This window comes from Schistocerca piceifrons, chromosome 1, assembly GCF_021461385.2.
Source record: "Schistocerca piceifrons isolate TAMUIC-IGC-003096 chromosome 1, iqSchPice1.1, whole genome shotgun sequence".
NCBI classification, from domain to species: domain Eukaryota; kingdom Metazoa; phylum Arthropoda; class Insecta; order Orthoptera; family Acrididae; genus Schistocerca; species Schistocerca piceifrons.
Window position 1 is genome coordinate 876,832,676 of NC_060138.1, and position 144,179 is coordinate 876,976,854.

Genomic DNA, 144,179 nt, shown 5'->3' on the forward strand with positions numbered 1-144,179 from the left:
TCAAACAAGGTTTGAAGAAGAATAAAATGCCACTACCAGACGATAGCTAATATAGAAAATACTTTTCCGACGTATTTTCGGCACGGTGCGCTCTACCCATACACAATACAAAAGTTTCGAAATGCATCTACTGTCTGTTAAACCTGAAATGAACAAAATGTCGCAGAAGTTAGCCCTTTTTCCACATACGACTATTTTGGGTTAGGAAGTGAAGGGAATTATGTTACAAGTTCCATTAGATTGATAACATTAGCAGAATTGCGTTTTAAAATATATAGCAGTGAATGTACTCGAACTCGCGAGATCTTATCTCCCGTGCGCGATACTTTAAACATTACGCTACTAGCCGACACATAGCTATAACAGCTCCAGAAGTCAAAAACAGTTCCTCCAGAACTTCTGCAATCCACAGCGCTGTGGGATAATGCATATGGCCAGGTCAATACTTATGAAAGACAAACAGTTATACCTTTTCTTTTGCACTGCACGACGTTTTCAACAGATAGCGCAATAGAGGAGCTCAAGTGGAAAGGAACACTTCCTATTTAAATTTCTGCGGCCTACACTGTTGGCAGTTCTGTTTTGGTGGCAGTTATTCCCCCCCCCCCCCCCCCCCCCCATGAACCATAGACCTTGCCGTTGGTGGGGAGGCTTGCGTGCCTCAACGATACAGATAGCCGTACCGTAGGTGCAACCACAACGGAGGGGTATATGTTGAGAGGCCAGACAAACGTGTGGTTCCTGAAGAGGGGCAGCAGCCTTTTCAGTAGTTGCAAGGGCAACAGTCTGGATGATTGACTGATCTGGCCTTGTAACAATAACCAAAACGGCCTTGCTGTGCTGGTACTGCGAACGGCTGAAAGCAAGGGGAAACTACAGCCGTAATTTTTCCCGAGGGCATGCGGCTTTACTGTATGATTACATGATGATGGCGTCCTCTTGGGTAAAATATTCCGGAGGTAAAATAGTCCCCCATTCGGATCTCCGGGCGGGGACTACTCAAGAGGATGTCGTTATCAGGAGAAAGAAAACTGCCGTTCTACGGATCGCAGCGTGGAATGTCAGATCCCTTAATCGGGCAGGTAGGTTAGAAAATTTGAAAAGGGTAATGGATAGGTTGAAGTTAGATATAGTGGGAATTAGTGAAGTTCGGTGGCAGGAGGAACAAGACTTCTGGTCAGGTGACTACAGGGTTATAAACACAAAATCAAATAGGGGTAATGCAGGAGTAGGTTTAATAATGAATAGGAAAATAGGAATGCGGGTAAGCTACTACAAACAGCATAGTGAACGCATTATTGTGGCCAAGATAGATACAAAGCCCACACCTACTACAGTAGTACAAGTTTATATGCCAACTAGCTCTGCAGATGACGAAGAAATTGAAGAAATGTATGATGAAATAAAAGAAATTATTCAGATTGTGAAGGGAGACGAAAATTTAATAGTCATGGGTGACTGGAATTCGAGTGTAGGAAAAGGGAGAGAAGGAAACATAGTAGGTGAATATGGATTGGGGGACAGAAACGAAAGAGGAAGCCGCCTGGTAGAATTTTGCACAGAGCACAACATAATCATAACTAACACTTGGTTTAAGAATCATGAAAGAAGGTTGTATACATGGAAGAACCCTGGAGATACTAAAAGGTATCAGACAGATTATATAATGGTAAGACAGAGATTTAGGAACCAGGTTTTAAATTGTAAGACATTTCCAGGGGCAGATGTGGACTCTGACCACATTCTGTAGATTAAAACTGAAGAAACTGCAAAAAGGTGGGAATTTAAGGAGATGGGACCTGGATAAACTAAAAGAACCAGAGGTTGTACAGAGATTCAGGGAGAGCATAAGGGAGCAATTGACAGGAATGGGGGAAATAAATACAGTAGAAGAAGAATGGGTAGCTTTGAGGGATGAAGTAGTGAAGGCAGCAGAGGATCAAGTAGGTAAAAAGACAAGGGCTAGTATAAATCCTTGGGTAACAGAAGAAATACTGAATTTAATTGATGAAAGGAGAAAATATAAAAATGCAGTAAGTGAAACAGGCAAAAAGGAATACAAACGTCTCAAAAATGAGATCGACGGTAAGTGCAAAATGGCTAAGCAGGGATGGCTAGAGGACAAATGTAAGGATGTAGAGGCCTATCTCACTAGGGGTAAGATAGATACCGCCTACAGGAAAATTAAAGAGACCTTTGGAGATAAGAGAACGACTTGTATGAATATCAAGAGCTCAGATAGAAACCCAGTTCTAAGCAAAGAAGGGAAAGCAGAAAGGTGGAAGGAGTATATAGAGGGTCTATACAAGGGCGATGTACTTGAGGACAACCTAACCTAACCTAACCTAACCTAAAAGGGCGATGTACTTGAGGACAATATTATGGAAATGGAAGAGGATGTAGATGAAGATGAAATGGGAGATATGATACTGCGTGAAGAGTTTGACAGAGCACTGAAAGACCTGAGTCGAAACAAGGCCCCCGGAGTAGACAACATTCCATTGGAACTACTGACGGCCGTGGGAGAGCCAGTCCTGACAAAACTCTACCATCTGGTGAGCAAGATGTATGAAACAGGCGAAATACCCTCAGACTTCAAGAAGAATATAATAATTCCAATCCCAAAGAAAGCAGGTGTTGACAGATGTGAAAATTACCGAACTATCAGCTTAATAAGTCACAGCTGCAAAATACTAACACGAATTCTTTACAGACGAATGGAAAAACTAGTAGAAGCCAACCTTGGGGAAGATCAGTTTGGATTCCGTAGAAACACTGGAACACGTGAGGCAATACTGACCTTACAACTTATCTTAGAAGAAAGATTAAGGAAAGGCAAACCTACGTTTCTAGCATTTGTAGACTTAGAGAAAGCTTTTGACAATGTTGACTGGAATACTCTCTTTCAAATTCTAAAGGTGGCAGGGGTAAAATACAGGGAGCGAAAGGCTATTTACAATTTGTACAGAAACCAGATGGCAGTTATAAGAGTCGAGGGACATGAAAGGGAAGCAGTGGTTGGGAAGGGAGTAAGACAGGGTTGTAGCCTCTCCCCGATGTTGTTCAATCTGTATATTGAGCAAGCAGTAAAGGAAACAAAAAAAAAAATTAGGAGTAGGTATTAAAATTCATGGAGAAGAAATAAAAACTTTGAGGTTCGCCGATGACATTGTAATTCTGTCAGAGACAGCAAAGGACTTGGAAGAGCAGTTGAATGGAATGGACAGTGTCTTGAAAGGAGGATATAAGATGAACATCAACAAAAGCAAAACAAGGATAATGGAACGTAGTCTAATTAAGTCGGGTGATGCTGAGGGAATTAGATTAGGAAATGAGGCACTTAAAGTAGTAAAGGAGTTTTGCTATTTGGGGAGCAAAATAACTGATGATGGTCGAAGTAGAGAGGATATAAAATGTAGGCTGGCAATGGCAAGGACAGCGTTTCTGAAGAAGAGAAATTTGTTAACATCGAGTATAGATTTAAGTTTCAGGAAGTCATTTCTGAAAGTATTCGTATGGAGTGTAGCCATGTATGGAAGTGAAACATGGACGATAAATAGTTTGGACAAGAAGAGAATAGAAGCTTTCGAAATGTGGTGCTACAGAAGAATGCTGAAGATTAGATGGGTAGATCACATAACTAATGGGGAAGTATTGAATAGGATTGGGGAGAAGAGAAATTTGTGGCACAACTTGACCAGAAGAAGGGATCGGTTGGTAGGACATGTTCTGAGGCATCAAGGGATCACCAATTTAGTATTGGAGGGCAGCGTGGAGGGTAAAAATCGTAGAGGGAGACCAAGAGATGAATACACTAAGCAGATTCAGAAGGATGTAGGTTGCAGTAGGTACTGGGAGATGAAAAAGCTTGCACAGGATAGAGTAGCATGGAGAGCTGCATCAAACCAGTCTCAGGACTGAAGACCACAACAACAACAACGTGATTTTATTTTGGTGATTACAAAATAAAGTTGAATGTTATCACTGGGTAGCCGAGGCAGCTAGTTCATGGTGATTTAGTCAACAAAGTAAAAGAATTTACTGAACAAGCTGCAAATTGATACAGGGAGCCTATGTGTCAGAATTCTCAGCCAGTGTGGCACAACGGCGTTATGATAGAAAAATGAGCTACTCAGAAGAGGGTTTGGTGGTCTGTTGGGCTGATGAGAGGTTCATATATCTATGGTCTGCGTTCGATTCCAACTTGGGTCAGTGATTTTAGATAGGGAGAGACAGATTCCATTCTCTTCTGGCTACACTAAGTGAAGAAAATATAATGGCTTTGTGGTCTGAAATTCACATTAAAAATGATATGCCTTCTCTACCAAGTAGACGTTAGTTTGAGCCACAATAAAGTCTGGAGTGGCGACATGTAGAAACTCTATCACCAGTAACCTTTCTTATACTAGTTATTTATTTCTAGTGACGAAACAAACGCTATGTAGGCTCACAGAACACTTGTTGTTGTTGTGGTCTTCAGTCCTGAGACTGGTTTGATGCAGCTCTCCATGCTACTCTATCCTGTGCAAGCTTTTTCATCTCCCAGTACCTACTGCAACCTACATCCTTCTGAATCTGCTTAGTGTATTCATCTCTTGGTCTCCCTCTACGATTTTTACCCTCCACGCTGCCCTCCAATACTAAATTGGTGATCCCTTGATGCCTCAGAACATGTCCTACCAACCGATCCCTTCTTCTGGTCAAGTTGTGCCACAAACTTCTCTTCTCCCCAATCCTATTCAATACTTCCCCATTAGTTATGTGATCTACCCATCTAATCTTCAGCATTCTTCTGTAGCACCACATTTCGAAAGCTTCTATTCTCTTCTTGTCCAAACTATTTATCGTCCATGTTTCACTTCCATACATGGCTACACTCCATACGAATACTTTCAGAAATGACTTCCTGAAACTTAAATCTATACTCGATGTTAACAAATTTCTCTTCTTCAGAAAAGCTTTCCTTGCCATTGCCAGCCTACATTTTATATCCTCTCTACTTTGACCATCATCAGTTATTTTGCTCCCCAAATAGCAAAACTCCTTTACTACTTTAAGTGCCTCATTTCCTAATCTAATTCCCTCAGCATCACCCGACTTGATTAGACTACATTCCATTATCCTTGTTTTGCTTTTGTTGATGTTCATCTTATATCCTCCTTTCAAGACACTGTCCATTCCATTCAACTGCTCTTCCAAGTCCTTTGCTGTCTCTGACAGAATTACAATGTCATCGGCGAACCTCAAAGTTTTTATTTCTTCTCCATGAATTTTAATACCTACTCCGAATTTTTCTTTTGTTTCCTTTACTGCTTGCTCAATATACAGATTGAACAACATCGGGGAGAGGCTACAACCCTGTCTTACTCCCTTCCCAACCACTGCTTCCCTTTCATGTCCCTCGACTCTTATAACTGCCATCTGGTTTCTGTACAAATTGTAAATAGCCTTTCGCTCCCTGTATTTTACCCCTGCCACCTTTAGAATTTGAAAGAGAGTATTCCAGTCAACATTGTCAAAAGCTTTCTCTAAGTCTACAAATGCTAGAAACGTAGGTTTGCCTTTCCTTAATCTTTCTTCTAAGATAAGTCGTAAGGTCAGTATTGCCTCACGTGTTCCAGTGTTTCTACGGAATCCAAACTGATCTTCCCCGAGGTTGGCTTCTACTAGTTTTTCCATTCGTCTGTAAAGAATTCGTGTTAGTATTTTGCAGCTGTGACTTATTAAGCTGATAGTTCGGTAATTTTCACATCTGTCAACACCTGCTTTCTTTGGGATTGGAATTATTATATTCTTCTTGAAGTCTGAGGGTATTTCGCCTGTTTCATACATCTTGCTCACCAGATGGTAGAGTTTTGTCAGGACTGGCTCTCCCACGGCCGTCAGTAGTTCCAATGGAATATTGTCTACTCCGGGGGCCTTGTTTCGACTCAGGTCTTTCAGTGCTCTGTCAAACTCTTCACGCAGTATCATATCTCCCATTTCATCTTCATCTACATCCTCTTCCATTTCCATAATATTGTCCTCAAGTACATCGCCCTTGTATAGACCCTCTATATACTCCTTCCACCTTTCTGCTTTCCCTTCTTTGCTTAGAACTGGGCTTCCATCTGAGCTCTTGATATTCATGCAAGTCGTTCTCGTATCTCCAAAAGTCTCTTTAATTTTCCTGTAGGCGGTATCTATCTTACCCCTAGTGAGATAGGCCTCTACATCCTTACATTTGTCCTCTAGCCATCCCTGCTTAGCCATTTTGCACTTCCTGTCGATCTCATTTTTGAGACGTTTGTATTCCTTTTTGCCTGTTTCACTTACTGCAATTTTATATTTTCTCCTTTCATCAATTAAATTCAATATTTCTTCTGTTACCCAAGGATTTCTACTAGCCCTAGTCTTTTTACCTACTTGACCCTCTGCTGCCTTCACTACTTCATCCCTCAAAGCTACCCATTCTTCTTCTACTGTATTTATTTCCCCCATTCCTGTCAATTGCTCCCTTATGCTCTCCCTGAATCTCTGTACAACCTCTGGTTCTTTTAGTTTATCCAGGTCCCATCTCCTTAAATTCCCACCTTTTTGCAGTTTCTTCAGTTTTAATCTACAGAATGTGGTCAGAGTCCACATCTGCCCCTGGAAATGTCTTACAATTTAAAACCTGGTTCCTAAATCTCTGTCTTACCATTATATAATCTGTCTGATACCTTTTAGTATCTCCAGGGTTCTTCCATGTATACAACCTTCTTTCATGATTCTTAAACCAAGTGTTAGTTATGATTATGTTGTGCTCTGTGCAAAATTCTACCAGGCGGCTTCCTCTTTCATTTCTGTCCCCCAATCCATATTCACCTACTATGTTTCCTTCTCTCCCTTTTCCTACACTCGAATTCCAGTCACCCATGACTATTAAATTTTCGTCTCCCTTCACAATCTGAATAATTTCTTTTATTTCATCATACATTTCTTCAATTTCTTCGTCATCTGCAGAGCTAGTTGGCATATAAACTTGTACTACTGTAGTAGGTGTGGGCTTCGTATCTATCTTGGCCACAATAATGCGTTCACTATGCTGTTTGTAGTAGCTTACCCGCATTCCTATTTTCCTATTCATTATTAAACCTACTCCTGCATTACCCCTATTTGATTTTGTGTTTATAACCCTGTAGTCACCTGACCAGAAGTCTTGTTCCTCCTGCCACCGAACTTCACTAATTCCCACTATATCTAACTTCGACCTATCCATTTCCCTTTTTAAATTTTCTAACCTACCTGCCCGATTAAGGGATCTGACATTCCACGCTGCGATCCGTAGAACGGCAGTTTTCTTTCTCCTGATAACGACATCCTCTTGAGTAGTCCCCGCCCGGAGATCCGAATGGGGGACTATTTTACCTCCGGAATATTTTACCCAAGAGGACGCCATCATCATGTAATCATACAGTAAAGCTGCATGCCCTCGGGAAAAATTACGGCTGTAGTTTCCCCTTGCTTTCAGCCGTTCGCAGTACCAGCACAGCAAAGCCGTTTTGGTTATTGTTACAAGGCCAGATCAGTCAATCATCCAGACTGTTGCCCTTGCAACTACTGAAAAGGCTGCTGCCCCTCTTCAGGAACCACACGTTTGTCTGGCCTCTCAACAGATACCCCTCCGTTGTGGTTGCACCTACGGTACGGCTATCTGTATCGCTGAGGCACGCAAGCCTCCCCACCAACGGCAAGGTCCATGGTTCATGGGGGGGACAGAACACTTATTCCATCTTTAATTTGAGCTTCTGTATGTCGATAAAATTGTTTCTGAACTGGGAATGCAACTCAGACCGCCATTAACGCGGAATTTGTTATCTTCGTGACAAAGCTCGGCTTCAATTTGTTGTTTGTTCAAAACTGCAGATTCCTCAACATCTCCACATATTGCGCGTGAATGGCTTCGAATCCTGGCCCGGCACTAAAGATTTCATTATGTATTATCAAGATGTAGCATGAGAACACCTATCAGCTTGTGGATAATAATTTCGATTTTTAATGTATTTTCATTCGTTGTCAACACTAACGATATTTGACGTTTTTGACTCTCAGCGAGATGCAGAACTATTTGCGAGATCACTAAGTTCAACAAGATGTTATTCCGAGCTGCTGGTGGAGAAAAATTCGGTACCTGACATCTCTTTGCGTGTAGTCAACAACGATATGTGTGGGGTTCTATTCCCAGTCAGCACTGAACTCTTCGTCATATTATTTCTAGTTCAAACATGCTCACAGGTCACTGCTGGTGCAACAAACCCATATTTAACGTTCGTTTTCTCTAGAATATAACAGCGATAGGTGCCGGGTTGGAGTCCTGGGAAGGAAAAAATTAATGTTTCGTCTCGTCATTTCAGTTAAAACATCTAGCTACTGCCGAGAATATGCGATATGTCACAGTTGATTGTGCTTCGATATATATCCGATTAGGTTCTTGGTTCGAATCCCTGTCCAACACAAAGCCTTACCTCACGGCATTTCAAATAAGTTACTTGTTAAGAAGCAATATTTAATATCTCTCGTTCGATTCCCAGCTGGGTCGGAGATTTTCTCCTCTCAGGGACTGGGTGTTGTGTTGTCCTAATCATCTTTTCATCCCCATTGACGCGCAGGTCACCGAAGTGGCGTCAAATCAAAAGACCTGCACCAGGCGAACGGTCTACCCGACGGGAGGCCCTAGCCACACGACATTTCCATTTCCATATCAAATCATCATTGTTGTGGATTACTTGCCTTCTCAATTTTTTTCCATTTGATAAGCTTACAATCTTCAGAGGTCTTGTTACCTGTGTTAAATTCTGAAACAAAAACTTTGTGGCAGAATAATGATCTTGTATGTTGACAGCAAAAGTGCTGCTTATGTGGAACAGCATTTACAAAACAATTACTCTTAACTTACAGTTCTGCATGGATGATGGTTGGCCAATTGATTCAAAACAAGTCATCCGTGTGCACACTTTTTTCCAACTAAAAGCTTGGAACCATATTTTTTGACACTTCAATTCATAGTGCAGCTTCACATTAAGTAAGGAATGAAGTACACTGCACCTGACATTTCTGTACCATAATACTTGGGATGAGCACTGTTAGCACTGCAAAGAGTAAGTGCCATTCAAGAGGAAAATGGTGTGCCTAAACTCAATGTAGGTTCTTGTGAATGGGTTGGTAACACAACATGGTCACAAGAAGAATCAATGCAACTGAGAACATGTGCATGCCAGAAAGCAAAATTCGATGGCTTGCAGAAGCAGCTAATACGAGATGCAGGGCACCACACTGCAATTAATTTCAGTGGCAAACACCTGTACAAGGATACAGTGAAGATTCTTGTTAAAGGGCTGAATTTTGCACACTCTCCAAAAATTCTACCAACAGCAGATTACATCAGGCCTGTGAAGCATATTATAGCTTCACTCCCCCTGGAAGCATCAAACAAGGTTCCCCGTGAAACCTCTAGAGCTCTTATGTAGGCACCAATACTAAGATCCACCTCCAAGGGAGAATAGTTCTGCCAGCCAAAAATGGCAACACTGCCATTCTCATGTGACATGTTGCAGACACACAGATATCAATGCTAAAAATGTATTCTCAATGAGAGTCTTAACATTAACAGCAGTGTCACCACAACTGTATGGCCTTGCTAAGCTACACAAGCGAGGAATTCCTGTAAGACCCATAGCTAGTAATATTAGTGCACCTACATACCAGCTAGCAAAACACTTACAATACCTTCTCCTTGAGAATGCTAGGAAGTGCAAATATCACATTCACAATTCTACTGACTTTGTACACCACCTCAGTCAATTGCAGCTCAGGATATGGATATTAGTGTCAGTGTCAATGTAGACTTACAAGAATTCCACTTTCCGATTCCTTAGAAGTAATCACAGAAAAGTTTACAGGTTGTTTCACTATTTAGGTGTGTTCTAACATCAACTCGTTTCCTTTTCAGTGGAAAATATTATTAACAATCCAATGGCGTAGCAATGGGTTGTCCTCATAGCGAACTTATGTGTAGAACTCTTTGAAGCAAAGACACTAGAATTCAGCAAATTAGACCCAACATTTTTCTATTTGTGCTTGGATGGCATGTTTGTGGTGTGTCCACATGGAGCAGTAAATCTTCAAGACTTTCTTGAACTTTTAAACTCTATCAGTTGTAAAATAAAATTCATGATGGAATTTGAAAAGAGGGTCAACTACTTATCCTTAATGTGTTAGTCATAATGTTAACTGAAAATCTACTCACTCACCTCAATCTCCACTCCTTGAGCCAGCCATCACCATCTGTTGCAGAGAAATTCAGTGCTAAAGACTGGTCCATATAGCTCGAAAAGTTTCAGCCGAGGACAGCCTCACTGAAGACTAGTATTCTGAAGGAATGGCTACTCATATCACCAAACTGAGCTGGCAATGCACAATGTAATCAAAATCAAGAATGCCTGAGAAGCCAAAAAAATGTTTATCTTATGCTGGCCCAATATCCGGGAAGACTTGTAGACTCATACCGAAACATGGACTCCAGTGTATTTTACTCCCTGCAAGTAAGATAAAATGTATTTTTTTGTAACGTTAAAGAGGATCAAGATCTCTGAAAAAAATGGGCGTGTATCATATCCCATGAGGATGTGACATGCCTTACATGGGGCATTCTATCACAACAATTTAGGAGAGATGCAAGGAACATTAGCATCACACCTAACTAAAACAACCAAGCACATCAGCTGTAGCCGACCACCACCTCAAGTGAAATACTAGAGCAGTAGCATGGTGCAAACACCAAGTCTCTGGGACAGCATAATTGAGTCTATCCAAATAAAAGGCATCAGAAAATGTAATAAACAGGGTTGGAGCTTTCAATTACAGTAACAGCTGGGTTTCAGCACTCAGTTTATTAAAATCTCACCGACATATCACATTCATGTGAGCAGCAAAATGCTGAGAGAATTCGCTGTTCATGGAATATCAGTGTGAGCTCTGAATAGCAAAGGAGCATCAAAGGGCATAGTGTGCATCGGGAATCGAAGTCCGCTATAAATAGCAGTATGAGACCAACACTGATTCAGTCTAGACTCCAGGCAACAAACTCGCAAAACCTGAAGGGAAGGGGAAGGTTGGTTGTTAAAATGTTGTGCATAAAATAGATACAACAACTCCGCAGAACAACTGGAAGTACATTATTAATCACACCGAGAAAACATGATTGATCATGTCAAAGTGTTTTTTTTCTGTCCAGTAAGCAGGAGCCATGGTTTCAAGCCATGGCCATTGCACAAATTTTAATTCATTGCTTCAGCTTTTACTTTTATTGAATATAAAGTTGAGACTCATTTCTCTGGAAAAATATTATTCCATCAGATTAATAGATAACCTATGCCTGGGCTACAAGCAGGATTTCCCCATTACGTACAAAGCTGGCATGTTATTCCAATGTTGGAGAGCCACAACAATTGTGACAATGGGAGGAGAAAATAGGCTGAAATTTGAATTGATGTTAGGGAGGGCATTGGACTGAGGTAGTCTGTGCAGCTGTGGTAGCCACAATCCTACAGCAGTGTAATGGCTGACTCATCTCACTCGTAAGCAGGAGATCCAGTATCACGTCTCTGCTATCGCAGAAAGTTATTTCATTGTTTCTATCATTACCAAAGATAAAGTTGAGAATCATATGTCTCAGGCAAAATGTTATTCCATCAAATGCCAAAGCTGTACAGAAAGGAACATCTGACATGGGAAGGATGGCAACTGCCAAAACGTCAAGTACTGTTTGTTTGAAGGTTTAATGCAAAAAGTGTATACTGACTCTTGATGAGGATGTGGTCAAGGAAAGTAGCATGGGATTTGGAATAGGATCATGTGAAATTTAATTGGGAGAATGCGCATTTATTGATTCAAAAAATTTTAACCAATTGGCTTCACCGTAAGTCCATATGGCAAAGATGTCATCAATATATCCAAACTAAACCTGGGGCTGAAGGCTTTTGGCTTCCAGGACAGCCCCCTCCAACAGTTGGCACAGAAAGAAACCATCCGGGTTCCCTTGACCCCAATCTGTTTGTATGTCTCCCACTTACAGATGAGGTACTAGTTTGTAAGTGTAAAGTCAATGATGAGAAGCAAGGTGTGTTCTGGAAGTGGGACAGGACAGGCACAGATTTTAGACAGTCTAGGAATGGCTGGTGTCTTTAATATATGAGCAGATTCTTTGTACTATCTGTTCATCAACCAAGGGTGCATAAACATTCAGCAGGTGCTTTGAAGGCAGAACTATGTGAAGGGCAGGGTGCTTGGGTTTGTGTATCTTAAGAAGAAGGTAAAAGGTGGGAGTGCATGGTTTGGATGGAGGTAAGAAGTTCTATGGACTGAGGTATTAGTGCTGACGGGCCTGAAGCTTTAAGTAGGAAAAGTACGTCAGTTTGTACAAGAGAGATGGGATCTTGATGGCATTTGTTGTACGGATAATGATGGAGTTATCAGTTTTTACACTACAAAGAGCCAGGAGTTCTTTGGAGGACAGGTTACGGTCATGTTGTAGAGACCTGACAAAGGGTTGCGAAGCAACATTGGATTTTTCAAAAGCTTGTACAGTGGTTTTGAGGTAGCAGTGGTGATATCAAATTGGGATCGTGATCGGAATTGTTCAAGATACAGTTGAATATCAGGTTTGCATTGGAGAGGTTTGAGACTGGGTTGCAAAGTAATACTTCCAGTGGATATTTCGTGTGAAGGAATGTCAACTGGAAGTATCACTTTGCAGCCCAATCTTGAAACATTCCAACAGCAAACCTAACATTGAACGCTGCCTTAATCTGTTCCAACCATGATCCCAACTTGATGCACCACTGCTACTTCACAATCACACCTTACAATCCTTCCAAGAACTCCTGACATCCAGTGTTGTTTTGCAACCCTTTCTCACAAGGACTAACATAAAACTTCTAACTCCACCTTTCACCTTCTTCATAAGATCCATTAAACACTATCACCCTGCCCATCCCACAGTTATTAGATTCAAAGCATCCAGTGAACATATATCTGCCTTGGTTCATCAATACCTGCAACCTATAGTACAAAGACTTCCCTTTTACATTAAAGAGACAAACTTTTCCCGACAATGGTTCAACCATCTGATTCCAAACCTATGTCATCCTTCCTGCTCACCTTAATCAACTTATGAACAAATACTTTTCCTGCGAGGGGCAGACATACAAACAGATCATGGGTATGACCACAGGAACAAGGTTGGCTCCTTCCTAAGCAAGTCTTTTCATGGGTCTCTTGAAATGGCTTCCCAGAGATCCATAAGCTTTCGGCCCCTGGTTAGGTTTAGATATATTGATGACATTTTTGCCATATGGACTCATGATGGGGCTGACCTGTTAAAATTTTCTGAATCAATAAATACACTACTGGCCATTAAAATTGCTACACCACGAAGATGACATGCTACAGATGCAAAATTTAACCGACAGGAAGAAGATACTGTGATATGCAAATGATTAGCTTTTCAGAGCAATCACACAAGGCTGGCACTGGAGGCAACACCTACAACATGCTGACAAGAGGAAAGTTTCCAACCGATTTCTCATACACAAACAGCATTTGACCGGCGTTGCCTGGTGAAACATTGTGATGCCTCGCGTAAGGAGAAGAAATGCGTACCATCACGTTTACGACACTGATAAAGGTAGGATTGTAGCCTATGGCGAATGCAGTTTATCGTATCACGACATTGCTGCTCGCGTAGGTCGAGATCCAATAACTGTTAGCAGAATATGGAATCGGTGGGTTCAGGAGGGTAATACATAAAGCCGTGCTGAATCCCAATGGCCTCGTATCACTAGCAGTCGAGATGACAGGTATCTTATCCGCATGGCTGTAACGGATTATGCAGTCACGTCTCGACCCCTAAGTCAACCGATGGGGACGTTTGCAAGACAACAACCATCTGCACGAAAATTCGATGACGTTTGCAGCAGCATGGACTATCAGCTCGGAGACCATGGCTGCGGTTACCCTTGACGCTGCATCACAGACTGGAGCAACTGCGATGGTGTACTAAACGACGAACCTGGGTGCACGAATGGCAAAATGTCATTTTCGGATGAATCCAGGTTCTGTTTACAGCATCATGATGGTTGCATCCATGTTTGGCAACATCGCGGTGAACGTACATTTGAAGCGTGTATTCGTCATTGCCATACTGGCGTATCACCCAGCGTGATGGTATGAGGTGCCTTTGGTTACACGTCTCGGTCACCTCTTGTTCACATTGATGGCACTTTGAACAGTGGACGTTACATTTCAGATGTGTTACGACCCGTGGCTCTACCCTTCATTCGATCCCTGCGAAACCCTACATTTCAGCAGGATAATGCATGACCGCATGTTGCAGGTCCTGTACAGGCCTTTCTGGAGACAGAAAATGTTCGACTGCTGCCCTGGCCAGCACATTCTTCACATCTCTCACCAATTGAAAATGTCTGGTCAATGGTGGCCAAGCAACTGACTCATCACAATACGCCAGTGACTACTCTTGATGAGCTGTGGTATCATGTTGAAGCTGCATGGGCAGCTGTACCTGTACACGCCGTCCAAGCTCTGACTCAATGCCCAGGCGTATCAAGGCCGTTATTACAGCCAGAGGTGGTTGTTCTGGGTAATGATTTCTCACGATCTGTGCACCCAAATTGCGTGAAAATGTACTCACATGTCAGTTCTAGTATAATATATTTGTCCAATGAATACCCGTTTATCATCTGCATTTCTTCTTGGTGTAGCAATTTTAATGGTCAGTAGCGTACATTCTCCCAATTAAAATTCACATGGTCCTACTCCAAATTCCATGCCACTTTCCTTGATGTTGACCCCCATCCTCACCCATGGTCACTACACATTTCTTTTTATATTAAACCTACAAATAACACTACTTACATTTTGACCATTGCCATCCTTTCCACATCAGATGTGCCCTCGACTTATTGCAACTGTATTTGTTCAGATACATAATTTACAGCAACACATGGTCCTGAATGTACATATCAGCTACTTCAACAAGGCTGTGACTTCCTAAAATCATGCCCTGAAATAACGTTCTTGCTGTCCAACATTTTGCCCACATTACCTAGAATACCATTTTGTCGCCCTCACAATCCCCGCAACATCTTCGTCAGTCTGCACCCATTTCCCTACCCTATGGTTCCTACCCTGTGACTGTCCCTGCTGTAAGACTTGCTCTCTGCATCCTCCTACCACCACCTATACCAGCCCTGTAACAGCAAAGCATATACTATCAAAGGGAGAGTCCCTTTAAAATGAGACACCTTGAACCAGCTGCTATGTAACCACTGTTTGGCCTCTACATTGGTATAATTATCGCCAAGTTGTCAGTTAGGACAAATAGTCATAAACAGAGGGTGTATACTGGCAGCACACAATATCCTGCTGCAGAGCATGCTCTACAACTTGACAGTCATGACCTCTGTGCCTGTTCCGCCATACATGCCATCTGAATTCCTGACGCCCAGCACCAATTCCTCAGAACTCCGCATGTGGTAACTGGCTTTACAACATGTCCTTGGTTCTCACCAACCACCTGGACTAAATTTAAGTTAATTCTTTGGTCTAAGCATCACTTTTCAGCAACTTATGTTTTCTATATCTCTGGCTGCAAAGGCCAGACTGTAGCAATGTGTGTATGTTGTTATTCTGGCTGAAAGCTTTGTTTGAGTCTTTTCGTTGTGCCTATCTACGTCTCAGCATCTCCTCTATATGGTAAGTGGCAATATGCTTTTAATAATGTTGTCATTATTCCATCTTGGATTTTCAACTGTTTAAGTTTTCCATACCTCTTATTTTTTGACCTGTCTATCCCCTGCTCCTGTACACCCTGTGCCCCCCCCCCCCCCCCCCACACCCACTTAACATGTGTAATGTACTTAGCTGTCCACTTGGTCAGTAATCTCTGTCTTGCTTTTTACACTATCTTCCACCTTTTTACACTATCTATAAGTCCTTGGACTTTCAAAACTCATCTGGTGTTGCAGTCACCAATAACGAGTCTTTCCATCTCATCCCGTCTGGTAAGTCTCCTCTCACCCGGGGTTCTGGCTGACTTTTCTGGAACCCTCCCCATTTCATAAACGTTGCCAGTCCTTTTCCTGCATCCCTCTTCCTCTCTTTTCCACCATTCTTCCAGAAGTAGCCACTGGCTCAAAATGCCACACTTTTCCATAACTTTTATATGCATTTCTCCTGTGGCCACTTGCTGAGCAGATTTATTACCCATCCAATTACATGATATTGTTATTTAAATTTGTTTACAGCATAAACTATGTTCTGTTCACTTTTTTAACCCCTTGTGTCAAAATCATACGGTACGAAGTTGCAGCAGTTATGCAGAGACAGAGATGTTCAGGATAGACTTGGCACTGACAGTGGCATCATATTCAGTCTTTGGACTGAAGACCAGAACATGCCAAATCAGCTGTATATGTGGCAATTGAAAACAATTTTTTTCCTCCTCTCCATCCCTAAAGTAAATGCTAGTACTTTATAAAGATTAACATAGCAAAAACATGAAACCAGACTGTTTTGCTCAGAACAGTTACTAGTTGTAACAGCTAAAAGCAATTTGGAATTTGCTCATGTGCTCAAAATCAACCACTTGTCTCAAGTAAGAGAAATTCCCATCGCTTTCAATATCCTACCACAAGCTTTGTATGAGGACTGTGACGTACAAGTTGGCAACCACCAATATTCCAGATGGCAGACATTCAGCTCAGGCTAACCAGTTTCTTTTAAAAGCACCTCTTACCTTTTTTTTGCCATACTGAAACGGCACGCAGCACTTCTTGATGTTAGGGCAGTACCTTGGTTTTAGAAATTTTCCTGATGCAGCGGTTATTATTTGGATTAGCATTCAAAAATTGTACATGATTTCATATGGCATTTAAAATTTTCTCCACATGTTGAGCAACAATGCAAACTACCCCCTGCATCCACTTCTTGTATACAACCCTCTTCTAGTCATTACTTGCACACAAGTGAGGAATGTATTTCATAGTGATCAGTCTGTCCCATTGAAACTCATGCACATATTGTTTTCTTCGACACTGATGTAATATTATGGCACAAGTCTACAATACATAACCATGTGCAAAATTTGACTAAGTTTTTGAGACTTTTTATAGAGGGTCCAGCATACTGACATTAATATAGAGGTGTATTTTTAATATGACAAGTGGTAAGTTCATGCAATGAATGAAAATATTTAAAAAATATCAAAATTTATAATTTTCCCTTCAGCACACATTTTCACAATTTCTCACCCAGTCAACATGTGACTGATTATGGTACCCTGTACAAACCACACAGTAACTTGGAGAAGATTCACAGTAGTTGGAATTTCAAATCTAAGCAATTTTTGTACTGCTTCTGCCCATTTTTTCCTCATGTTTGAAAGTATCATTCTTATCTTTAGTGTAACATTTGGTTTAGAAGTTATATCTTGCAGTGGCATGGTTCTGCCCTCGTTAACTCTACTGTAACTTCACAGCAGGGTAATGGTAGATTTTTCCCTTGGAACTTGGAATTTCTGAACAGTTTAGTGACATGGCCACAATTTTTTTTTGACTTAGTGGCTCCTCTATTTGTCCGGTTTTTCCCTACCAAAGCTAAGAGAGCAAAAACCTGAAGCTCTCAAAATCCACTTACACTACAGACTATTGCAATAAATGACACTAAACTGCACCAATCCTTTGTGTCAAACACATAATAATGAGTTGGTTGTTGTGTGTTCTAGTTAATTACTGTAAGATGAGCCCTGGATTTGCATCTGATGGGTATTAAGGTTCGAAATTGGCATTAAAACAAGTTCACAATTTTAAGATAATCTGCACTAACAATCTCTCAGGATGCATCCATATTTGGTAACTTTTGCTAATAGTCTGAAGAGAACATTAGCTCTTTTCCTTTTTTATAATAGCTATGATGGTGAACAATGTTAAACATTCCCAGGATGCTGGCCCATTTAAACAGTCAATGCTGCCACCTGAAATTAAGAAGAAATCGACAAATGTAAATTCATCTCAGTGTAAGTAAATTCAAAAGGAATTACAAAATCGTATACTTCCAGTGGACAATTTCCGGACTAAATACACTAAAGACAATGACAAGCATACAAAATCCAGATTGTATGAAAGACAACAGTATCTCTTTGAAAACAGCAGCACACAAACTGCAGTAACTTGGTAATGATAAAGTGCACTAATGAATATATCTATTGTTAATCAGTTGTCAAAATACCAAGTTCTTAAAAAAGTATTTGTCCTGAAAACATTATACCAGTGAGTTGTGTTCCTCCAAAATACTGTGTAACACATTAGTAAATGAAACTAAGCCTAGGCATACGGACTTAGAGGAACACAGCGACCATCCTGTGAAAACCATGTTTTCTTTATTACACATTTCATGAAAAAAGTATTATTCATTTTTAAATTATGTATAGCTGCAAATTGAGCACTATTTACTTCTGCATTTCATTGATGAGTAGAATCTTTTTATACATTATGGAGTTCTTTGAGAAGTTTGGTATTTTATTTAGTGAGTCTTCTCGAAATTTAATCCATTCCATCTAACAGTTTTCAAATCTTTCATTAGTTGTTTCAATAAAAGCACTGGTACAACATTTTATCCTTGTCCAGTATCAACGGCAAAATTTCAACACTGTGTGCAGAAGATCATTTATGTACTCTACTGGTCATCAAAGTTCTAACAGGAAGGATAGAAAACGAGGAAAATCTTTCTTACTGTGCAGTAACAGTACATTAGGAAGATACCACAATTAAAACTTTTCAGATGGTTTGGGAGTGTACAGGGTGAGAAATTTAGTACTTAGAGCTTCCACCTATGGCAGCAACAGTAGCTCTAACCAAGCTGGGTATTCAGTCAAGTTAGCTTGTATGACAGATACTGGTATGTCATCTACATTTACGTCCATACTCCGCAAGCCAGCTGACGGTGTGTGGCGGAGGGTACCTGGAGTACCTCTATCGGTTCTCCCTTCTATTCCAGTCTCATATCGTTCGTGGAAAGAAAGATTGTCGGTATGCCTCTGTGTGGGCTCTAATCCCTCTCATTTTATCCTCATGGTCTCTTCGTGAGATATATGTAGGAGGGAGCACTCCTTGGTGAAGGTATGTTCTCGAAATTTCAACAAAAGCCCGTACCGAGCTACTGAGCGTCTCTCTTGCAGAGTCTACCACTGGAGTTTATCTATCATCTCCGTAACGCTTTCACAATGACTAAAGGATCATGTAACGAAGTGCGCTGCTCTCCGTTGGATCTTCTCTAACTCTTCTATCAACCCTATCTGGTATGGCACCGGTGCGCAGTATTGAAACAGTGGGCGAACAAGTGTACTGTAACCTACTTCCTTTGTTTTCGGACTGCATTTCCTTAGGATTCTTCCAATGAATCTCAGTCTGGCATCTGCTTTACCGACGATTAATTTTATATGGTCATTCCATTTTAAATGCCTACTCCCAGATAATTAATGGAATTTACTGCTTCCAGTTGATGACCTGCTATATTGTAGCTAAATGATAAAGGATCTATATTTCTTTGTATTTGCAGCACATTACACTTGTCTACACTGAGATTCAATTGCCATTCCCTGCACCACACGTCAATTTGTTGCAGATCCTCCTGCATTTCAGTACATTTTCCATTGTTACAACCTCCCGATATACTACAGCATAATGCACAAAAAGCCTCAGTGAACTTCCGATGTTATCCACAAGGTCATTTTTATATATACTGTAAATAGCAGCGGTCCTATGACACTCCCCTGTGGCACACCAGCAATCACTCTTACTTTGGAAGACTTCTCTACATTGAGAATGACATGCTGTGTTCTGTTATCTAGAAACTCTCCAATCCAATCACACAATTGGTCTGATAGTCCATATGCTCTTACTCTGTTCATTAAACGACTGTGGGGTACTGTATGAAATGCCTTGTGGAAGTCAAGAAACACGGCATCTACCTGGGAACCCGTGTCTATGGCCCTCCGAGTCTCGTGGATGAATACCGCGAACTGGGTTTCACAGGATCGTCTTTTCGAAACCCATGCTGATTCCTACAGAGTAGATTTCTAGTCTCCAGAAAAGTCATTATACTCAAACATAATATGTGTTCCAAAATTCTACAACTGATCGATGTTAAACATCTAGGTCTATAGTTCTGCACATCTGTTTGACATCCCTTCTTGAAAATGGGGTTGACCTGTGCCCTTTTCCAATCTTTTGGAACGCTACGCTCTTCTAGAGACCTACGATACACCGCTGCAAGAAGGGGGGCAAGTTCCTTAGCGAACTCTGTGTAAAATCGAACTGGTATCCCATCAGGTCCAGCAGCCTTTCCTGTTTTGAGCGATTTTAATTGTTTTTCTATCCCTCTGTCATCTATTTTGGTATCTACCATTTTGTCATCTGTGCAACAATCTAGAGAAGGAACTACAGTGCAGTCTTCCTCTGTGAAACAGCTTTGGAAAAAGACGTTTACTATTTTGGCCTTTAGTCTGTCATCCTCTGTTTCAGTAAAATTTTTGTCACAGAGTGTCTGCACATTTTGTTTTGATCCACCTACTGCTTTGACATAAGACCAAAATTTCTTAGGATTTTCTGCCAAGTCAGTACATAGAATTTTACTTTTGAATTCATTGAGCACCTCTTGCATAGCCCTCCTCACACTGCATTTCGCTTTGTGTAATTTTTGTTTGTCTGCAATGCTTTGGCTATGTTTATGTTTGCTGTGAAGTTCCCTTTGCTTCCAGAGCAGTTTTCTAACTCGGTTGTTGTACCATGGTGGCTCTTTTCCATCTCTTACAATCTTGCTTGGCACATACTCTTCTAATGTATATTGTACGATGGTTTTGAAATTTGTCCACTGATCCATAACACTATCTGTACTTGAGATAAAACTTTTGTGTTGAGCCATCAAGTACTCTGAAATCTGCTTTTTGTCACTTTTGCTAAACAGAAAAATCTTCCTACCTTTCTTAATATTTCTATTTACGGCTGAAATCAATGATGCAGTAATCGCTTTATGATCACTGATTCCCTGTTCTGCCTTAACTGTTTTAAATAGTTCGAGTCTGTTAGTCACCAGAAAGTCTAATATGTTATCACCATGAGTTTAACTGCTCAAGGTAGTTCTCAGATAATTCACTTAAAAAAATTTCACTCGATTCTTTGTCCCTGCCACCCGTTACAAACGTTTGAGTCTTCCAGTCTATATCTGGTAAATTAAAATCTCCACCCAGAACTATAACATGGTCGAGAAATCTACTCAAAATATTTTCCAAATCTTCCTTCAGGTGCTCTGCCACAACAGCTGCTGAGCCAGGGGGCCTATAGAGACATCCAATTACCACATTTGAGCCTGCTTTAACTGTGACCTCCACCCAAATTATTTCACATTTCAGATCTCCGTCAATTTTCTTCGATACTATTGCACTCTTTATCGCTATAAGCATGCCTCCCCCTTCACTGTCCAGCCTGTCTCTGTGGTACACATTCCAATCTGAGTTTAGAATTTCATTACTGTTTGCATCTGGTTTCAGCCAACTTTCTGTCCCTAGTACTACGTGGGCATTGTGACTATTTATTAATGAGAGCAGTTCTGGGACCTTTCTATAGTCACTCCTGCAGTTTACTATTACCACATTAATTCCCTGTTGCATTTTGCCTACTGCTGCCTTGTCGCGTCTCGGGAGGCATCTTGTCAGGCCTAAGGAGGGAATTCTCTAACCTAAAAAACCCACATGTGCACTCCATACATACTCTGCTACCCTTGTAGCCGCTTCCTGCATGTAGTGCATGCCTTGACCTATTCAGAGAGACCCTACATTTCTCATTCAATTGTTTGCCGGAGTTCATCAATCGTATCAGGTTGTGCCTCTTGGTGTGTCAGTCTTTTGGCAACACATGACCATATGTTTTCAGTACGGTAAGAGATCTAGAGAAAATGCTGGCGAAGGCATGAGTCCATACTGAGATAGCTCAGGTCAGTTTCAGCAATGTCCCACCTTATCTCATTGGAAGGTGATATCATGGACCGAGAGAGAGAGAGAGAGAGAGAGAGAGAGAGAGAGAGAGAGAGAGAGAGAGAGAGAGAGAGAGCAGGGGGAGGGGGGAATACAGTCACTGGCATTAAAACTTCAGACATGTAATGCTTGTTGTCCAGATTACTGGATATGCAAACTAAAGGTGATCCTGTTGTGGTTCCAATGGCACCCCTTACCATCACGCTTGGTGTATGACGATAACAAATTCAGTCTGGCAACTTTCATTGCCCGCAGTGTATCCAGTCATCCATTGCAATGGCGTACACAGAACTGGGACCCTCGAGAAACGACACTGTCATAATACTTGTGTCCGGCATTGTCAGTGCGCTTCTCTAACCGACACGATGAAGTGCAGTCTTGACAGGCCATTATCCTGCTACAGCTGAATCCTGACATGAGATTTCTGAATCACAGGTGACCTGTATAACTTTTCTTTATACACAGAATATATCATATGCTAAAGAAATGCACAAAATGTAGATGGTGTCTGTGGTGTCACCGCCAGACACCACACTTGCTAGGTGGTAGCCTTTAAATCGGCCGCGGTCCGTTAGTATACGTCGGACCCGCGTGTTACCACTATCAGTGATTGCAGACCGAGCACCACCACACGGCAGGTCTAGAGAGACTTCCTAGCACTCGCACAGTTGTACAGCCGACTTTGCTAGCGATGGTTCACTGACAAATTACGCTCTCATTTGCCGAGACAATAGTTAGCATAGCCTTCAGCTACATCATTTGCTACAACCTAGCAAGGCGCCATTACCAGTTCTATTGATGCTGTAAAACATGTACCTTCAAGAGCGATGTTCACCAATTATGGATTAAAGTTAAGCATTCCAGCAGCTACGTACATTTTTTGTTAGTCTCATTTCCTTGACCTGTTCCAGACCTCACGCCAGCCTGCATGAGGTAAAACGCGTGCCTTTCGGCTTCCTCTCATAGTGGGTTGGCTGTCTTGCCAATCCACAACATTTGGCGACGAGACCAATTCGCGTTTGTATCAATATTGCCCTGATTTACTTGTGTAATGGCTTCGCCACCATCTCCAGATGTACTGTCTGAATTTTATCGCTTACAGAATCAGCAGACGCAGGCCTTACTGGATGCCCTTGGACAGCTCGTCCAGGGTCAACATGCAATGCAAAACGATGCGGCAGCCGCCGCTCCACCGCTCACGCAGCCACCACACGCAGTTGCACCAACTTTTCATCCTTTTGATGCTGCACTGGAAAGCTGGACGGAATGGTCACGCCAATTTGGATTCCATCTCGCCGCCTACAGAATTCAAGGTAACGAGCGGCAGCCTTTCTTATCTTCCATCGGAGTGACCACGTACCGTGTGATAGTGAAATTATTTCCCCGACGCGACGTAGCAACTCTGTCCTACGAAGAAATTTTGTCTGCATTAGATGCATATTTCAAAGAATCAGTCAATGTAGTTGCAAAAAGGTATACCTTCTTTCGTACAAAACGTACGGCGGGTCAGACTAATCGGGAGTGGGTTGCAAATTTGCAAGGCCTTCCTAGGGATTGTGCTTTTAAGTGTCAATGTGGACTCCCTTATTCAGATACTATGGTACGTGATGCAATTGCACAGAACGTTTCTGATTTTCATATAAGGGAACAGATTTTGAAACTCGTTAATCCCTCCCTTCAATAAGTGATGGACATACTGGATCGACAGGACACACTTGACTTTGCTCAGGAATCGTTTGAAACTTCACCAGCCGTGCGTCACATTAACCGGCCCGCCGGGCGCGCTGCACGGAACAGTAAACAGCCCTCGCGCCCGTCCGCGCAACTGCCACTAGGCTCTCAGCCACGTGTGCCGCGCAGGCACGCAAATGCAGTGCTAAAATCATGCCCGCGGTGTGCTACTAGACATTCGCGTGAGAATTGCCCATCACGCCAGGCTATTTGCTTTTTCTGTAATAAAAAAGGACATGTTCAGAGTGTTTGCCAGAAAAAGCTCAGATCAGACACTCACAACCATTCCAGGCCCTATGCTTCGCGCCGGAATCGGAATCGAACCAAGGATACTCCGGCTCGTGAAACTTCGCCCATGGAAATTCATGTAGTTCATTCCACTCCGCCCAGTGCCACTCTCTCTAACAGTGACTGTGTTCGTCCCACAAATAGTGTGCGTCGACGTCGCCGGAAATCACGTCAAGTCGCAAGTGATTATGTACCAGTGTCAGCTCATGTTGCACGAGACAGTCGCTCTTGTCGTCAGCAGGACAATAAACTTTTTGTAGACTTGGACATTAACGGCAAAGTGATACCATTCCAACTCGATACCGGAGCTGCAGTTTCACTGATCAATCACGACACGTACAAACAGCTGGGCACACCTCCGATGCGTGCCGCAAATGTTAAGTAGTTATTCAGGACAAGCAATCCCTGTGTTAGGACAGTGCAGCCTTTTTGCAACATACAAGGGACAAACAAAACTTGTGTCATTGTACGTCCTTCGTTCTTCTTCTGCAGTGAACTTGTTTGGTTTCGATTTGTTCAGTTGTTCTAACTTGTCTATAGTGAATCAGGTCCTATCAGTGAACCAGACAGTGTTTCTCGTCTCTGTGAGGAATTTGCAGACATTTTTGCACCGGGCCTCGGTTGCGCTAAGAACTATAAAGCACATTTTGAACTGAAAGTAAACGCGCAACCAAAATTTTTCAGAGCGCGCAATGTTCCCCACGCATTGCGTGATGGGGTCACAAAAACATTACACGATTTGGAATCACAAGGTGTAATTGAACGTGTGCAGGCTTCTCTCTGGGCATCACCCTTAGTAATTTTGCAAAAACCTTCCGGAAAATTGAGACTTTGTGTGGACTTCAAGGCAACAGTGAATCCACAACTAGTGGCTGCAACTTTTCCTTTACCCCGCCCAGATCTTTTTGACAAACTGTGCTCGGGTAAATATTTTTCGAAGTTGGACATAGCAGATGCGTACTTGCAAATACCGGTGGACGAAGAATCCCAGCGCGTTTTGGTGGTTAACACGCATCTTGGTTTGTATCGCTTCAAACGACTGCCATTCGGGTGTGCATCCGGTTTCAGCAATATCTGCAAACTGTTTGTGTGCGTCGGTCCCTACTGCAGCAAACTATCTGGACGATATTGTGATCTCCGGAAAGACGGAAGAGAACATTTAGCCAATCTCAGAACATTATTTCAGGTCTTGCGACAAAATGGTCTTCGCTTGCGGAAGGACAAATGTGTTTTTTGCTCGTGACTTACCCTATCTGGGAAATATACTCAATGCCCAAAGCATACATCCCAGTCCAGAGCACCTCCATGCCAGACAAGACTTGCCTTCACCGCAGAATTTGAAGCAGCTACAGAGTGTGCTGGGAAAAATTAATTATTATCATCGCTATGTGCACCACGCCTCTTCCATTTCAGCTCCACTTCATCGCTTACGCCGTAAAGGTGTTCCGTTCGTCTGGACGACAGAATGCGAACGCGCCTTTCGCCAGTTGAAATCAGCATTGCTTTCCAATACTTGCCTTACGCCATTCGATCCCCAGAAACCCCTTTTGTTGATGGTGGATGCATCGGATTTCGGGATCGGTGCTGTGCTTGCGCACAAAGATGGATCGCATGATCGCCCTATTGCCTTTGCGTCCAAATTGCTCTCGTCTGCGCAAAGAAATTATTCACAGATCGAGAAAGAAGCATTGGCTCTCGTCTTTGGTGTTACAAAGTTTCATGATTTCTTGTATGGTCGTCACTTTACCATCATCACAGACCACAAACCTTTGACATCGCTTTTTCATCCGACCAAGCCTGTACCTCCACGTACAGCGCAGAAATTCATTCGCTGGTCTATTTTCCTCTCGCAGTACCGCTACGATATCTTGTATCGGTCCACTGCTCAGCACGGAAACGCCGATGCGTTGTCCCGTTTGCCTGTTGCTGAGGATAGAGAATTCGATTCTTCCGAACTTGCTTGCATGTTCATTGATGCGGAAACCGACGGCGTGGTCGAATCGTTTCCGATAGATTTTCGTTGTGTAGCTACAGCCACAGCTGCCGACCCTGTCCTTGCTACCGTTCTGCATTTTGTTGCCACGCAATGGCCCTTGTCAAAGTCACGGATCGAGGATCCGTTGGTTCGCCGATTTTTTGCTCACAAGGAGAGACTTTTTGTACGACGTGGTGTTTTGCTGTTGCGTTCTGATAATGATCAGTCCAGGGTCGTGGTCCCAAGTTTGTTACAGTCCTCTGTCTTACGGCTTCTCCACCAAGGACATTGGGGTATAGTGAGAACGAAACCACTTGCTTGTCAGCACTGTACTTGGTTCGGAATCGATGCTGCGATTACGCATATGTGCTCTTCTTGCATGGCGTGTGCCGAACAACAATCCGCACCACCGCGGAAATTCTTTGCATGGCCAAAATACACTTCCCCTTGGCAACGCTTACACATCGATTTTGCTGGTCCATTCTGGAATGCTCGATGGTTGGTTGTGGTAGATTCATTCAGTAATTTTCCTTTTGTTGTCCAGATGTCTTCCACGACGTCATCTGCCACCATCCAAGCGTTATCTGCTATCTTTTGCATTGAAGGTCTTCTGCAGACTATTGTTTCCAACAATGGCCCACAATTCATGTCCGCAGAATTTCAGTCATTCTGCAAGGCCAATGGTATTCAACATCTGACATCCGCGCCGTTTTCGCCTCAGTCAAACGGTGCCGCTGAAAGATTGGTCCGGACTTTCAAGTCACAGATGTTGAAGTTAAAAGAGTCGCATTCTCAGGAGGACGTGTTATTGTGTTTTTTTGTCCTGGTATCGCTCTCAGCCCCGAGATGGTCGCTCGTCGGCTGAGTTGCTCCACGGTCGCCCTCATCGAACCTTGATGTCTTTGCTACATCCACCGCATCAGGTTCCTGTGCAGTGGCAGACACCTGCTTTTGCTCCAGGTGATGTTATCTACTATCGCAACTATCGAGGTTCACGGCGTTGGCTCGCAGGGCGCATTCTTCACTGCCTCGGCCGCACTATGTATCTGGTTTTGGGGGCCTCTGGTGAGGTGTGTCAGCATCTCAATCAGCTGCGCCTCTGTCGTCGCACGGGATCTGCCGCTCCCCGTCTGCTTTCAGCGACGGTGCCGTCTGCTTTCAGCGACGGTGCCGTCCGGTCAGCGCCCTGTGGACCCATCTACTGGCTCGCCCCAGCCCCAGGTGTTACCGACGCTGAATTCCATTTTGCCCCATGGCGACGCGCCGCCGCCTGTTCTCCCGCCGGCGACGCCCGCAGTGGACGCGTCGCTGCAACCGTCGGGCGCCTCCCTGGGTCACGTGCCGCCGATCGCTTCCCGTGACCAGTTGTCCTCCGACATGGACCGCTTGCCCGCTCCGGACCATATGGCGTCTTCGCCCGTCGGGTGCCCCGGCCCGATGTAGGTCGACCCTTCGGCCCCTCCTGTCTCTCTGCGGGCGCATACAACGCATGTTGACGTGCACCCTGGAGCAGGTTTTCAGGCGTTTCCTAGCTCCCCTCGGTCCGAATGGCAGGGTGCAGGTGGCACAGCCTCGCCTGTTGTTAGGCTCCCCACCTCGTCGCATACGTCAACATGGGGTCCTTCCCCCAGTGGGCAGAAGCCTTATGCCACAACCTTCCGCCGATTTGCGGGGAAGGAATGTGGTGTCACCGCCAGACACCACACTTGCTAGGTGGTAGCCTTTAAATCGGCCGCGGTCCGTTAGTATACATCGGACCCGTGTGTCGCCACTATCAGTGATTGCAGACCGAGCGCCGCCACACGGCAGGTCTAGAGAGACTTCCTAGCACTCTCCCAGTTGTACAGCCGACTTTGCTAGCGATGGTTCACTGACAAATTACGCTCTCATTTGCTGAGACAATAGTTAGCATAGCCTTCAGCTACGTCATTTGCTACAACCTAGCAAGGCGCCATTACCAGTTACTATTGATGCTGTAAAACATGTACCATCAAGAGCGATGTTCACCAATTATGGATTAAAGTTAAGTATTCCAGCAGCTACGTACGTTTTTTGTTAGTCTCATTTCCTTGACCTGTTCCAGACCTCCCGCCAGCCTGTGTGAGCTAAAACGCGTGCCTTTCGGCTTCCTCTCATAGTGGGTTGGCTGTCTTGTCAATCCACAACAGTGTCACTCCCACCTACTTTGTGTGATTGTGCTGAAATGCTAGTCCCTTGCATAACCAAGCATGTAGTACACTTCATGCCAATTTGATATTTGTTGCATGCCACTTTCATGGTGTTGCAATTTTGATGGCCAGTGGTGTGTATCAGTAACAACACAGTACCCAAGTCTACTTGTTCTTCACATTCTGAGTGCATACTGTTTGGGGTGGACATGATGCGATACCCACTGTTTGTTTAATGAAGGTAAGGTAAAAACCATGAAGCTGCTGTGTCTGCACAATGAAAATCCTTAAAAAAGTAACTGAATGAAACTTCCTGGCAGATTAAAACTGTGTGCCGGACCAAGACTCGAACTCAGGACCTTTGCCTTTCACGGGCAAGTGCTCTACCAACTGAGCTACCCAAGCACGACTCTCGCCCTGTCCTCACAGCTTTACTTCTGCCAGTACTTCGTCTCCTACTTTCCAAACTTTACAGGAGCTCTCCTGCGAACTTGCTCGCGAAAGGCAAAGGTCCCAAGTTCGAGTCTCGGTCCGGCACATAGTTTTAATCTGCCAGGAAGTTTCATATCAGTGCACACTCCGCTGCAGAGTGAAAATCTCATTCAAGTATCTGAATGTTCCCAATAGTGGCAATTTAGTGACTATAATGAATTTTCTGTTGAGATACATTATTGAGTTAACAGTTCTCGTTTGAAATACAAACTGTTTGCAAGTATTCTTTTCAGTACTAAGTGATTACAAAGTATCAAATAATGTTCATGTTGGAAAACAGCCACATCAAACCTAGTTGTAATCATTGCACAGCTTTTTATACGTGTACTCACCAGGGTAAATGGCCACCACAAAACTGGCCTAAAGCTAAGTGGTCCATCCTGTAACACAACATGCAACTGAACAAAACATGCTTGATTTTAACGGCTGCTTCACAACCCGGAAATGGGCTTCAACCCACAGTAATCTACTGTCACCACACACCCCACACAACAGTTTCTGCGCCCTCTGTCCTAACACCACCTCCCAATTCTTGTCCCCTCATCCTCATTGTGCACTGCTCTTTGCCAATGCTTCCACCTGTCTTTTTCCCTTTCTCTATTCCTCACTTTTTCCTCTTCCCATCCCCCTGACACTAAGCCTGGCAGCCTCCCCCCTCCCCCCTCCCCCACACACACACATCCTGCTATCCCTAACCCTCCCCGACCCTATCCAGATTGTTACTTTTGGCCGAAAGCTCCTGTCTGCAATTCAAACATGGCATTTTCACAGTGAATAGCAATTTAATACTGATGTTTATAAAGTATGATGATTTCACTTTTTTTATAATGCCGGCAATAATTCCCTACTACTGTTTTCTCTCCTTTTTGTGAAGTGGCTTTACAATCTTGTATGCAAGTTTGTTTATGATACTATAACTATGAAAAAAATTGTTACTTAAGCTCTTATCATTTAGTATTTTACAAAATGCAGTCAAACAACATTAATATTTTACTAGTGGTTCTACCATAACCTCTTAACAGGACGGGCTCTCTGACCCTAGGTTCAGAGTGACCTGCCACTCCTTTCTAACATACTCTCAACCTATTCTTTTCCTCCCTGAGGAAGGAACTAATAGTTCCGAAAGCTAGGGTTAGTGTCTTCTCTTTTAGATGTGTGTGGCAGTAGACAAATTTAGCCTCCCCTACAGTAGGAAGCTGAGAAGAATGCCTACTGAAGGTGACACGGAGAGCAGTGAGAAAGTCTCTTCCTGCACTCCCTTCCACCCTGCGGCTGACTTCAGTATGCAATATTGGCTGTGCAAAAAATATAGCTTTACCATATAGACTTCGCTTTCAGCCTTTTTGCACTCCATTGTTCACCTTTTATGGTCTCACTATTTCCTTTGTTTTTTCTTTAAAGCACGATTGCCAAAGGGAGAAATTCTAGAAAAATATGCATGCAGACATCACATCCACCTTAAAAGGAATGAACAGGTGAAAAATGAATTGACCATATTTTAACTGAATAACAACATACATTTATTGGGACAAAAATCACATTTCTGTAATGGCATGCACAGTGGCAGTATTGTTACTATGTGCATACAAATGCAGAACTCGACAGATAACTCAAAAGTATCAGTGCACTGAAGAGAGGCTAGACAATTAATGTCATTTATAATGTCGACGTAACTGTATTAATGAAAATGTTTTAGAACAGTGCATACTATTCTGTCTAGGCCACATCTTCCCACTCGCAGCCACATTCCTACTGTACACATTATTCTCAGCTGTGGACAAAAGGTAAGTATCAACTTGGTATCGACATCTGGACAAGGAAGTTTTACCAAATGTTAATTGTAATTCTGTTCCAGCCATGGTTTCAATTCTTGACACTAACAATAACTGGTTATTTTTTTCTCCCCAGATACTTTTAAGTTCTGGAATCAAAGATTTATAGACGGAAAAACGGTCTGACCTACTGACAACTGGGACTAAAATGCTAAAATTTTAAAGAATAAAAACAGTCCACACAATCATTTAAATGCACACTTACAGTTTCAGAATTTTATCCTTGCCTCCACTGACTACTCTTAAACCATCTGGAGACCAATCAACAGCAAACACCTCATCCGCGTGCCCTGGTAAATCAATCTGGAGTTTGCCCGACTTTAAGTTCCAGACTGTAAAGTAAAAGCAGTGCAAGTAAAAATTACAAGATCAGGGAAACATGCAAATTAAAATCAACACACAATATTGAGAAAAAGAGTTGACTGGAATTTTTAATGTAAATATGTCCTGCACGTGTTGCACCCTTTAATGCTTATTTTTTAATTAGACTACAGGAGAAGGAACTACAACCTTGGCACCATTCTTCACTACATTTACAAGCCTAAGGTTTACCCTGAGCTAACTTTTACAGTTTATATAAGCCAATTTTGATGTTTGTATGCTTCAGTTCCTCTCACAATAGCTTATCTCTTTTTGTACATGAAAGCAAATTCTCCGGGATGAAGGTCACCAGAGAGCAAGTTAAACATCAGAAAGTATCTATGTAGAGTTTCAAATGACAAGAGTGCGTCTCTGATGACAACCTGTGAAGAATGTAATAAAATGAAACTGCAAGCAGTCACAGCATCTAATTCTTCTATTTCATTGCAAGCTGTCTTGATCAAGAACAAATGTCACAATAAGAAATTATGAGCTGCTAGATCAGAGTGAAAATAAAGGTATAAAACACACACAGTACCAAAGTGGAACAGAGGACAAAAACACCAAAAGAGTAACTCACATTCAAGTCACATTATAACTGTGAAAACCAAAACACAGAGAAAATCCATCATTTCAACACAAAAATAATTCGTGATAAATTTAATTCAAGTTTTAAATTTTCTTAATTCGATATTGCCAGTTTTTCCCCCCAATGATGCTTTCTCCATATTTTGTCCCTGACACATTATTTCGGAACACAGATTGCTTTAAAACATTGTATTGGACAGAGACAGAACAAGAAATGATGATTTGAAATCCTGAAGTGCAATCACATGCTAGCCCAGGGCTTGGGAATATGCAGGTATAATGAATTTCTGGCATGTTTGTGCATTTATGGTTATAAACACACTGTCTAGTCACATTAATACATCTGCAATAACCACTCACAGATGGTGGAGGGTATATAAAGCGTGTTGGAGAGATGCAGGAACAGAGTGATTTATCTGACGTCAAAAAGGGCATGATCACTGGCTTTCAGGTCAAGAGTGGAAGCATTCTCAAAACAGCTAATGTCTGTAAACTGCTCACATACTGCAGTAGTTAAAGTATACTGTGCATGGCAACATGGTGTTATCCAAAACGGGACTGAGGCGGATGTGAGGCGCATGGGCCATAAATGACAGGGGTGAACGATGACTACAGAGATGTATATATCTGAAGAGACAGACAACTGTTGAGCAACTGACTGCCCAGATGAACCAAGGGCTACCAACAGTGCCTCCTCAATGACCGTTAAGCAAACTTTGCTGCGCATGGACCTCTGCAGTAGGCATGTGGTTCATGCATCCAAATTATTGCTGTTCATTGGCAACAATATCTGGAATTTCTTTGCCAATACTGCAACTGGAAATGGGCTGAGTGGTGACAGGTGGCCTTTTCAGATGTATCACGTTTTATGCTCCATGAGACAGATGGTTGTTGGTGCGTATGGCATGAAACGTCTGAAAGCAAAAACCCTGCAACCAAAAGAGAGCATTATGGACTGCAGGATGTTTTTGTGGCATATCCTAGGTCACTTGGGAAGACACAATGCATCAACACAAGTATGCATCTATCCTTGAAGACCATGCCCATCCCTACATCAGTTTGTTTTTCCTCAGCACAGTGGTCTCTACTACCAGGGCAATGCATCATGCCACATAGCTCACAGTGTACGTGGTTAAAAAGAGCACCAGAATGAGTTTACCACACTCCCCTGGCCACTAAACTTCCCATATTTAAATCCAATGCAACATGCCACAGCTCACAGTATATGTGTTCGAAGAGCACCAGGATGAGTTTACTGCACTCCGCTGACCATCAAACTCCCCAGATTTAAACACAATTGAGAATCTGCGAGACCACCTTGGTCACACCGTTTACTCCCTGGATCTTCAACCAATAGACCCAGCACAGCTTTCCATGGCACTGGAGTCAGCATGGCTCCACATCCCTGTTGGTGCCTTCAAGAACCTCGTCAACAACTCCAAGAAGTATGGCGTAAATATTTTGAAAGAAAAAACTTAATTAATCATGAAAATTTTCCAATTCTGAGCCTGTTAAAAACCTGCATAAAACCAAATTTTGAATCATTTTCTTAAAAGAAAAGTACTTGACTGCACTATATTTTTTTTTTTTTTTTACTTTCGCTAAGAGCTAGAGGCCTGGCCCCAGATATGGGCACCCTTGCATGCATCGTTGAAAATTATTCTCTCCCATTTTTCCAGATTTTGCTATGTAGTCGTAGATTACAAGACTGTTGCAAGTAAACAGTCCTGGCCCTAATTTGCTTTAATGTTTCTGAATACAGACATAAAGATACAGAAACAGTAATCCTCTGATACTTATCACTAGCACTGTCATATATGAATGTGTCACAGCATTCATCAACTGCACAAGTGACTTCTCTCTTTTTTGGTCAAAATCATAAAGTGCTGTTTGTACACATTTCCTGCACGAAACTGACTGACTGGCTTTATATGCACCATTTTATGGGATAACAACAAGCTTCGTCCTCAGGTCAGCTATAAATTACTATATTATTATTACCTATTAATGACATTTCCTCTAAACTTTTGGATGAGGTAAACTTTGTAATTTTGTGGTTTTCTTTTCCACATAATTTCTTGATTATGTTCATCTCACTTACCATTCAGAGCACCCAATTTCTTAGATCTGACCTCAGTAATGGAGCACTGACTCTTACAAACAGCTCTAAATGTTTTGAACGATTCATCTTTCATGCTTCTGAGAGTTTCATTTTAGCATATGTTTTGTACTTCATGAAAAACATTCCCCCCCCCCCCCCCCCCCAATACAAACCTTATTCATTTTTGACGAATCAAAACTGACTCTGAACAGTTCTTAAATTTAGGTGTTTTCTCCCTCCTTAAAATGGTTCAAATGGCTCTGAGCACTATGGGACTTAACATCTGAGGTCATGATTCCCCTAGAACTTAGAACTACTGAAACCTAACTAACCTAAGGACATCACACACATCCATGCCTGAGGCAGGATTCAAACCTGCGACTGTAGCAGTCGCGCAGTTCCGGACTGAAGTGCCTAGAACCACTTGCCCACCATGGTCGGCTTCCTCCTCCTTCATTTAACCAAAAAGTTTAAAGCCTTTTCTTTACTGAAAGCTGTCATTCCACATATTTTCTTTGGGCTTGGTAGTTATTCTATCTTTGTGTTGGACTTCAATTCGTCTTCATCTACATCTATACTCTGCAAACCACTGTCAAGAGAATGGCATAGTGTACTTCCCAATGTACCAGTTATTAGGTTTTTTTTCCTTTTCCATTCATTTATGGAGCATGGGAAAAATGATGATTTAAATGCCTCTGTGTGTGCTGTAATTAATCTAATCTTATCCTCACAATCCCTATAGGAGCAATATGTAGAGGGTTGCAGTATATTCCTACAACCCTCATTTAAAGACAATTCTTGAAACTTTGTTAATAGACTTTCCCAGGATAGTTTTAGTTTATCTACTACAGTCTACCAGTTCAGTTTCTTCAACATCTCAATGACAATCTCCTGCAGTCAAACAAATCTGTGACTGTTCGTGCTGCCCTTCTCTTTATTATGTTCAATATGCCCTGCTAGCCCAGTTTTGTGCAGTTCCCACACACTTGACCAATATTCTAGGATGGGTCACATGAGGGATTTGTAAGCAGTCTCCTTTGTAAACTGATTGCATTTCCCTCGTATTCTATCAATAAACCAAAGTCTGCTACCTGCTTTATCTGTGACTGAGCCTATGTGATTGTTGCACTTCATGTCTACTAAATGTTACATCCAAGTATTTGTTTGAGTTTACAGAGTGTGATTGTGTCTCACTAATATTATATTCATAAGATACTATGGTTTTTTTTTTTTGTTTGGAAAGTACCCAATTTTATTTTTTAAACATTTAAAGCAAGCTGCCAATCACTGCACCACTTTGAAATATTATCAAGGACTGACTGAACTTTTGTACAGCTTCATTTAGGCTGTACTTTGTTGTAGATAACTGCACCATCTGTGAAACATCTGAGATTACTCCAGAATGAGATTTTCACTCTGCAGCGGAGTGTGCGCTGATTTGAAACTTCCTGGCAGATTAAAACTGTGTGCCCGACCGAGACTCGAACTCGGGACCTTTGCCTTTCGCGGGCAAGTGCTCTACCACCTGAGCTACCGAAGCACGACTCACGCCCGGTACATCCCCCAGGCTGTGGCTAAGCCATGTCTCCGCAATATCCTTTCTTTCAGGAGTGCTAGTTCTGCAAGGTTCGCAGGAGAGCTTCTGTAAAGTTTGGAAGGTAGGAGACGAAGTACTGGCAGAAGTAAAGCTGTGAGTACCGATGCAAAATCTGGAAAAATGGGAGAGAATAATTGTCAACGATGCATGCAAGGGTGCCCATATCTGGGGCCAGGCGCCCCCCTCTAGCTCTTAGCGAAAGTAAAAAAAAAAATATAGTGCAGTCAAGTACTTTTCTTTTAAGAAAATGATTCAAAATTTGGTTTTATGCAGGTTTTTAACAGGCTCAGAATTGGAAAATGGATAGTAGTTTTGTGGATCACTTCTGCTACCCTTACTGTAGACAGGTGTAACTTGTGCATTCTTCCAACTATTGGGCATAGCTTTTTGTTCAAGGGAACTATCACAGATAACTCAGCCACAAATTGGGTGTGGACTATGACAGAGATTTGATTGGGCCCTAGAGCTTTGTTCAATTTTAACGACTTCAGCTGGTTCTCACTGCCACTGATGCTAGTATCTATTTCATTCATCTTTTCAGTGGTACAAGAATTAAGCAGCGGCATACTCCTGTTTTTTACTTTGTAAAGGAACATTTGAGAATAGAGTTAAGCATTTCTACTTTCACTCCACTACTCTCAATTTCATTTCCAGACTTGTACATGAGTGACTAGGCACTAACCTTGTTGCCATTAACAGCCTTTACATATGACTAGAATTTCTTTGGGTTTTATGAAAGATCATTTGACAATATTCTGCTACAATAATCATTGAAGTCTTCACATATTTGTGTCTTGGCTTCCAAATGCATTTCATTCAGCATATTTATACAGGGTGAGTCACTAACTATTGCCACTAAGAGTAACTCCGAAAGTATGATAGGTGCTGAAAAGTCAAACACCTTACTGCTGCACATCATTGGATTCGTCTCAATAGCCGCTATCAGAAAGTAAGTCCAAATTACAGCATCCCATTAAAAAATTGTGGGAACATGCAGCAGAGCTGCCCCCCTCAAAAATTAGCATCAAGTATCAGGAGCTGCCCCGTATAAATAACACATCTGAGCTAACATGGGATGCCTCATATGTTTGGCCAATAGCCCATTTTCCTGCTAAGTCTGCAGAAGCACAAAGGGTGAGCATGTCGTTCACTGGGAACTACAACGTTAGCTGGGGAAGTGAGCTCTCGGGAAAATAGCATATAGATCGGAAAAGAAGGCTACTGTGTACCCAGTATGCTTGCTGGGAGATCTCACTCAGGAAGTGGTGGCAGCTCTACCACTGGCTATTTAATGCAATGCCAATCATAGCTCATGTCAGCATAGATGACTTGGCCACGTGGCTTCTGAGGCCATCCTCGGTCTCTTTGAAAGGTTGGCTGAAGGGGTGAATTCAGCTACATTTATTAGAGAACTGACCCATTAAAGCAACATCTTAGACAGCCTTTTAACTTCCTGAACAAGTTAGCATACCAGTTGGCATCAGTGATCATAAGATTTTTATAGCGTCAGTGACTAAAGTGTTACAAGGAATGTCACAAAAGGTAGGAAACTATTTTTGCTTAGCAAGTGTGACAGGAAAATAATTAGTGTAGAGTGTATCTGAGCATTCAACATGAAGCTCTGCAGATGAAGATGAGGAGTACAAATTGATAAAGTTACAAAGGATTGTACATTGTGCTTTAGACCCATATGTGCCAAGCAAAGTTGATAGGAAAGACCAACCCGGGTTCAGTAAGCTATGTTATAAAGTTAGTATGAAATCATAGGGGGAGGGGGGGGGGTGATATATTCATCATAGATTTAAGTGAAGTGCAAGCCTTGTGACAAACAAAAGCCAAACAAAGCAAAAATATGCATAAGGAGAGCAATGAGAGAAGTGTTATGGGCAATCACAGAGAGAAGGCTGAATTACTGAATTCGGTTATCTGAATGGGCCTCTCTGCAAAAGATATATAGTTCCACCTTTTCATCATCATTTGAAAGCCAAAATGACTAATTTTCATATACGATATTGCAGCACCTGTATTATTTTGACTTATGATGCAAAGTTCATTTGGACATGCATGCACAACTTTGCATTGTAATTCAGAATAACACAGGCACTACAATATCGCATTTATCCAGACATGAGGCAAGTGAATTTCAAGTAAAATGTATCACCTGTATGGGGATATACATAATGGATGTACCAGTACGAGCTGTAGGCACATGGTTGATGACATATCAAACTTTAGGTCTGGCCGTGAGGCACACACAGATAGCCAAATGGTATGGCAACACTCACGATAAGCGAGAAATCTGGATTTGAGTACTGGTCTGACACAAATTTTCATTGTAGTTGTTTCCATTTCACAGCTGATGGTTATCCATATTTGCAATTGTAAAACATTTAATGATTTTCATATAAGTGGTCTTGGAACAGAAAATAAAGGAATCTGAACAGGATGAGGTAAGTGTGAAATTCTACAGAAATTATGCGAAAGGTTGGTTGGTTGATTTGGGAAGGAGACCAAACAGTGAGATGATTGGCCTATTGGATTAAGGACAGATGAGGAAGGAAGTCAGCCATGCCCTTTCAAAGGAACCACCACGGCAGTTGCCTGAAAGTATTTATGGAAATCATGGAAAACCTAAAGCAGGATGGCCGGACACAGGTTTGAACCTTCGTCCTCCCGAATGAGAGCCCAGTGTGCTAAATTATGTGAAAAATATTCTCCCTTTCCAGCAGCAATTTTTCACAGGTCACTGGTGCAATGAAGGGTACCAAGCAATTAGAAAAAAAGTGCACTTCATTCCTGTTTATAAGATGGGTGCTGAACAGATGCAAATGATCATTGGCCAGTATTGCTGATCCATTTTAGAAGTAGTAAGGGCAATTTTCAGTCTACAGTGCCCATGCAGACTTATATTACCATAAGTATGACTCCAGATATTATTATTATTATTATTATTATTATTATTATTAGCAAATTCTTCCAATAAATGGAACATGTTAAGCAGATAACTCAATCAGATTTTCTTAAGGTTATTCTTATGTTCCAATAGGATTTCATTCTTTCCCAGGAGGCGGCTTGTTTATGTGCTTCTGACCACTTTGTTTGCGCTGATGTAACTTCCCATTTTTCTACTTCGTGTCTGAAGTTGTGTGTCTCTAAAATGTCAGTTGCTCTTATGTTTACATTTTTGAGGCCCTTTTGAATTTCATTCAGCCAAGGTGTCGAGTTCTCGACTGATATTACATAGTCTATTACCTTTTTTGTCAATTGTTTTTCTGGTAGTCTGTTGAGTTGACCAAAGACTTTCATTTGCCTTTTCTTAACGTTAATTTTGATTTTTGAAAACTTTTCTGTTTTGCTTGAGTGTAGTCTGAACCATCTTGGGTATGTCTTTTTCCTAATCATCTTTCTTCTTTTTTGATTTCTTCAAGTTCGCGTTTTCTGCTATGCGACTGTTTCCCCTGCGTTGATCACTTGGTTTCATGATTGTGATGTAGTGCCCAATTTGCTCTGTCTTGACATGGATTTTTTGTTATAGAGGTTTTGAATGAACTTTAACACTTTATCTTATTGTAACTGATTTTACTGTGAGATTTATCACAGGTCTGTCGGTCTGATTAATTCTCCAAGGTATTTAAAGTACAGGACCCTGTTGTTTTTACCATATTTTGCTTTCAAGCTTGCAACTCTGTCTTTGAACATAAGAATTCAGCTTTCTCAAATGAGATTTGTAACCCTACTTTTTCTGCACGTTCTTTAAGTATCTTGAGTTGTTTGATGCCATTCTCTTCGTCCTCTGTAAGTGCTGCCGTGTCATCCACAAATGCAGCTTATGGTATGTAGAGGTTGTTTCTGGGAAAGCCCAGTAGGATTGGCTCCCAAAACACACATTTCTTGAGTTCTCTCTCTCTATTTGTTCCATTACCTTGTCTAGGGCAACACTGAACAGAATAAAAGAGTCCATCTCCTTGTCTCTATGCTATTCAATGCAGATCTATATGAAAGTAAATTCTAGTATGACTTGATTCATGAACTATTTTTCCAGATGTGGTATTTTACTTTTTGCATATATTCTTGAGCTGCTGCAAACCTTGTATGCTATAACATGAACGCATTGTCCTGAAGATCATTTGTAAAGATTTTTATTATTTTTCAAATTTATAACTTATAAAGGCAGCTTTATTATTAAAATACAACTTTCATTTTTTGCACAATTTTTAATTGAGCAGGTGAGAAAATTTCATAAGTACTTTGAGCTACAATGAATTTTAATATTTTGAGGTACAGTAAATTTCAATCATACTCTGAGGTGAATGGCTATAATTCAGCACTTATTTTATATTTAAAAGATTTAAATAACATCCATCTATAAAACTGGAAATAAACAAATCACTTCTACCTGCTGACCTATTTCACTGCTACCAGTCTTTTCAAAAGTGCCCTACAGCAGAGTACCAACTCATTTACTTGAGCAGAGCTTGTTAACTGTCTCTCTGTTTAGTTCTCATAAGAGATCCTCCAGAGAGAAAGCCACACAAGACCTTACAAACCATATCTTGGCAGAGCTAAACTAGGAAAATGGTCTTGTTTGTATATATTTTTTAAACACTGCCAAAGTCTCTGTGTGAATTACAGAATTATACTTGTAAATCTAAAGTGTTACGGGGTTAATGGCATACCCTCTTGTATGGACAGTGTCTTACCTCCACTATAGTACTTTATTTATTTATTTATTTATTTATTTACACATCAAGTTCTGTAGGACTAAATTGAAGAGCAAATCTCCAAGGTCATGGAATTTATCAGTACATGAAATTACAATATAAAAACAATAACAGATAAAAATAAATGTTCATGAACCTGATAAAAGTCAGTCCGTAAGTTTAAGTAAACGCAATCAGCAATACAATAAGAATCAGCTTAATTTTTCAAGGAACTCCTCGACAGAATAGAAGGAGTGACTCTTCAGTTTTGATTTGAAAGTGCATGGACTACTGCTAAGATTTTTTAATTTGAGTGGCAGCTTATTGAAAATGGATGCAGCAGTATACTGCACACCTTTTTGCACAAGAGTCAAGGAAGTCTGATCCAAATGCAGGTTTGATTTCTGCTGAGTATTAACCGAGTGAAAGCTGCTTATTCTTGGGCATAAACTAACACTGGTAACAAGAAACGACAATAAGGAATATACATATTGAGAGGCCAATGTCAAAAAAACCCAGACTCGTGAACAGAGATCGATAAGAGGTTCGTGAACTCACACCACTTATTGCCCGAACCGCCCATTTCTGAGCCAAAAATATCCTTGTAGAATGGGAAGAGTTACCCCAAAATATAATACCACATGACATAAGTGAATGAAAATAAGCAAAGTAGACTAATTTTTGTGTTGAAGTATCACTCACTTTTGATACCGTTCGAATAGTAAAAATGGCAGTATTAAGTCTTTGAACAAGATCCTGAACGTGGGCTTTCCACGACAGCTTACTATCTATCTGAACACCTAGAAATTTGAACTGTTCAGTTTTACTAATCATATGCCCGTTCTGTGAAATTAAAACTTCAGGTTTTGTTGTATTGTGTGTTAGAAACTGTAAAAACTGTGTCTTACTGTGATTTAACCTTAGTTAATTTTCTACAAGCCATGAACTGAGGTCATGTCCTGCACTATTTGAAACAGAGTCAATGTTGCACACAACATCCTTTACTACCAAGCTAGTGTCATCAGCAAACAGAAATATTTTAGAGTTACCTGTAATACCAGAGGGCATATCATTTATATAAATAAGGAACAGGAGCAGCCCCAACACTGATCCCTGGGGCACCCCCCACTTGACAGTACCCCACTCAGATCCCACATCACAGCCGTTATCAACATTGTGAATAATGACCTTTGTCTGCCTGTTGCTAAAGTAAGAGGTGAACCAATTGTGAGCTACTCCCCATATTCCGTAATGGTCCAACTTCTGGAGCAATATTTTGTGATCAACACAATCAAATGCCTTAGTTAAATCAAAAAATATGCCAAGTGTTCAAAACTTTTTGTTTAATCCATCCAGTACCTCACAGAGAAAAGAGAATATAGCATTTTCAGTTGTTAAATGACTTCTAAAGCCAAACTGTACATTTGATAACAAATCGTATGATATAAAATGATCAATTATCCTTTCATACACAGCCTTTTCAATAACTTTTGCAAGCACTGATGGCAAAGAAATAGGTCTAAAATTATCTACATTATCCCTTTCTCCCTTTTTATGAAGCAGCTTTACTACTGAGTACTTTAATCGCTCAGGAAACTGACCATTCCTAAAGGAAAAATTACAAATATGGCTAAATACAGGGCTAACATGAGCAGCACAGTACTTTAATATTCTGCTGGACACTCCATCATAACCAGGAGAGTCCTTAGTTTTCAGTGATGTAATTATTGACTCAATCTCCCTCTTGTCTGTATCACAGAGGAGTATTTCAGACATCAATCTTGGAAAGGCATATATGATTTTCTGTAGAAACTAAATTTTTATTTAATTCACCAGCAATGCTCAGAAAATGATTGTTAAATACTGTACATAAATCTGATTTATCAGTAACAGAAATATTTTTACTGCGAACTGACTTTATATCATCGACCTTGTGCTGCTAATGAGACACTTCCTTCACAACTGACCATATGGTTTTAATTTTATCCTGTGAATTAACTATTCTATTTGCATACAACATACTCTTTGCCTTCCTAATAACATTTTTAAGTACCTTACAATACTGTTTGTAATGGGCTACTGTAGCTTGATTGTGACTACTTCTAACATTTTGATATAATTCCCACTTTGTTCTATATGATATCCTTATTCCACTAGTCAGCCACCCGGGCTGTCAATTACTGCTAATACCCCATTTCGAATGTTCTAATGGAAGGCAACTCTCAAAGACCATGAGAAATGTATTATGGAAAGCAGGTTTGAATCCCGCCTCGGGCATGGATGTGTGTGATGTCCTTAGGTTAGTTAAGTTTAAGTAGTTCTAAGTTCTAGGGGACTGATGACCTCAGCAGTTAAGTCCCACAGTGCTCAGAGCCATTTTGAGCCATCTATATTATTGGCACTATAAACATCCTGCCACTCTTGTTCCTTAACAAGTTTTAAAAAACTCTCTATTGCTGTTGGATTAACTTTCCTACTTATTTTGTAATTAAATATGACATAGGTTTGAGTACAAAAGTCTTTACTTTGAGTTAAAATTTGTGCATCATGGTCTGAAAGGCCATTCACACTTTTACTAACAGAATGCCCAACTAGTAATGAGGAATGAATAAAAATATTGTTTATGACTGTGCTACTGTTCCCCTGCACCCTAGTTGGAAAAAACACAGTTTGCATCAGATCATATGAATTTAGGAGATCTACTAACATTCTTTTTCTTGCACAATCATATACAAAATTTATATTGAAGTCACCACATGTAACTACTTTCTGGTACTTTCTACAAAGTGAATCAAGAACCCTCTCTAGCTTGAGCAAAAATGCCCTGAAGTCTGAGTTAGGGGACCTATAAACAACAACAATTAGAAGTTTAGTTTCCCTAAATTCAACTAATGCTGCACAACTTTCAAATATCTGTTCAGTGCAGTTTGAAAGTCTGTCTCACAACTATGAAAATAACCTCAGAATGGAAGGATACAACATGTGAGGTTCCACAAGAATTGCTATTGGGACCACATTTATTCTTAACCTGCAGAAATGATCACCCTGTGATTTTAAAGAAGAGTTCAAAAACTTATGCTTGCTGACGACACACTCTCTCAACCTTAGTAAACGCAGCTCAAATGATAGCTAAAACAGGCTTATGGATGGTTCACAGCAAACAATTTAAGTCTAATCTCACAAACACTTATACACTTGTAATGGATCATTTTTTTTCTTTGTTCTTTACTTTTTATACATGTAAGCCAAATATAAACAACAGTAAAGTAACAAGTTATTTTGTACCAGCGAAACTGTTGTGAAAAGAAGAAGAAGACAAAGAGAGGTGCTCTTCAACTGGTTAATTTCTGTATATTGACCTTTTTGTTTCTATAAGTGGTAGCCGTCAGACGTATGCCTAGTTCCGCTGTGCCAGTATTGTTTAAAAATGTGTATTACAATTGCGTTCATTATTTCGCCTGCACCGAGAATCCTGCATAAAGAGGATCGAAGCAGACGAGAAATTTGCATGAGCAGCAGAGGGTCAATCATATATCAGCATTGTCATAAGCAAGGCTATGCGCAATCGAATTACCGTGAAGAAGTATGCAAATTTAAGTGACAAATATTGATATGTATTATGTTGAAGGTCTGTTGATATTAGTACCAGTTAAAGTTCACCCACTATATGAGTACCTTCCCATTCAAGCAGCAATTATTAATCACTTTCATTATATTATTTTGCCCACCCCCCTATATGCCGCTATTCACACTCTAAGATAAAAAGAAATGACAAATTATGGAGGAATTATCTGAATCCGATATAAATCAGTAGATTTCATTTATGTGTACATGCACACAAACTAAGGATTACAATTTCAGAAAAATTGGATGATTTATTCAAGAGACAGAGCTTCAGAAATTGACCAAGTCAATAACGAGTTAGTTCCCCTCTAACCCTTATGCAAACAGTTATTCAGCTTGACACTGATAGGGTTGTTGGACGTCGTCCTGGGGAACACCATGCTAAATTCTGTCCAATTGATGTGTCAGATCGTCAGAATCCTGAGCTGGTTGGAGGGCCCTGCCCATAATGCTACAAACATTCTCTTTGGGGAGAGGACCAGTGACCTTGCCAAGGTAGGGTTTGGCAGTAGAAGCCCATGCAATGTGCGGGCGGGTATTATCTTGCTGAAATGGAAGCCCAGCGTGGCTTGCCAGCAAGGGCAGCAAAACAGGGTGTAGAACATGTCATTGATGTACTGCTGTATTGTAAGGGTGTCGTTGATAACAACCAAAGGGGTCCTGCTATAAATGAAAGGATTCTCGAAATGTTGCCCCTGGCTGTCAGACTGTATGGCAGGCAACAGTCAGCTTGACATCCAACTGCTTTCTGGGGCATCTCCAGACAGTCTCTGATGGTCACCGGGCTTCAATTTGAAGTGGAACTCATCACTGAAGATAATTCTACTCAATTCAATGAGACTCCAAACAAAATGTGCCGGACAACACTGCACACAGACTTGTTCGTGTACAGAGGTCAATGATAGATGGTGCAAGAGGCACTGTGAGCTCAGGCCTCTTTCTGTGATCTACCTATTACTGGTCCTTGTGGTCACTGAAGCACCAGTTGCACATTGGATCAATGATAATGATGCAAGTGCCTATCTGCAAGGCAGAGTTCCTATCCAACTGAGTACACAGAAAGAAATCTGCAAAGACTTTATGCCCTAGTACTGACACATCCCTGTTTACTGTCCTCACCAGCTGTAAAACGCTTAATAAATTATAAGACAGAATTGCTGATCAGTACCTGTGTTTCAGGAAGCAAAATACTTAGTACTGCTGATAAAAACACACAAAAGTAAAGTTTAACACTACCTTAGCTCTGGGAACTATAGTTCCTTCCTCTGGCAGGGGAGAGTGATTACAGACGTTTACAATGGCAGGGTAGATAACTCAAATCCCAGGAGGAGGTATTTACAGATCATCTTAAAAAAAAAAAAAACAGTTTAATCAAGTAAATATTAGGCTACCAATAGCAGACAAAAAGCAGCTATTTGGCACAAATGAGGAGGTAGGAGCCTTTTTTTAAAGTAGCTGCTTTCTTTCTACTTTATTAGAATTGGATTGTACACAAATAGCATTACGCAGTACAGTGAGTATAGCTTGACCCATTCCACATCCATGAAGGTTTTCCTTTTTGATGGAGACTACAGAACATGATTAATTATGAATGAATGAATGAAACAGGCGGAAGTATTTTGTTTCTCTAATTTTCTGAGAAACAGCCCTCTATCAGAAAAAATATACACACACACAGAACATATTTGTGTGTTTTTATGGGGTAATCATACACTCCTGGAAATTGAAATAAGAACACCGTGAATTCATTGTCCCAGGAAGGGGAAACTTTATTGACACATTCCTGGGGTCAGATACATCACATGATCACACTGACAGAACCACAGGCACATAGACACAGGCAACAGAGCATGCACAAAGTCGGCACTAGTACAGTGTATATCCACCTTTCGCAGCAATGCAGGCTGCTGTTCTCCCATGGAGACGATCGTAGAGATGCTGGATGTAGTCCTGTGGAACGGCTTGCCATGCCATTTCCACCTGGCGCCTCAGTTGGACCAGCGTTCGTGCTGGACGTGCAGACCGTGTGAGACGACGCTTCATCCAGTCCCAAACATGCTCAATGGGGGACAGATCCAGAGATCTTGCTGACCAGGGTAGTTGACTTACACCTTCTAGAGCACGTTGGGTGGCACGGGATACAGGCGGACGTGCATTGTCCTGTTGGAACAGCAAGTTCCCTTGCCGGTCTAGGAATGGTAGAACGATGGGTTCGATGACGGTTTGGATGTACCGTGCACTATTCAGTGTCCCCTCGACGATCACCAGTGGTGTACGGCCAGTGTAGGAGATCGCTCCCCACACCATGATGCCGGGTGTTGGCCCTGTGTGCCTTGGCCTATGCAGTCCTGATTGTGGCGCTCACCTGCACGGCGCCAAACACGCATACGACCATCATTGGCACCAAGGCAGAAGCGACTCTCATCGCTGAAGACGACACGTCTCCATTCGTCCCTCCATTCACGCCTGTCGCGACACCACTGGAGGCGGGCTGCACGATGTTGGGGCGTGAGCGGAAGACGACCTAACGGTGTGCGGGACCGTAGCCCAGCTTCATGGAGACGGTTGCGAATGGGCCTCGCCGATACCCCAGGAGCAGCAGTGTCCCTAATTTGCTGGGAAGTGGCGGTGCGGTCCCCTACGGCACTGCGTAGGATCCTACGATCTTGGCGTGCATCCGTGCGTCGCTGCGGTCCAGTCCCAGGTCGACGGGCACATGCACCTTCCGCCGACCACTGGCGACAACATCGATGTACTGTGGAGACCTCACGCCCCACATGTTGAGCAATTCGGCGGTACGTCCACCCGGCCTCCCGCATGCCCACTATACGCCCTCGCTCAAAGTCCGTCAACTGCACATACGGTTCACGTCCACGCTGTCGCGGCATGCTACCGGTGTTAAAGACTGCGATGGAGCTCCGTATGCCACGGCAAACTGGCTGACACTGACGGCGGCGGTGCACAAATGCTGCGCAGCTAGCGCCATTCGACGGCCAACACCGCGGTTCCTGGTGTGTCCGCTGTGCCGTGCGTGTGATCATTGCTTGTACAGCCCTCTCGCAGTGTCCGGAGCAAGTATGGTGGGTCTGACACACCGGTGTCAATGTGTTCTTTTTTCCATTTCCAGGAGTGTATATTTATCACCACCAAAATGAAAATACTGTAAAATACAGTCAAAGAAGTTCTAAATGCCAAATAAATAAAAATTCTATATTTTGGAACAAGAGGTTGCTTCACCTGTGAAAAAGAAGATTGTGAAAGGGAAGGAATAATTGAACGGAATGAGATTACTCAGAGATAATAAAGATCACCACCTCAGGTCAAGGATGAAGCAGAATAAAACAGGATGACTGACAGTGAAAATAAAACAATGGAAAATCCAGGATGGAATGTAACAATATTATGAGAAGGAAGTTGCTACTCACCATATAGTGGAGATGCTGAGTCACAGATAGGCACAACAAAGAGACTTTCACAATTACAGCTTTTGGCCATTGGCCTGTACACACACACACACACACACACACACACACACACACACACACACACAACTGAAACCAGTTGCCTGAGACTGTAGCCGTGTGTGTAAGAGTGTGTGTGTGTGTGTGTGTGTGTGTGTGTGTGTGTGTGTGTGTGTGTGTGTGTGTGTGTGGGCGCGCGCGCAAAGGCCAATGGCCAAAAGCTATAATTGTGAAAGCTTATCTGCGACTCAGCATCTCCCCTATATGGAGAGTAGCAACTTTCCTTCTCATAATGTTGTGACAGTGAAAATAAAAATACACTGCACAGAAATGAGCAGCTATGCAAGTGGTAGACAAGGCAACAGAAAAGTAGCAGCACGGAGAGAAATGGAAAACAAGCAACAAAATAATGAACTCCAAACTTACAATTAATTTGATTCCTTTCTAAATTCCATGCCACCTTCCCCAATGTTTGCTTACACTACAGTGATGACAGAATTCTGCCTTTCGGAAATGAACAAACAAATATCACAGGTTGTATTAATAATACAAGTGTGTGTTGTGAATTGACATGTTATGTTGCATATCCTTAAATGAGAGTGCTTGATACAATGCAATGGAGCTGCGCTGTCATGGAGAACACAGCTATTGCTGACTCTTTTCCTGTTATGGGAGAAGACAGTCCTGTTCTCATCATGAAGAAAAAGAGTGAATATGTTTTTCTTTTTTTTTTTAGAGAGAGAGAGAGAGAGAGAGAGAGAGAGAGAGAGAGAGAGAGAATCTCAACTCTGTTGTCTACTGTATTATCCTGTTACTGCAGAACAGTTGCCATGTAGTACTCATCAACTTAGCTTACCAGCTACAATCAACATAGAACGCAGGCTTTGCTATAAAAAAATAAATAAATAAAAAAAAATGAAGTCACTGATAATGAAGCTAGTGGCTCCCACTATTTCCTAATGCATGTTTGAAGCACATGACAAATACACCAACAAACTGCTATACTTCTTCACTCTTGAAACAGTGATTTCTTCGAAGTGAAATACTCTCTCCTCGACATTCTCCGAAAATGTATCTGATGGGATGCCAACATGCTACATGAATACAATGTTGCCCTTACTGCTGCCTTTACTTTTCACAGATTATCAGTCTAATCCGTAAATACATTTCATGCAGTATCTCAGTTTCTGATCCTTCTTGAAAACAGTAAATGACAGTTTTACCGTTTCATAAAATTCTCCAAACATTATTCAGAGTAGTTTTTGTGTCTTGGTGATTTGAATTTTTTATATCAATATTTTTACACATTAGTGGCAGCTTCTCAATAATTTTAAGCCCTTCATTATAACTGTGTTCACTACATAAAGTTACTATGCCCAAGTATAATCTCAAATAATTATTAGAAGAACATTAGTCTGCAAATTGCACTACGACTTTGAATATTATTTTAATATCAGACAAACAGCAGCTATTTGGTATAAATGAGGAGGTAGGAGCCTTTTTTTAAAGTAGATGCTTTCTTTCTAACTGATCAAAATTAGACGGCATCTGCATAAATAGCATTAAGCAGTATAGTCAGACAACAATCAAAAAGTTATTAAAAAGCCACAAACCTTTCAGAGTAGAGTCAGCACTTCCACTGACCAACAGCCTCGAATCTGCTGCCCACGCCACCTGATAAACTGCCTGCACATGTCCTCTCAGAGATGTCAGATATCTGTTACAAAAATCATGCTTGAATGCAATAGATTGTATGGTTTGCTGGGTAGTGGGATTATTAAGTATCAAGAGTACTTTGACATACATGATTTATGAATAAACAATTCTGTTTCCTGAGATTTTGAAGTACACCAGTTAACTAACAGGAATGTAATCTAAGGTCAGTGAAAACTTCTGAAAATGTGCCAGTCATTAAAACTTAAGTTTCTACATGGACCATCAATACAGAAATGATCACTACTGAGGCAAGTGTTCACTTTTAAAATCTGACAATATCTCCAACTTCTGTGAGTAGAGATTTCACCTGCACAATGATACTAAATTTTTCCTCTTTTGACACAGAAATTTGATGTCATGAAGATCCTGCCTTTCCAGAGTCCAACCAGTTTCCCACACACTAATCTTTTCCCTGTGTATATTGCACACAGTGATGTCAAAAGAACACACACAGCCTTGTGATTTCAAGACTGCTCCACACTACGGTCAGTAATCAAGGTGCACAGTTATGATATCACAGTAAAGACAAACAACACTTTCCCAAAGTTACATGCTCTTACTGTTTGTGCACATTTTTGACATTCAGCTACTGGTCAACCATGATGACACAGTTCACAAAATAGCCCTACAGTCCAATATTTACTTTAAATGTAGCATCTAATGTAGACTACCAGCACACAAACTACGTAATGTTTTTTTCTAATTTGTACTGTGCCTGGTTGTCAAAAACTACACTGCTTGACACTTGGTAAGGATCAATCAACTGTCACTTGCTACAGAACAATCAACAACTGCTACAGAACAATCGACCAATTATAGTAAAACGAAATGTAGAGGGTGAGATGTGTTAACTGCTTTGATGCCTGTGCACAAACGCTCTATATGCATTGGACAGTTCATGTAGTACAATGTTTGCCAAATATTGTAAAACTGATCAGCACAACACTCCGATGGCATGGAAACGTGTCTGAAAGACATCACTTGCGTGGTTATGATTGTGGACAAGCAGTTGTATGGCTCAAAGCCATCACTAATGTGTCCACAATAACAGTTATGTCCAAAAGTGTCCTCTCATGATTAAAAAATGCTGCTAAAGGTGTAAATGCTATGCAAAAGCATGCTGGTGGTCACAGACATCTCATTCGTAGGCAGATCATTGCAAACCTTATTACCACTACCAGTACATGCATGTCAGCCAGAACCATTTCATGGTGATTAAATCAAGCTGGTCTGTATGTTGGAAGACTGTTACATGCATCATGCATCCCACTACAACCACGCCATCATCAAGAAAGATCATTGATGTAGGGAGCATTTTCAAAAAAAATGTTAAAATATGCGTGAAATCTTATGGGACTTAACTGCTAAGGTCATCAGTCCCTAAGCTTACACACTACTTAACCTAAATTATCCCAAGGACAAACACACACACCCACGCCCAAGGCAGGACACGAACCTCCGCCGGGACCAGCCGCACAGTCCATGACTGCAGCACCTCAGACCACTCGGCCAATCCCGCACGGCTAGGGAGCATTTTGGTTGTGGTCACCAACAGTCGTCCAGAGTGATGATCTATGATGAATCCTGCTTCACTGTAGCAAGTGATTCTGGCCACCAGTTAATAAGGAGAGAGAGAGGAGAACACTTCGCACACCACAGAATTTTCACGAGGATCATCAGAATGGCCTAGGCATTATGGTGTGGGCAGGCATCATGCCCAATGGCCAAACACCACTGCATATCTTTGTGCGAGGTACCGTGACAGCACAGTCGCACTACAGAAAAAATTATTCTGGATCATGTTTGTCTGTTTAGGTGTGTGACAGGTCCCAAATTTCTGTTTATGGATGACAATGCCCACCCACACAGGACCGCTGCGCTGCCGAGGTCACTGGAAAGTGAAGATACTGAACATATGGAATGGCCTGAATGCTCACTGGACCTAAACCCTATACAGAATGGTTGGGGTGCTCTAGGCAGAAATGTTTCCCAATGAAAACCCTCTCCCTGAACCACGCAAGAACTAAAAACCACCCTGAGAGAGGAGTGGGACAACACCCTCCGAGGATTTCTCAACAGTCTGGTGCCAGCATGAGTAACAAGTGTAAAACATGCATCAGTGCTGAAGGAGTGCATATTCCTTACTGAAAGTCCAATATTGACTTTTATGTTGGGAACCTGACCTGTGTCAAACTATAATGTTATTTGTGTCTGTTATTCTGCTTTCCAATGTGGTGAAATCCAACTTTTTGTTATAAATATACCACTCCACCTGTATTGCCTGGATTATTTCCGCCAACGGAGTCTGTTCCTTAGCAATTGTCAAAAAGTTTAGTTATAAATACAAGAAACTTTCAAACCAATACAGTTTGTGAGGGCGTTTGTTACAACAGAGACCAATTTATTACATTGATGAACAATTTTTATTTTACGAATGTTTCTGGGCTGGAAACATTTATAATTTGGAGTTATGGTGGTGTATTAATGCGGTAACAAAGAAAACATTTCATGGGGACAGGGTAAAACCCACAGGAGGGGTGAGGAGGGGGGAGGGTGGAGAGAGTTGTTGTCACAAAGGAGCGGAATAAGGGAGGTAATAAACAGTAAAATTGTAAACCAATGATTGTTCAGCATCAAAGAAGAGCAAAAGTACTCTATTAATACTAAACTAGGTGGCACCAGTTTGCCCTGGAAATTAAGCTCACTCTGCCACATAGCATTGTTTACCTGTTAATGACAATAAATGGGCTGGATATTCAGAGAACAGTGTTATTTATGAATAAGGAAACCTGATGTAAGCCCTTTTACATGTCACTTTGTGATTTCTACCTCAAGTGTCTAAAATGTATCTGTGTAGTGTAAATGACTCAAGTGTATGTGGAATGGAGTGGAATGCTGCATTTATGTTGTTGACGGCAATGGGAGGGCAACAAGATAATGAATCCTAATGCTAGCAGATAGTCCACTCTACTTGAACGGCACTAAGGAGATCAAAGTTGACACACAAACTGCTATCAACAATGGCACAAGTCCCCTCTTTACACTGTGGAGAGATTTGTCCTTTTTCCAGGACTTTGGCGTCAAGTCTGTTTAACAAGAACCTCACTGCAAAACTACTTCTCCAGTTGCTTGATAAATATTGGTGTGAAAAATTCCTTCCACCAACAGGATCTTTACTGGCTACCTCCGAATTTAGTGTGTCTCCGCACGTGTTTGCTATCTTGCAGACAGATGCAGGTAGTAAAATATAAGCAATCTATAGAAGAAACAACTGAAAAGGTAGAAAAGAAATGGTGTATGAGCCTTGAGAACAGCAGCAAATAATCTTAAAGAGTTGATAAAAACTGTGAATGAAAGAAATAAAAATAGCTGAAGCATCAGAAATGGTTAGAGAAGACAATGCAGAAGCAGAAAGAAATGAAACAAATGTAAATGGACACCAGGCTGGCATTGTTATATGCTTAATAAGAGGAATTAAAGTGAATAAAGTATTGTTTGATGGATTTAATCTGAAGAGAACTGTGGCTATTGTATACTTTTCGTGTGTGTGTGTGTGCGGGCGCGCATGGTAGCGCGTGCGTGTGTAATTTTTTTAAGGATAGGACTTCCACATCATTCTCTGAAATTTCCACTTCCAAAATTGTACAAAAATTTCTCAGACAAACTGTCAGAAATTTGTCCTTTTTCCAGGACTTTGGCGTCAAGTCTGTTTAACAAGAACCTCACTGCAAAACTACTTCTCCAGTTGCTTGATAAATATTGGTGTGAAAAATTCCTTCCACCAACAGGATCTTTACTGGCTACCTCCGAATTTAGTGTGTCTCCACACGTGTTTGCTATCTTGCAGACAGATGCAGGTAGTAAAATATAAGCAATATATAGAAGAAACAACTGAAAAGGTAGAAAAGAAATGGTGTATGAGCCTTGAGAACAGCAACAAATAATCTTAAAGAGTAGATAAAAACTGTGAATGAAAGAAATAAAAATAGCTGAAGCATCAGAAATGGTTAGAGAAGACAATGCAGAAGCAGAAAGAAATGAAACAAATGTAAATGGACACCAGGCTGGCATTGTTATATTCTTAATAAGAGGAATTAAAGTGAATAAAGTATTGTTTGATGGATTTAATCTGAAGAGAACTGTGGCTATTGTATACTTTTCGTGTGTGTGTGTGTGTGTGTGTGTGTGTGTGTGTGTGTGGCGCGCATGGTAGCGCGTGCGTGTGTAATTTTTTTAAGGATAGGACTTCCACATCATTCTCTGAAATTTCCACTTCCAAAATTGTACAAAAATTTCTCAGACAAACTGTCAGAAATTTTACAGCAGACATGAACACTTATTCTCCAAAAGAGCAATTTATCATCACACACATTAATGGACAGTCCATCAATTCTGTGTTTTACCTGAATACCGAGCTTGCTTGCGCCAATGCCATTAAGTCATTCACCTGAGAACTTTTCCTTCATAATATACGTTGGGAAAAACTGACAATTGGACTTCAGAATTTCTCAGTCCTCCACAAATAACCTGTCATCTACCAAACCTCTATTCAATTCTCTATATCTGTTTCTGCATCCTGTCACTAATGCACACTGCAATATCATTAACAAAACATACAAAACAAAGGCAGGCGACATGTCACATTATGGCTGAATGAATTTTATACTGGCATTGCTACCTCACTTTTTTTGTAATAATCTATTCTGTGTTAGGAAGCATGGTTTCTCATTTTCTGTCTGTCTATTGTGATTATCAGCAGTTTATAATTATTCAACTCTAATTTTAATCTCTGGTTTTAGTCTCATGTTGTTTGATATCTCTACAGAATTTCACTCCTTTTACCGTAAGTCTGATGAAACTTTTTCTGCCTTCAAATATTTCACCTTCTTTATCCTGAGAACAGAATAGCTAAATGATAGATACACAATTCTTTTTAATTTGTGGATCTGTCAACCACATTATAGTTGTTTGCTTCAGCAGTCAATTAGTACACATTTCCACATCCAATATTGTTAAAACAATTTGAATTATAAGGAAAAGAGCACACAAACTTAACAGGGTGAAGTTTTGATTTCCCTCAGTTCTTAAACAATGATAAAGTTCCAAAATATCTCAACATTAGAGATCAGTGCACAAAATCTATGAAACGTAACTTGGAGTAACAGCGAAGATGATATACATACTTTCCGGTGAGCCCATCCCACAACTTTATTGATTTGTCAAAAGAAGCAGAAGCAATTATCCTTGCATCTGGTGAAAACTTCACATCATTAATAAGTTGCTGATGTCCTGTCATCCGAGCTGAAACAGAGTTCTTTTATCAAATAACTATTTTGTGGAATCACAGAATCACATGTCAGAAGTAAATACAGCTTATAAATTATATATTACCAACTGGCTTCTTGTTACTTTCTGGCTGCCACAAGAAAAGAGTGAAGTCATCTGAACCAGATACCAAACGTTCTCCTCCATTTGAGATAACAGATTCATACTTCTGCAGCGCCTGTTGTTGCATTTCAGTTTCTTTGAAAAAGTCAAAAATAACAAATCAACAAGTCTTTTAATATTTTTAAGGTCAAATACTTACAAAGAGTTACTTACTGTTATAAGTCACAGACGTATTGTTCACTGGATCAAAAGGTCCTGTGCGCAACACATAATCTGTGCTCAGAGCTAATGTATTGACCCAATGAGCGTGACCTTCAAGAGTACGACACAGAACACCCTGAAATTAGATATGTTCTGTTAATTTTATTTTATGATCTAGTATGAAGTATTTAAGTATTTAGGTTCAAGTCATGACAAAAGTACCAACTTTCATAGCTCATGTAACTTCATTCAGCAAAAGAAAATATACTGGTAGGATGGGTGGAGAGGGGTGAGCAGTAGGGGGGGGGGGGGGGGGGCTGCGTAAAAAAAAAAAAAAACACTTACATCTGTAGCTCTCCAGACTTTTATTGTACGATCCTGTGAAGCACTGAAAATTAGCCCTGTTCCTCCCCATCTTAATGCTGTAACAGATTTTTGATGACTAGAAAGCGTGAGGACCACAAGCCCCAACACAACATCCCATATTCTGATGTCACCATCTTTTGAACTGCTTGCTAAGTGACGACACTCACTGTTTCTGTAAACAGAAAAATAATGGATATGTACTAGAAAGACTTATAAATACATCTCCACATACTCGTCCATTCACCTCAGGGGTAAAGAAAACTAAAACATGCTGATGTGGTGGCATTGACCCAGAAGAAGGCAGATGGATTCCTGGTAGTGCAAGAAATTTCATCACCTGTATTTGGCTGGCAAAGTGAAGAGATAGAGTAAAGATCTATATCACCAGACAATGTGTCAATATCCTGGGTTAAATTTCAAACATCTTCACAGTGCAACACCAAGTGAGAGCATACAACACTACTGATTTGGATGTGCCTGTTGGATGAGGATGTTAAAGCACTACAGACCCCTAGTGCTGCTCAAGAACAGTAGTCCTACGTGCCAGCATTGTGATTCATCCTATCGCTTCCTTCATTCCATGCTCACCCATAACACAAACACAATACTACAGTACACGGGAACTTAAAACAGCCAAACATGTGGCGTCGACAAGTACGAACAACATATCTCCGCCATCGCATGTTCTTCGACTCTGTAACCTGATGGTCCACGCCATCTTGCTTGTTCAGTTCGCTGTACGATTTGCTATTATGTGGACGTCTGTATGAAATACACCGGGCCCTACAAAAATGTGTGTGTTTTCTTGGGCTACAACCCAACCAAAATCCCTCAAACATTTTAACTCGTTGTAGGAAGCTAGCGCCAAATTGCTACCACTATCACCCTGCCCTTAGGCCAAGAACGAGGAATTTCAACAGGGTTCCGAATGTTTACTGACCTGGTATAGAACTGACTGAATTTTCGGTTTCCCTACTCAATTATTTCCACAGTGCTGTAAACTTAAAGATGCCAATAATTAATAAGCAAAGCACTGCTGTCATCAAAGTTCATTTAATTCAAATCGCTATTTAAGGTTTAATACGCAATCAAAAAAGACTGCAAGAGAGAGAAAAAGCTTGATAAAGTTTGATGACTGGGGGAAAAAAGTCCGTAGCGGCAGTGTTGACAAATATTCTGGTTTGTGCTTAAAGGATTTTGAGGCATCCATAACCAGACAAAATAAGAATGACAGACCAGTTCCAAGCCAAATTTGGTGTCTCTGGGTAAATCATTTTGTAACCAAACAATACACATCAAAATTGAAAATTAAAGAGAAAAAATCGAGAAGTGAAAGCATTCATTTATACTGTGTGTGTGTGTGTGTGTGTGTGTGTGTGAGAGAGAGAGAGAGAGAGAGAGAGAGAGAGAGAGAGAGAGAGAGAGAGATGTTGGCTTCTGTTACCAGAGGATATCCCAGCTAGCAAAGTTGAGAATATGAAAAATTAAGAATATCCAGGAATTGAAGAGAAAAAGTGTTCAGCACTGCAAATCTATGGCAACACAGCAAGAAATGTCAATAGAAATCAACACAGAACACTGCTTAGCATATCAGATAAATTATTCCATCACTTAATTGCAAAGGTTGTTCTTTGTGCATAAATATACCTTTCCTTTCAAAGTGGGAGTGTTGTATCTTTGCTTTCTCCATTACTTACATTATCAGAAATTATTTCCAATATATCACAGTTCCAAAAGTAATTAAAATTATCTGTTTCTCTCTCTCCCCTTTATTTCTGGAAAGTGTTTCACGAAACGTCGTCGTCAATGCGCTGTATAGGTACAATATTACTGCCAACATTTCGTGTGATGAGGTCTTCTAGTTATCAAAGAAAGTCCGATGATTTTATGCAACTACGGAAACGCCAAGTTGTAATATTTTAAGATTAAAGGAGACCACTCACTGAAAAGCAGAATGCTGGGACGTTGACTAGACACACACAAAAGAAGGAAAACTTTTGGAGTTATCCTTTGACAATGTAGAGGAGACACACACACACACACACACACACACACACACACACACACACACACACACAAACCTATGCCCCTACATGGTGCTGCCTTCTTCTGCATGTGCCTATCAACAACTCAATACGTCTGCATTTCAGTGAGTGATCTCCTTTAATTCTAAAGTATTTACATTCTACAACAACTTTCCTACAATATATGGAAAAGAATAGATTGCTACTCACAGTAAAGATGAAATGTTGAATTGCAGTCACACACAATGAAAAGACTGTTACACATTTAGCTTTAGCCAAAGCCTTCTTCAGCAAAGGAAGCGCACATACATTCACTCAAACAAGCAAGCACACCTCACTAACACATGGCTGCCATCTCTGGCAGCTCGGGCAGGTTCAAGCTGCCAGCAGTGGCAGTCATGTGTGTGTGAGGTGTGCTTGCTTGTGTGAATGTGTGTGTATTTTCTTTTCTGAAGAAGGCTCTGGGCAAAAGCTACATATTGTCGATGAAGAAACAATACCGCGTAACTGACAAATTGCCGATTTTTCGTTTTTCAGTCAGATGACGTCTTTGACCGTTCGCGCATCTGCTCTTAAACCATAATGCCAAATTTTTAATTATTTACCATGAAAAAATTAAATAGATGGCAATACCACAGAACTGTAGAGAATTACATACTGCATATCTCCAATCTATGGATACTGTAAACAATACCGCGTGAATTATAAAGTGCGCGCAGCCACAGCACATTGTTACTACCTTATTACGTATTTAACAGTGCTCGAAAGTGGTTCCATGCTTGTAGCTTCATTCGTGATATGGACAGCGATATAGATGACAATCTTTTTACTGAAGAAGAAATTGTTTCTCAGCTGAAATCTGCTTATGAAAGTGGAGAATCGTTCCTGAGAGTGACTGACAGCGGTAAGAAAATTGTTTCTATTATTAACCTTTGAATGTTAGTAGCACCGCAAGTGTCTTATTGTGATATAAATCAGAAAGCCCCCACTTCACTTGTTCTGTGCTTTATTCATTTCTGCCAATGATATCCAGCCTGTCCGCTTTCTTGTATGATCTCCCGTAAATGCAGAACAAACAACAGGCGAAAAAAGTCATAACGCTGAAGTTACATTTACCGAAGAAGGATTAATTTCGTTTATGGGGTTCTCGGTTACTGTTCCTACTGTAGCGGGACTTTGAATTTCACCGCGCTACACTCGTTCCCTAAGATAAAAAATATCCCGTCGCAGCGGTATGAGCACTCGACGGCAGAGAAACTACTAAAATTGTAACTTCTTTTTGTTTTCTATTCGTTTCTTAATTGTCTCTTGTTAGCCGAAGCTGAAGGCAGACGTGATCTGATGAAGACGTAAAAAACTTATTAGCTAGTCTTGATCTGATTTTAATGTGTAGACATGTTGTGGAAGTTGTTAAGAAATTCGGAGGATGGAAGTAGCAAAGTAAATTAAATTGCATACAGTATCAAGATGATTTTAATTGGTATAAATTAGTGATTCCTGGACTATTGCAAGATTTCGGAGCAGACTTTTCACGCAGAAATGAAGGAGATTTTTGAAGACCTGGACGCCGCCCGAAAGAAGAAAAGTTAACCTGGTAAAGGATGATCTCTCATCTACGCCACTTCCCCCTGTCAGTTACATTCTGTTATTCTCTGTTTCTTTTCAGTAAGTTTTGTAGTGGAAATTGGTTTAACTTTTGCTCAAAAACACCACAAGGACCACCCCAACTATAGCTTTTCTGTAATACGAAGTCCGATTTGCATTTCATTGTTTCCTTTTTTCACGGTCATTAACGATTTTTTTAAAAAAAAAAAAAAACATTTTCACTTACGATTTCTTCCCACATTTTCAACCTTTTCCTTTTCTTTTCTTCTCTCTTATTTTTCTATTTTTTTTTTTTTTTTTTTTATTAACCACTACAACTGGCGACCGTGACAGGACGCAATTTTCAGATGTGTCGTTTTTGAGCAAATTTGAAACTTTAATTTGTATTTTTTCCCAACAGAGAATAACCAAAAACCCTGAACTTTAAAGGGTAACTAAAACACCAACTTTATTGTACCTAAGCAAATGATCATACAACAATATTGTAAAGAATTTTTGTAACTAATTCAATCTGTTTTCTTTTCATGGCATTATTGATGCAAAACTGTTATTTTGAGACCTTTTGGTGATTATCCGATGGAGATGTATTAAGAAAATCCATATTTTGATGAATACGATTTACGCAGAAGTGTTTGACCAGCCGCTGCAGGACAGAAAATTTAATGGTGAGTCACACAATTATGTTTCATTCAAACATTCAATAGCCAACTGCAGACTCCATTTTTCCCTTTCCACGCATCCTGTAGTTTTCTTCTAGATTTTTCCAAAATTATCTATCTCTATTGTAGTTTGTGGTAATAATAGTATTGTTGTAGCATATGAAGATCGTGAATTTGACCGCCAAACAGTCATTTGTTAGGAAAAATTTTGTCCGCCCTGCTGCATCTTTCTCAATCATTGTTTGCAATAGAGCAATCATTTACATTGACGAGAAAATATTTCAACCTAAATTTGAGTCAAATCTTTATTAATCAGACTCATATTATTCCCTTTTGACTTACGATTATCCATCCTATTACAATGGAATGTGGTAAGGTAGAGATAGTTTCGGCAGATGAGTTAAGTGAACTAGATTCATCGTGCAACCAACAAGAAAGTCCGCGTTTCCCTCCATGGACGAGTTCACAGGTCAATGCAATGATTTTGCCTCAAACTCGCAACATTTGTGATAATACACAGATGGCGACTTTAAATGACGAAATGTGGAATGGACGCGAGACTAGATCGTCAGCGCCATTGTTAACATCAATGTCACAACGGAATATGAGACAAATTCAGCAATGTGACACAAATCGGACACAGGAAACTGACAAACTGGACCGACTATTAGAGTTATTTGCAGACATGAAACGAGTTGTTAGTCAGAAAATTGACATATTAAACCATACTATGACCGAAAATTTTGAACAAACGACAAAACAGCTAAAATCATGGCTAATGACACAGTCAGAACACCTATTGTGGAATCACCTATTTCCAATCAAAATTACAATGTGGAGCTTTCTTTTCCACCAAACGAGCAATATTACGGTACGACACCTAGAGTAGCAAGTGACACAAACTACGTCAATACAGTTATGCCAACCGGCATGGCTGATGACACATTTGTAAGACATGGGCATTTCCAGACATTTTCCAGTGAGGACAAGCACAAAGTCCACCCTATTGTGTTTATTAGATCATTTGACGGTGTTTTTCCACGTAGTTGGTCAGAAGTCGATAAAATCAGATACGTCACCAATCTCATGAGAGGACAAGCAGCTAAGTGGGGTGCCGCTATGAAACGGCAGTGCCTTAGGTTTGAACAGTTCGAACAAGCCTTCTTGGACGAATTCTGGTCCGAGAATGAGCAACAGAGTCTAAGGAGAGAAGTGTGCAACCCCGAGACCTATGACCCTAAAAAAGAGACATTAAGACAATACTTTGAGAGGTACCTAGACAAGACACTGTACTGGTCCAAACCAGCCGACTTGCCAGCGATAATTGACACTTTAAAGAGCCACTTACCCTTTCCATACCGAGACAGATTAATAGGAGTACCGGAGAATGACGTTAAGACTTTCTTAAACTTCTTAGATCAAATGGACGTAGTTTACAAAGGCGATTCACGCCATTCAAATTTTACTCATATTAGTAACCAAAATCAGCACCCACCCCAAAGGAACCGTAGTGACGGTGGTTGGTGGAACCATCCGTCCGCGGCGCGACACAATACGATGCCTGCGCGCGAAACATATTCAAATGGAAACGTGTATGACAGTAGGAACAACCACAGAAATTCGTGGAATAATAATAATAACAATAATTATCACCCATATCAAAATGGTAACTACAAGCAAAATGAAAATTACAGACAGTACAACAACAACAACAACAACAACAATAGGAGACGTGAGAATAACCGGTACAACCCGGGCTACTTTGACAGGAACATGATATATAACAGACATAATTACCACCAAAACAATAACAATCCCAACAATCACCGACAGAATATGTGGAACACGCAAAATTCACGCATGACAAATCAGAACCCTCCACGGAATCTGCCACCGTTCCCCAGTACAGTTATGCACTCCCCGCCACGAAGTAGCAATAACAATTGCGGAGCGCCATCAGCTGACGCGTGGGCGCCAACCAGCCAGAATGTAAACATAGTGGAGCTGGTCAATGAACCCGGCCAAACACAGCAGACGACAAAAAACAGTCGACGACCGAGCTAAGCGCTCGTGCTTCGGTCGTGAGGTGTTGTAAGAGCGCAATGGCTGAGACGGTTTGTTTCCTCAGGTACGATGACAAAATGACAGCAGAACAGGAATTAACCGACGAGATAAACATTACATCAGACAGTTGTGTTAAAGAACTCATACAAGCTACGGCATGGGTTAAGTTTAACGATTATGATGTACAAATTTTATTCGATACTGGTGCTGCTGCAAGTGTGATGTCAACCGCATTCTATAATGAATTGAAACAAATTATAAACATACCTACATTACCTGTACAGAATTGCCACGTGGTTAGTGCCACAGGTACTAAATCTAAGAACATACGCATGCATGCCTTTGTTAACTTCACATTTTCCAATACACAGTTCAAGCGTAATTTTCTGATTGTAGACAAGCTTATCGTACACTGCATCCTAGGGATGGATTTTTTGAATGAACTCAAAGCAATCATAGATTTAAGTAATGGCATATGTCAATTATCCGTAGGAGAACAACTAATTAATGTTGAACTTAACAAGACGATTGAACCACGACAAAAACATTACGAAGTAAGTCAATTTCAATTGGTATATCCTACCATAGTTAGTGTATGTAATTTAACACCTGAAGATTCAGACTATCAGGAGACTGAGCAGGATTTATTGTATCAGAAATGTGTCGAATCTGACTATTTAACGAAACAACAGCAAGAAAAATTGTACAAATTATTATGTGATTATGCACAAGTTTTCAATGAGAGACCTGGTGTAATCAGAGGTTATAGCTACAAAATGGATGTTAAGCCACATAAGACTTATTGTAGGACACATTATAATATTCCATGGGCAAAGAAACCTGCAGTTTTACGTGAAATCGAGCATATGTTGACCTGGGGTGTCACAGAAAAATCACATTCCCCTTATTGCAGTCCTATCCTGGCGGTAGGTAAGCAAGATGGCAATGTCAGATTGGTGCTAGACGCACGTGAAATCAACAAAATTATTATACTAGTTAACACAAGACCCGTCAACTTGGATGAACAGTTGCTAAAATTTTATAATGTACAATACCTAACTAATATTGACCTCCGCTTATCGTACTGGCAGGTGTCCCTTCACAATGACAGTCGTAAATACACTGCTTTCCTTTGTGAAGGACGCAGTTATCAGTTTTGTGTGTTGCCTTTTGGTTTGCGCGTAAGCACGGGCGCGTTCATCGAGGCGCTTGACGCCGTTCTCGGCCCGTGTTTGTTGTCACGCGTCACGGCGTACGTCGATGACATTGTCGTGGCAACAAATACGTGGGAGGAACATATTGATCAGTTACAGCAAATTTTATTTAAATTTTCACAAGCTGGAGTCACAGTAAATCTTTCGAAGTCCAAAGTAGGAAGGAGTGAAATCAAGTTTTTAGGCCATATTGTCTCGCCGGAAGGTATTCGTCCCGATTCTAAGAAGATTGATGCTATTCGTAATTTCCATCCTCCTCCACAAAACCGCAAACAGTTGAAAGCATTCTTAGGTTTATCTTCTTTTTTTCGGAAGTTCGTTTAAAAACAGCTTCTGAACAGCTCTCACCTGTTAACTTTACTGAAAAAGAACACAATTTGGAGATGGACAGAGTTTTGCCAAGCTGATTTTCAGGCTATTAAAGATGCATTGGTGAACGCACCCCTCCTCTGCCACCCTGACATGACGTCAGATTTTTGCCTAGCCACGGATTCGTCATCATACGGCCTTGGAGCTTTTCTATTTCAAATTCAATCCGAATCAAGACAATCTGTCATCAAACCGATAAGTTTTGCGAGCTGCACGCTCACTGAGTGCGCGAGGTCGTACTCGGTGATGGAACGGGAGGCTCTTGCCATTATTTGGGCATTCTGTAAGTTTCGCTACTTTCTTTGGGGTAAACATACTCGCATATACACAGACCACCAAGCCCTTTCTTTCTTGCTATTATGCAAATTGCTTCATTCACGGCTCACCCGGTGGTGCCTTTCACTGCAAGAATACAGCTTCGAAATTATTTACATTAAAGGTAAATCAAACGTAGTAGCTGATGCCCTGTCCCGTTTGCCCCAAGGCATACAGGATTTTTCGGAACTTTCCGAGCAAACATCAGACTTTAACATCTTACTTATGTATAACTGTACATACGCCCCATACTACCGCAATATGTGCAAGAACTTTGCTTCACTTCAGGACAGCGACCCCAGGTGGTCAAATATCAAAAAGAAATTACGTACAGATCCTTCTTCACATTTACAAAAATATTACACAATATGCAAAAATGTACTTTTTCATAGGCGTACCCCAGACTCGCACCATTGGTGTGTTTGTCTACCCGACGCGCATGTTGACGATTTTATTCTGTTCACACACAAAACTTGGGGACACTACGGAGTCACCAAATGCACTGATAAAATAGTACAGTACTGTTATTTTCCCAATCTGCGTCGGAGAGAGTTGCAAATTGTTCGTAAATGTATCATCTGCCAAAAAGCAAAATTTTCCAACCGATCATCTTTGAATGAATTACATCCTATTGTACCAACCCGACCTTTGGAGATAGTATCGTTGGATATTGCCGGACCTTATCCCAGAGCTCGTGGAGGTGTGAAATACATCGTTGCTGTATTTGATGTCTTCTCAAAATACTTAAAATTGTTTGCTATCCGCACTGTCAACGCATCTGCTATTACTAGACGTTTGACTAACAGTTACTTTACAGGGTTTGGCAAACCCCACAGCATTATCACGGATAACTCACCCTATTTTACGGGAAGAAAATGGAAATCTTTTGTTGTCAATTCATGAGAATACATTCACATCACAAACACACAAAGTGGATCGAATTTTTAGCACCCTTTGAGAAGGTAGTAAACTATTTGCCTCATGCCTCGACAGGATACCCACCACAGGAATTATTATTAAACAAACCTGAACAGAACAAGTGGGCTATGCCCATTCCAAAGCTAGCCGCATCCACAACACACACACCTTTGGAAGAGAAAGTACGACAGGCATACACTACGTTGTGCAATAAAGCCAAGATCAGGAAAGAGAAGTATGACAAACATGTTACAAATACACAAACCTATCAGGTTGATGACCTTGTTCTTTTGCGTTCACGTCCCAAGTCTACAAAGTTAAAACAACTGAACAGAAAATGGCAGCTATTATATTCAGGTCCTTTCAGAATAGCAAGCATACCTCACCCAGGTTGTTACTCCCTAGAATACCCGTTATCTCACAAGCCGAGGGGGCTGCATCCCCACAGACATTTGAAACCCTTTGTGCACTAAAACAACATAATATAATGATAACTAAGTTGAACATGAGCAAGTGGCTGTGAAAACGAGATCATAAATATTTGTATTGAATACACGAACATTAAGTTATACAGCCTAAGAACACAAACCTTCATTTATGGAAATTATATACTGCAGTTACATTTGTACACATAATTATGAAGAGAAGGTAAACCCAGGTGAGTACACTTACTGAATGAGAAAAGCTATTCATATAGGAATGAGACCTACGCAGGTTACATTGGTTGTTAATTGTAAATTATAAGGTGAATCAACAACTAGTTAGTTGTTTCAAGGCACTACAATGAGAGGAAATAATAGCTATTGAGATCAGTAATGACATATGTATGTAGCAGAATGAATGAGGACGTAAGAATGAATGATCAGTATGAATGAGTTAATATTTAGGTTAATATAAGAAGGTAAGTTACTGTGAAGTAGTTGATGGAGACAAGAGATTATTTGAGGAAAATATTATTGGAAGTTTATGAGAATGGAAGTGCCCCACGTATGTGATATATTAATGTTTGATGAGGAATATGTTTAATGTATAAGAATATATATATTACGATGAATATGTGAGTAAGGAATGAGTGAGAATGTTTGGTAATATTGTGCTACATAGAGAAGTGAGTAAACAGTCTACATCTTTAAGATTACATAAGAATTTCAGTTTGAGAGAAAACATTCGTGATGAGTTAAAACACGTGAGTACAAGGCGTTAAAGGTGAATCTATTTACAGTGCCCTTGAAAATGAACGAATGCAAGAAAAGCAGAGTGAACATAATGATGATTACAGCTGTGGAAAGAAGTGTAATAAGAATGTAACTTGGAAACACATTAGCCTTAATTTATTTCAGAAGTGTAACTTAGTAACCTTTCGTTAAGTTTTGTTAAGCCATTGTGTGGAAGAAAACATTTATATTTCGTGTTCAGACAGGAGAATGATATTTTAAGGAACTTAAGTTGGAAGAAATATAGTTTTTACACAGCCCTCATGTAAATACATTTGTATAATTTATTTATTTATTTATTTTTTACGAAAGTGAAATTTAGTGCCATGTTAGCCTTTATTATACTTATACTTACATATGACAGAAAACCCTGAGGAAGCAAAAGATAGGAGAGTTATTAAGGCCGTTTTGCGATTCGTACAACACCTCCACTTAACCGAACAGATGACAAAATTATATCTATGTTGAAGACATTTGACTTTTCAGGCTATGCAAGGTAAGTGCAAAGGAGCAGTGACCATCTGTGCAGCCGACGTCAAGCAACGGACACTGAGAAAGAGACATTTTACTGTCAATTATAATACTATGTTCTTTATTTATGATTTATAGAAAGAAATGATATATATACACCACATACATGATGTCTAACCTTCACTAAAGTAGAAGAAAGTTCATGGTTGAACTCTTGAGAGGAAATTTGATATGTTATTATATAATACACATTATGAGAGAGGCAATCTCTGTGAGATATATTTTCCATTTGTATAGACGGTATCCACAAGAATTGGAGATATCGAGGAAGTGCTGAGCAGTGATTTACTCATGCAAAGATTTGTTAAGGTATAATACACTTAGTCATATGAACAGTCCGAACACAAACAGAGAATCATGATGTTACACTACACAGACTTGACGTAAGGACATGATTTGGTAAATGGTAAGCACCTCCTTTCACACACCCCTTGAAGGTGATGCAAACTTTATAATTTATTATGTTCTCTTTTTATGTATTAGCTGTAGGATTTGGTAGTTTATAGGTAGTGAATAGTTTCTTCCATTCTTTTTTTCTCTCTCCATTATTCTACCACCCCCTGCAGCTGGGTATTGTTTGTTTGTGGAATGTAAGAATATATTGTGCGACAGTAAACTTTCACGTATGAATAAAAAGACATGAAGAAAACTGAATATTGATGGCATTACAAGCCTGGTCAACCACTAACCAGCCAAGATATGGAATCAAAAGAAAGAAAGAAATAATAAATGAAGGAAAGCCCGTGCTTTTAAACATTAAGTCTTATATCCCTTGGCACGCCCAAACCTGAATTAAAAAAATTAATACCCCAATAAAAGAAAGCCAATGGGACTTAGTATAATTTTTTTTTAGTGTAAATATTTCACATGCATATTCTTGTAAATGTATATGTATTTGTATGTGTGTTAAAACTTTGCATATTGTCAACATATTTTGAAATGTGACCACGAAAATGTAAGCTTCCATAATTAACTATGTAAACATGCTGGGACACCGTGAACATTATAAACAACGAATTTTGTGTTATTTGTGAAACTGATGGTGCATAAACCAAATAACTGTTTGTAAATCGATATAAACTGCAATTTACTTCGACGATAATGAGGATTTTCACACTGCAATTGAACGTTTGTTGGCGAGTGTAAACAACGTGATGATACACCTACCTTTGCGAACATCGACGCCGTTGTTCCTGGCCGGCCTTCAGATGCTATGGAGACAATAAACTCAGCACCTGTCGTAGGCGATGTGGTGGCTAAAAACTACATCGACCGTATACGCCCCGGGAACAATAGTCATGAAAACGCACAAGGACCTGGAGTGTTGTGTCGTAACAGAAGACATGGACGTTGCTTCAGATCACGCACACGCTCAATCTTATGGTGTCACCGGACTTAACATGCCATTTATGCTGGAATAACAACTTGTAATGAACACTATGTGAAAGTGAATACTGTTCAAGACTGTCATAACACAACGATTTTGAAACTGCCGCACGCGAAATTCAGTGATGCTACTGCGCGTGCGCAAAAACTACGTGCTGCCAGAGATGCATTGGGAAACCAACGCTGGGAGCACACAACATTAACTGCGCTGGCGAGCAGCTTTTTCAAACAAACTGTATGTAAATATATACACAGGGTTATTACAAATGACTGAAGCGATTTCACAGCTCCACAATAACTTTATTATTTGGGATATTTTCACAATGCTTTGCACACACATACAAAAACTCAAAAAGTTTTTTTAGGCATTCACAAATGTTCGATATGTGCCCCTTTAGTGATTCGGCAGACATCAAGCCGATAATCAAGTTCCTCCCACACTTGGTGCAGCATGTCCCCATCAATGAGTTCGAAAGCATTGTTGATGCGAGCTCGCAGTTCTGGCACGTTTCTTGGTAGAGGAGGTTTAAACACTGAATCTTTCACATAACCCCACAGAAAGAAATCGCATGGGGTTAAGTCGGGAGAGCGTGGAGGCCATGACATGAATTGCTGATCATGATCTCCACCACGACCGATCCATCGGTTTTCCAATCTCCTGTTTAAGAAATGCCGAACATCATGATGGAAGTGCGGTGGAGCACCATCCTGTTGAAAGATGAAGTCGGCACTGTCGGTCTCCAGTTGTGGCACGAGCCAATTTTCCAGCATGTCCAGATACACGTGTCCTGTAACGTTTTTTTCGCAGAAGAAAAAGGGGCTGTAAACTTTAAACAGTGAGATTGCACAAAACACGTTAACTTTTGGTGAATTGCGAATTTGCTGCACAAATGCGTGAGGATTCTCTACCACCCAGATTCGCACATTGTGTCTGTTCACTTCACCATTAAGAAAAAATGTTGCTTCATCACTGAAAACAAGTTTCGCACTGAACGCATCCTCTTCCATGAGCTGTTGCAACCGCGCCGAAAATTCAAAGCGTTTGACTTTGTCATCGGGTGTCAGGGCTTGTAGCAATTGTAAACGGTAAGGCTTCTGCTTTAGCCTTTTCTGTAAGGTTTTCCAAACCATCGGCTGTGGTACGTTTAGCTCCCTGCTTAATTTATCGTCGACTGCCGCGGGCTACGCGTGAAACTTGCCCGCACGCGTTCAACCGTTTCTTTGCTCACTGCAGGCCGACCCGTTGATTTCCCCTTACAGAGGCATCCAGAAGCTTTAAACTGCGCGTACCATCACCGAATGGAGTTAGCAGTTGGTGGATCTTTGTTGAACTTCGTCCTGAAGTGTCGTTGCACTGTTATGACTGACTGATGTGAGTGCATTTCAAGCACGACATACGCTTTCTCGGCTCCTGTCGCCATTTTGTCTCACTGCGCTCTCTAGCGCTCTGGCGGCAGAAACCTGAAGTGCGGCTTCAGCCGAGCAAAACTTTATGAATTTTTCTACGTATCTGTAGTGTGTCATGACCATATGTCAATGAATGGAGCTACAGTGAATTTATGAAATCGCTTCAATCATTTGTAATAGCCCTGTACTAATTGTGTACAAAGGATCCAAACTGTAGTAATTGTATTTAGTATATAGGTTTAGAAAGTAAGTGTTGGGAAAGATTATCCCCTATGGATGCACGTGGCCTTTCCAATGAAAATAAGCACATATTGACTTTTAGGTTTGCTAGCCTGCCACGCTAAATGTTTTAGCGTGACAGTCGAGGGGGTGATGTAACGGGACTTTGAATTTCGCCGCGCTACACTCGTTCCATCAGATAAAAAATATCCCGTCGCAGAGGTATGAGCACTCGACGGCAGAGAAACTACTAAAATTGTAACTTTTTTTTGTTTTCTATTCGTTTCTTAATTGTCTCTTGTTAGCCGAAGCTGAAGGCAGACGTGATCTGATGAAGACGTAAAAAACTTATTAGCTAGTCTTGATCTGATTTTAATGTGTAGACATGTTGTGGAAGTTGTTAAGAAATTCGGAGGATGGAAGTAGCAAAGTAAATTAAATTGCATACAGTATCAAGATGATTTTAATTGGTATAAATTAGTGATTCCTGGACTATTGCAAGATTTCGGAGCAGACTTTTCACGCAGAAATGAAGGAGATTTTTGAAGACCTGGACGCCGCCCGAAAGAAGAAAAGTTAACCTGGTAAAGGATGATCTCTCATCTACGCCACTTCCCCCTGTCAGTTACATTCTGTTATTCTCTGTTTCTTTTCAGTAAGTTTTGTAGTGGAAATTGGTTTAACTTTTGCTCAAAAACGCCACAAGGACCACCCCAACTATAGCTTTTCTGTAATACGAAGTCCGATTTGCATTTCATTGTTTCGTTTTTTCAAGGTCATTAACGATTTTTTAAAAAACATTTTCACTTGCGATTTCTTCCCACATTTTCAACCTTTTTTCTCTTTCTTTTCTTCTCTCTTTTCTTTTTTTATTAACCACTACACTGCAACATCTGACAAAGGTAAATTTTCTTGAGATTATTGTTAATAGTATAACTGATGCCGTCATTCTCATAAATACATGAATTTGAGCTTCATCTTTGTCTGTTTAAATTAATTTATAAATATTTTTTCCATTTATGAAATATTATTTAAAATTTTTTAAAGTTGATTTTATTTTTTGTGCCTTTTGTATCAGGGTTTATCAAAATTTTAGTATTTATATTACTTATCTCGATTTGGGTTGATTTATAAATAATTTATAGTTAATGTATCATAATTATTTATAGAAATGAGATGTTAAACGTTTCCTAAGATATCTAGTTTCTTAAGAAAAAATTTAATTTTTTAAAGTTGATTGTTTTCATTTAATTTTTTCAGTATAAATATTAACTTATTTATTCTTTAAGGGATAAGTTTCAAAGTTGTTAACCTATAATTCGCTTTTTTTAAATATAATAGTAGGCTTTAAACCAGCTATCTTGAAGATTACGTATTAGTTAATTATTTTATATTTTGATTTTATAATTATTTTACGTTTTATATTAAGATTCATGATGTCGCTGTATCCAACAATGCTCAAAATGAAACCACAGTCACAGTTTCCACTAGAGTTGACAGTACTTCACACTCATTGCTATGCGATGGTGCTCATTGTTTCCCAAACACTCTGGATAAATTATCGGAAGATCACGGGAGTAATAATGATGCTGACAGTGAAGGCCAAGAATTTTATGGTGACATAAGCAGTGACAGGAAAAGGAAGTCTAAACCACATCCTGAAGATTGGAAGAAAAATGCCAATTAAATTCTGAGACTGCGTGGACAGGCGTATATTGTATACAAAAGAAGTCTAATTGGTAAAAATCACTCATGATACTCCAAGAGAGCACAAAAATTAAGTCCAACATGTACTTCGAAGATGTGCCAGAAATCTGTTCAAAGGAAGTGTCATCAGTTTTCTGCTGATGATAGGCAGGCAGTATTTAACATATTTTGGGAAACAGTGTCATAGGATCAGAGGAAGGTGTACGTTATCAACCTCGTGGACGTAATTCCAACCAAACATCCAGGGAAGAACACTGGCGAACCCAGGAGAAAAGGGATGCTCATTTATCATTTGAAAAATGAGCTGGGGAAACAAAGTAAGCAAAAAGATGTTTCTCAATACTCTTCAGATTAAAGAATGGACTGTCCAATTATTAGCTGGGTAATTCCACACATGGAATGAGTCCTGATACAGAATCGTCATGACCTCGAATCAAACAGATGGAGGAGGAAGATGAGAGAACCTTCAAGAAAGAATTCCTGGACTCTCTTCCAAAACTTCCATCGCATTACTACAGGAAATCCGCCTCGAAGTTGTACCTTGAGCCTATTCTACAATCCAAACAACAGCTGTATGGACTATGTGGAAAAATGTCATGCAGAGAAGGTTTCACCATTAAGTCGGGCTACCTTTAACTTGATTTTAGAAGATGGTAATATTAGCTTACTTTCCCCCAAGAAAGACCAGTGCGACTTGTGTTTTAGTTACAGGCTTGGTAACTTGAGTGAAGATGTGTGGAAGCAACAAACAGAATGGAAAGGGCAGGCAAGGATGCAAAAAGATGCTGACAAGAAAGAAGCCCAACAGAAGCTCTGCTCAGTGTACACCGTGGACTTACAGGCCGTGAAAGTAGCTCCATTTTTAAGTGCAAGTGCAGTTCATAACTTTACAATGTATAATTTAGAAAGTCGTGATGCAGTTACTGGTTCAATGAAACGCAAGGTGATTTGGTTGCATCATGCATTGTGGACACCCTATCCAGAATGATTAAGGAGTTCAAGTCATTCTGTACTCTGACGGCTGCACATATCAGAACAGAAATGTGATGTTATCAATTGCTCTTTTAAGATTAGCAATTGATACTGGAGTATTGATTACACAAAAGTTTTTGGAGAAAGGCCATACTCAGATGGAATGTGACTCAGTTCACAGATCCATTGAGTACAAGCTTAAAGGGCGTGAAGTTACACTTCCTAGCCAATGCGCTACGATATCTAAAGAAGCAAGAAAAAAAAGCCACGGCCATACAAAGTCCATTACCTAGGTTATTCCTTTTTCATCAACTACGCAGAGAAAAGTTTGTGGCTGTAAGGTTCAATTAGACCTGGAAGAGCTGTAAAAAATGAGCCTACAGTTACCGATCTGACGGCGCTACAGTACCGCCCAAATGGTATTATTTACTACACGTGCTCTTTCAATGAGGTGTGGCAAGAATTACTGAGGCGTCCGAGGAAAATTCTTGGAGATGTTTGCTTCCCAAAACTATACAAGGAAAGACTGAAAATCAAGAAATCCAAATGAGATCATGTACAACAACTTAAATCTGTTCTTCCTAAAGATTGTCATAGGAAATAGACAGGACAACTAGCATTCTACCTTGAGTTGGTTACTTAAGAACTAATGACTTTTTAAGTACTCCATTGCTCCATTTTGCATCCTTTGCTAGTGTTACTTTTTTGCTTGTGATTGTTTTGGATACATTGCGATCTTCAAGGCTGATCTCTGAATTAGCCAGATGCTGATCACATATCTCTCCCTTGGATATTACAGAAGGTTCAATTTTTTATGCTATGGGATACTGCAAAGGGTCAAGCAACAGGATGAGGAGCAGGAGGAGGATGTCATGTAGTACTCTTCAACCATTTAAAGGAAGAACTCTGGCTGAAAGCGTAACACTACCATGCAGACCAAGCCAAGTTCCAGAAGTGCTTAGCACTAGCTGCCACTTCAACTGTGGCTAACGCACTTATATGAACTCCAATAAAATTGTCAATTTATGCAGAATTTATGCAACCAGCCCTGTTTTTGAATTTTGGTATGGTTTATTTTCTGTACAATTAACTTGTTTTCAAGCCATTACAGGCTCATCATCAGATGGAGGTGTTCCAGGATCATCTGGATCATACAAATTTATCAAATAAAGACATGATTGGGGACCATGCCTGTTAAATAAAATAAACTGTTGACTATATTTTTTTCATATGTCTTAAATTAAAACGTGGCGTGCAGGAAAATTTGTTTTGTGGCCGAACAAAAGTGGTTTACAATGCACTGCAACGTTTGTGACTGTGAAAATACAAACATTCTTGAGAATATATTTCATTGCAAGAAAACAGTTTCATGATGAATTGTGAACAATTCGAAACCGGTAATGATACTTTTTGAATAAAGTAACCTAAAATCAATTTGTGGCTGGTTGCTGTACACCATCAACAATTTATTTCACCTGGACCACTTGCAGCTAGACACTGCAGTCACTGTGACTGAAGTGCTTCATAGAATCCATGCTACATTAATTCAAATAATGCACATTTTGCAGGTTATACATAGGTATAAAGCATTTGCTGCCAATTTAAATTACAGCTGCAGTTTGCCATCAACAATGAGTACAGTGAACCCAATACAAATTACTGCCCATTCATAACCGAGCACCTAAACACTGTCCCTCTTTGTCTGAATTCAGAACACGAAACCTATGATTGGATGAAGATATAACAAGTGCTGTGGGAGAGTATTTGTGATGTTTTTTAAGAACTGGAACACTACTAGAGTAAATGTGAGGAGCTGAAAGAAAAGTCTCCAGTGAGGAAAGAAACATTTGACTGATAAGGTGAAAATATATTTATAAACCATGTGTTACACAACTGACAAGAACAGAGTCCCTGAAATTATTCACTTTAAGAAACAGAAAAGGTGATGGCTATCTGGCATCACTGAACTATGGCTGTTTACACACCTAATTAAAGTTAAAATGTTAGCTTACTTAGCTTACCTGTGGTATGGTTCCCAACTAAGTGCTGTGACCCACTGCTTATGTCCAATTAAATTTCGGCCAACCTGCTTTCCTGTCTGTGGATCCCACAAACAGATGTGCCCATTTTTACATGCTGAGGCCAGACGTAGACCATCTGGAGACCACGCAATGCAAAGAACCCAGTTTTTGTGTCCTGTAAATGAATGTAATAATCAGTTTTATTGTATGAAGTGACTGTAAAATGATTATAAAGTGTCTGCAATGCCAATAAAATTCAGAAAAGTAGGCTGTGACCAAGTAAATGGTAATGACACATGTTGACAAAACACACACACACACACACACACACACACACACACACACAAATCACACGCAACTGTTCATGTCTGGTAAATTTAAATATACTGCTGGCCATTAAAAATGCAACACCAGCAAAAAAAGCAAACTATAAAATTTTACAATCTATGCGTATACAGAATGGTAGAAACAATATATGATTAAATCTGAAGTCTTTGGAGTTATACAGGATACAGAATTTAGTTTACAGAGCTGCCAACCTTGGCAGCAATGACAGTTCTAACCCAGCTAAGCATTAAGTCAAACTGAATTTGGATGATATAAAGGTATGTCCTTCCATGCTGTTATGCCAGGGTTTACGGCTGGTGTGGGGTTATGTGCCAGTCTTTCAGCAACCAATGGCCAGACAGTTTTTACTGGTTAGAGATCTGAAGAACATGACAACTATGACAATGCATGCAATTTCACAACATTCTTTCTCCTCTGAGCCTCCATACATGGAAACATGTTTCACAATGTTGTACACAGAAATGGGACTTTTCTGAAAAGATGACATTATGCCACCCCAGTCCAGTAATGCCGTTTGACCTGTCACTATCTGCACATATCTCTGTGTTGTCACGTCCAGGGACAATGCAACAATGGTCACTGGACTGACAGTCTGGTGTGCCAGACATCATCCCACTGTCTATGTGGATACTTATCTTGCTGCACAAGAGCCCATTTCCTGACTCAACTGACATGGCTGTATCATCGTGCACTGTTGAGAAAAATTGATCATCAGACACAAGGGACCACTGAAATCCTGCATGGCATCAAGTATGGCCCTCTGAACCCCTTGATTCCATATTTGCATGATAGTAAATGATTCTGATCATGACGATGATTGGTTTAAAGGGACTAAACATTGTGGTTACTAGTCCTTAATGCACTCTAAATTCACCTGAAATAATGTGGAACAAGAAAAAGAGAACTGTCAACTCAACGGTCTGTAACCTCGTTATCATGACTGAATATCTGTAAGATAGTAGCTTAAATCATATGGTTATCTATGTCTGGAAACGTACTGTTTCCATTCTACAACAGTTTCAATTCAGATGTACATCTCGTCCACTTGTGCTTGACACAGTACAATTATTAGGTAACAATTTGTAAGGAAACGTAATGAAACATTCATGTATCACTAAGAACAGTTGTTAGTTTTAACACTTACACATTACAAAATGAAAAGGAACCCAGCATACTGTATGTACAGAACACTACTGGCACATTATAACAGCAGCTCAATGTGGCAACCACCAACGTTATTACAGGCATCGTACCTGCAAAGCACGTTCTATCACCTGGTGTCTCTTCAATTTCTAGTGCAGTGACCAGAACTTAAGCCAGCAATTCTTCCTCTGTCTCTACAGGAGTCTTGTAAATTAAGCTTTGCACATGGCCCCACAAGAAATAGTCCATAGTAGTTAAATACAGCAATTGTGGCGACAACATGGTGGGACCAGCTCAATCTATCCATCTTTCACCAAATCATCTTTTGAGATGTTTTTGACCTGCAAGTGAGAAGTGAAGTGGTGCACATCATGCTGAAACTACACTTCCCGAAGGATATTCTGTGGCACAGCTTCCAAGAACAGGTCCAATATGTTTTGTAGGAAGACCAAATAAGCAGGAACAATTAGATTGAGAGTAGCTGAAATCCCTGAACATGCATAGGATAAAAGTTTTTGTCTGCCCAAACATGGCTGATTTGTAAATTTAGAACAGTTTCTAGTGAACTTACATTCATCTGTGAACAGAACTCAATATAGAAACAGTGATGTGTCGATGTAGCAGTGCAGGAACCACAAGGAGTACGCAACGCATTATGGAAAAATTGGCTGGACCCATAACATGCACCCTTTGTACGTGGTACAGATTTAATTGTTGCAAACACAGGATATCCAGATGATACTTTGATTAACACCCATTGCACACACAATGTTCATGTACTTACTTCAACATGATGCAGTATATCATATTCAAATTCGGGCATGCAGCATTGCTGTGGAGCACCACAGTCCTGCCTCCTCACAGTGAGGGTACCTGTTTCTGGGAGTCACTTCGTAACTTGGGCAAAAAGTTTGGGTGATGGCATGCTGTGATGCAGAAAATGTTTGGGTTACAGCCAACTAGCAACTCTTCCGTTGCCTTGAGCTTCACCATACACAAGAAGCATGTCTCTGTATTCCAAAATGGGTACTGAAGCTTGTTTACTGTATCAGACACACATAGGCATTGAATAGGTCCCACAGCAATGCATACATTAGGTGACATCAGGTGACTGACATAGTACACATCATCCTGTCTTATTGCATACCAGGACAAGCAACTCTGAAACTTCTCTCTTTCCCTCAGCAGATGTGGATGCATTACACATCTGAATTGAAGCCGTTGTTGAACGGAAACTGTGTTTCTGGATGTCGATTACTATTCAAAATTATATAGTCACTCCCCTCTAAGTCCTAGAAGCTTGTAATGGGATTGTTGGAGAATGACACAGGGTTCTGGTGGAGCTAGGGGGAAGCAATACAGTAAACCTAGTGTGGATCCCTGGCCACTCACTGATCGGTGGCAATGAACAAGCTGACAGATTGGCCACAATGGAGGCAAAGACTCCATTCATTAGACCAGAACCTGTCCTGACAATCACCAAGGCTATAGTCAAACTAGAACTACAGAACTGGCTCAGAAGGCAGCACATGGAATACTGGATCAAGGTCTGCAAACAAAAACATGGTAAGGTTTTAAAAGAAGCTCTGCAATACTGGGCTTGAACAGGGAAGAGATTAACCTCATGGTTGGACTGATGACCAGCCAAGGGAATTTCAAAAAACACCTTCATACACTGGGTACAATGCAAGAAGACCCTAAATGTAGGATCTGTGATGAGAGTGAATAAACTGCATCACACCTAATCTTCAAATGCACAGTACTGGAGAGCAAGAGAGAGAGAATTTTTGGGACAACTAGACCTGAAGAATTACGTCTAATGAAAAACTGGTAAAGGGACTCCTTGCACTATTTAAGGGCATTGGTTGGCTTCATTAGATATACAGGGAGCGATACCTCATAATAAACTTGGTTTCAGTGCAGGCAGTGGCAGGTTAGACCAAAGCTGTTTTAGCTTCCCTGCCAAAATCAAATCAAGTCAATGTGAACTAAAACTGTAAACAAAAGAAGTGCATTCGACCAGCCAGTTGTGGGCAAGCAGTATTAAATAGGGGATTGGCGGTCAAAGTGCATCAACGTAATTGCAGCACAAATCGCAATGGAGCTATGAACTCAAAATCAAGTGTTCATGAAATGTTCCAGAATGTTTTGAAGAACAGAAAAGTGTATACAAAGTTTGTCCCACTCAGTTTGACCCACTGACGAAAACAACAACACATAGGCACTAGCAGCAGCTTGACTGAAACGAAAAACAAGGATAGTTTTTTCAAGAAAAACATCACAGGTGACAGGACTTGGTGTTATCAATATGAACCTAACATAAAACACAAAATTGCGGACTGGGTCTCTGATGGTTCTCCATGACCAAAGAAGATGCAAATGTGATGTTCCGCTTGAAGAATATCCCAAAGGAGGACTTTTCTCACAGTTTCACATGGATATATGAACACTGTGTGCAATGCACTACATAGAGCATCTGAGATACAAAAACCATCATCTTAAATTCTCTTTGTGTTTTTATTAATCCAGTCTCTAAACTTTCTGGACTGAAGGAGTATTTAAGATTTCAAGAAACACTTTGTTAATTTCTTTACCTTTCTGAGACTGCAATTAATGAATTTTTTTCTGTATTTCGACGTCTGTTGTCTTAAAATCCGTTGCAATATTTTCTTATGCATCCTGTTTTATAACCCTGTTCTTAAAATCCACATTTTCATGTCCCACGGTACAGGAAAGCACTCCAATTTCTAAATTAAGAATTATGTTATTTCACTGGTCGATAAGCATTTCTCACTTTTCAACGCTGACATTTTCATATCAGTACTGAACACACAAAAGAGTGAAGAGACGGAGGAGGAGGAGATAGGTGTTTAATGTCCTATCGACAATGAGGTCATTAGCGATGGAACACAAGCTTGGGGAAAGAAAGGGAAGGAAATCAGCCATGCCCTTTCCAAGGAACCATCCCGACATTTGCTTGAAGTGATTTAGGGAAATCACTGGAAACGTAAATCAGGATGGCCAGTCGCATGTTTGAATCATCATCCTCCTGAATGCAAGTCCAGTGTGCTAACCACTGCACCACCCCGCTCGGTGAAAACACAAAACTTCTGCAAGTGAGAGAAACACTTAGAGCAACTGACAAGTGACTGCAGCAAGATGCGCGAAACTGTTTCCATTAACTTGCAGAAACTACTTCTGGAAGTTGAGGGAACTTGCAGAAGTTGAATAATTATTGCTAGTGGTATTTCCATATCAATGGTTTAGCAGAAGCAGCTTCCAAAAGTGACTTGCGGAAGTTTACCCTCTGTTGGCCACATGCCTCTAAGTAGTACTGAATTCCTCAAAAATCTGACTGAATTAAGTTTTCCTTCGCTATCTTGGAACACAATGAAAGCATACAAGCACCAGTTGTATAACAAAACACCGGAAACAGCTGCAATTTTACATGAGTAACCAAAGACATCAAGGAAATTCTGTTACGATTACACAAACGCCCTTAATTTAAGCCACAACACAATATGTACTATGATGATTCAATAGTTTATAATACCTTTACATGTATAATGAGGTGTCTGAGTATGAATATCCCAAAAACGAACTGTTGTGTCTCCTGAACCACTTGCTAAGTGCTTTCCATCTGGACTGAAGCTGGCTGATATCACTGCTTCTGCATGTCCTGGTAATGAACTGTAAAAGTAAAAAAAAAAAAAAAAGTTCAGTTACACAGAAGACAAAATTATAAGAAAATAAATTGTGCTGTGTAGCCTGTTACATGCGCTGAATTATATTACCTTGTGCATCGTGTAACAGCCCGAACTCTGAAAATTGCTTGCTGTTGATAGACTATGTCTACCACATTCTCTGTAATCTGATCATCATCACTCAATGTATCCTGTAATGATGTTTTAACTTCCTTTTCATTAACAAAGAAAATGTATGGAGTATGTTCATCCTGCAAGAAAATGTCAAGATATGTTATCTCTTAAATAATATTTGTGTAGTATTTGCAACAGCTTTTTCCATCTTCCATTCAGTTCTTTAATCAGTAAACTGTTTAGTAATTATCTGTTATTCATACTATCAACTACATTATGTCTGTCATTTCCTTTTCTTTACATTCAAAAATAGTTCACAGAATAAAGAACAGCTTTTACACTGTTATGTACAAGAATACACATGATACATTTCTGAACCTATCAGCTGTACAACAATCAGAAGTAAGAAATGAAATGTCTCAGCATCTGATATTACAGTGAAAGCATGGTAACAGTGACCCATGCATACTGGACCTTCAAAGGACTGTTCTCAAAAGCAGAAGTCTGGTGCCCTGACTTCCTAAGCTAAATAACAATGGTTTAATATACAGAGTAATATTCTGACCCAGTAGGACTTATGAGAGGGAGCCTGTGACTGCCTGTACAGAAATCACAATCTACATCTAGTATGGTGTTCCAGAAAAGCTGCCCTCCCCCTTCCCAATTGGTACCCAGATGACTGACATTTGGGGAGAGGGGTTAGAGGTAGCAAAAAAAGGCTTGAACAGGGCTTGTGGCACGGTAGACCTCAGGATGGGGAGGGGGGGGGGGGGAGGTAGCGACTTGGGAGGTTGAGGCTGGTGATTACACTTTTGGGGGAAGTTGTCAGGGACACACTGGTGATAGGCTACTGAGTGGGCTAACGTAATTACCCAAATTATCTTGCCACCTATGGAAGCTGTGCATGGGCTGGCGCTGGCAACTGCATGGGCCTTAATGCTGGGGCATGCACAGGCTTAACACTGAGGGCTGCACGGACTTAATGTTGGTTGTGGTACATGGCTGGCAGTGACGGTTGTCTACCATGGTCGTATCTGAGATGTGTCATTCTTTAGTTGTTGTGGCCAGTGTTTATTTTTGTGCCACAGATTGCTCATGCCTGGTAGCCACTTACATCATCTTACTCCCTCAATGAGCCACGTCAACCCCTTTGGCCCACCCCCATCTATGGCACCAGAACAATGAACCTATATAGTAATACTTCCAGTTTTCCTTCCTATATCCTTGAATTTTGCTTACCACTCACAATACAACTTTGGATTGTAAAAAATTGTTGTACTTTAGAGGATTCCTGTAGTTGAAGCACCTTTTGTCCAAGAGTCACACTGTTCATTAAAATTTATTCATTTAAGAGTTGATACAAAAGCGTTTAAATTATTCCTTTGCAGTAATTTTCCAGTCTCCTGCATGATGTCCACAATAAAACAGTTCATTTTAGTATCAACTCTGGATTTTCTGTTGACTTAGTACACCCTTGGAATCAGTAATGAGTAATATATTGAGAAATCCTATATTGCCTCCTCAAAATCAGTGCTTCTTTTGTACCGATAATCTCTACTGCAAATATGGGTGTTTTATTCAGAAGTAATCCCAACTATGACATTGACAGCCATCTACAATTCAAGTGTATTCCTGCAATAACTGCACAGCTCAATTTAACATGCCTTCGATATCAACATATACTTTCTCTCGTGGATGATCAGGGTTGTGTCCTGGAGCCCACCAATGCATCCGAGCTTGCAAGTGGTTGGAAGGCTTGGACCACATGTTACATACCTGTGTCAATTCCTGAGTAATATAGAATATACCTCATCAGCATCATCATATTTTTTGTTTGCCTGTCTTTTGGGACTTTATGGCACACAATAGCTAAGGTCATCAGCATTTAAATCACGAATTAAAGTGAAGTGTCTTCTAGGGAATGCCTTGAAGTTAACAGACACACAGGATGCCCAACTGTATTAGCAGGTGAGTAAAACTATAGTGCCTAGTAATAGTGAGTCTGGAACACTAGTTAACAAGCAACAAACATAGTGTCCACAACTGAAAATTAAATCTCCTTCACGCTGTTGCTATGGTGAGTTTAGAGTAGAATGTCACCAACAAGAGTTAGGTATCATGTCGCATTTTGAGTACTTTCATAAACAATGCTTAAGATAGAACTGTGCAACAAATTGACACTACAGAATTCATCTTTGGCATGCTACTGTAGAAGTTGTCACCATAACAGCTGAGTACAAAATACATGCATTTCATGTTTGCATATTTTTTTAGTGGTGGGCCACATGTGACAAATTCTCTTCACATTTGTAGATTTTTGGCTTTATTCCCATTATCTTTTACTGATTTTATCAAAAGTTGTGTGTGTCATGACAAAACATGTATTTGCAATTGTTTAAGAAAGCCACACAAAAACATAGTATACTTTCAGTTGCAAACTAAATTTGTGGTTTCTCCAATTTTTGCAACAGTATCTTCATTCACACACATGGTCCCCAATGCCAATTTATGAGATGAAAGATATATTTCTGATAATTTTCAGAAGCTTACAATTTTCATGCACACTAAACTGTAGTCACCTAGGAATGCACATGTTGCAAGGTCACCTCACCATTGTGCTGAGCAGGACATAGTGACTGCTGGCTACTACATCTCCTCTATGCATCGCGCACTGTGCTCTGTGGGTCTGATGCTCACCAGCCTGTGCCAACCTCATATGAGTACAAGCCTACTAATATAAGGGGCAGTCAAACAAAAATCGAAAAAATAAAAACTTTTTATTATTTCAAAAGCAACTGTCACAACCCTTAATACATTTTTGCCACTGCGAGACAAGACAGTCAATGACTTAATGGAAAAATGTTTGCAACTGTCTACAGAACCATGATTGCACCCAACCACAACTATCTGTCACAAAGAAATTTGTGTTAAATACTGGTCCAGAGAGCTTGAACACTTCTGGACAAGGATAGCCTCACCAAAGAATTTCAGTACCAGTTACTAGTATTGTGAAGAAACGGGTACTCAAATCATCAAACTGAACAGCCACTGCAATAAAAATCAAGTATGTCTGAGAAAGGGATTGAGGTGGAGACTGAGGAAGAGAAGCCAAAAATTGCTTATCTACCTTATGGTGGACCACTATCCGGGAAGATCAACTGCTACTGGAGCGAATTTCAGTCCCTTCAACTAAAATAAAAAGTATTCTTTGTAATGTTAAGGACGATCTAGGTCTCCGAAAACTGGGTGTGTGTCATGTTCCAGCAAATATGGCATATCTTATGTGGTGCATGCTATCAGAAATGTTGAGGAGAGATGAAAGGAAGATCAGTGACACATTCGACTAAAAGAACCAAGAAAATCAGCTGTTGCCAAGCCCTGCCTCAAATATAATCAGAACATAAAACACAATGAGAGCAGTAAGGACTTCATCAAAACAAAGACCTAATAAACCAGAATGAAGGTTACAATTTAAGCAACACTGTGTCTGGCACTGAATTTATTACAATCTTACTGGCCATCACATCTACCAGATACACCAAGAAAGATACACCAAGTGTCAAAAACAATCTTGATGAAACTTGGCAGGTGTGCAGAGGGGGCAAAACAATACAAAAGCTGAAGTGTTTAACTCCATTTTAAATGCCCCCATTTAATTCTAATACCACTGAGAAGATGAGTGAAATAGTTATTAGTGTCAGTAGTGCTGAGAAACAGTTGAAATAGTTAAAAACCTGCTACCCTCTATTTCAGTTCACCAAAAACGTAATTTGAAACTGTTGTTGTGGTGGTGGTGGTGGTCTTCAGTCCTGAGACTGGTTTGATGCAGCTCTCCATGCTACTGTATCCTGTGCAAGCCTCTTCATCTCCCAGTACCTCCTGCAACCTACATCCCTCTGAATCTGCTTAGTGTATTCATCTCTTGGTCTCCCTCTACGATTGTTACCTTCCACACTGCCCTCCAATACTAAATTGGTGATCCTTGATGCCTCAGAACATGTCCTACCAACCGATCCCTTCTTCTAGTCAAGTTGTGCCACAAACTTCTCTTCTCCCCAATCCTATTCAATACCTCCTCATTAGTTATGTGATCTACCCATCTAAACTTCAGCATTCTTCTGTAGCACCACATTTCGAAACCTTCTATTCTCTTCTTGTCCAAACTATTTATCGTCCATGTTTCACTTCCATACATGGCCACACTCCATACAAATACTTTCAGAAATGACTTCCTGACATTTAAATCTATACTCGATGTTAACAAATTTCTCTTCTTCAGAAACGCTTTCCTTGCCATTGCCAGTCTACATTTTATATCCTCTCCACTTCGACCATCATCAGTTATTTTGCTCCCCAAATAGCAAAACTCCTTCACTACTTTAAGTGTCTCATTTCCTAACCTAATTCCCTCAGCATCACCCGACATAATTCGACTACATTCCATTATCCTCGTTTTGCTTTTGTTGGTTTTCACCTTATAGCCTCCTTTCAAGACACTGTCCATTCCGTTCAACTGCTCTTCCAAGACCTTTGCTGTCTCTGACAGAATTACAGTGTCATCAGCGAACCTTAAAGTTTTTATTTCTTCTCCATGGATTTTAATACCTACTCTGAATTTTTCTTTTGTTTCCTTCACTGCTTGCTCAATATAAAGATTGAATAACATCAGGGATAGGCTACAACCCTGTCTCACTCCCTTCCCAACCACTGCTTCCCTTTCACGTCCCTCAACTCTTATAACTGCCATCTGGTTTCTGTACAAATTGTAAATAGCCTTTCGCTCCCTGTATTTTACCCCTGCCACCTTCAGAATTTGAAAGAGAGTATTCCAGTCAACATTGTCAAAAGCTTTCTCTAAGTCTACAAATCTATTTTCTAAGATAAGTCATAGGGTCAGTATTGCCTCACGTGTTCCAATATTTCTACGGAATCCAAACTGATCTTCCCCGAGGTTGGCTTCTACTAGTTTTTCCATTTGTCTGTAAAGAATTCGCGTTAGTATTTTGCAGCTGTTGCTTATTAAACTGACTGTCCAGTAATTTTCACATCTGTCAACACCTGCTTTCTTTGGGATTGGAATTATTACATTCTTCTTGAATGTCTAAGGGTATTTCGCCTGTCTCATAAATCTTGCTCACCAGATGGTAGAGCTTCGTCAGGACTGGCTCTCCCAAGGCTGTCAGTAGTTATAATGGAATGTTGTCTACTCCCGGGGCCTTACATAAAAAATGTTTCACATATAATCAGTTCTCTTTGAAAAGACTTACCGATGCAATGAAATATGCCTGATACAAATCAGGATATTAAGACGGTCACCCATGACAATCTGAATCCTGCTGGATTTTCTTTTATATAGTGTTCTCTGACATGTATATTATGTACAGAATTTTGTTCATTTTATGTGCACAGTGCAAGAAAAGTTATGTTTTAAGCATTTGTTTAAGGATTATTTTATTGTAATGCTGTATCATACTAAAAAGTTAGTTATTTTCAATTAACATAATACAAATATGGGGAATGGTAAAAAGAGACAAAAATGAATGTAAAACGTAAAATAACAAAGTTAAAACAAATGTAAGTAAAATAAATATTCAGACTAATAATGAATGTTTCAATATTTTCATCAGGTATGTTGACAATACTCGGGCAGCACAATGTGTTCAGCTTATTTTCCAAAAACGGTATTTCAGAAACCAGGTTTATTACACATGGATGTATGTAGTGCATGTAGCTTGTATGATTCTTTAATTTGTGTTGTAACAAAAGTTTTCATTTTTCAAAATTAATTAATGAAAGTGGGTTATATTGCGAAATTTCACATTATTACAAAATTCCACTACATTGGTTTCAAGAACGTTAATTATGTATCGAGATTTATAAAGGGTGTTTGGAAATTTCTGTTACAAATTTCTAGGACCTGTACAGGGGAGTGAGTGCATAATATTTCGAATAGGAACCCATGTCTGGAATTGTATCATTTCCATTCTACGACAATTTCAATTCAGATGTTTAACTCATCCACTTCTACGTCAGCAACTGAATTAGGCTCATGCGGTACAAAAATTAGGTAACAATTCAAAAGAAAACACAACAGAACAACATTTTATCATTTGAGCACATTTGTTTGTATTAATACTTATATATTACACGTTCACATTATTCCAAAGCATACTGTACGTTACTGTAAGTTATAAGTCTGCTGAAGAGTGGCTAAAAGTGGGCAGTCAAGCAAGAGGTGGACGACTGTCATATGGGAGCCACAGCAACACTGAGGTGGGTCCTCGCAATGGAGGAGGTAACCATGTGTGAGCCATGTAGGGCCAATGCAGAGCTGAAAAAGGACAAATAGAGATTTAACACCCATAACCCCTTCTGGGGTAGCACCACGCGTATTCCACACATTCACAGTCTCCTTAATGACACACAGTTTGTTGTGCATACTGTTATGCCACTCCGTCTCCCACAGCCAAAAAAAAACCTTGCAGTGTAAGACAGAATGCAAGTCAGTTCCAGAGGTGCCCATCTCCAGGAGTGGTTTCTGCATAGCCTGTTTGGCCAGCCAGTCAGCAAGGTCGTTACCTGGGATTCCGACGTGTCCTGGGGTCCACACAAACACCACTGAACAACTGGACTGTACCAGGGCAGAGATGAACTCCTGGATATTCGCTACCAAAGCATGGCGAGGGTAGCACTGGTCGATAGTCCATAAGCTGCTCGGGGAGTCAGAATAGAGAAGAAACGATTCACCAGAACAGGAACAGATGTACTGAAGTGCACGAGATATGGCCAAAAGCTCTGCAGTGAATACACTGCAGCCAGTGGGCAAGGAAAGCTGTTCAATATGGCCTTTGTGGACACAGGCAAAGCCAACATTACTATCAACCATTGAGCCGCCGCTGTAAACAACTTCAGAGCCGCGGAACCCGTCAACAATCGAGAGGAAGTGACAGCAGAGAGCGGCGGGGTCAACCGTGCCCTTACGGCCATGCAAATGTTCCAGACAAAGCTTCAGCTGTGGTGTACATCATAGAGGTATACTTGAATGGACCTCAAGTAGAGGTGGTAAAAGGAAAGGGCACCACGTGGGGTAGATTCAATGGTGACAGCAGAAGTGAAGGCTACCCAGTCTGCCTTGTTCAACGCCCATCTGGGTAGGCGTCCTTGGGCATGACGCGCCGTGGGAGTGATGCCAGGGGAGTGACAGGAAGATGGGGAAGTGGTCACTACCACACAGGTCATCCAGTGGATACATGGGAGGAGTCCTAGGTTGCAAATTGATAAATCAATGGCCGAGTAAATACCATGAGCCACACTGAAATGTCTGGCGGCCCAGTATTCAAGAGGCAGAGGACATTCTACATTCTACATTGATACTCCGCAAGCCACCCAACGGTGTGTGGCGGAGGGCACTTTACGTGCCACTGTCATTACCTCCCTTTCCTGTTCCAGTCGCGTATGGTTCGCGGGAAGAACGACTGTCTGAAAGCCTCCGTGCGCGCTCTAATCTCTCTAATTTTACATTCGTGATCTCCTCGGGAAGTATAAGTAGGGGGAAGCAATATATTCGATACCTCATCCAGAAACGCACCCTCTCGAAACCTGGCGAGCAAGCTACACCGCAATGCAGAGCGCCTCTCTAGCAGAGTCTGCCACTTGAGTTTATTAAACATCTCCGTAACGCTATCACGGTTACCAAATAACCCAGTGACGAAACGCGCCGCTCTTCTTTGGATCTTCTCTATCTCCTCCGTCAACCCGACCTGGTACGGATCCCACACTGATGAGCAATACTCAAGTATAGGTCGAACGAGTGTTTTGTAAGCCACCTCCTTTGTTGATGGACTACATTTTCTAAGCACTCTCCCAATGAATCTCAACCTGGTACCCGCCTTACCAACAATTAGTTTTATATGATCATTCCACTTCAAATCGTTCCGCACGCATACTCCCAGATATTTTACAGAAGTAACTGCTACCAGTGTTTGTTCCGCTATCATATAATCATACAATAAAGGATCCTTCTTTCTATGTATTCGCAATATATTACATTTGTCTATGTTAAGGGTCAGTTGCCACTCCCTGCACCAAGTGCCTATCCGCTGCAGATCTTCCTGTATTTCGCTACAATTTTCTAATGCAGCAACTTCTCTGTATACTACAGCATCATCCGCGAAAAGCCGCATGGAACTTCCGACACTATCTACTAAGTCATTTATATATATTGTGAAAAGCAATGGTCCCATAACACTCCCCTGTGGCACGCCAGAGGTTACTTTAACGTCTGTAGACGTCTCTCCATTGATAACGAGTTGGGACAGTAAATTTTTGACATCTCTGCCACAGTCAGTAAGCATGGTGCTACCCCACAAGGGGTTATGGGTGTTAAAATCTCCCAAAAGTAGGAAAGGTTTAGGGAGTTGATCAATCAGTGCAGCCAATACGTTCAGGGGTACCACACCATCTGGAGGGAGATATACTTTGCAGACAGTTATTTCCTGCATCATCCGTATCCTGACAGCCACAGCTTCAACAGGAGTTTTAAGGCATACAGGTTCACTACATACTGAGTTCAGGACATAAACGCAAACTCCACCTGACACACTATTATATTCGCTACTGTTCTTGTAATATCCCCTGTAGCCACAAAGGATAGGGGTCCACATTGCTGGGAACCAGGTTTTCTGGAGGGCAATGCAGAAAGCAGGTGTAAAGCTTAACAGCTGCCACAGCTCAGCCAGGTGGTGGTAAAAACCGCCACAATTCCACTGGAGGATGACATGATTATGAGACTGGGAAGGCATGAAACATTCAATGAGACAGTCTATGCCTCAGGGTCACCTGCTGCAACCAACTTAATTCCTGAGCAGGCTATACCCATTGTGTCTGAGTGTCTGGCAAGATCTAGATCCTCAGCAGATGCCAGAAACTTCAACTCATCCTCAGATGCAGAGTTTGTAGGCAGCGGTGGTGTGCCACTGCAATTCCCTTGGTCTTGGGGGTCTTCTTTCTGGATTTCTGTCGCTGATCCTTTGGTTTCTCTGGCTGGGAGGGTTTAACTGATTCAGCCTCTGGGACTGAGTATAATCGTGAAGCCCTACGGCCGACTGCTTTTGGGCACTTCACAGCCATTGTCAGGTGTCATCTTTCCCACGAGCAGGAACCTGGGAAGCGTGTGACTCAAGGGTCCCCTTCCTAGCGAAAGGTGCTGAAGAAGCTGAGAAGTGGGGACTGGTGTCCCCACTGGTTGGGGGCACAGTGCTCCCGAGGCAGGTGGTGCAGGAGCAACAGGGAGGGAAGAGCCTCCCACCATGAAATTGGGCAGGTGCAGTCTTCCAGCAATGAGAGCCAACTGGAACTTGCGGAACTGATGGGGCTACAACTGTTCTTGTAGCGGCAGCATAAGAGGTCATAGCCACAGGATGTAGGCACTCAAATTTCCTCTTGGCCTTTGTGTACGTCAGTCGGTCCAGGGACTTGTATTCCATGATTTTCCTTTCTCGCTGTAAAACCTTGCAGTCGGTGAGCATGGGGAATGATGCTCTCCGCAGGTGACACAGATGGGAGGCTGGGCACATGGAGTATTGGGATGGGATGGACGTCCACAGTCTCGACGGGAAGACATATGGCCGAACTTCCAGCAATTAAAGCACCACACTGGGGGAGGGATATAGGGCTTGACATCATAGTGACAGACCATCACCTTGACCTTCTCGGGTAATGTGTCACCCTCGAAGGCCAAGATGCAGGCACTGGTGGCAACCTGATTATTCCTCGGACCCCCATGGATGCGCCGATCAAAATGAACTCCTCGTCGCTCTAAGTTGGCATGCAGCTGGTCGTCAGACTGCAATAGAAGGTCCCTGTGGAATATAATACCCTAGACCATATTTAAGCTCCTATGAGGCGTGATGGAAACGTCCCCCAGCTTGTCACAAGCGAGTAATGCCCATGAGTAGGCAGACAATGCCGTTTTTATCAAGACTGACCCTGACCACATTTTGGACAAGCCCTCCACCTCCCCAAACTTGTCCTCTAAATGCTCTAGAAAAAACTGAGGCTTCATCAAGACAAAGGAGTCCCCATCAGCTCTTGTACATACAAGGTACCAGGGCGAATATGGTTTGCTGCCATCCTAGCCTGGCATTCCTCCAATGGTGTGGCCAGGATGGGGAACAATTCAGGATCATACTTCCTTGCATTGTACTGAGGCTTGGAACACTTAGAGACTACTGGCGTTAGATCACCAGCAAGTGATGACGTGGTACGCTTCATCGCGCGTCATCCACCCTAATACCACCCACTCTGACCAGGGGGCCTCCCCATGGGTGTCACGCAGCCACAGCAAAGGCCACCTGGCAGGATGGCCATTGCTGGGAGTCCCGATGCCCCAGGGTGACAGGCATCTATTCCTTGGCATACGTGGGGAGTTAACGGCACAAGCATCAGCAGAGTGATCCCTGTGTAGTCAGAATGCTACAACGAACAGGGTACATGGTGGCCCCACCACAATGGACTGGCTACCATGCTGGACATGAGGTGCAAAGAATTCCATGGTCCTCGTTGGAACAGAAAATCACACTGCATAGGGTGGAGGAAAACGCACCCAGGAAGGTGTCCTCACTCAAGAGATGGAGGATGAGCGGGACTGCAATGCCATGACAAGAAAATGGGCTAAGGATCTCAATGCATGATGGACACAATGCACCATGTAAGGCGCCCTTCCCCAACTGGCTCGCTCTTTGGAAAAATTTTGAAAAATGGAGGTCAAACCCTACAGGGGACCATGACTTAAAGTCCAAAGGTGCGAGACTCCTTTTAGACACCTTTTATGACAGCCAGGAATACCCTGGGCCTATTCTATCCCCCTGGCCAGCAGGGGGGAAAGGGAGGGAAAGAAATGCATACATGCCTCTGTGCAAGTCCTAATTCCTCTTATCTTACTTTCATGAACCTTACGTGAACAATACATTGAAGGCAATAGAATCGTCTTGCAGTCAGTTTCAGATGCCAGTTCTCTACATTTTCTCAAAAGTGTTTTGCGACAAGAACATTGTCTACCCTCCAGGGATTCCTATTTGAGTTCACAAAGCATATCCATAATACTCACATGTTGACTGAACCTACCAATAACAAATCTAGCAGTCTGCCTCTGAATTGCTTTGATGTTTCCCTTTAATCCAACCTGGTGAGGATCACAGACACCAGAGCAATACTCGACAATGGGTTTCAACAGATGAACTACAACTAACCATAATTCTCCCAAAATACAGTCTACCATTAGTCTTCCCTAGTACCGTCCTTATGTGCTCACTCCATTTCATACTGCTTTGCATCACCATGCCTAGATATTTAATCAATGTGACTGTGTCATGAAGCACACTACTAATGCTGTATTATAAAATTATGATATTTTTTCTGCTGGAGGATAAAAATCATAGAGGGAGACCAAGAGATGAATACACCAAGCAGATTCAGAAGGATGTAGGTTGCAGTAGGTACTGGGAGATGAAGCTTGCGCAGGATAGAGTAGCATGGAGAGTTGCATCAAACCAGTCTCTGGACTGAAGACCACAATCCAAATTCTGCTCATCTATATTAATTAAGGAACAACCAGCTGTACTGCATGTTGCCTATGCCACTTTCTATGGACTCATGGCTACACTGAGAAATACCTAGGCAAGTTTAGTACCATGGAGGGACCTAACAACACTGGACAGGAATTTCCTAGCATTACTTACTACCTCACACTTGCCAGAGTGTCAGGCCCAGTTAGTCACAGTATATCCTACAAAGCTGATAAATATGGCCTCGGGATCTGTTCCACACAGAGATACCCATATTATGAATGTACTTGGGAAGAGATGGCAGATAAATATGAATGCTTCCTAAGGGTATGCTCACATTGGCTCTTCTTGGTAGCAGTCCTGGCAACCTTTATCTGCACAAGCTATGACCAGGGACATTTATAAAAAGGCTATGGTTATAGCTACAAGTAAGAATTCTAATAATCAATGACAGTCATTGCAGCACAACTGGTCCCTCTTTTTGCCAACCTGCCACCACTGCTGGAACCACATCCAAGAATACCACCTATCCACTGTCCTATCCATCAGACCTTCCTTTCCGAGTCCTGCCTAACAATAGGCACTGTCTACTGCCAAATGAAGCAGAGAGTCACACAGATCCTGTCCCTACTGGCCTTCCACTTGGCAAGCCTATACCATTAGTGTCAGCACCGGTGAGGAAGCAGCTGAGCTGTTGCAAATGGAATCCTATGAATACCATGAGTCAGTGACTAAGATAATGTTTCTGAAATGAAGAACTGTGAAAGTCAACTACTTTCAGGTGCAACTGCAGAAAGAATTCACACAGCCAAATTCTTCTGAGAGAGGAAGAGTACACTTTGGCACGCGTGACATTTGGAGCAGTCACTCAATGAACCCCCTCTGGCACATAAAAATACTGGCATCCGGCCAGACTGCGACCAAATCAGTGAGTCATCGAGTCTGTGTCCACTGTGTCCCACCACCACATGACCGTCATCCTGGCACGACCATCTGCCAAGAGGAGGAGATTAGTGTTTAACATCCTGTTGACAACGAGGTCATTAAAGAAGAAACTGCCAAGTGGTCCAGGTGCAGCATCGATGGGCAGAAGGTCCAATTGAGGTTCTGCCATCTCACATTGAAGCCATCTACCAGTAAATCTCATTCAGGGTTGAGTATGACTGGCACACATCATCTCACAGCTGAGTCAGTGCCACCAGTTGTCTGAGAATGTACACGTCGTAAGATCACCTCGTCACCGTGCTGACCTACGTGTTGGGACTGTTGGCTGCATCTCTTTTACGAATCATGCACCGTGGTCTGTGGGTTCAATGCCCACTACCCAGTACCCGCCTGATGAGGGCATTAGCCTACCATTATGAACTGTGAGAAGTAAATAAAAGGTTTCAGCATCATGAAGCTGCTTGTGACTTTGCCTGTCCACCAACCTCCACCAGAGAACTCCAACACATTGACAGACCTATCTCTATGAGGATCTTCACAATGAAATTGGTACCTGTGAGCATGAAACAGTTACAGCAATAATGAATGCTAAAGTGCGCAGGGCAACTAAAAGAAGTATAAAGATTTGTATATTAAGTAAACAAGATAAAGAGGCAATAGTGTTATTTCTCAAGAAGGAAAATGAAACATTTAGTGGGCAGGAGCAAATAGAGGAACTTTGGATCAAGTTTAGAAGAACATTTTATTTCAAGTGCACGTTTTCTGCTGCACTATTTATTATTTTTTATTTATTTATATATCTATTTATTGGCAGTGACAAGTCACACAACAAGCTCGTTTTAGCAGTTTGTCACTATCAAGTGTACTTCTCAGCTGGTATAGCACAGTCCATATGGCATTATAGAGCGTAAATGTCAGTTGTCTTTTCTTATGATACTATCACATTATCTATATGTTTACTTTTTATTTTCGTGATCTTGTAAAGCTATTTGTTAACAGCTTTTCTGACAGCTTCAGTGAAAAAACTACTTTACAGGGTCACACAAATAAAAAGTAAATATACAAATAACAATATTGTATCATAACAAAAAGACAACCGACATTTACACTGCAAGATGCCGTACAGACCAGTCGTACCATGTAAGATGTACACTCGACATTGACAAATCATCAAAACGAGCTTGTTGTGTGACTTAACACTATGAGTAAATAAACAAAGAGTGCAAAAAAAACTTGTACTTAAAATAAAACATGTCATTCTTCGAACACATGCAATCTGCCAGCACAATTTTAGAAGAATAACTGACTATACCTAGTTGTGGGGCACATCATGTTATATGGTCTCTGGAAAGAAACAGCAACTACTGCACGGAAGGGCTATAAGGAGCTGCTAAATGAAACATGTTTATCCACAGAAGAACAACGACAACCCCACCACAATCTTATCGAAATACCTCTCACTAAAACCTAATACATGTTACTGCTATGTAAAGGTTGTCTGGCACCAAAGTTACTATCAACATGCTTCTGGTACATATTTCCTATACTTCACATTTGGCAATTGCCGTATCTACCATACATCTGCTATGCAAGCCTCTACTATTTCTTTCTATTGAATGCACCGAGGGTCCATTTGGAACTTATGTTCATACTAGCTGTCTTCTCCTGGATGTTACCTCACCACTTAATAGCTGGCCACACAGGTGCAGATTTCTGAAACAGGACAGAACCATGGGCCATTTACATGGATATTTTTGACGGAACTGGCCTGCCGATCTAACCAGCAGGGACCATCTTTTGTCTCTAGTCTTTCAAATCTGCCCAGAGGCCAGGTGTCTTCAAGTGCACTGTAAATCAAAGGATTTTCACGATTCATCCATGGACCTATGACTGTGGTGCCTCATCAAAGGTACATTGCACAGTGCAGTGTTAGGACGTTTTATTGCCATACATTTCTGGATTATGAAACTTGTTTCTATCACTGACAAGAAGTTAGAATGGACCATAATATGAAAAAAATTGTGGCATCGCCGACAATTTTTACACTATGTATTCATATATTTCTTGACAGAAAAATTGCGCAGAATTGGTCAAAAATGGATTTCCGAAAGACAATATTCCATATATATATATATATATATATATATATATATATATATATATATATATATATATATATATATATATATATATATATATATATATATATATGGACCTGATTCAGAACTGTGGGCATTCCTCTGAGGACTGTGAAGCTTCAATGTGCTAGGAACAGGGCATTCTTGATCCTTTGTAAAGTACAATAATAATAATAATAAAGGACATAACACACTTATGGGTAATACAATAAATGAACACAGTGCAATCAATATTTTATTGGCACTCGCCATACAGTTATTTGATACAATTCATCCCCCCTCCCTTTCCACTTCTTTGAAGAGGCCTGCATCTTTCTTAACTCTTTTCTGAAGTTTCTGAAGGCACTTTAAACCTATCTTTCCAACTAGAAGAAAATATGTATTTTGTCACCAAATGTGTTTCATTTGACTGAAATAAAACATCATCTCAGTCAAATGAAATGCTTCTGGTAACAAAATACACATTTTCATCTAGTTGGAAAGATAGATTTAAACTGCTTCAGAAACTTCAGAAAAGAGTTAAGAAACAATGTTGGTCTTATTTACTGCACTTAACAGCCGATTTTTCCTCATGTCAAGAAATGTCATCCGCTTGCACATTTTTAAGGTATTCCATCATTAGGCAGCACTGTTTTCCACTTAACCCCACACTCCTTTGCCAGAATTATACATTTCTTGATGTGAAACACAACATGAAATTGGACAGCATTTCCTCATGTGAACGAAAATCAGACATAAAAGACCATAAGTAAAATCAACATATTTTGTAATGAACTGTTTTTAGATCAAGAAAGTGAATACAAATGTAAACTGTTTCATTACAGGTCACTGATGATGTTTTCTTTCAATCAAACAAAACACATTTGGTGACAAGGTATACATTGTCTTGTAGTTGCAAAGATTTAAAATAACATCAGTAATTATTAAGCAACTACAACAATTTGGTCACACAAATGAAGAATTTCTTTTCTGAAATTTTATTTCAAAATTTGAATCTTAGATTTTATTATACTTTAGTCCACAGTTGGAATACCACATAAAAAATATTCAATCATCTCTCTATAAGACTGATTTTTACATTCTTGTTTGTCTAAGTTAATGGTTGGTTGGTTTGGGGGGATTAAAGGGACCAGACTGCTACGGTCATCGGTCCCTTTTTCCAAAACTTAAAAACACCCACAGAGAATAAAAGCGAACAAGGAAAAGATGACAGACGACACAGGACAAGAGAAACTGAGACAAAGACCAGACAAAACGAATTAAATCACACAGAATGTGACAGTGGTTGGCCGACCATAGAGACAAAAAAAGGAAAAGCCGACCACCGAGAAACACATTAAAAACTCAGTCTAAAACCATAGGCTAAATGCCAGACTCAACACAAAAAGGACAAACACTTAGATTAAATGATAAAAGCCCCCTGCCCGAATAAAACGCAAAACGAAGCCTGTAATGGTAGTGTCATCTGGTAAAAGGGCAGGGAGCGTATCAGGCAGAGCAAATGTCAGCCTGACCACAGCTAAGAGGGGACAGGTCAACACAATGTGGGCCACAGTCAAAGCCGCCCCGCAGCGACATAGAGGAGGATCCTCCTGACGCAGTAAATAACTGTGCGTCAGCCGGGTGTGGCCAATGCAGAGCTGACAAAGGACAACTGCATCTCCGCGATTGGCTCACATGGACGACCGCCACACAGTCGTCGGCTCCTTAATAGCATGAAGTTTATTGGGTGTGGTCAGATTGCGCCATTCAGCGTCCCATAGCGCAAAAACTTTGTGGCGTAAGAAGGCTCACAAAACAGGCTCCAGGAGGCCAACGTCCAGAGATGGTTTACTGGTGGCCTCTTTTGCCAGGCGGTCAACATGTTCATTGCCGGGTATCCCACCATGGTCTGTGGTCCACACAAAGACCACAGAGCGGCCGCAATGGGCAAGAGCATGGAGGGACTCCTGGACAGCCATCACCAGACGAGAGCGAGGGAAACACTGGTTGATAGCTCGTAAACTGCTCAGGGAGTCGCTACAGATTACAAAGGACTCACCTGAACAGGAGTGGATATACTCTAGGGCATGAAAGATGGCGACCAGCTCAGCAGTGAAAACGCTGCAGCCAGCTGGCAAGGATCGTTGTTCGTAATGGTCCCCTAGAGTTAGAGCATAACCGATACGACCAGCAACCATCGAACCGTCAGTGTAAAACATGCCAGAGCCCTGATACGTGGCTAGGATGGAATAAAAGCAGCGGCGGAAGGCCTCCAGAGGGACTGAGTCCTTCGGGCCCTGTGCCAATTCGAGCCGAAGGCAAGGGCGAGGCACACACCACAGGGGTGTATGCAGAGGGGCCCAGAAAGGAGGTGGAACAGGGAAAACCCCAAGCCCGGAGAGAAGCTCTCTGACGTGGACGGCGATCGTACAACCCGACCGGGGCCGACGTTCTGGGAGATGGACAACTGACTGCGGGAATAGGAGACGATAATTAGGATGCCCGGGCAAGCTACAAACATGCGCAGCATAAGCAGCCAGTAAATGTTGGCACCATAACCGCAGTGGAGGGACACCTGCCTCCACAAGTATGCTGTCTACAGGGCTAGTTTGGAAGGCACCAGTGGCAAGTCGTATCACGCTGTGTAGGATTGAGTCCAGCACCCGCAACGCAGATGGGGGTGCTGAGCCATAAGCCAGGCTCCCATAATCCAGACGGGATTGGATTAACACCTGGTAGAGCCGTAAGAGGGTAGATCGGTTGGCGCCCCACCTGGTGTGGCACAAGCATCGCAGAGCATTTAAATGCCGCCAACACATCTGTTTAAGCTGCCGAATATGAGCCAGCCAAGTCAACCCCAAAAACCTATGTGACTCCACCACAGCAAGAAGTTCGCCGTCAAGGTAAAGCCGTAGCTCCAGATGAACAGTGTGTCGCCGGCAGAAATGCATAACGCACGTCTTGGCAGCCGAAAACTGGAAGCCATGTGCTACAGCCCAAGACTGCGCCTTGCGGATAGTGCCCTGCAGCTGACGTTCAGCAGCGGCAATGCCAATGGAGCTACAGTAGAGGCAGAGGTTGTCAGCATACAACGAAGCGGAGACAGACGTTCCCACTGCCGCAGCGAGCCCATTAATTGCAATTAAAAACAGGCAGACACTTAAGACTGATCCCTGTGGTACCCCGTTCTCCTGAACTTGGGAGGAACTATGGGAGGCCACGACTTACATGCGAAAGGTACGATGCGCCAGAAAATTCCATATGAAAATCAGCAGCGGACCCCGAAGACCCCAATCATGAAGTGTAGAGAGGATGTGATGCTGCCACGTCGTATCGTACGCCTTCCACATGTCAAAAAAAGACAGCGATGAGGTGCTGACAGCGGGCAAAGGCCGTACGGATGGCGGACTCCAGGTTCACCAGATTGTCGGCGGCAGAGCGGCCTTTACGGAACCCATCCTGAGACGGAGCCAGGAGGCCCAGAGACTCGAGTACCCAACTCAATCACCGGCTCACCATCCATTCGAGCAACTCGCAAAGAATGTTGGTGAGGCTAATGGGGCGGTAGCTGTCCACCTCCAAAGGGTTCTTGCCAGGTTTCAAAATGGGGATGACAATGCTTTCCTGCCATTGTGACGGAAACTCACCCTCGACCCAGAGACATTTGTAAAGGTCGAGGAGGCGTCACTTGCAGTCCGCTGAAAGGTGTTTCAGCATCTGACAGTGGATGCGATCTGGCCTAGGAGCAGTATCAGGGCAAGTGGCTAGGGCACTGTGAAATTCCCACTCACTGAATGGAACATTGTAGGATTCAGGATGGTGGGTGCGAAATGAAAGGCTCCAATGTTCCATCCCCTCTTTACTGGAGCGGAAGGCCGGTGGGTAATTCGCAGAAGCGGAATTCAGAGCAAAATGCTCTGCCAAGCAGTTGGCAATTACGTCGGAGTCAGTACAAACTGCTCCATTCAGTGAGAGCACAGGGATGCTGACAGGGGTCCAATAGCCATAGAGGCGTCAAATCTTGGCCCAGACCTGCGATGGAGAGACATGGAGGCCAATGGTGGACACATATCGCTCTCAGCACTCCTGCTTGTGTTGGCAAATGATGCAGCAGGCCCACACACAGAGCCGTTTAAAGGCAACGAGGTTTTCTAAAGATGGGTGCCGCTTGTGACGCTGGAGCGCCCGCCAGCGATCTTTAATCGCATCGGTGATCGCAGGCGACCACCAAGGCACAGTCTTCCGCCGAGGGGACCCAAAAGAACAGGGAATGGCAGATTCTGCGGCAGTAACGATGCCGGGGGTGACCGAGTGAACCACCGTATCAATGGTGTCATTAGAGAGAGGCTCAATAGCGGCAATGGAGGAGAACAAGTCCCAGTCAGCCTTATTCATAGCAAATCTGCTAGGGCGCCCAGATGAGTGACGCTGCGGCAGTGACAGAAAGATCGGAAAGTGGTCACTACCACATAGGTCGTCATGCACACTCCATTGGACAGAAGGTAAGAGGCTAGGGCTGCAGATCGAAAGGTCGGTGGCAGAGTACGTGCCACGCGCCACACTGAAATGTGTGGAGGCACCATCATTTAAAATGGAAAGATCGAGCTGTGCCAACACACGCTCCACGGTGGCGCCTCGACCTGTTGCCACTGACCCACCCCACAGAGGGTTATGGGCATTGAAGTCGCCGAGTAACAAGAAAGGTGGTGGCAATTGGGCTATCAGCACAGCCGGGACATGCTGTGCGACATCACCCTCCAGTGAAAGGTAAAGACTGCAAACGGTAACAGCCTGTGGCATCATACCCGAACAGCGACAGCCTCTAAAGGTGTTTGTAGAGGGACAGACTTGCTGTGAAGAGAGTGAAGAACATAGATGCAGACGCCACCAGATACCCTTTCATAAGCTGCCTGGTTCTTATAATAACCCCGATAGCCATGGAGGGCGGGGGTTCGCATAGCTGGAAACCAAGTTTCCTGAAGAGCAATGCAGAAGAAAGGGTGAAGACTGATAAGTTGTCGAAGCTCAGCTAAATGGTGGAAGAAACCGCTGCAGTTCCACTGGAGGATGATATTATCCATGGCTGAGAAAGGCGTGAAGGGACTGGGGAGGCAAATTATGCAGCTGGGTCACCTGATGCCTCTGATTGAGCTATCCATTGCGTCTGAGGGACCAGTGAGATCCAGGTCCTCAGCGGACGCCAGAATCTCCACCTCATCTTCAGACGCAGAGCTTGTAGGAAGCGGTGGGACGGGTGCCACCGCAATGTCATGATTCCTGGGGACTTTCTTCTTTTTCTGCTTCTCTTGCTGTGCCCTTGGTGGTTCAGGCTCGGAGGGCCTCACTGGGCCAGTCTCAGGGACAGACGACGACCGTGAGGCCCTACGACCCGCGACTGGTGGTTGTTTCAGCCACTTGTGGGTGCCCGCTTTTCCGCTTGTCGGAACTTGCGAAGGGAGGTCCCCAAGGGACCCCTTACTGGCGATAGTAGCTGAAGAAGTCTTACTCTTCTCCGGCTGGGAAGTGGGACCTGGTGTCCCCGATGGTTGGGGGTGGGGAGTGTTGCTCCTGAAGTAGATGGAGCAGGAGCAACAGGGAGTGACATGCCGCCCCACAATCAAGGGAGCTGGTGGATTCTGACCAATCACAGAGCCAACCGTATGGGACGACACAGGAGATGGGAGAACCGTCATTGCAGCAGTGCCGTAGATCGACGTCATTGGCACAGGATGGAGCCTCTCATATTTCCGCCTAGCCTCAGAGTAGGTCAGGAGGTCCAGGGTCTTATATTCCATTATCTTCTGTTCTTTCTGGAATATCCGACAGTCTGGCGGGCAGGGGGAATGGTGTTCTCCGCAGTTAACACAGATGGGAGGCGGAGCACATGGAGTATTGGGATGCAAAGGACGTCCACAATCTCGACACGTGATGCCGGAAGTACATCGGGAAGACATAGGCCCAAACTTCCAGCATTTAAAACACTGCATCAGAGGAGGGATATATGGTTTCACATAACAGCGGTAAACCATCGCCTTGAACTTCTCGGGTAAGACATCACCCTCAAAGGCCAAGATGAAGGCACCGGTGGCTACCTGATTATCCCTCGGACCCCAACGGATGCGCCGGACGAAGAACACCTCGTCGTTCTAGGTTGGCGCGTAGTTCATCGTCCGACTGCAAAAGAAGATCCCTGTGGAATATAATACCCTGGACCATGTTTAAACTCTTAGGGGTGTGATGCTAACTGAAACATCCCCTAACTTATCGCAAGCGAGCAACCTCCGTGACTGGACAGAGAATGCTGTCTTGATTAGAACTGACCCAGAGTGCATTTTAGACAAGCCCTCCGCCTCCCCAAACTTGTCCTCTATATGCTCCACAAAAAACTGGGGCTTGGTTGACATAAATGATTCACCATCAACTCGCGTACAGACTAGGTACCGGGGTGAATGATTTGCCTTCTTTGCCATATGTTCCTCCCAGGGAGTGGCCAGGGAGGGAAATGATCTTGGATCAAATTTCTTCCCGTTCAGGTTAGACCTCAATCGCTTAAGAGACTGCTGGTGGAGGCCCACCAGCGAGAGATGATGTACCACGTTTCATTGCGGGTCATCCGCCCTGATGCCACCCACTCCGACCAGGGGCTCTCCCCACGGGCGCCACCCAGCCACAGCAAAGGCCACCTGGCAGTATGGCCTTTGCCGGGTGTCCTGATGCCCCAGAGGGATAGGCATCTACTCTACTCCTCGGCATACGTGGGGAGGTAGCAGCTCAGGTATCAGCAGTGCGATCCCTGTGTAGTCAGGGGGCTACCACCAAGAGGGTACATGACAACCCCACCACAACGGACTGGCTACCGTGCTGGATGTTGGGTGTCAAATATCCATTAATAAAGGGAGCAAAGATGGAAGTGCACAATGGAGAGAATGTATGCTACCCGGAACACACTACAGCTAATGTGGGCGGAAGCTCTGTGTAAGTCCAACTCCATGACAATATCGGGTGTGCCAGATCGTAGGGCAAGATGGATATATAATGCACCACGTAAGGCGTCCTTCCCACAATGGTACGCACTAATGGAAAATTTTGAAATGGAGTGGTCAAACCCATTAGGGGACCATCACATTAAAGGCCGAAATAGTTGAGACTCCTTTTAGTCGCCTCTTATGACAGGCAGGAATACCGAGGGCCTATTCTTACCCCCAAACCCGCAGGGGGGTCTAAGTTAATGTTCCATGTGTCAGTTTCCTAAAAGAAGGTATTCTACGGCACAGGTAGAAATCTTTCAATGCTGTCATTGGTCCACTCCTTCACTATACTCGCTATCACATGAAAATTCACGGAATTCTTTAATGTTGCCCACCAAAAAAATCTGCACTTGTGACAAGCTGGAGAGCCAGGGTCTCCAGTTCTCAGAGTTGCATGTACAGGCCTGCAGGTCATGTCTCCACTGACACACAGTGTCTGGAAGGTTTGCAGAACCCATCAGAAACATCTATGACCTTCCCCTAAATACTGTTCATGTATGGCCAGCTAATTAGACACAGCAAAGCTAAAACAGAAGCAAGTGTGTTGGGATTCTTGTTGTTCATGCTGTATATTAACGACAAGACAATGCATTGACAGTAACATTTTCTGCAGCTTTGTGATCTATAACAAGAGAGCTACCTTAAGAATGCTGCGCACATATTTTGTCAAATATCAATAAGATCTGTAAGTGGCAAAAAACTGTACGTCCAGTAACATAAAATTACATATTCAGAAAACGGAAATACGGAAGCGTCCGATCCCGCCCGTCTACTTTGACCCGTGATGTCACAAATATGGTGGAAACGGCCATAAACCACGATTCCAATAAGGCACATATAAAGTCGTTACGTACACATTATGAGGACGAAAATACATTGAAAAACAAACACACACACATTCCACAAAAAGCCTAATGACACTAACGGGACAAGCGCGGGAAACGGGGTTTTTGGGTGGGGACAAACTAAATATAAATAAATTTAGACACCCACCCCCATACAAAACCAAGCAAAACGACGAAAAAAAGCGACATCACAAAACTCCCCAAATACCACTAAACACAATATCATCTGGAATCGGACACTTCCCTTGACCTATATAACTCAATAGCAGCTCACGATCACATAAATTGGGATTGAACACTTCCCTTGACCTATATAGCTCAACAGCAGCTCCCGATCCCATAAATTAGGACACTTCCCTTGACCTATACAACACAAAAACATCTCCCGATACCAATACCAACATTCACAGCCACACATTGGGATCGAACACTTCCCTTGACCTGTTATCCTTACGACATCTCCACATACACCAGAACTTTAAGTAAGCCTTATTTCTTCACGACATACTGAACACTTCGCAACTTCATCCAAAAATCCGAATAGTTGAAGAAATTTTATTAGAGACAAAGCACTGTCCCCCATCATAGCCGACAACCGAAAACTGTTGATCCTGTCAGTCATATCCATACCTACCAAAGACATAAAAAAAGCAATTTACCAAAATTCACACACAACGCCACACTCGCAAACTAAACCAAAAACCTCACCTAACACACCACCAGAGGGCACCATCGATCGCATCAAAACGACACCTACAAACGCGCCACTCTCACAAATTAAATTCCGAGCCGTCGTGACGTCACACACCACAACAGCCTTACGTCACGGGTCAAAGCCAACGGGTGGGATCGGACGCTTTGATCGACCCCAGAAAACTTACAAACATAGCATCCTATGCCAAAATACCAGCAAATAGTATTCAGGAGACTAAATTTCCACAGAAACCCAAGACTGTTTGGTGCGAAGGAATTTGTCATGTTACAGAGTACCTATTAAATTAAACTTTAATATATTGTTCTGTATAGTCAGTCTGAGCAACAGAGACTGTAATAAAAATTGTTGCTTCTCTGCAAATAAGTTATACTTCTGAGAACCACAATCTCCTGGAGCACCACACCAAATGGCCAGTAAGTAGCCACTAAACAATGGAGTTTGGCCAGGTGGTGATGGTAACCATTACAGTTCCATTGACACAAATATTTGAGTGTAACACTTTGTAGGGATATGAAACAGAATGATCACATAGGTTCAGTCATGGGTAAAGCAGGTGGTAGACATTGGTTTCTTGGTAGAATACTGGGAAAGTGCAATCAGTCTACAAAGGAGACAGCTTACAAATCAGTCATGAAATTGGTTCTAGAATATTGTTCAAGTGTGTGGGACCCATACCAGACAGGACTAACAAGGGACATTGAATGTACAGAGAGAAGGGCAGCACGAATGGGCACAGGTTTGTTCAATACGTGGGAGAATGTCACAGAGATACTGAAGAAACTGAACTAGAAGACTCTTGAAGATAGACATAAGGGGTGTGGCAAACAAGGGTATCTGCACCGGATGGCAAATTCAAAGGGTGCCAAATTCACATTCTTAAAGAAAGAAACCTTGTTTCACAAAGTGCCTAGTCTCCAGTGAATGTTGGTCTATCAATATCGATTGGGTGTGCAAATGATAAGCGTTGTTATAATTATTATTGAAATCCATAGATTCAGACTACCTGGGTGGAAATAAATGACTAGCAAGAATAGCACGTAAGAAAGATTACACATTATCTTCTTGGTGTATCGAAGAAAATGAAATTTTGACAGAAAATTTTTGCCAGATCGCTACACTACAAAGTGCCAGTTGTACAGTCCCTAGTTACCAGCCACGTAAGTTGTACTCTCGGAGTAGGCATGGAAAACGCATTGTACGAACACATAACAACATCTAACCAGAGAATGAATGTGGGACAACTTAACCAGTGATTTTTGGCAAGGTTTGTAACGTTAACTGCAGAATAAGTTTTGATAGTGGCAGGAATAGTTGCAGAATTAATTATGATAAGATTGATTGTTTGAACGAGGAAGGAGTCACTGATGACCGTGCCACTAAAGCAGAGCTATCAAACACAGTTTTCAGAAACTCCTTCATCAAAGAAGATGAACTAAATATTCCTGAATCCCAATCAACAACAACTGCCAAGATGAGAAACATAGAAGTAGACATCCTCTGTGTAGCAAAGCAGCTCAAATCACATAATAAAGGCAAGGCCTCCGGTCCAGATTGTATACCAGTCAGGTTCCTTTCAGAGTATGCTGCTACAATAGCTCCATATTTAGCAATTACATACAACTGCTCACTCAAAGAAAGATCCATACCTAAAGACTGGAAAATTGTTCAAGTCACACCAATTCCCAGAAAGGGAAATAGGAGTAATCTGCTGAAATACAGGCCCATATCACTAACCTCGATTTGCAGTAGGGTTTTGGAACATGAATTACCTCCAAGAAAACAATTTACTTACATACAGTCAGCATGGATTCAGAAAATACTGTTCTTGTGAAATACAACTAGCTCTTTATACTCATGAAATAATGACTGCTATCAACAGGAGATTTTTAATTGATACCATATTTTTAGATTTACAGAAGGCTTTCGACATCGTTCCTCACAAGTGTCTTCTAACCAAACTGTGTGCCTATGGAATATCGCCTCAGTTATGTGACTGGATTCATGATTTCCTGTCAGAAAAGCCCGAGTTTGTAGTAATAGATGGAAAGTCAGAGTAAAACAGAAGTAATATCCGGTATCCAATATGAAAGTGTTATAGGCCCTCTATTGTTCCTGATCTATATTAACGGCATAGGAGACAATCTGAGTAGCCGTCTTAGATTGTTTGCAGATGATGCTGTCATTTACCATCTTGTAAAGTCATCAGATGACCAAAATGAATTGCAAAATGATTTAGATAAGATATGTGTATGGTGTGAAAAGTGGAAATTGACCATGAATAAAGAAAAGTGTAAAGTTATTCACATGAGTACTAACAGAAATCCGCTAAAATTCAATTATGTGATAAGTCACACAAATCTGATGGCCTTAAATTCAACTAAATACTTAGGGATTATAATTACAAATAATCTAAATTGGAATGATCACATCAATAATGTTATGGGTAGAGCAAACTAAAGACTGTGATTCATTGGCAGAACACTTAGAAGGTGCAACAGACTGCTTACACCATGTTTGTCCACCCTATTCTGGAGTATTGCTGTGTGATGTGGGATCCACATTGGGCGGGACTGACAGACAACATCAAAAAAGTCCAAAGAAGGGCAGTTTGTGTTGTATTACCACGAAATAGGGAGATAGTGTCACAGGCATGATACATGAACTGAAGTGGCAATCATTAAAACAAAGGTGTGTTTCATTGAGACAGATCCTGTCACGAAAATTCAATCACCAGTTTTCTCCTCCGATTGCAAAAACATTCTGTTGGCACCCACCTACATAGGGAGAAATGATCATCATGATAAAATAAGAGAAATCATGGCTCGCACACAAAAATGTAAGTGCTCATTTTTCCAGTGCGCCATTTGAGAGTGGAATGGTAGAGAGACAGCTTGAAGGTGGTTGATTGAACCCTCTGCCAAGCACTTTACTGTGGATAGAGTAATCATGCAGATGTAGATGGAACGGATACATCACACAAATTAAATAGAAGAATTTGACGATTCCAAATTTACATACAAATTTTGTACTACTACCACTACTACTACTACCACCACCACCACTTTTCAATATAACGCTTGAGAAACTGGAGAATTTGAATGAAATGTGAAACTATTTCTTAACATAAAACATTTTGCTTGTAGTAGGGCTAATAGGCATTTGATATTGGTACTTTGTGAATTACACTATGTCGTATTAGTTATGTAAGTGAGGCAGATAAAAATGACCATTTGTGCCAAAACAGTCTCACTTATTTGGCATGTGTTACAATTGCTGGAGGGTAAAAATCGTAGAGGGAGACCAAGAGATGAATACACTAAGCAGTTTCAGAAGGATGTAGGCTGCAGTAGGTACTGGGAGATGAAGAAGTTTGCACAGGATAGAGTAGCATGGAGAGCTGCATCAAACCAGTCTCAGGACTGAAGACCACAACAACAACAACAATTGCTGCAATGTTAGAAAGGCCTAATTCATTTTATCTAGCAGTCAGTGACAAGATGTAATCAAATCACGAAACCACAACAATCTTGTGTACTATCCTTATTAACAGCTTTTCAGTATTAGACAATGACATTTTGATTTTTCACGTAGCAAAACATTTTCATGAACTTCGATGAGGTAATAGAGTCCTTTGCAGAAAGGAAAGCACACCGTGTAAAGTAGCAAGATGAAAAAGAAAAAAAATGCTAGGACCTAACGACTGAAGAAATATGTACTGTCTTGCTTATCTCCTGTCTTTACTGGTTTTATGTCTCCTATATTTAATTTTACATCACAAAAAAGAGAAAGTTATTAGTTAATATACAATGAAGAGTGCAAATTTTCTGAAGATTTCTTACTCTCCCTGTCACAAATAACCCCACCCAGTGTTAATGATGAGGTTTTCTTTTTTTAAGGGGATAGGATGTCCAGCCAACTGGGAGAAGCACCACAGGATATTTTCATTTCCACTGTGCCGAACGTAGGTTTGATGGCTTCCATTACAAAATATACACATTTGAATTCCACAAAATGAAATACAGTGATGTGTGATGGAAGAACGCTGTGTGAAGAGGCATGCCACCACACTTTGGCACACTTAAGACCAAATAACACGTCTGACATTTCCTTGAACATATGTGTTTTATACATCAAACTCTTCAGAAAGATGTGAGCTACAAAATGAACATATTTTTGAAAAATGGATCTTTCTTTTTACTTTTTGACATCCTATCTCAAACGCTCACTTGGGAGGGGGTAGTATCAAAATTTCGCTCTGGCTCGGAAATACTGTAGATTATGGGCTGCTAGGAATATACTACATCCCCCTGCATATCATTCGCATAGGGATCGTAAGGATAAGATTAGAATAATTACTGCATGCACAGAGGCATTCAAACAGTCATTCTTCCCATGCTCCATATGTGAATGGAACAGAAAAATACCCTCACAACTGGTACAATGGGACGTACACTCTGCCGTGCACCTCGGGATGATTTGCAGAGTATCGATGTAGATGTGAATGTAGAAGGAACATCAGATTAGGATCAGAGAAGGCACAAATTACTTTGCTGCGGAGTTGTGCTACAACTGAATGTGTGATTCTTCATCAGTTAATTGACTAGATCTCAAGGGAGATGGGGGCCAGACTGACTTGAGCAGCAGAACTTAGTTAAACTTTCAAGTTTTCCCTCTTTTCCCTGCAAAGTTTCAGTTCTGTGCGGATTTTTCTATCTTGACTTTTGGAACAGAAGATGAAGTTCTTATCTATTGTCCATTGCCTGTTGCTCTCAGCCACCTGACGGCAGAATGCTGGTCTGTTTCATCTTGTGAGGGGGGCACCTCGGTAGTTGTCCTATTTCCTGGAGATGCCGAAGAGGATGAGATGCCTCCAGCTGCACCAATGAGATTCTTACCACCGATGCTGTGGATTTGGGGGCCGAAGGAGCAGATGTCCTCTCCTGCACTGACATCTGGCTAGGGCCAAGAGTTCCTGTTTGAGACAATGTCAAAGGGCCAAGTGTGGATATTGACACAATGTTTGCAGAATTTGATGTAGCCAGTCAAACTTTTTCTTGATAAGACTTCATATTCTTGGATCTTCTTCATCCACTTGAAAACTGAACATGTAGGTGAACGACAGGGCTGGTGTTCTGGACAGTTTATATGTGTAAGGAGTTGTTCATAAAGTTGTGGGGAGTTGTTCTGGACAGTTTATACGTGTAGGGAGTTGTTCATAAAGTCTGTCCTCATGAGTAGCACTTCTGAACATCTCATACGTAGCCTCATTAGTACAATGAGAGGATATGCGTCCAAATCTATGGCACCTAAAATGTCCAATAGGACGATGAAAATAGTGTTTGATATCACACCCATAAATCCTGCCCTTCAGTTTCTTAGGTAAAACATTTTCCGCAAAGGCAAGAACAAAAGCTCCAGTGTCCACTCTATTATCCTTTGGTCCTATCTGGGTGTGACAAACAAAATGTAACCCATGCTGCTCTAGGTTGGGGTGGGGGGTCAAGTGACCCCTGACATAACTCCTTTTTCAGAATACTAATGTTCTTATAATCCCAAAGATACTTGTGTTTCATTTTGTTCTGGCCAACAACTGCTGCCTCAAACAATGATGTATGCAACTGTAATGTAACTTTTCCATTGTATTTCATATGCTGCTCTCGTTACCTGCCACATAAGTGAGTGGATTTTCTTTGCCTTTAATAGGTGTCTTCAATTAATATCACATCAGTGTAGTCTCATTAGATAAAAGATTTTGCATTTCTGGAGGACTCAGATACTGAGTCAGAAGTGGACTAGCAGATTCAGATGATGATCGTCTTACAAATTTATAAATTATAGAGTGCAGCAATCAATCGTCCTTTTTTTGCAGGTTTTATTTGGCAAATCCAGATTTTGGCTAGTGACTAGCCATTATCAATTTACTATTTTCTAGTCTCGATATATGTCAGTTTCCTGTTGTTCAAGCGTCAGTCACGTGCACGTACACATGCACACACAATGAATTCACACAGAACAGTTAATAATAAAATATATTTCTCAACTCTGGTAACAGCAATTGCATAACAGGTTTAGTCTATCTGTCCCTGTGCTGACTATAGTTATATGAACACAAACTAAATAATTTCCTCTGAAAATTAACCTTCTGTCTTGATGTACCATTAGAAGAACAGTTCCAAACTAACAGTCCTCAGTTAAATCTGTATGCAGGCTGTCTCTGTCCATATACCATAATTCTATTCACCGTTCTGTTTCTCCTGAAGACTAACACTGCCTGTCTATCTGTCAATCTTTCTATCTCACCTGATGACTTAGAGACTTGGAATGTTCTGCATGAACTCCATAGCAAGACTCAGACAGGCTTACAACTTACAATGGACCATTTCTGCTCGTACACATTTACTTAAGCATGCATCTCTCTTCATGGTGGCGTTGCCACTACAGGAGACGTGATTCTCGTGGGTAGAGTGACCGAGTTGAGTGCATTGATGTTCCTGCTACAGACGGGTGTCCAGGGTACTTCTGGTATCAACTGTCATAAACTTTTCTTGTGGGATATCTCAGTACACCACAGGGGCAAAGACTAGTATCACGTACCACTAACAGCTTCTTTTGTTACAAGATTGTATTTCCTCAGCTGAGTTTTGGTTGCATTATTGGAGGCTTAATTTTATCTCAGGGATAAAATGACAACAGAAATATGCAACAAATGTATCAGACCCCTTTTGTATGATGAGAAGTCATCATGAACTCAATGCATTCCTGCTGATAAGTCTGTTCTCATTTCTGAATATGGTACAAGTTTGCACAAATCTATCAGCAGTTTTATATGCCTGGTAAAAATAACACAGCTGATATTCTACACAAACTTAACGAGTACAGATTCAAATTTTTGGCAGCTGCAGTCGTGGATTCCAAATAATTTGCAATTCCTTTCCACACCTGGATCAGAAAAAACTCTACTCAAACAAACAGCCATTGGGAGAGTAAGTCACTCCTTGCCTCACTGAAAACATTTCTAAACCAAGGTGGAAATGTGACTGCAAACAAACTCCTAGGCATCCCTTCAGCTCACCAAGAAACTTCAACAGAAGAAAACATTGTTGGTGGGGACAATGAACAAGATTCACTGGAATATCTTCAACTGCATCACAAAAAAAGGGGAAACAGTGAAGAAGATGGATGTTGTGGAGATGCTCTTACATTGTACCAAACTGCACACTGCATTCTGAGGTAGCAGTGAGCAAAGAATGAAAGAAGAAACCTGGAATTGTTACCTTTTATAACACTACAAAGTATGGTGTGGACACTGTAGATCAAATCAATGAAACACTCAACCAAAGTTGCTTGCAGCAGATGGCCAATGCATCTCTCTTGTAACATCCTTGCCATGGCAATAACAAAATTGGATCATCAACATTCAAATAATTGAAAATAATCTGCAGATACAGCATTTGTTCCACAGCTGGTGAATGAACTAACAAATGGAGAACAACAAAAAGAGTGAGACATGAGCAAGGATGCTAATCCAATGAAGAAGTTTCTATAGGACCTAACAAATTGAAAAAACGAAAAATGTTTCAAATTGTATAAGCAAAGTGTCCTATGATATCTGAGAGAAATGCAAAAGCTGTATGCAGAAAACATAGATGGAAAGTACCTGCCTATGCCCAACATTAAACATAGAAGAAAAGCAACTATGCTCAATATTAAATTTCACTGTTTCAAAACAATGAAATAAATGAAAAACTGTTAGGAACTTCACAAATTGGTCACATTTAGCTCAATGGAAAATATATTGGTCCAACTTCATTCATGTTGTGGATCGATAATGCATAGCTGTCTCATTAGGGGTCAAAGGACCCCTTCCTAATGTTTTAGGAGTGTTACCGTTTCCACTGTTATAATGTTAATTAAGATCAAATCAAAGGTACTAAGCTTCAATATTAATGTAAACCAGCGCATTTAACTAGCTATGGATGGTTCAAATGACTAAGTACTATGAGACTTAACATCTGAGGTCATCAGTCCCCTAGACTTAGAACTACTTAAACCTAACTAACCTACGGACATCACACACATCCATGCCCGAGGCAAGATTCGAACCTGCGACCGTAGCAGCATCGCGGTTCTGGACTGAAACGCCTAGAACTGCTCGGCCACATCGGGCAGCCTAGCTATGGAACTTCAGATTCTTATTACCGTACGAAAACTTACAAGTTTACTAGTGTAGCCCACAACTTGTCTGTAATAGGTGACTTATTATAGAAGACAGAGTGCCAAACAGACCAATTACGCATGTAGGCCTACAAGAATTAGAGAGTCTGTGCTTGATTATGTTAAAAACTGGTGGAGTACACAAACATTACTTATACGAAAATGAACATTAAAAGAATTCCACACTATTTCCTGAATTCCTCACCCCATCCGCCAAAATTAACATGAACCTGACACCCCCAATGAAACTGCACATGCTGTTGTCATTCAACGATACAAAAACTTAGTGTTATAAATCCAGCAGAATTAAAATAGTTACAGCTAATCAATCGAGTCACTTTTCAGCGTTTGTCAACATCAGCTTACGCCTTTATCCACAGAGCCATTCGTTGCATTATAAAGAATCACGAACAATACTTACTTGCTTCAGAAGAGCGTTGCAGATCAGTTGCAATTTATCTACTGTTATATCTATTGGAAGGTCCAACAGATTTCCCAGAACCTCTCCGGTTTCAGACTTAAATCTGGTTAAAATCATACGTGTCTCACTTTTTGGCTCCATTTGTATTTAAAAAAGTTTACAAATTACACTTAACAATATTACAAATCGGTCTGCAATGATACTGTCACAAGCTAACTTATTTCTCAAACTTGTGAAATTATCCTGCCGACACAAGTTGCGTCACGAGTGTCATCCCGCACCCATCTCCACATGGCAAAACAAAGCGACACACGTGCTTCTGTTGACAACACATTACCAAAGTACATAACTGTAAAGCTACTACTGGACTTCTCTACTACCCAGCGAGGTTCAAACCTCATTGCAACATGGAAGTACCACGCAAATCGGGGGACTACTGAAGAAGAGTGGTTCGTTTGAGAAGTTGCTAGCGGGTTCGTGCGCATGAGCAGAGCTGAATTCGCGTAAGAGCAGTGCCTTCTCCCGCTTCTGGCTACTTGAAGCGTGGCTGTTTGCTGTATGAGCAGTAGTAGCAAGTAGTAAGATGCTACCCCAAGCTGCCAGATTCGTGCATGCACAGAGCAAGCCGAGCAATAGTGGTGAGGGAGGGAGGTGTCCTTCTTCACGTGACCCATGTGTATATGTTTCGTGATATTGCTGGTCTCTTCGTTTAAGGCCCGTCCACACGCAACGATCTATCTGCGCAAATGTCTGCGCACATGTGATGTGCGCAGACAGATCGTTGCGTGTGGACAGAAGATTTGCACCAACCTGAGGTGTGTGCAAACCTGGAAGTTGGAGTTGGAGGTTTGAGCGAAACCTCTCAAATCTGTTGGTTCAAACCACATCTGCGCAGACAAGTTGGAGCGTGGGGACAGGAGATCGCCGCAAATCTGGCGCGAAACAGCTGTTTACTCAGTCTAGTGTTTGTATTTGTGCGCACAGGGCATTAAAATGGCTGATACTCGTCAGTGTTCTCGAGAGTTTGTAAGTGAATTCATTGAAATATATAGAAACCACCCTCGTTTGTGGAAGGTTAAAAGTAAAGAATATAGTGACCGAGACAAAAAGACAGCAGCATACAATGATCTAATTGAAAAATTGCGGGCAGTTGACGCCTCGGCAAACAGAGAAACAGTAATTAAAAAAAATCGTTGCGAACTGTTTACCGAAAAGAGTTATCCAAAGTTCAGAAATCTAGAAGATCTGGTGTAGGAGTAGAACAAGTATACCAGCCAACTTTATGGTATTTTGACCTGCTTGGCTTTATTAGTGATCAAGAAACGCCAAAACCAAGCAGGAGTATTATCTGTAACTTGACAGACTTAATTTACTTGACTTGCATTCATGAACTCATCCTTCAGGACAGCGTAAATAGTTTCACATGTGTTGGGTATTATTTCACTCAACGCTTGTTTCGATATTACAGTGGCAATTCCAAATCCTTGTAGCTCCTTCCTGTTGCTAGTAATCTTAATGTTACCGCCAGCCGTTCATGAGGAGAAATTGCCCTTCTCATACAAATATTTTTTCTCATAATATGAGGGATTACGAGCTTTAAGGGATAATTATAAGTTTCGACATCCATCTGCAAATAATTTCGCCAGTCGTTAAGTTCGCCCTGCAACCCTCACAGAAAATTTACGTGAGAAAACTGCTTTCGCTTTAGCGGCCACTGTCTACACCATTTTGACCGCTTTCTCTGTTTCCTGCGGTTGGTCCGAATGTTTTTTGCAACACAAGTTGCGAACACAGACCACAACAGAAGTTCCTCCATTTCCATATTTCAAAATAACTGAATCAAATTTTTGACGTTTATTGGGAGCGTAGTCGCTTGCCACTGATATTTCTTTTCTACACCGACAGATGGCGAGCGAGTAGTAGATTGGGGTTTGTGTCGTGTGAACACACCACATTTGCAGCGATCTTTTGCATGTACAGACATCTGCGCCGATGTCTGCGCAGACAGATCGTTGCGTGTGGACCGGGCTTTACAGCTCCCACGTCAAATGAAAACAAAACAGATTGTGGCCGGGAGCCATCAAGTTAATTAATATACATTCTCATAAACATGAAAGTCCAAAATAAGTTAGTAGTGTCAATTTTCTGATTTTATATTATATCCACATTATTAGCAATCACCCATTAATGTCTAATTGAATTGAAATGAATGAAATTTTATTGTCGTTAAGCTATTACAGCAATTGACAAAGTCAAGATATATATATATATATATATATATATATATATATATATATATATATATATATATATATATAATAGAGGGAAACATTCCACGTGGGAAAAATATATCTAAAAACAAAGATGATGTGACTTACCGAACGAAAGCGCTGGCAGGTCGATAGACACACAAACAAACACAAACATACACACAAAATTCAAGCTTTCGCAACAAACTGTTGCCTCATCAGGAAAGAGGGAAGGAGAGGGAAAGACGAAAGGATGTGGGTTTTAAGGGAGAGGGTAAGGAGTCATTCCAATCCCGGGAGCGGAAAGACTTACCTTAGGGGGAAAAAAGGACGGGTATATACACTCGCACACACACGCATATCCATCCACACATATACAGACACAAGCAGACATGTCTCCTTTCCTCTTTCCTGATGAGGCAACAGTTTGTTGCGAAAGCTTGAATTTTGTGTGTATGTTTGTGTTTGTTTGTGTGTCTATCGACCTGCCAGCGCTTTCGTTTGGTAAGTCACATCTTCATTGTATGTATATATATATATATATATATATATATATATATATATATATATATATATATATATATATATATAATGAAATAGTATGAAAACATTGTATCATAAATTACTCAGTTAAAGAAATTATGCTGGTTGGTTGGTTTGAAGATTAAAGGGACCAAACTGCATAGGTCATCGGTCCCAAAATTATGCTGCACTCTCCAAACAGGTACCACTATGATATTTTACAGTCATAAAATTCCTGAAGTGAGTAGCAAGGATTTGCAGCTAACCAACTGAGTAATTTGTCTTTGAATAGATCAAATGAAGCTTCTACCCATTCGAGTGGCAGTTTGTTAAACATCTTCATACCCATCACTTCAGAACCGTTCAGTGACTTGGATAATCTGTAGTAAGGTATGTCAATATGGTTACTATTTCTGGTTCCATGAGGGTGTACATCTCTTCTACATTGGTATTCTGATAAGTTGCTCTTTATATGCACTAGGGCAACGTAAATATACTTGTTTATAACAGTTAATATTTTTAAGTTGATAAACAGTGGTTTGCAGTGGGTCAGTTTATCACTGTTTGTGATAATTCGAATTACTTTCTTCTGAAGTACCGAAATGTCCTGAAGGTGTGAGCTATTGCCCCATATTAAAAGCCCATAAGATATAATGCTTTGAAAAAAAGCAAAGTAGGCCGATCTTACATAGGCTGCAGGTACATGGTTTTTTAGATTCCTTAACAAATACACCGCTCTAGACAGCCTTGCACTAATGTATTTAATATACAACTGAGTAAATTAGCTTACCATGCCTATTTTCATTCTCTGCTTTCGTATGGCATCATATTCTGGGGTAACTCATCATTGAGTAAAAGAGTGTTCATTGAACAAAAGCGTGTAATCAGAATAATTACTGGAGCTCATTCAAGATCATCCTGCAGACACTTATTTAAAGAACTAGAAATCTTCACTGGAGCCTCGCAAAATATATATGTATATTCACTTATGAAATTTGTTATTAACAATCTGAACGAATTCAAAAGTAATAACAGTGTACATGGCTACAACACTAGCAGAAAGGATGATCTTCCGTATTCAAGGTTAAACATAACTTTGGCTCAGAAGGGGCTAAATTATGCTGCCACAAAAGTCTTTGGTCACTTACCTAATAGCATCAAAAGTCTGACAGATAGCCATATAGCATTTAAAAGGAAATTAAAACAATTTCTAAATGGCAACTCCTTCTACTCATTAGATGAATTTTTGGATATAGTAAATGGGTAATTTCCCAACCCCACAAAAAATAAAAAGAAATAAATTAAAAAAATAATAATAAAAATAAAAATAATTTAAAATATTGAGTGTCATGTAATATTTTGTCTAATGTAATATCTTGTATAGACACCTTTTATTAACCTGACACATTCCACATCATTACGAAGTGTCGTATTCATGATCTATGGAACATGTACTAATCTAATCTCATCTATGTGGCTCCCAAGTCAATTTACTATCTATAACAATACCTAAGAAATTAACACTATCCATGAAGTCTTCTACTGGCAGATCTCTTACACTAATTACAGTCTTTTGAGTTTTACTCTCATTGAGCAGAAACCCATTAGCTCGAAACCAGACTGATGCCTGTGATATTTTGTCATTTGCCACAGTTTGGAGCATGTCCATGTCTGAGCTGATATTGGAAAAAAGTGGTATCATCTGCATAGAGAATGGAGTGAGTATTTATGTAAGATGGTAGATCATTTATCATTAGGATAAATAGCAGAGGTCCTAATACTGAGCCTTATGCCACACTGCATTTAATTTCAGTTAGCTGTGATCTCTGTTTACCAATACAAACAATTTGTTTACAGTTGCTAAGGAAAGATTCGAAAATGTTGTCAACTTCACTGTTTGTGATTCCTTAATAAACTAGTTTGCTGAGGAGTGAAATATGCTCCACATAATCGAAGACTTTGCTAAAAGGTAGCCTGAGCAAAATTTTTTCTTTCATAAGCATTAAGCACTTTTTTAATCAGGGAGTCAATGGCATAGGCTGTGGATTTGCTCTTCCTAAAGACAAATTGTACCGCAGTAATAATGTTATTACATGTCAGATAATCACACAACTGGGAGTTGATGATGGATTCCGAAACTTCAGATAAAATAGGTGTCAGAGATATTGGGCGATAGCTAGATGGGAAGTTTTTGTCTCCTTTCTTGTAAATGGCCACTACCCTGGATAATTTTAATACATCTGGGAATACTCCTTCAATTAGACATCTGTTTATACATTTAGTAAGAGAATATACTATGTGACCAATTATCTTTTTTTAACATATTACAAGAATTACAGTATATGTCTTCACTATCAGAGGACCTAAAATTATTTACAATAGTTAAAACAGCATCTGGTGTGACATCTGTTACAAGGAATTTATCTTTCAGGATGTAGTCTACATTATGATATTTAATGAGATCAATTACAGTTTCTTGCGGCCTCCCAAATTCCTTTTGCGCTCTTGAGTACCGTTGTTTAGCTGTATCAGTTTTCTGAAGTCTGTAAGAATCTCTATAGAACAACAACCTCTTTCTCATATCGGTTAGTTGAGCTGTATACCATGGATTCTTGTCCCTATGTCTATTACTGTTACTTTTAGGGTTAACTTTACATTTGTATTGAGGGCAGTTGATCTCGAATATATTTAAGAAAGAATGAAAAAATCTATTGAACAATGTATTGGCAGATCTCTGAGAATTATTGTTAAACATTTGTGATAAGTCATAATTACTGAGTGAGACCATGAAATTAGACAATTTTTCTTGCGTTATTGGTCTTGTGATGACTATTTTAAGCTCTTTAAACTCCTTATAATCCATATTAGGCCTGTCTGTAACTATTTTTACCCAAACTAAGTCATGGTCCAAGAAATCGAAGACAGTTACATCTGAAGACAGTAACTCTAATTGACATTTGCAAGTATATTGTCGAGACAAGAGGATTGTCTTGTGGGTTTGCAGTTCGTAAAAATGATGTTGAATTATCGTAACAGGTTTTTAAATTCATTTACGGTGTGCATGTCTTTATTTACATCAAATGTGACATTGATGTTACCACCAATCACTATACCATATTTCTTCCACTGAGGACTAACAAAGAAATTAAGTAAAGTCTCAAGTTTTTCTAAAAATATTGGTGGACTTCCGTCTGGTGATCTATAAAGAGATACAGTAGCAATTTTTAAATGATCCAGATATAATACACCTGTGGCTTCAAAATGTATCTCACTGCACAGAAATCCTAGATCTAGTTCATTACTACAATTTATTAATCCTTTCTTAATGTAAATTGAAGCTATTTCCGTCAGTTTTGTAGAGAAATTTGCTCCTATTAATTTTTTCCGCTGAGGCAGTTAGTTTATTTGAAACGAAGTGTTTCATTCCGTACTATTGGCTACTTTCAACTACGTTCAATTTTAAGTGCAAATTTCCTTTTTCTGGGATGAATGACATAATAAAGAACCAAACATGAGAATACAGTACTGGACCTCCAAGAAAATTAGTATCACAAAAACCACACAGAAAAGCTGAATATCAGGAACTTCAGAGTGCTGTTGGAGGAGCCTAGGTATTGAAGGCGAATGGAAGGAAATAGCCCAAGACAGGGACAGATGGCGAGAATACGTTGCTGTGGTAATGGACTGCCGAGTTGGGTATGACCTGTGAGTGAGTGTGAGTGTGTGTGTGTGTCGGAGTAGTCTCTGATGTCCTGTTCCTTTTATGATTTTGTAAGATCTCTTAATGCTATATACTTAGGGACATACATAAACATTGACTTGAAGCTGACTAAGTAGGCAAATTTGGTCAGTAGTTTTAAACTAAATATTTTGTTTCAAATATATCGACAGCTGTAGCAGAATTTTACAAATCTGCCTTCTGTGGAACAGTGTTTTTCGATCACAAGGCACTTGTCTAGTACTTCCTCTAGGCCTGATGTTATTTCTTAATATGTGTTTGCATCTTAAATTTATAGAATGCCATTCTATGCTAAATTGTAGACTGGCAGCATACCGTGTTTTATCGTTTTAACTCCCCACATGGCTTTATATTTATTCCTAGAGTAGAATATAAACTGTCAGTTGTACAGATTCTTTGCCTCACAGACATCCTTATTAATTTTTTACAGATTTTGAAATAGTCATAAAATTTATTGTCCTTTATTCTGGTGTAAGCTACAGAAGAAACTGATTTTTTTTTTGGCAAGAAATTTGTATTCCATCTTACTAGCTTTTTGCAGTGCTGTGTAGATGTAATCCTGATTGGAAATGCTACATAAGAATATTGCAGAGTACGAATTAAAAAAAAAAAATTGTCAGAGTCACCACATAGCAAAATGGTATGGTACTTTGAGCTGCGGAGTCTAGTTTTGAAATGAATAATACGCCAAGAACTGCTTCCTTATTTGCATTCCTTATCTGGGTAGAATTGATAAAACAATTGCTCCAGGTACAACTCCCTACAACTGATCATGAGTGAGAAATGTGGGAGCTGTTATAGGGTAGTGAGTAGAGGGATTTGTTGCCAATCTTGTAGAAAATATTTTCACTGGGGGGGGGGGGGGGTGCAGTGGAGAGAATGTTGGGAGAACAGAAGAGGCTCTCTCCTGGAACTGCAGAGTATGCAGTAGGAACATTTTAATTGGGGAACAGGAAAGGAAAATCTGTGCCCTTCAGGCACAGTTGGAGGAAGCAAGGAAGGAGATAGGGGGGAGGAGGGTGGTTGGGAACTGGCAGTTGGTAAGAGGATACGCAGGAAGAGGACGTGATCTGACAGTTTTATCATCAACACCAAAAACAGGTATCTACCACTACCAGAGTTAAGTGGAGAAGAGCCTCAGGTAGAACGAGGAGCAGGAAATGTGCAGCACACTTGAACTGAGGCCAAGAAGCCTAGGAATTTACAAAGTGTTAGGAAGAAGAAAGTGCTGCTGCTAGGTGGTAGCCATGGGCGAGGTGTAGGCTCTCAGTGACAGGAAAATTTAGGAGCAGCGTAACAGTCCACCAGTATCTTCAAGCCAAATGCAAGGCTAAGTCATGTGATAGACGACCTAGGGCCTCTGTGTAAGGACTTTACAAAAGAGGACCATGTATTGGTAGTGGGTGGGGTGGGAAACAGTTTGGACAGGGATGGGGCATATGACATAGGTGGCGAATTGGACAAGATAGCTTTCCTGACTCATGGCACCAACATACACGTTGTTGAGCTGCTCCGGCGTCATGATTGACCACACCTTGGTGTAGCTGTGAGGTGAATCAGTGTTAGGTTAGGGATAGCTCTGAGGATAGCCAACTTTGCTCTTGTTTTTTCTCTGATGACTGGCAGGACTGTCACCAGAAGGGGTTCACTAGGCATGGCCTACACCTAAACAGGACTCGGAAGGGAAGATTGGTACAGCTCATTCATGAAAGTATAGGTGGTGGGTCTCGGGCCACACATGGTCAAATACCTGTTGTCATAGGTAGGTTCAAATGGTTCAAATGGCTCTGAGCACTATGGGACATAACATCTGAGGTCATCAGTCCCCTAGAACTTAGACCTACTTAAACCTAACTAACCTAAGGACATCACACACATCCATATGGGATTCTAACCTGCAACCATAGCGGTCGCGCAGTTCCAGACTGAAGCGCCTAGAAACGCTCGGCCACCCTGGCCGGCTCATAGGTAGGAAAGGTAGGTCTTTTTTAGGATAAATCCAGACAACAGGTTTCCCTGCCTAAAGAGTATCTCCAGCAGTTTAAAAAATATTAAAACAATCACTCACAAGACAGATTTTAACACTTTAAATATCACACATACCAGATGTCACAAAGAAAAACAAACCATTGGAAAGAGTAACATGGGGCATTTCACAGACTTAACAATCCTCCATCAAAACATGCAGTCATTAAAAAATGAAATACAGCTATTAGAAGTTAAGTTCCAGTCTTTGAATTGCACAGTACTTTGTATTACTGAGCACTGGTGTAGAGACACAGAAATCCAACATGTAGTATTATCGCTGTATGAAAGGGCAAACTCTTGCTTTAGAACTACATCAAGGGGTAGAGGGTCATGCATTTATATCAGAAAAGGAACACAGTTCAAATCAAGACATGATCTCAGTACAATAAGTGAAGACAAACGCTTTGAAATATCAGCTATTGAATTAACAGGGCTTGATATCACCAAGAAATTAACCATTTTGTGTGTACAGATCTCCCAATGGTAATGTGGACACTTTTTTCAATAAATTACTAGAAGTTCTCGGTAAAGTCTCAAGTACAAATGTCAACATAATTCTGTTTGGGGACATTTACATCAACACTAAGATCATAAATTAATCCAGCAGCACCTTCATAAACATCCTTCAAAGTTTTGGCATGTCCCTATTGGTCAATAGTGTAACAAGGGTTACTACAATGACTGCATCAGTAATTGACCATGTGGCCACAAATATGGACAGGGAAAAATGTGCTGTAGCTGTAAAAGATCTCTATCAGACCATCTCTGCAAAAAACAACAGTAAAACCAGGCATTGAATCATTCCCTAAACTATAAGCCTACAAACAACATCTAACAGAAATCAAAATAAAAGATTTTTTAAAAGAACTAGAAAAACAAAGCTGGGATGAAGTGTATAAGGAAACCAATGTGAATATGAAATTCTCCACATTGTTTAAATTGAACTTTGAAAATGCATTTCCAAAAGCATGCTTGTCTGTATCAACATCTCACAAAAACAGGTGGATAACAGCAGCTATTAAGAAGTCCTCCCAAACATTTAAACACCTCAGTTCCATGAAAGATATTTGCAATGATCCAGAATTCTTAAATTTCTATCACAGACACAAAAAGATGTATAGGAAGGTGCTGATTGCTGCAAAAAAGTCATTTAATGACAAAAAATATGTAATGCAGAGAATAAAAGCAAAGCAGTCTGGGATGCTATAAAAAAGGAAACGGGGAGAGGCAAACAATCGCAGAATAACATACTGGTAATGGAGGGGGATAAGGTAATAAATGATCCACAACACTTAGCAAACTGTGTAAACGAGCATTTTTCAAGTATTGCAGGGAGGTTACAGCAAAAATTCCCCAAAACAAATATAACACCTGTAAATAATGTTGCACTACATACAACTATGTTACTTCCAACCACAGAGAATAAAGTCAATAAAACTGTTCAAAAACTAAAAAATAAAGTCAGTAGGCTTACATGAAGTACGAATGTGTGTACTGAAACAATGCATAGGGATTATACAAGGCCCCTTAACAAATATAATAAACGAATCCTTCACGTCAGGGACATTTCCAGAGCAGTTAAAACAGGCAAGAGTTGTACCTTTGCTTGTAATGCAGAAGACATAGAAAATAACTGGCCCATTACCCTGCTTTCAGCATTCTCAAAAATAACATTGGTAATTACTGCACAAACAGCTCTGTCCATGACTGTGCAACAAGAGATAGACTCAACTTACATTTACCAAGAAAAAATAAACACAAAACTCAAAACAGCATTTTCTATCGAGGAATAAAACTGTACAACAAATTAACAAAAGAGAATAAGAAATTGCAAAAATATACTTGTTTAAAAAGGCAGCTAAAATGTACCTGTTATGCAATACATTTTATACATTGAAGGGTTACTTAGATGAAGTAGAGTAGGGGTTTGATAAAAAAATGCTGTACAAATAAATACTAATAATAATAATGATTATAAAATATTCAACATTACACGTAACACCTTCACTTTATGTTTTTTTCCTTCTTGTTTCTTTTCTAGAAATACTTACCTGCAAGCTATGCATAGCACAATACTAACACCTCTTCCTCTTTCTCAGCTCAACATCTCACTCATTATGGAGGGATGCTGACTCAGTTTTTCAGGATAGCAAATGGGAAGTTGTGGTATAGCAAATGGCCCAGAGATCACCAGTGTGTGTGTGTGTGTGTGTGTGTGTGTGTGTGTGTGTGTGTGTGTGTGCAGTGAGTGAAGTGTTATGAAACAATGTGTGTATAGTGTGTGATAACATGAACTGGTAAGTATACGTTTGCTGAAAATCTATTCATTCTGTACAAATGAGTAAACAAACAAGTGAACAAAAATGAAATCAGATCGCAATTAGCCAGTCATCACAATAACTCAGATATGAGTGAATGGCATGGCATTACATTATTTGATAAGTTATTTGTAAAAAAAGAATTGTACACCAGGAGTAAATCTAATGATTATGTCTAACTAGAAGTCTGCAAATATATGTGTATACGAATTAGCTTATTTTAAATTGGTCTAAAATTGTAAATACTTTGACATGTCCAATATCCTTGAAAAAAGGGATCTACAGATGTATAATGCTACTACTTCTGCTACTACTACTACTACTACTATTACTACTACATAGCTTGAGTATGTGTGTCTCGGAAATTGTAACATATTTGGAAACAGACAGCAAATATTTATACCAAGTAAGGAATGGAAGAAATTGCCCTAAACTCGATTCCCCTCCCTAAATCAGGCTCCCTGGTTTCTTGGTTCGACATTCTCATGAACTGTAGTGGGATGAAGTGTAAATACTACCATAGGCTTCTACCATTCTATAGCAGGACGCAGAAATCACCTGCTTCCCTTGTTACCTACCAGTTCGCCATTATACGTTATGTCTATGGAAAAAGTTTTACATTGTCCCATGTTTCTCCTAGATATTAGTAGACAAATATTTCAACATATATGTGGTCTTGAATAGTAAAGTTAAGTTTAATTGTTATGATTAAACCGTGTGATTTAGGCGTTTGGTTCAAAATTTATTCAATAGTGGCAGCCATGCCGCAGAAATGGGTGAACGGACCAAAGCCGCTAGCCAAAGCTAGATGCGTCCACTGGTGTGCATATCTACCAGTATACCAAATTGTGGCAACGTGTGGCGCACACGGGCGCGGGCACGGGTTTTTCGAGAGTCTATAACTTCAATCTGCAGACCATGTGGGTCAAGCTTAACACAGGCTCCCCACAGAGCGTACAGGAGTTTGTTTGACACGATCCATCCATTTCCGCTTTCGCTTCCATGACGCTCCACTATCGCCAAAAAGGTTCGTTTCATTCCAGACACATGTCCATTGTTCTCCTCTGCTCATGTAGTCAAATGAGGCGCTCTTCACCATGAGTCTTCACGCTCTAGGATCGGTGTGTGAGTGGAACTGTTAAGAAACCTAGTTATCGTGATGACTAGCTAATTGCGATCTGATTTCATTTTTGTTCACTTGTTTGTTTACTCATTTGTACAGAATGAATAAATTTTCGGCAAACGTATACTTACCAGTTCATGTTATCACACCATCACCATAGCCTACATCCTGAACAAAGTGCATGGGTGTGATAGTAAAGTCGGTTCACTGCACGACTGATGTGTTGACACTGATACCCAGACATCTCCAATTCATTGGGCTTGCAATGTGATTACAAGTCTACATGTGTGATGATGAAATTTCATTGGTGTGAGTGATGTGCAATTGTGAGTGATCTAACTCTTATGTCCTCGCATACAAAAAGTGATTTGTTTTAAACTGATTATCGAGAACTAGCTGCTAAAGCAAGATGACAACTTTGGAAGAATTGCCAAAGACAATAGACAGTAGACAAAAGACAATAGATGAGCTGTTAGTGCGCATCCAGAGGCTGGAGAGCAAGCTGCAGGCACTCTCCGCAATTACAGTCTCCGCTCACCCCCAACGAGCTGAGGAAAACATCCATTCACAAGACACAGCCACAGAGACGCCTACCATTATTATGGGAGTGGCAGCAAGTACAGGAAGGGTGTTGGTTAAGCTGCTGCCCTTTTGGCCCTGTGATCCAATCATGTGGTTCAGCTGAATGGAAGCAGTTTTCCTGAGCAACAACATCACCTGCGACTTCATCATGTTTGGACATGTCGTGAGCCAGCTACACCAAGTCTATGCAGCCGAAGTGATGCACGCAATCTCTGCCCCACCAATGCAGTCTTCGTATGAGAAATTAAAAGAGGAGTTTATCTGGCGAATTTCATTTTCACAGGAACTCGGGTGCATCAGTTGCTGCGCCAAGAGCAGTGCAGGTCACCTCAGTTCCTGCGCCATCTGCGGAGCCTTGCACAGTCTGACATGGTCCTGGTGTCACTGTTGCATGCTGATTGGATGCACAGCCTCCCAGCCCAAGTATAAGTGATCATTGCCGCCTAAACTCGAATGCAGCTGGACGTCACCGTGAACTTGACTAATCAGGTGCATAATACACTGTCAATGGCGCCCAGTTTTGCTGCCATGGCCGCCTACAATGCTGTAGCAGCACTGGCAGATTTGACTCCACAGTGACATAGTCTCCTGCAGCTACCAGCTTGGAGATCAACACGCACTACCAACTTCAGGACTTGGCCGCGCAGGTAGCAGCACTCAGTACACGAGTCGACCAGTTGGCGCACTCATAGACAAAGGGCAGTAGGTGCCATAGCAACAGCAATGGCAACAATGTGACGAAGTGTCGACCTCCCTGCCCGAACCTAAATGCCAGCTGCAACCAGGCTTAGGCGCACCTGGCTGCAGTAGAATATCCAGGTGTCTCTTTGTAAATGAACATGCTGTGATGTATTTGTCATCTTGGGTTTCAGTTTGTCAATTTTCCCCCCAATCTATGCTAAAAGACCAATGGTAGGCTGAGGCGTTGTCTCTTACAACAGCAAACAGTTCTACAATAAAACCATACACCACTCATCACTGAAATTTAGACCTTGGTCTGTGCCGCACATTCAAATGGACATTCAATGTGGCTGACACCAAAAGGCCAATTCTGGGTGTCGATTTCCTCAGCCACTACAACTTATTAGGTAATATCGTGAATGCCCACCTGAGCAGCTTGACAACAATTCTGAAAACAGAAGGACAGCAACGGCCAGTTGCTTTCTTGAGCATAAACCAGTGAAGCCGTCCAGACCATACACAGATATAATGGACAAATTTCTGGAGCTCGCTTACCCGCCTGGTGCACCAAAGGACATCAAGCATTTCACAGTCAACAACATCAGGACTATGCCTGGCCCACCCACCTCATGCTGTCCACGTCAGCTTGACCCCAAAGTGACTGTACGATGTAAACGACTGTACGATGTAAACGATGTTTTTCAGAAAATCATTAAGTGGTTCTCTGCAGATGGACTCTCATTAAACTTTTGACAAAACACAGTACATACAGTTCCACACAATAAATAGAATGACACCATTAATAAATATAGACTTTGATCAGAAATCGGTAGCTAAGGTAGAATATTCAAAACTGGAAAAAATACACTGAAGATCTGCTGAAACGTTTGAGTTCAGCTACTTATGCTATTAGGGTCATTGCAAATTTTGGCGATATACATCTCAGTAAATTAGCTTACCACGCCTATTTTCATTCTCTGCTTTCGTATGGCATCATATTCTAGGGTAACTCATCATTGAGTAAAAGACTGTTCATTGCACAAAACCGTGTAATCAGAATAATTGCTTGAACTCATCCAAGATCATCCTGCGGACAGTTATTTAAAAAGCTAAAGATCTTCAATGTAGCCTCACAATATATATATATATATATATATATATATATATATATATATATATATATATATTCACTTATGAAATTTGTTATTAACAATCTGAACGAATTCAAAAGTAGTAGCAGTGTACATGACTACAACAGTAGGAGAAAGGATGATCTTCACTACTCAAGATTAAATCTAACTTTGGCTCAGAAGGAGGTACATTATGCTGCCTCAAAAGTCTATGGTCACTTACCTAATAGCATCAAAAGTCTGACAGATAGCCATATAACATTTAAAAGGAAATTAAAAGTATTTCTTAATGGCAACTCCTTCTTCTACTCATTAGATGAATTTTTGGATATAGTAAGTGGGTAATTTCCCCAACGCCCACAAATGAAATTGAAAATATTAAGTGTCTGTTAATATTTTGTGTAATGTAATATCTTGTATAGGCACCTTTTATTAACCTGACATGTTCCACATCACTACGAAGTATCGTATTCATGATCTATGGAACAAGTACTAATTTAATCTAATCTCTAATCTAATCTACTCGCTGTAGCAAAGGCTGAGTTCGAGACCATGGTGCAGCAGGGCATTGTTCGTCCATGTTGTTGTTGTTGTTGTGGTCTTCAGTCCTGAGACTGGTTTGATGCAGCTCTCCATGCTACTCTATCCTATGCAAGCTTCTTCATCTCCCAGTACCTACTGCAACCTACATCCTTCTGAATCTGCTTAGTGTATTCATCACTTGGTCTCCCTCTACGATTTTTCCCTCCACGCTGCCCTCCAATGCTAAATTTGTAATCCCTTGATGCCTCAAAACATGTCCTACCAACCGATCCCTTTTTCTAGTCAAGTTGTGCCACAAACTTCTCTTCTCCCCAATCCTGTTCAATACCTCCTCATTACGTGATCTACCCACCTTATCTTCAGCATTCTTCTGTAGCACCACATTTCGAAAGCTTCTATTCTCTTCTTGTCCAAACTAGTTATCGTCCATGTTTCACTTCCATACATGGCTACACTCCATACAAATACTTTCAGAAACGACTTCCTGACACTTAAATCTATACTCGATTTTAGCAACTTTCTCTTCTTCAGAAACGATTTCCTTGCCATTGCCAGTCTACCTTTTATTTCCTCTCTACTTCGACCATCATCAGTTATTTTGCTCCCCAAATAGCAAAACTCCTTTACTACTTTAAGTGTCTCATTTCCTAATCTAATTCCCTCAGCATCACCCGATTTAATCTGACTACATTCCATTAGCTTTGTTTTGCTTTTGTTGATGTTCATCTTATATCCTCCTTTCAAGACACTGTTCATTCCGTTCAACTGCTCTTCCAAGTCCTTTGCTGTCTCTGACAGAACTACAATGTTATCGGCGAACCTCAAAGTTTTTACTTCTTCTCCATGAATTTTAATACCTACTCCGAATTTTTCTTTTGTTTCCTTTACTGCTTGCTCAATATACAGATTGAATAACATCGGGGACAGGCTACAACCCTGTCTCACTCCTTTCCCAACCACTGCTTCTCTTTCATGCCCCTCGACTCTTATAACTGCCATCTCGTTTCTGTACAAATTGTAAATAGCCTTTCGCTCCCTGAATTTTACCCCTGCCACCTTCAGAATTTGAAAGAGAGTATTCCAGTTAACATTGTCAAAAGCTTTCTCTAAGTCTACAAATGCTAGAAACGTAGGTTTGCCTTTTCTTAATCTTTCTTCTAAGATAAGTCGTAAGGTCAGTATTGCCTCACGTGTTCCAACATTTCTACGGAATCCAAACTGATCTTCCCCGAGGTCCGCTTCTACCAGTTTTTCCATTCGTCCGTAAAGAATTCGCGTTAGTATTTTGCAGCTGTGACTTATTAAACTGATAGTTCGGTAATTTTCACATCTGTTCGTCCATCAGGCAGCCTATAGTCCTCTTCTTTGCACTTAGTCCCCGAGAAAGACAATTTGTGGTGGCCATGCAGAGAATATCGTGCCTTAAATACATGAATGGTGCCAGTCTGATATCGATTCAGCACCTACAGGATTTTAGCCATGCCTTTGTGGGCTCAATTATCCTTAGCAAAGTGAAAGTATTCATGCAGATTCCCCTAGTGCCTGGAGAAATACACAAAACAGCAATTATCACATCCATTGGGCTTTTCGACAGCATATACATATCTTCCGGTCTTTGGAATGCTGCCCAGACCTGGCACCGTTACCTCGATGGCATCTTACGAGGCTTACTATGGTGTTTCACGTACTTCAACGACATCTTGGTCTATTTGAATTCGCCCGAACTCCATTGCTGCCATCTGACTACCATCTTTTGGCGCCTTATCAAGAGCGACATCGTCATTAACCTCTCGAAAAGTATATTCAGGATCGCAGAAACTGAGTTTCTAGAGCATTTAATCACTACTGCCCAAAGTTCAGGCGATGCTGAACATGCCACACCCAGAGACATGAAGAGACTTATGCCGTAATCTTGGCATGAAAAGCCGGCCGGAGTGGCCGTGCGGTTCTGGGCGCTACAGTCTGGAACCGAGCGACCGCTACGGTCGCAGGTTCGAATCGTGCCTCGGGCATGGATGTGTGTGATGTCCTTAGGTTGGTTAGGTCTAATTAGTTTTAAGTTCTAGGCGACTGATGACCTCAGATGTCGCATAGTGCTCAGAGCCATTTGAACCATTTTGGCATGAAAAACTTTTATCACTGCCATCTGTGCAATGCTGTCATAGTACAGGAACCCCTAACTCCGGCGGTACGCGGTCCTACCTCGAAGGGAAAGACTCCTGTTAACTGGATGGACGCAATGAAGAGAAGCTTTATTGAGTCCAAACGAAGCCTTGCGACATTGCTCACTCGCCGTATGCGCGACGCTGTACTGGCTGTGGTCGTTGATACTAGCCGGACAGTTCAGTGCTTCAACAATGCATTGGCAGTAGCTGGTAACCACTTAGTTGCTTCTCACGGAAGCTGAGAGGGTCGCACACACCTGAAGAGCGTATGATAGTGAATTGCTTGCAGTGTTCGAGGCAGTAAAACAATTCCGACCATCAGTAGAAGCCCACTTCTTTGTGATTTTCACCGACCACAAGCCCCTAGATCACACGTTTTGGAATAAAAGTACCAAGTGTACGCCGCGCCATTTCCGGCAGTCGCAGTACATGTCGCAGTTCCCCACAAACACTCACCATACTTCGAACATGACAACATCTTCGCCCACTGCTTGTCTCGCGCATGTTCCTTTATCTCTCCTCCTGTGAACTTTGAGGACGTTGCCTAAGAACAGGAGAACGACAAACAACTCCACAGTCTTCGCCACGACACTTCCAGCAGCATACAACACAAGCTAGTGCCCGTTCGTGCCTCGCCCACAAAATTTGATACGACGTATCAACAGGCACACGCCGCCTATTTCCTCTGGAGGAATTCTGGCGTAGTGCTTTCGACCATGTCCACAGACTGCCACAGCCCGGCATCAGCACAACTGTGTCATTCGGGGCCATGCGTTTCGTCCTGCCAGGACTATGAGAAGACTACCACCAATGGACATGCATTGTATGCCAGCATGCCAAACTCGGCAGGCACACTCGTGCACCTGTCGGCGCCTTCCCAGACGCAACAAGGTATAAGACAATCTGAAACTCACCTTACAGAAGTCTCCAGGACCAGGTGGCATGCCTACTGAATTTTATAAACCGTACTCGAATATAATGGGTGAAACGTTTACTCAGAAGGCGAATGAAATTATTCAGGTAAAAGCAATACCAACTGAATTCAAAAAGTGTACAGTAGTACTAGTCCTGAAGAATAAAGCAAGCAAAAACTTAAATAATTTTCACCCTGTTTTCGTGCTTAATTCCGACTATAAACTAATCACAAGGACCATAAACAGTAGGTTTTTGCATTTGGCCTCAAAGATTGTAAGTCAACATCAGTCATGTGCACCTGGCAGGACCATATTCCAAAGCATAGTATTCGTTTTCATAAAGCTTTTGACTAGGTGTATCATAGGTTTGTTACTGAAACTAAGAGAAAAATAGGTTTTGTGAACGAGTTCTAAATGTAATTAAGAACGTTGCAATGAGTACAAGTGCTAATACATCATAAAACTGTCGGAAAACGAAGCAGATAAGAGTTATTATGTCGAGTTCCTCAAGGGAGCTCTCTCTCTAAACTGTTATTTATTCTATACTTAGACCCATTTTTCCATAATGTTTATGCCAAACTAACAGGAGTAACATTAGCATTGCACCAGACAGCTGTAAGAGCGAATGCCGATGTAGGGGTTGTGCTGAGAAATAATGACGATATTTCCAAATTAGAAACAATTATTAAAAAAGTACTGTCTTGTGTCAGGGGCAAACACCAATGAAAATAAAAGCAAGCTTTTAAATCTACGTAGCGTCCACCAAATTAACATAGAATGGGAAAAGGCAATGTAAGGTGTCAGGATAATTTTTACCATCTAATACGAATTTTATGTCAAGAAATCGATTCTACTCATCAAGCCGATGAATATGATACCTCACGAGCCATATGTTGCTTAGAAATACGTTATTTGCATAGTATGGAGAGTAATTAATTTGTGACGAAATAAATCTCGGGTGAACAGACTGGTATGAGTGTGCATAGGACACAATATTTCGGCAATCAACTACGTTGCCATCATCAGGTGCGCTGCTGTACTGAAGCACCCGAGATTTATTTCGTCACAAAATAAGCCTGGAGAAATTAAAGAATCACAATTAATTTGTGCATGGCTCACATGAACTCGATACTAACAAAATCCACCTAATTTGCATGTTAATAGACAAGTAGCATTCCTATAGCAGTAGAATGAAGTTCAAGCGAGGCTTCCCAGCCGACCCGGTCGCAGTAAAACGAAACTCAACTTAAGAAAGCCATAAATCAGCATACGTCGCCGCGTGGGGATCAATGAGGGACGCGACGCGCGGACGGCACCTGGCAGTTGTCGGCGGGGACAACCGCACAACGATTCACTGTTAGGTCAGTCATCTGATGCACACCTGCACTGAAGTAAACATTTTAACGCAGTATGGGATCCATTTTGGAGTGGTCTCAAAGGAGAACACAGCTCTTCATTTACGCGGAAAAGTAAGAACGCAGAAACTGCGTCAGCAGCTTAAAAATAAACAAAATTCACGTGACACTCATATGCATAGGTTGTGAGACCCACACCTGCTCTGTGAAAGCCTTTTAACTTAAAAATCACGCAGGAATGCAGCGGGAGGCCATTTTTGAGATGCAGAATAGAGGACAACACTGTGAGTCACCGGTATTTTTGGTAAACATTCAAAAATCACGTGATACTGGAGAGAACGACGCATGATGTTCACGTGAACAGATCCTGTTTGGGCGGAGCTTATTACTAAGTAGAAAAAAAGATGGGTCAACGCTCATTGGACTGAAAAACTAGTGTGCGCCTCAGTTCTGCAGTTGGGCAAAGAAACGACGACAGTTGTAGCAAAAGCTCTCGTTGGCCGACACTAATTGTAGCTGGAGGCGAACCCACAATATGGTGGGGCAGCTGTCACAATACAGCAATTACGATTGAGTAATTAGGGGACACTCTCTTCCCAGAGGGGCTGTACGCTAGACGGACTGCGGCTCCGGAAGAGACATTCTGTTGTGAACACCTGTGTGTGTTAACTAGGTTTTCCAGACTGGAGATTACGAGCTACTAATGTGCTGTTAAGTTCTGCTGAACGTTTGAGGGCAACAGTGTACACGTTGCCCTGCCTTAACGAGTGGAGACAGCCTGTTGATTTGGCCAGTGAAAAACATAGTTTTTCACCTGTCGAAAACCTAGAGCAGTTTACGACTGTGCATCCAGTCAGGGTCATAGTAGATCTGTCAGGGCTACAGGTTCACAAGGCGTCAACGTATCTGCTGCCGACACACACCACAACAGACCACGGCCGCCTTCGTCGCCGCAGTCTGCACACGGTAAATACCACGTTGCTCAGGCGATGAGTCTCATTGTCACTAGAGTGTGTTCACTTCAGATCTGCTTTCGATTGCAGCTGATTTGCATAGTCTTCCTCATTCCACCATGTCCATGTCAGCCAGGTATTGCACATGTGTTCTTGGGCCTTAAATTCGAGTAAGGCATTCGGCAACGAGATTTTGTAAGACTGTCAGTGTAATAATTTTGAGGTACTTTTCGAATGTTCAGTGTACTTGAAGTTGCGTTAGTATTTTTTTTTCTTGAGATTACGCTAGTGTAAGAATTGTTTTCGTAAATTTTCATGTGTTTATCTTGTCTGAAGTTAGGTTCATTAAGATTTTTCTTGTGTTTTCATCGACAAATACGCAACCTGAACCCGCTCTGTGTAGCGATTATTAGATAAAAAATATGTAATACTGGTAATAACAGTTCGTCTGTTTGATATAAAGTAGAGGTTACCCCTACCTCATTGACATATATTAGGTCATGTGTAATAGCTATTATTCTGATGTCTGGGGTCTCCTTACACGGCAGGCCTGGGTTCACAGGCATTTTAAACCTGTCAGAGCTATCCATGTGCGGCAAGAGGTAAGGACAGGTCATACCAAACTGGGTGAGCACATCAGAGTAGTAAGTCAAAGTAAAGCTTTTGGAACAATTCTGAGTACTTGTAGAATGAAGATGATAGCTATTAATTGGAAAAATACGTCAGGATAAATTCAAGGAGTCACAAGAGAGTATCTGTACAGTAATACAAACCAAGTGCACAGAGTAAAATTAATTAACAACTGCATTCTCTCAAAAGCTTACTACAAGACGCAACTGTTTTCGTTACCCAAACTTATAGCCATGAAGATTATATCAGCCATCACCAACTACATGTGGGGAGGACAAGTATTCAAAGTAGACACATGAACAGCCACACTAGACCTCAGAAATGAAGGTTTAGGATTAGTCGACATGAAAAACAAGGCTTTTGCACATTTTATAAGGAAAAAAAAAGATCGTATGGTATTGTTGGCCGGGAGGCCCCGTCCGGGGAAGTTCAGGCGCCGTGTTGCAAGTATGATTTCAGGTGACGCCACATTGGGCAACTTTTGCATCGCATAGGATGAGATGATGATGATGATGACAACACAACACCCAGTCCACAGGTGGAGAATATCTCCAACCTGGCCAGGAATCGAAGCCAGGCCCGCTGCATGTGAGGCAAGCACGTTACCACTCAGCTAAGCAGGATTATAAGGATCACTGCTATTTTAAAAGAAGATGTAGACAGTGTTACATTTGAAATTCTCAGGCCAAAATGTCTCCAGATACAGCTAGATGCACAAAAAATAAACCAACGGCGCCAGCATGTAACGACGTATTTTGTGGAAATAAGTTATCTCAACAATGAGATCACTACTTTGCAACAGATAATAGCCAAAGACGTTATACTTGACAGAAAAGAAACATGAAGGGAAAAAAATAGAAACGAAATACTCAAATGTCAAATGAAATGCAGTATCGAAAAGCATCAACATGATGGACTTTCATCTGAAATACCTACAGAATGGTACAAAACTGCAAATAATATAGTCACTGTTATTGAAAGGTTGTATGATTTGGGATTAGCCAAACAAACCTTGTCAGAAATGTATACAGAAATGGATACAGTAGACATAGATTTGCATGTGCAGGTAATATAGAAAACTGAACATTGCTCAGAGATCAGCTACAAGATCTTCACGATACGTTTTACGCACCTACAATGCTCTACAGTCCATGGGCTCAGAACTTCCCCCCTTTTAAAAACAATGCCTTTTATTGGTTAATGGGAAATATGTGGGCTATACCATTAATGATCTGGGAGATAACAATATAATTGAATTCCACATGTATATGAAGTGTGAATTACACAAAATTATGTAAGTACTCAGACCACAAAAAGAACTACGGAAATGTGCTTAATATTGTCTTTGAAAGAATCTCATAGGCTAATACGAATAACCTTCCTAAAATTCTGTTCCCTAATTTATATCTAAAAGTAGATCAAGCAGCACACCAATATAACTGGCCAGAGTGGCTGAGCGGTTCTAGGCGCTACAGTCTGGAGCCGCGTGACCGCTAAGGAAAAAGAAATTTCAAATCAGTTCATGCTGTGGATATAAATATTGATCAACATTGCCCCATTATTTTGTTTATTTTTTTCCAAAATTGATTCTTTGATTAGTGTAACTGGTTGAAGAATGGTGATTAGGTATGTTGTAACTCTTGTATAACGTTGTAATTCATTATGTTTTTAAAAAGTTTAAAAAACAGTGCTATGGACGACGCTGTTTTTTATGAAGTTGAAGATCATAAGTTTGCATATCACTAAATATTATACCACTTTTTTCATCTTAGTGTTATTGAGACTTTCTTATGAAAGTAATACAAGTATGTTCTGCAATATCTGATGTTATTTAAGATTTCCATCTGATTAGAGAACAGAAGATGAAATAAATATTTGACTGTTTCTTTCTAAATATGTGGCAGTTGCTGAGTTTGTGATTAGACAGGAACCTAAGAGGACAAGCTAAATTTCTGCAAATGAAACGAGCAGCACTAAAATCATATTCTTACTTGTCACAAATATTTCACTGTTTATTTCCGAATATGTGGCGATTTCCAAGTGTGTAATTGGGCAGGACCCTTATAGCATTACCTCGAGTAAAGAAAAAAAAATCAGAAAAAATTGCAGAGACTTAACAATGGAGAAGAATTATCTGTGCTATTAAAATTGCAAAATTATTATATGTGTTTTTTTTTGTTTTGGTAGAAGATGGTTGGGGGAGTTTTGTTTCATTGTCTTGTCGAATCTGCAGTTCTCACTGACAGACGTTAAATTCTAATGGTCTGTAATTGGTACAATTGTTTGTAGTAGGAATATAATTTTGCTGAATACATATGAGATTTTTGTGAATAGCTAATACCTGTCCTGCATATGATTCAGTATGTAATAATTAAATGTTGCCCTGTCCATTTCTGTGTAGGCTCATTGTTGTAGCGACGCCATTAATGACAAAAATTATACAAGTTCTTCCAACAGTCATAGAATACTGAAAGTATAAAAAGAATAATTTTAATAATCTGAAAACAGCATCCTGCAATATTTTTCAATTCATATTAGGCCAGAGGTACATTTTTTATTAATAACAGTATCAATAAATGCATACGCTGCCATTGCACATAGGCAGCTATACTGGAACATCCAGCCCCTCAGAAAAATAATTAAGAATTGTTTAAATGTCCTATTGCATAATGGTTAAAAAGGATTTTAATCCCTCGTGAGTAGGATGGATGTCTTCACATTGGGATATGCATACTATTGTTGGTGATAGCACCCTGAGAAAAATCAGCTGTGGCTTTTAACGTACATAAGAGGAAAGATTCATTATTTCTATTTTTCAAAACTATTTCATACAATAAGAATAATGGCATGGTTATCGTTGCATGAATTATTCAATCAATCATTTATTATCATTTAAAATTATGCGATAACCTATCAGGATTGTACGTAAAATAAGATTCCCAGTTATTTCACACAGAGAAATAACACTGAATAATATACAGTATGTGTGGAAAGCTTACTCGTTAGACTTTAACCTATTTTTCGACATAGTAATTACTGAGATCAATCCATTTTTGCATGCAGTGCATCATCTTCTGTATGCCTATATCATAACTCGTCCCCTGTACAAGGAGAGGTCGCTTAAACCGTCTTATTTCAGCTCCTCTCCAGTTGTGAAATGCGTTCCACCCAGGTGTTTCTTCGATTCAGGGAGGAAATGAAGTCACTTGAAGCTATGTCTAGGCTGTTAGGCGGGTGTGTAACAGTATCCCAAACAAAATTATTGATGAGATTGTTTGTGACACGGGCAATGTGAGGACGAATGTTGTCCTTATGAAAATTTACGTCCTTCATGAACATGCCTCTCGCTTTGCACGGCAAAGGTTCTTCAGTTTTTCACATATAGCAGTCTGCATTGTTTATGGTACGGCATGCAGGAATTCGCACAACAATAGCACCTTCCTGTTCCAAAAAACATGCTCGCCATCACCTTCCCGGCAGACAGTGTTTGTTTAAACTTCCAGAGCTTCGGCGACTCTGGATGTTTACGCTAAAAGAATTGTTGTTTCGTTTCTTCAGTTGTGTAGTGGAGCCAGGTATCGTCCCACGTGACAACAGAGTCCAAGAATTCCTCTTCATCAGTTGTGTAGGCCTGAAAAACTTCGCTGGCCACTTCCACATGTTTCCATTTATGATATTCCGTAAGCATTCTCGCCCACCTTGCACAAATCTTGCCATACCCTAAATGATCTATCAAAATTTTATCAATGCTAGTCTTGATGACTTCAGGGATGATCTCGCAGAACTCTCGAATCATCAGCCTTCGATCTTTCAGCACTGCTTCTTCCACTTTAGCAATCTTTTTGTCCAAAATCGATTGCCATCCAGGATTCTGTTCATCATGGACGTCTGTCTTTGAATTCCTTGCACCATTTTCGCACATGTCATATGCTCATACACGTAGACTTCACGCAGTTGGGAGGGAGTATCCACTGGCGCATTCTTTTTTGTACAAAAGAAACGAATTGCAGAGTGTAATTCGAACCTGGTGTGAGACGCGAGTGGGAGTTCCATCTTAATGGGTGACAAGGCAAGACCTAGCCTGGTAGACAGTTCGCCATGTCGAGAAATGGGAGAGGGAGAACTAAGCTACACGCCAGTGTGGCCAGATTCCGAGCAACAACATTCCTCACGACTTCAGATCCTTTTAGTTTACGGACAACCCTCACTAGAGGACAGCTTAAACTCCTGGAAATGAAACGAGCAGCACGTTCTTCCTTCTGACAGACATTGGCTCTTTATTTCCGAATATTTGGTGATTCCTGGGCGTGTGGTTAAGCAGGAACCTAAGGGGAGAGTTTAACTTGCTGCAAGTGAAACGATGAGCGATGATATTCACATTCTTCCTTGCCACAAATATTTGGCGGGTAACAATCATCTCACATTTCCTATCTCTTACCCATGCGAGATAGGCCCACATCGAACACTAATGAAATTCAATAGCAGTTCCTGTTGTCATCGATATTGCGTGTGACGTCAAAACGACACCAAGTTTGCAGCAAGTGTTGTGAGATGAGTGTTACCCTCAAATGTTTGTCACCTATGACGTCACTGGAAACGAATATAAACATGTACAAAGACTTTCGATTAGTTTTCCAGTTCTGAATTTTCATTGGTCGCTTGGTAAGAGCTCAGACGGCGCAGCTAGACCCCGCCCCCTTCTCCGCCCCCTGTTGTTTACGTTCTCACACAGAGAGAGGGTAGTGCGATCTGAGTTTTGTCCAAGGCATTTTCATGTATTTCTGTTGGCTAATAAAATTTACATAGATTTACCTGCTGCATTCGTTGTTTACAGTTGTCTTAGGCTGGCCCGTTCTAGGATCTACTTACAGTGTTGTATTAGCCAGCGAACCGAAATGTGTGAAGTGTATAAAACCATCGTTTCAGAAACTGAGAAACTTGAAGATTTCAGAATTTAAGAAGATGGCCAGATTTCAGGCTACTGTAATTCATCAGGGAAGATAATAATTATATTTTATTTTATCCATTAAAACTGGCTGAGAAAAGCATGCGACCGTAGAAACAATGGTTAACTCGAGAATCAACTTCTTTCTGCTATCAATTTCGATATTATACTTATATGTCTCTTTTACGACGCTTTCTGGGGTTTAATTGCACTTTTTAAGCGCGTTTTTTTGTGTATTATGCAATTTATTCGGGTAATTTACAAGTATGCTTGCAAGTGTTCTTGGAAACTACCTTTATACATTATGCTTTCGATGTGGGTTCCGACGGTTTCCAGTTGTTAAGTTATCTTTACTACAACATATGGACAAGGATTATAGTAATCAATGAGTACGCTGCGGATTTTTAGGTTGGAAAATGTGTATTCAGGCTATATAAACCCATAAGTATGCCCTAAAACGTATTATGCACGAAAACTAAACATGATGTAAAATACAGCTTTAAATATGAGCATATTATTATATTATCCACTGAGAACTAGGAAAATGAAAATATGCACAGTTAACACATTACAACAAATGCTGAAAAGGATCTCAAACCTTTTTTTGTTTTTTCAAGGTAAAAATACAGTTTTTATTTATTCGTTCGGCATATACAAGGCAAATATTACAGTGTCATTACAATCCACCAAGAAATTACAACACTACACAATGCTACTTATAGTTTTGAGCCAATCTATGGCTAGGTCAGGCAGGTAATGTATGCCCTTCAGTTCACCACTATATCCTACCACTTCACACACCAGTAGGTGGTCCATTGTCTGGATTTCACCACATTCACACACGGGACTCTCCGCAAGTCCCCACTTATTCATTAGATGTTTGCATCTTCCCACGCTTGTTCTAAGGTGATTTAAGGCAACCCAGAGCTTCCGAGGGAGATCAAAACCATTTATCTTCTTGCTGGGGTCATCAATAAGCTTTTGGTTCTTGTGTGTCCCTTTGCGCCATGATTCCCCTCAGGCTAGCTTTGGGTCGAAGTCCTGTAATTCCCTGCCAATCTTCCAAAAGGGGGACCTAGATTTTAGCCTGTTGATGGTTGATAAGTCTTGGTGTATAGTGAGTTCTGGATTGCGTACGATCTTCCTATATATTCTTGAGGTCGCCATGGAGCGCCTTATATCAGGGGGTTCTATGTTGGCAAGGACTGGGAGCCAGTCACATGGGGTAGCCCTAAGTGTGCCTGAGATAATTCTGATCGTCTCTTTCAATTGGGTGTCTACTTTATTTACATGCGCACTTTTCGCCCAGACTGGTGAACAATATTCAGCCACGTTGTACACGAGGGCTAATGCTGACGTCCTTAGTGTATTAGCTCTGCATCCCCATGATGTTCCGGCCAGTTTAGACATAATGGCATTTCGAGATTTTAATTTCTGTTTGATGTCTTCCAGATGGGAGCTAAACGTTAGTGTGCAGTCTAATTTTACTCCCAGATATTTGGGCTTATCTTCATGTCTGATATGCCGGTCATTCAGGGAAAGCTGTAGTTTCCTGCTTGAAGCTCTGTTATGAAGGTGCGTTATGGTACTGGTCGTTTTATTGGGGTTGGGATGCAAGTGCCACTTAAGGTAGTAGGTGTTCAGTGCTTCAAGGTCCGCATTCAATGTTTTTTCAAGATCTTCGAAATTTTTGCTTTGGTATGCGATGGCCAGGTCATCCGCATACGGAAATTTACACGACCTGGTGCTCGGCATATCAGATATGTATAAATTAAAAAGGGTCGGCGCCAGGGCTGACCCCTGCGGTCCAGACAGTGTCATAGGCTGATGTAGGATCTATTAACACCAGGCCCGTTTTCAGCTTGTTCTGATAGCCTTTCTCTATATATGTTGTAAGGGACAAAACTTGTTCACAACAGTTCCTTCCCACACGGAACCCTGATTGATAGTCCGGGAGGTTCGCCTCAATGTATGGTGCTAGTCTGGCAAGTAATATTCTCTCAAATACTTTGTAAGAGGTACAAAGCAGTGAGATTGGTCTATAGTTCTTTGGATTATCTCCATCCTTCCCTGGTTTCAGTACCGCCATTACCTTAGCTTCTTTCCATAGCTTCGGGAGTGCACCTGATTTAGTGCATTCTGTGAAGAGCTTGGCCATCCATTTCCTCTCAGTGGGTCCCAGCTCCCTCAGAAATTCTGGGAGGATTTCGTCGGGTCCGGCTGCTTTCCCTGTTTTCATTAGTGTTAGGGCCTGGGTAATCTCCTCGACATCTACTGCTTTGACAATATCTAGATTAGTTGGATTCTTGGCTAATTCCTTGGTTAGGTTCCTGGAGATCCTTTTCTTCTCCTCAGTCTTCAGGTGTATTTTGGAGGTCTGTTTCATGGCAGTTGCTATTTCGGATGGGCCCACACCAGCGGCCGATCTTCGTGGTGTTGTGGCACCACCCAGTTTCCGTAGTAGACCCCAGCTCTTCCTGCTAGAATGGGTGAAGTCCAGATTCTCCAGTGCCATCTTCCACCTGTTCCTACGTTCCTCGTTCATAGTGTTGATCAGTCGTTCTGCAGTCTCGTCCTCCCCACTCCTCTCATACTGCTCTAACAATGACTCGCACTCCTCTGACCAGCAAGGAATGTATTCCCTCTGGGCCCCTCGGGGGGTAGCCTTTAGGGCCCCTTTATATATCAGGTTTACAAACCTTTGGTAGTTCTCTGGACTTGGTGGTATTCGATTTATTGTCTTGTCAATAAAAGATTTATATTTCCCACAGTCTGCTTTTCTCAGATTCCACCGTGGAATCGGGGGGCTCTTTATGATCGGGATGGAAAGGCCGATCTCCACAATAATCGGGAGGTGTTGGCTCCGTGGGAAAGCTTCGAGGACTCTTCTTGTAGCTTGCATTGGTATGCCCGTTGCGCTGCGTGTGACAAGGGTCAAGTCAGGTGTCGTCTTTGTGCCCCATACTTTTGAATTGAAGGACGCTCTGTCCTTGGGATCAAACAGGAGGTGTAGGTCCCGGTTGTCAGCCCAGTCACTTAGTCCAACGCCTTCCGGAGTGGATCTCTGATATCCCCATCTGGTGTGCTGGGAATTAAAGTCGCCGGCATAGATTGCTGGATGTTTAGCCTGCGGTAAGATTCCTATAGGCCATTGCTGCGAAGGTGGTTTGTAGACATTGTAGATTGTCATCTCTCCCAGTTTAATGCCTATTGCATGTGGAACCGATTCCACATTGTTCTCGAGGTTTCCTAGAAGCTCATTTTTCACCAGGGTCGCCATACCATGTTTGTCGTGTCCTGAGTATCCCACATTGGTGAATCCTGGTATGCATAATCGTTCGATGTTTTCATCCGTCAGGTGTGTCTTCTGCAAGAGTACGACACTTACTCTTTCTCTTGTTACAATTTTTTCAAGGATTACTCCTTTCGTCCTTGTGTAGCCTTCTATATTGAAGTGGCACACTCTCACCATCTTCGTGGAGTAATTCCGCTTCTGAATCGTTTGCCTTCTTGTGGGCCGGGAGGCATTTGAGCGTCCGGTCGCCGGAATTGTGTAGACTTTTTGCCGTTGCATTTTACTGCAGCGTTGCCCGGGGAGCACCATCTTGGAGGTTGTCTACACGTCGTAAAAATACAGTATAAAACACATATAGTCACATGTTGAAGTACGTGTAATATATAACTTTTTAAATACGAGATAAACCAGTGGTTTTAATAATTCAGACACAGCTGGTTTCACAGTAAATAACTCAGACCTTTCATAGGTTTTCCAGCGAAAAATTATGACGTTTGTCAATCAGTATTAATTTATATGCCAAGGAAGGACGTTATACATCGACTGTGATGGGAGCATACTTCACTTTCAGAACAGATTGAACAGGATTGCTGTAATCAGGGGAACTGCATTTTCCACTAAGTAATGCTGCAGTGTACAAGTCCTTCAGGCCGGTGATCTTCTGCAAAGTCTCTGGCTTTTATGCCCATACTTTTCCCCCAGTTAATCTTGCACTTCAGTATTTCTTTTTTTAACTTCATCCAGTAAACAAGTTTTTTGTAGAGAGGTGTCCCTGAGCCTTCTAATTCAGAAATAATTCTTGTCATAAATGTGTAGTTGGCTCCTGTATAAGCGAAGTACCGATGGGTTGAGGAATCTTTAAGTAATTGTTTTGCTGAAGTTACAGAGGCGGTATCCTCCAGTAGATTTTCTGTTACCTTCTGGGCGGCTGGGAGATTACTACTGTGGTATTTGGCTGCTGCTAACCATATGTCCCAGTGGGCAACAACAGTTTCAGATGGCGGGGGACATCAGGAAATTGCTCTTTGAATGTATGGACCATTGGTGGTCCCTTAACAAAACCCTTCTTTACCGTAGAGATTTCTAGCCACACTTGCTCTGCTGTACAGTTGGTATCATGTGCTCCACAAGTTCCATGAAGTATCAAAGGGTAGAATACCTGAAGCAACTGAAACGCTGCATCCATATATCCACTGTCTTTTGTGACAGCGAGAAGCATCTTGTTTTCATTCATATCATTTGGACATCGCGCCATCAGCCCATTGTTGACAAAATGTGCAGTTGGTTTTAACAACTCATATACTCGTAAGCCCTGGATGGCAAACCTGTGTACATATTGCCACCAACCAGATTTGCGATATATTGGTCAAGACTGTCAGCACTTTCATCAATAGAAATCCATATGCAAGACTCCCCAATATCGTCTGGGATTCTGTGTAATGCGTCAGTTTAAGCTGAATCCTCATAATTTTTGCGCAATGTTGACTCTGCAGGAACAGACTGATGACAGTACGTCTCAAGAAAACCTTTTAAAATAGGATTTTCTAGTTTTCTAAAAGGGATGTTTGCTGCCACAATAGCATTACAAAAGTCATTGCAGAATTGATTCTTTTCAGTGCATTCATCAGATGTCTTTGTTAAAAATGTTTGCTTAAATGTTGATTTCGTTCAGCATTTTAAGTTAAACAGGACTTACCACCCGAAAACAAGAAACAAGATACTATATAGTAGTGCACATAAAAAGTATTTGCTGTTGTTACAGTTCACCGATACTTAATATTAGCGAAACAAAAACAAAATAAAATACTGTTCTGTCAAACAAGAGATTTTTGTTAAAACTCAAAACTTTAAATGAATCAAAACTTAGTGCATCATTGTAGAAACATTTATGCTTTGTCCTATAGATATTACAGTTACAGATTGCTTAATTTTCCTTTAAGTCAAAATTAAACTCAGCGATTTTAAATTACAGTAATATTTCCAACATAATGTGCTTCATAAATGCTCGGGTGTAGAAAGGTGTGAGATGAAATTCGCAGCCGGCCGCGGTGACCGAGCGGTTCTAGGCACTTCATTCCGGATCCGCGCGACTGCTATGGTCGCAGGTTCGAATCCTGCCTCGGGCATGGATGTGTGTGATGTCCTTAGGTTATTTAGGTTTAAGTAGTTCTAAGTCTAGAGGACTGATCACCTCAGATGTTGAGTCCCATAGTGCTCAATTCGCAATTTCGAAAGGATGGTAAAAACTAAGAAACATTATTGCATCCTTGGCAGAATATAATTTTCCGTCTGTCGTATAGTGTTGGACATCTGACAACCACAGTGTTATACGACTAGACTTTAAAGTAGCTGTTTTCGGCATTTTTTCTGTGACCTATTCGCGCACAGAAACTAGAATATATTTTAAAGAAAGAATATGGTACATCTTACATGCCCATCAATAGACTAAGTAGTAAAGTCTATTCACCGAGAGCTGTGACGAAACATAAAGAGTGTCACGTGAGCGACTACGCTTGTTTCCAGAGAAAGCATTCGGTGTTCACGTGATACGTAGGGGTGTGGAAAATCCTTGGCTCACGCTTTGCAGCTGGCGGCATTCAGCTGGCTGCCGAGCTGTCACAGCGGACTGTGAGAAACCTGGGCAACAATGTACGAAATAAATTTAACAATAATGTTAAACTGAGTTCATTCTCTCGAAGCAGATTTATTTTCATTCAGGTTGCTAACAAAACGCTCCATTCAAACACAATTAATTGTTAATTTTAATAACAATACCAGTAATAATAATGATAAAGGACGAAACAAGGTTCACTCTGTCGATCTTGAACTGTTTTCATTGAGGTTTATAACAAACCGCTCCTTTCTCTCCTCTATAATGCAGTCTAATTTCCACATTTGAGTTTCCACTTTTTCTACGACACGGAGGATGTACTTGTTCCACTCCTCTGCAGTCACTGTTCTTAATGCTTCTTCTAGCTGTACTTTAATTTCCGCCATTTTGTATGTTTTGTTTTTCGCTGCCTTTGATTCTGGCCCACACTAACTCGATGGCGTTTAATTCACAGTGGTACGGAGGAATTCTGAGAACAGTTTTCCCTGCATTCTTCGCCATTTCATCTATTGTGTATTCGTTGTGTGCTGTTCTGTGATTTTTAATGGTTTAAATGGCTCTGAGCACTATGGGACTCAACTGCTGTAATTTTTAACTATATGTAAAAGTTTGAGGAGGACGTTCGGCCGGCCAGAATGGCCGTGCAGTTTTAGATGCTACAGTCTGGAACCGACCGACTGCTACGGTCACAGGTTCGAATCCTGCCTTGGGCATGGATGTGTGTGATGTCCTTAGGTTAGTTAGGTTTAATTAGTTCTAAGTTCTAGGTGACTGATGACCTCAGAAGTTAAGTCCCATAGTGCTCAGAGCCATTTGAACCATTTTTTGAGGAAGTTCAGGTCGGCGTCACCAAACAACTCTCCCATTTTACAGTAGTTCATTTATTCACCTCTTTACACAAACAAGGCTTACATAGAACTGAATGGCGGAACTGCACAAAAATAATGTTTAGCTTAGTTCAAAGATAATACTTAGATCAATACTGGTGTCGACCTCATCGTCGCCACATAGCCCCCCCCCCCCCCCCACAGTACCGAGTACTCTTGAGAGGCCGGGGTGGGGGTGACAATGGCGTTGGCAGGGGTGGTCTGCAGGTGCCGGACCACGGTCAGCTCGACAGCGTCGTTGGGTAGCTGTGTGGGTAGGTGTCGTGACGGAAGGTCCACCCACCGAACCTGGAAGTCGTTGAAGCGTGCCAGGCGCTGTACTGGGCGTTCTGGTCGAGCAGCGACAGGTAAGCTGGTGGTTTGCAGGAGGCACGGAGCGACGACGACAATGTGTCTGGTGGGCGTGGCGAACGCATGAAGCATGTCCAGGTCGACGTCGGGTGAGAGGGGAACACATTTTACCAGGTGGCAAGGAATGGCGGAGGTTCTGTCATGAGCACCAGATGAAGGGAAACAAATGACAAACAGTGTATCATCGCGTAGTATTATAAAGATGTCATGGATTATGTCTGAAGGAACGGGCACAAACACATCGAGCGAGGGCACGTTCAAGAAGGGGGGGGGGGGCGTGAGGAACCCCGACAGGGCAAGCCAGGTGAAGGGGGAGAGGTCAAAGAGACCGGCAAAAGGCCTGGTGGTGAGGGCGTGACTGTAGGTAAGCTCGACGTCGGGAGAATGTAATCACTCGATGGAGTGCGTGATACCGGAGTAGAGGGCAAGGTTGGAGAAGAGCTCGACGCATGGAGCTGGAAGTCTCTTGACTGAGTGTGTAAGTCCGACATGGAGGGAATGGTCGGAGTGTCGTGAGTCACGACAGTGAGTGGCGTGGTCGTGGCCTGAAGGGGGGTAGAAGTGGGCTCGACATGAGCAGGCTTAAGTCTGTTGAGAAAATGGCTCTGGGCAGTATGGGACTTAACATCTGAGGTCATCAGTCCCCTAGACTTAGACT

At 41.2% G+C, this 144,179-nt stretch overlaps 1 protein-coding gene across 1 annotated transcript; it reads right to left on the bottom strand.

The window, feature by feature from the left end:
- Nucleotides 1-17,289: 17,289 nt before the first annotated feature.
- LOC124716446 (notchless protein homolog 1) lies at nucleotides 17,290-110,937 on the bottom strand. Its single transcript, XM_047243175.1, has 11 exons — nucleotides 110,501-110,937; nucleotides 78,625-78,785; nucleotides 78,384-78,520; nucleotides 73,340-73,514; nucleotides 54,694-54,886; nucleotides 54,361-54,484; nucleotides 54,151-54,282; nucleotides 53,943-54,060; nucleotides 48,657-48,760; nucleotides 30,818-30,944; nucleotides 17,290-18,070 (listed from the first exon to the last, which is right to left on the bottom strand). Exons 1-11 carry the CDS (start codon nucleotides 110,639-110,641, stop codon nucleotides 18,058-18,060), a joined length of 1,425 nt encoding a protein of 474 aa, XP_047099131.1. The 5' UTR covers nucleotides 110,642-110,937; the 3' UTR covers nucleotides 17,290-18,057.
- Nucleotides 110,938-144,179: the final 33,242 nt, after the last annotated feature.

Coding starts and splice junctions, on each gene's coding strand:
- LOC124716446 (XM_047243175.1), bottom strand. CDS start 110,641: ATGGAGCCAAAAAGTGAGACACGTATGATTTTAACCAGATTTAAGTCT. Junction 78,521..78,624: donor GCTGTTACACGATGCACAAG/GTAATATAATTC, acceptor TTACTTTTACAG/TTCATTACCAGGACATGCAG. Junction 73,515..78,383: donor ACCTCATTATACATGTAAAG/GTATTATAAACT, acceptor ATTCATTTACAG/GACACAAAAACTGGGTTCTT.